General features: G+C 42.8%; 5 protein-coding genes across 6 annotated transcripts; 3 read left to right on the top strand and 2 right to left on the bottom strand.

Annotated features, from left to right (window-relative positions):
* The first annotated feature begins 8,787 nt into the window (after positions 1-8,787).
* Positions 8,788-57,580, top strand: CLINT1 (clathrin interactor 1). The gene is made up of 12 exons (XM_084268761.1): positions 8,788-8,928; positions 34,737-34,841; positions 35,511-35,607; positions 37,123-37,231; positions 38,125-38,289; positions 41,272-41,446; positions 45,672-45,903; positions 46,332-46,413; positions 50,598-50,675; positions 54,222-54,481; positions 55,163-55,367; positions 55,839-57,580. The coding sequence occupies exons 1-12, from the start codon at positions 8,888-8,890 to the stop codon at positions 56,198-56,200; spliced, it is 1,911 nt and encodes a 636-aa protein (XP_084124887.1). The 5' UTR covers positions 8,788-8,887; the 3' UTR covers positions 56,201-57,580.
* A 20,797-nt stretch (positions 57,581-78,377) lies between these two features.
* Positions 78,378-85,348, bottom strand: LSM11 (LSM11, U7 small nuclear RNA associated; the record flags this gene model as incomplete). The annotated part of the gene is made up of 4 exons (XM_084268664.1): positions 78,378-78,782; positions 80,310-80,393; positions 81,107-81,246; positions 84,928-85,348. 4 exons carry the CDS (start codon positions 85,346-85,348, stop codon positions 78,378-78,380), a joined length of 1,050 nt encoding a protein of 349 aa, XP_084124790.1.
* A 2,099-nt stretch (positions 85,349-87,447) lies between these two features.
* On the bottom strand, positions 87,448-93,101 carry THG1L (tRNA-histidine guanylyltransferase 1 like; the record flags this gene model as incomplete). 2 transcript variants are annotated; one of them, XM_084268644.1, is made up of 6 exons in its annotated part: positions 87,448-88,178; positions 89,202-89,309; positions 89,870-89,958; positions 90,653-90,822; positions 91,806-91,982; positions 92,911-93,101. In XM_084268644.1, 6 exons carry the CDS (start codon positions 93,099-93,101, stop codon positions 88,017-88,019), a joined length of 897 nt encoding a protein of 298 aa, XP_084124770.1. In that variant the 3' UTR covers positions 87,448-88,016. The 2 variants fall into 2 exon arrangements, with proteins under 2 accessions (XP_084124770.1, XP_084124771.1); XM_084268645.1 differs by lacking the exon at positions 92,911-93,101 and having other exon boundaries at positions 90,653-90,818; positions 91,806-91,908.
* Positions 93,100-101,136, top strand: SOX30 (SRY-box transcription factor 30; the record flags this gene model as incomplete). Its single annotated transcript, XM_084268719.1, has 6 exons — positions 93,100-93,140; positions 93,244-94,118; positions 95,496-95,735; positions 96,972-97,151; positions 98,992-99,484; positions 100,770-101,136. The coding sequence occupies 6 exons, from the start codon at positions 93,100-93,102 to the stop codon at positions 101,134-101,136; spliced, it is 2,196 nt and encodes a 731-aa protein (XP_084124845.1).
* Positions 101,137-109,470: 8,334 nt separating this feature from the next.
* On the top strand, positions 109,471-140,377 carry ADAM19 (ADAM metallopeptidase domain 19; the record flags this gene model as incomplete). The annotated part of the gene is made up of 23 exons (XM_084268826.1): positions 109,471-109,531; positions 109,777-109,862; positions 112,471-112,541; positions 122,250-122,328; positions 123,318-123,394; positions 124,967-125,159; positions 125,641-125,706; positions 126,895-126,966; positions 127,762-127,928; positions 129,045-129,129; positions 129,377-129,516; positions 130,719-130,896; positions 131,565-131,654; positions 132,860-133,055; positions 133,319-133,427; positions 133,953-134,157; positions 134,727-134,807; positions 135,139-135,247; positions 135,349-135,484; positions 135,693-135,759; positions 136,318-136,533; positions 138,964-139,110; positions 140,242-140,377. 23 exons carry the CDS (start codon positions 109,471-109,473, stop codon positions 140,311-140,313), a joined length of 2,703 nt encoding a protein of 900 aa, XP_084124952.1. The 3' UTR covers positions 140,314-140,377.
* Positions 140,378-144,179: the final 3,802 nt, after the last annotated feature.

The raw sequence follows: 144,179 nt of genomic DNA, 5'->3' as shown, positions 1-144,179 counted from the left end.
GATTTATTCATGACCGTAACTGTGGCCATACTGAAATAAAAAGTACACAGATTGTGCAAAGGATAATGTAATCTCAAAAGAAAAGAGATGGCACCTAGTAAATATTGGTATGGAAAGGTACACTCTGAGCAGCAGCTGCACACTAGACACTTCTTCAGTCAAAATGGAAGAATGTCTTAATGACTTAGAGCTTGCAAGCTTCTTACTTAATGCAGCCTTGACTGGGACTCTCTGGACTAACCCATTTAACACAATCCTTTTAGCATTAAAGCTTTTACTGCCAGTATCATAAAAATATCTCCAAACACAAAAACATCCTTCACGTGTACTAAATACAAACTGCAATTGATAAAGCTGTGTCAGACATCCCCTTGGAATTATTTTGGAAAGTCTTTTGAATGTCTTCTGCAGGGTGTTTTTGTGCTCCAGAACAGCTCAGAACGGCTCAGCACTTCTAACCAGCTAGTCGAGGAGCCAAGCAGATTTGCAGAGAAGTACACGTCACTTCCAGCAGGTACTGAGTGGCAAAGAGCTGAATAGTTTTTGAAAGATCTGATTACTGAACGGTTCCTTTTTATTGGCCATGTGCTTTCTCCATGGATGGATTCATTGGATGTGCAACAATAATTGAGTTTCATCCCACGGGTGAAGTCCATTTGGCGACTTAAGTGCAGTCGCTTGTCAGGATGGATTTTTCCACAAATGTACATTTTTCAGGTTTGCATGTCTTTTGTCAATACGTCTGCTCTCCAAGGGACAGCATGTCAACTTCCTACACTCTTACATTTGACTGGTACTGAAAATCCGTCTGCTGTGGTTCTCTGAAGTCTGTTTGATGGGGAAGGCTTTTTGACAACTCCTGCCTCTCCAGAGCTCTTACCTCTTTGTTTTTGTTGTGGGTTTTTTTCTCTTCCCAATAACAGAACCTTTTGTTCAGGTTAGCAGCATTTATACTCTTCTTCTATTCAAAAAACAAGCTGATGAACTAATGAACGAGCACCTCGAAGCTTAAGAGCTGCTAATATTTTGTCTCACAACTCAGACGTCAGCCTTCATCTGAACTTAAGCATTCAGTTCATGACACAGGGGGAGACAGTAAATAGATGCCACACCAATGGAAACAAGAGAGGAATTGAAACTATTGCAAATTAAGAAAGCAGTAGAACAACTGGTACAAAATTAACCCAGCCACTGCATTATGGTCTTGTGCAACATACTTGTTTCACTGGGTGGTACTGCATGCAAGGCAGAATTTCAGATTTGTCTTGCAATTATTCCAGAAGGAGGAGACAGGCAGTTGGAAACAAACATCACTTTGTTCCCAAAGCTATCCTCAAGATCAGAGGAAGAGCCGATGGTAGCTCTCTCACTTTCTTTGTCAGAACCTAAGAACTGAAGGTCACAGAAGCAGTAAATTCAATACTGAATGGACTGTAAAGAACCTCACAAAAGAACTTTGGAACTGGAGATGATCAATGTGTTTAACCGACTGTCTCCTACCTGATGGTGGTCACTAGCACATAATCTTCAGAAAGAAGCTGTACTGAGTGTGGATAAGGTTACTCAATGCTACAAGAAAATGTCCACTTACATTCCAGTCGATCAAATGTGGTTCTTGGAGACAGCACAAGAAATACATGGTGTTAATTTACAGCAATTATTCCATCTGATGTTCCTCTCAACTTCACAATAAACCTCATCAGTTTCACCTTTGTGGTTCCTTTTTCTCCCCTTTTAATTCATTAAATCCTCATTAGCTTTTATGCTGGGAATGGTGTTTGCAGTTTGCTTTTGTAAACTACTAATAGTCAACAGCAGCTTTTAAAGCCTTATTTTTGTAAAACAACAGGAACAAAAACACCCACATTCCAGGTAACTGAAATAGTAAAGAAGGATGAGGGAAGGATGGAAGTAAAAGTCCCTAAAGCACCATTTCATCACCTGAAAAGAAGTGACTCAGGTGGGAAGCCTTCATTACAAGACTTGCATTTGCCCTGTTTTCCTGTTGATGCATATAAATTATTATGTGAACTGATAGAGACAAAAGAAACCCATTAAACTGCTTTTTTTCTTTTTTTATGGCTGAACATAGAAAAATCAGCAGCACTTTTTTCCATTCTTTTCTTTGGAACATGATTTAATTAAAATTTGTGGTGGGGAAAAAAAAAGCATTTTAAAGTATTGTTTCCCTCTTTGAGATAGAAAGCCAGTTTCTCTGACTAAAACTGGCTGGATAATTCCAGGCTGGAGAAACCCAGCCTGCCAGTCTGTGAAAATGTCTCCATCTACTTTCAATCCAAGTTCAGCTAGACATTCTGAAAAAGGAATTTGAATACCATCTTGTGAAAGTGTTTCCATGGCACATAATTAATTTCCAGCCACATAAAAATGAGACTAATTTTTGTTTGCTTGAACACTCCTTTCATACCTCCCTATGTTTTGTCTGTTAGTTTGCATCCATGAAAATAGGTATGCATGACCTTTAAGAGAAAAAGGTGCAGTGGTTTCACTGACCATGCTTTACTGGCTTACCAAACCACAGTTGCCCTGGACCATAGCTTGAAGGTGATTTGGATTTGCCATTTATTTCTACTGTTTAGTAGTGTGAAGAGGGAAGCGTGACTACAGCTCTGTCCCCTCATTGTTCACAGCTGATGGAAAGCCATAGTAGGCATTTATCTGATGGGAAATGTTAGACATTTATGGTACTAGTTAATATATATGACCAAAGAGAAACAAGGTCTTCAGACAGCGATACAGGAGATGTCTTCCCGTAGTTTTGTGTCTCATGGTTGAATTCTCCTGTGTGTAGGAATGAACAAACTCCCTCAGCAGCAGGAACACTGGTAACAGAACTCTCCAAGGCACTTCCTAGCTATTCAACTGAACTACTACAGCCTTTCTACTCCTACACATGCTTACATGGGCATTCATATGGTATCTCTCTCCATACAGCTGTGCATTTTCACAAAACATAACATCATGTCCTTTAGCCTGCCACTCCTGTATCTAATTTGTTTGTAATTGGTTCAACAGTCATTGCAAGAGAAGAGAGATAGAAATACAGAAACAGCAAGATCTCATAGGCTTTGTAACCTTAGGAAATCAGGCAAACAAGACTGTTCTGGCTTGGGATCTGGCACAAAGCTGAGTGACTTGGACTACAGTCAAACTGACAACATAACAAATGGGAACACTTACCGGCTGCAACCATACCCAAGAATTCTGACCTCACTAGTCTGGCATGTGCTTCTGGTTCAGCCCTGTTCTGCTACCAGTTTTCTAACTCTGGCCACTGTCACAGAAATTTTGGAACTTTAAACCCAGACTGCTAACCAAGAGAAACCTGTCAAGGGCTGACTGTTACAAAAAGCAGAAGAGGCCCATCCTTTTCTCCTCCTCCTGTATAGTTTAAATGCTAGAGAGAGACGGATTGTTGTCAGTGAACAAAAGAACTTACTGGAACAGCTGCATAACAGCAAATACCAGCACTAATCCAGGCTCTAGGTTCTTACAATATACTGGAGATAAAACAAAAGCTGGGGAATCTGGAGATAGGTTTCTGTGAGAAGAATAAAGATGATTACTCTGAGAGAAGTGTGTTTTACTCGGAGGATCAGTTCTCAAATACAAATTCCTAAATTTCCATTGGAAAGTACCATAGCCACTTGAAGGAGGTGTCTAAGGCATGACAAGAGATAGTTGTGACATCAGGATGTAATTCAGAGGGGTTTTCCACATATTTTACACTTTTAACAGTGGGAGCATTGTAAAAACTATGGCTCCAAAGTCTCCCCAGAAAAATGTCAGATAATGCAAATCACTCAGCAGCCAGAAGGAAAGCTCAGGACATCTAATATCAGCTGGCAATCCCCAAACTCCACATTCTCATCCTAATTTGAAGCCATGCACACACTGCCAATTGCTTATGTGGGAGAAAACGAGAAACCAAAAAAACCCCAAGTATCTCTTTAAAAAGTGGAACTAATGAAGACTCCTTCCCTGGAGACATTTGTCCCACAGTTGATTGGTTTGATAATTAAATGGTAATATTTTAGCAGTGAGAATTCACCCCCTTCTAGACATCAGGGAATCCACAACAAAGGGCAACATTGTGAATGCCCTAGGCACAGGAAAAGACAGAATTTACTGCTTACAGGACAATGAAGAACCCTGAGAAGAGAACCTTGACCTTCAATGCTTTCCATTAAGGGCTGAGCTCAGCCTGCACTACTTTTTCAGAAGCAGCAACAATAAGACCTTTCCTATCTTGTCATTTATTTTCAGGAACGATGTAAGAATTTTGCATAGGTTTGTGCCACTCTGCAGACTAAGCACCTCTGCCTGATCTAAGTGAAATGGTTCAAGTGTTTCAAAAGACTGTGAGGAAACAGAGTGACATCCACAGTACGGAATCAACCTTAATTTCTTCAGGTTAGAAAATAAAGCAGCACAAGGGCTGAATGCAGACTGCTGTTAACATTCAATATACAGCCTCCCTGCAGGCACTTCCTGCAAAAAACTGCTAGTTTTCTTGGCAGAAGCAGCTGCCTGAGTGGCAGTTGTCCTCCCAGCTTCTGAAGTAAGTCACCACCTCTACCTGACACTCCCAGTCACAAGCATAATACACACAGTTGTAGTCTTGGCTTTCAAGCTTAAAATAGGATCATTTCATTTCACTCCTTCAAAAGCTTTGAAGAAGTTTGCGATCTACATTCCTTTCTCGTGACTCCAGCACACCCTGGACAGGCAAGAGCTGTCAGTAAATGGTGTAACACCTCATCTAGGGGCAAAGAGGCAGCAGTAGGAGGGATGAAGTTGGAGCATCACTGCCACGGTGTCCTTTTCAGTCTCCCCACAGTTTCCACAGGGGTTATTCACCATCAATATTCCCTGTTAATGCCTGCACCCCATGACTCTCATAGGAGCATGACATGGGCTCAGGTGCAGAGTGGTGGAAGCTTTACAGGCAGTTTTAGGACCATAGCAGTGACTGGAGGGTTTTGCTATTTTTACCAGAGGCAGAACCATTCTGCAGCAGAGCAGGAAGACAGTTCCTGAAACAGCCCACCTAGTGACTGTCTGTTTGTAACACTGTGTTTGTGTGTATGGGATGTGTTACAGAAAGACAGATTGGGATTCGGGGAAGCTTTAATTGTTTAGAAAAGCCTGGGACACTAACCAGCCTACAAACAGAGAACATTATTTCAGGGTTACTTCTGCCCTATTGACTAATTCTTAGAACAAACAGACTTTACGAAATTCAGACTTCAGCTGTGCAAGTGGGTAAAAAGTGGAGCTTTATGAAATCATGAGAACAAATACTGCTTGAAATGAAACGTTTGTTTCAGTCTGTGCCACTTGCCTCCCTCCCCTGCTGCAATGTGCTTTTCCTTGACATTCCTCTCCCTGCTCCCCCCAGTCCCCCCCGATTTTAATTGAAATTAATCACTGGGTTGGACATCTCTGTACTGTGCATGAATATGGTAGATATTAACAACAATATTGGTCTCCAGGCATTTGGAATGTGCAAGAAGTTTTGTGCTCCAAAGGGCCCATATTAACTTCAGGAATAGCCAGGTGCAAACTCTATCACAATGTTCAAATTAGTTCAATTTCTCTAACTGCTTCTCCTGTAACTGATGGCTCATATTATAATAAAGTACAGTTCCTCTACATGATATATGTTACAACTACTACCTGTTATGCTGAATATTGCATTGCTTTGAAACTGCATTACCCTCTACCTATAGTGATCAGATCTTTCTTTTAAAGGAACTACTTATGAACCAGAAAGTGTCTTCCCATAATTCAGAAATTATACATATGCTCATGCACTTTATCAGTAGCTGACAGAATGGGGATGGCAAAATTACTGTCAGTCATGTTGCATTCAATCTCACATAAAGACCTGCTTTTTACTATAGCTTGAAATTGACAATAAATGCCAGTCTTCTCTCCTTGCCCCATTACTGCATCCAGATATAGCTAGTAATGCTTAAAAGATACGCACCTTCATCTTAACTGCTTTTAAATCCCAGCTTCTTTCTCTCTTTCTTCTGCATACACTGTTATTCTCCTACACCTGCACCTACAATACTCTCTCTTTACTATTTTCTTTGCCTGGTGTATGACTACTGGGGGTTGTAATGGTTTTCATATGGAAACAAAGATTTGTAAAAAAACAAATAATCAAATCAACCTAATTCTGATGGCTTATTGACCCCTAACTGTTTCAGTCTAAAAATAGGGAGGAATGGGTGGATTTGACTTTGGGGGTATGCACACCCTCAGGTGTGGCTAGAGTCTGGACCCTGGAAGCCACCTCCTGCAGCCCACTGTGAGCTGGCAGGTCTGTTCCAGCACTCAGGACTCTGGGAGCTGCTTGTCACTGCGCTAACAAGAACATCAGTTTCATTGCACCACAGCAGAATCTGGGGAACTTGCAGTTCATCAGAAATATATTTAGAAATTTGATTTTGATCAGATATGGACTGAAGCCAAATTTAGAAACAACATTTCTAGCAAATCAGGAAGGTCGTGTTTCTGCAAGTTCCAATTATAATTTACTTCTTCTTTAAACAGAGATTATGAATGTTTTGTGCTTCTTATTACAATACCATCTCAGTGTTCAGTAGCATTCAAAAAGGCAAACTTATAAGGGGAACTGAGAAAAAACCCCACAACATAAAACATCACTACTGCATGCAGTGCTGGGTCTCCCCTGTCAGTTTGAAAATGATGCAGTAGGTTTGAAAAGGTGTGGGACAACTTCTGAACCAGGAGAGACTAAGTATACTGCAAGTCTTAAGCACAGCAGAGAAAACAGTGAAGAAATTTACAGATTTCTAAATTTGCAACTGACAAGGAAAGGAGCAATAGCCAATTGCTATATACAGTATATACTCATAATACTTGAACTAGTAATGTTATTAGTAGATGATTTAAACCATGCAAAAGGAACTGTTTTTTCACACAACAGTTATAACACAGAATTTATTGCCACAAGGTGTTGTGTAAGCTAATCTAAAAGGATTTGAAAAACAATCCATTAAATTCATAAAACAAAAGTCCATTCAGGGTTTCTAAACAGAATGCTTTAGCACCAACACTCCAGAACCAAGTCCCTAAGCCATAGAAAATGGGAAAGATGTACCTGGGGGTCGATCAATCCATATTCACCAGTTCTTAAATTCTTTATACCACCATCTAATACTTACTAGGGTGAAGTGAAAGGACTCTGGATTTGATGATTCATTCAGGATGACCTCATATTCAAATAAATTTTATTGAGATGTTCAGTAGACAGAAGCTATGAAAGTACCTAGGTAAAAAGATATAATGGGATGTCAGCAAATGGGCAGGTGATCAGCTGTTTAGCTTTCCTGAATAGTTCAAAAAACCCCACCAACTTTAAAAGATGTGACTGTTATTTGATCAGTAGGTGCAGATGCAACTGGGTTTTCTCATGCTTTTTTTTTTTTTTTGCTTTCTCTGACTAAACAATTAAAAGGCAAAAAGTTTACAGATATATGTTGTCTTTGGATAAAAGTTTGCAGTCGTATATTGTCTTTAGGCAAAATATGCTCATATACACAAGCACACAAAGAAGAAATGTACATCAAGAATATATTATTGACTAACTATAATACCTAGGCACTCTGGTCACGTCCTGTGACTTGCAAAGAAATAGCCAACAGACTTCCACTTCTCTTGAGAAGAAAATCCCCCTGTCATGATTGGCCATTCAAAACTCACGTTGAAAACAAGTTGATAGAGAAAAAAAAGGAAATTTATGTAATGAAGCTGTCCAGCAGTCCTGCTTATAACATCACTTGACTGACTTCACTGCACTTCACTGTTCCTTTTCATTATGTCTGGGGAGCTGAGCTTCCTGTTCAATACTCTGTATACACAATGCTTGTAGATGGTCTTGTAATGCTCGTTGACAAGTATACTAAAACTGTTAATATTCTCCTGAGGCACGTTAATGTATGTGATTGTTACTTGGCTTTTTGTCAAGTGACTCGGCCTTTCTTGAGTTGTGGAGACCGGTGCTCCAGCATATGCTGTGCCTGGATGGACTGTGGTCCCTCAGTGCACATGCTGTAGCTTTGCACCTGCATTCCTGTGCCCTATTTCTTGCAGAAATCCCAGCCTCAGCTTGCAGGACTCTGGGAAGTCCACCCAAAACTCACTGCAGCCTGTACATCAGCCAACAGGCAGTTGTAAAGATGGAATGCTGGTCTTCGGTCAGCTGCTGGCAGTAAAAGCAGGGTATGAAACCATTTTCTACTCAGACACGAATTTTACCCCAGTGTTTGGTGCTCAGACCAGCTATTTGCACAGGCCTTTCCGCCTCCCGCGCCTCACCAGGCAGCGGGTGCAGCAGTTCAGCACAGGCTGCAGCAGCGTTACGGCAGGGCAGAGCCTGGCAGAACCTGCAGCCCAGAGAGGAAAGCAGCACAAAGCCACGCTTCTACTGCTGTGCGACAGCGTCAACGGAGCCCTCACGGCCCGCCTGGTCTCGCCTGGTCTGGCTCTGCCCAGTGCGCCGCCCAGCTCACTACCCGGCCCGGGACAGCGGCAGCACCACATCTCCCAGCAAGCTCCGCGCGGCCGGCACTCGGCTCCCAGCAGGCTTTGGGGGGCTTCCCGGCCTTCAGGCACCTCCCCGTCGGCGGGAAGACTACATCTCCCAGCAGGCCGCGCGGCTACGAGACCCTCCATTTCCGGGAGCGGCGCCGCGTTCCTTGCTTGGCAGAGGCGGCGGCGAGCCGGAGCGGGCCTGGCTCGGCGGCGGCTGCCCGGAGCGCGGCGAGCGGGGCCTCCTGGGGCCGGCAGCGGAGGGCAGTGAGGCCGAAGAGGTCTCCAGACAGTCGGCACCATGCTGAATATGTGGAAAGTGCGGGAGCTGGTGGACAAGGCGTGAGTACGACGGGGCGCGGGCAGGCGGCGCGGGGGGCTGGGGGGTTGGGGGTGGCTCGGTCGTGGCCACTCAGCCGGGCTCATGCTCCCCCTCTCCCCCCCCCCCCCCCCCCTCCGCCTCCCTCACAACATGGCCGCTTCCCCTCTTCCTGCTGAGGTGGCTGTCTCACACCCCTCCGTGTCCAGCTGGCCCCTTCCCCGCTTTCCCTCGCCGGCCCTGCTCCCCCAGTGGCTACCCGGTGCACACCCACACCCCCCTGCACACCCCGCACCCCCGCTCGTTCTCCCGGCGCGACTTTGGCCCCTCCGACAGGCTGGGGCTCCTTTCCAGGTAGTCTGTGGCCTTTCCATTATGGCTGGCTGCTTTCCCGCCCCTCTTGGGCTGGTCTGGGCCCTTCCAGCTCTTGGTGAGCTTCGCTGCTTCTTGAGTACCCCTTCCTCTGCCAGGGTCCCGGGGCTGCATGCCCGCTGTGGCACGTGAACCCTTAAAATCAGTCCTATCAGTCCTGGCTGGATTGGCTCCTGCCATGGCCCTTAGGCCCCTTAGGAAGGAACAGACAACTCGCTCAAGGAGGGGAGTAAAGAACCACCTGTACAGCAGTAAATTTTCAGAGTGCTTCCAAAGTCACCACATGCTCTCTGAAGTGTTTTCCACCTGCCTGAGGACAGGTCCTTATTGTAGTTGCCATTGACTCATTTTCCCCCTTGGGCCTTTTAGAGATGGAGCATGGTAGAGCAGCCAAATACCTTATCCCACCCCTTAAACATTTAAATAACTCAGATATTTGCAAGTTTATTTCCTTGACTGGAACCACCTCCCACTGTGAACTTGTCTGTGGCCACGGTAATCGTTGATCACTGTGTTGCAGCTTGAGAATGTGACGTTATCGTTGCGTTTCTCAGCCACTCCTTTTTTTTTTTGGCATTTGAAAAATTTGATATGGTGGAGAAACAGAACAAAGATTATGTGTTGCCTCCTTCAATAAATCTTTTAGGGTAAACTTGAAGCACTTTTCCATGAATTATGGACTACTTAAACGAGTAACTGCCTGAAGGTCTGTAGATTATCATGTACGAAATGAGATGACATGAACTAGTAGTTGCATCTAGCCTTAGAAGTCAAAGGGCGAGTCAAAATTGAGGTTCCATTTTGAACTTTTTTAATTTCTGTTTCCCCAAAGAGTTTTTAAACTGCCCTGCTTAAAGACAGCAAACTGAAGAGAAATGGCAGGTTGTTCATGATAATCAAGTATTTTGCTTATGGTGCTTTATACCATGTTCAGGCTTTTCTAGGCTAAGAATCAGATGACATTGAAAAACTACTGTGAGTAAGACTTCTGGGGAGGCTGCTTATTTTTACAGCTTCTTGCATGCAAAGTCAGCCCTTGCTAAAGTAATTTTAATAATGTGACAGACACTGTATGTAGTAGGACAACCTCGATAAGCCTGTCTGAAATTCCAGGACCTAAAAGGACTCTTTCAGGGAAATTAAACTTGTCAGAGTTTTGGCTGTGTGCTTTTATTTGTGTAGGGTTAATGATGGCTATAGCATTATAACACTGTCACTGTTTTGGAAATGTTTACTTGTAAGGCTATTTCAGAAGTTATTAAGCCAAACAGTGCAGCAAACTCTGGTTTGGAAAAGACATTCTATTTCCAGAATAGGTGCAAGAAATGGACATTTCAAGTAATTAAAATGGTTATTTTAAATAAACTTTCTGGGAATAACATTATCCAAATAAAGCAGACTGTGTATTTAAAAAAAACAAAGGGGGTGGGGAGAAGTGGAGCCTGCAGACTACCTAGTGTTTAGAGACATCAGAAATCAATAGTCACATTGTGTGTGGTGCAGATTTGTCATAATGTCTTCTGTCTTAAGGCCATGACTTAGAAAATTCTCTGCAGAAGAGATTAAATGATACTCTCTGCCTCATAAACAACTGCTGATGCTGTGGCAGGAACATACTGAACTTTAATAAGAAACTGTCTTTCCTTAAAGGAATGTGATCATATGGGGATTTTGAAAATGTGCAAATAACTTGAAACTTTGCTAGTTCAAACGTTGATAGCTTTGTAGTGGTGGTTAGTTCTGTGTCTTGGTTCCATATTCATCTGATACTTACCATCTTAGAATTTCAACTTACCTGGGTTTTTATGGGCTTCAGGTGGCTGAGCTTGGTTAGGTCAGAGGTATTTCAGGGTGGGAGGTTTGTATTGAACAATTTTCAGGTTTTTCTATGTGTGAAAGATCAATAAATGATGATATGTCGTTAAACCACTATGAATAATTTTCACTGTCCGTAGGCTACTTTAACAGCAAAAAACCCTTAGTAAAAATGGTAACCTGTTAAAATTCTTTAGAGTTTCAGAATTGAAGAATAAGTTAACAAGTACAAAAGACAGAGGAGAAATGCAAGCTTGTATTTAGTATTATTGAAGTATTTTGTATTTACGTTTACTTCAGTGTGATAGAAATTGAGCAGTCCTGTTCATTAGGTCAGTTCTGCCTCCTAGTTCTCTTCAAACTATTATTGTAGCGTTTTCTGGTAGTTCAGAAGTACAGATCTGCATGCTTTTGTGCACAAGTCAGTTACTTTTTTTATACTGAATGAAATTTAGGAAGACTGTGTGATTGAGTATCAGATTTGGACTGTCCTAAGATGTAGCAAGGTACTTTGTTACATGGATCTTTTCCCCCTTTTGGTAATTGCATTGTTCTTTGTTAATATAATATCCTCCCTCCCCCCACACCCCCTTAAGCACCTTGATAAGATATGAGGGAACAGTAGTACCTTGTTTCTAACTGGGCATTAAGAATAAGTTTGGGACTTAAACCAAATAACTAACAAAGCCTGCCTCTGCCTAGTAAAATTTGCTTGTCCGAAGCTTTATCCTTGCAGCTTCTAAATAAATGTCATACTTCTTCCACCCTCTAGTTTCTTCCCAGGTACTGCAGTGTATGCAAGATTTCTTCAAGTGTAGAGTATTAAATTGAGTTTCTGTTGAGTTTCTGGTTAGATTGTAGACGTACACTTTCACTTGATGATCTGAAAGGTCCCTTCCGACCAAGGCAAATCTGTGATAAACTATGTGGGGTTTTTTATTTCTTCAGGAATAAATTCTATTTCGTGTTCTTGTAAGTTAACCAGAAACCGTCTTTTCACTTTTTTCCCCCAGCTGTTCACTTGTATGGTCCTATTTCCTCAATAGATCAAAACTGAATTGAAAAGTAAACAAAAGAATTGGAAAATAAACGCAACCTTCTGTGCTCAACTTGTTTGCTGTGTAACAGTAAAGTCAGTTTAAATGGCAGAGGTTTCTTATGGCCCAATTCCAGGGTGGTTGATGCAGGCAGTGAGTCAGGTGGCAGTTCTGAGTCACTCCTGAAGTAATGTGGTAGACTTTTGTTCGATTCTCTTTGGTCATTGACTTAGGCGAGGTCTGCAGTAGAAATATGCAGCCAAAGCACTGTATGCAAGAGGTCCCTGATGGTCTGACCTAACGAGCTGTATCACACTCTGTCACATTGAGGTGATGTTGAGGCACATGTCACATACTTTAGATAACTGGTGGGAGTGTGAGCTCTAAGAACATTGGGCAGGTGGAAGTGTTCTGGCCACCAGCTGTGCCACTGTTCTGCTGCGTGGTGGGTTTGCAGCGTTGTCTCTGGATGACCTGATGACAGTAGTCCCGTGTGTTCTGCATAGCAGGCAGTTCAAGTTACCCTGTGCCACCTCCAAAACAGCCCTCTAGTTGTGATGAAACTTGTGGGTAAGTGTTGCATTTAGACTGCTTGTGAACTGCAGGCTGCCCAGTACTGTGTAGAAGCAGCTTATAGAAGGAATGTCATATTTGTATTGGTGTAGGTGCATCTTTACTTTGATAATCAAACCATCAAAAGCCCCAAACAAGTATCCTCCCTACTGTGTGATAACAACTGGTGAAAGGTATTGCAGTTCCTGAGATACAGTACTGGAGTCCTGGCTGTGGAAAACCTAGAGCATTATGCAACTTGGTAAATTCCTTTTTTAATCTTCCTAGGCAGCTTGTGCTGTGTGATCCCTGTGAAATTTCTTGGGGAGTTCTACAAATAAAACTCCATACTTTTTTAACCCTGTTAAAACAATTTTTAGCTTGCTAGAAGTGAAAAGTTACTAGCTTGGTCTTGTGTCTAAGTTCAGAAGGTCATGGTATCTCTCTCTGGCTTTGTTGAATTCTCTTTTCTTGAAGCAGAATCTACTGACTGACTCTTATTTTCATGAAATGTTACTGTATGTTGCTAACCCAGCACAAGGTTCTGTTTACAGCAGAAGACAGCATTTGTGCATACAAAGTTAGCAAGGCTAGTCAGACAACTCATAGCAATAATTCCTGTATTAATACTTAAGGTCTCATTGTAACTTAATGTTTTTTGCTAACTAGTTTCTGTCACAGACATGAAAGGCATGCAGTAATCAGGATGGAAGGGAGACCTTTGGACCTATTGAGATTAGATTGCTGCCTTTGTCACGATGTGATGGGTCTTTGCAGATGATTTAAAAAAAATCATTACCATTCTTAGCTTTTGTGATCTTCTACATGCATGACCAGAATGGGAGAGAGCTCATTTTAAGCACCTTTCACACATCAAAGGGTAAGGAAGAGTTTAATTAAAAATTTGGCAAAGGTGACAAATCTGTATGTAATATAATGACAGTATAATCCAGATGTTTGTTTCAACTAGGTAAGGTGGGTGAGAGTTGTCACTGAGTTTTTGAGCTGTTTAAATCTATACTGAAAAAGAGAAGTCTCTGAATTTCTTGCCAGTATTAGGGGTATGACAGCCACCATCCTTGTGATTTTTGTCCACCTACCTGAGTCCCATCTCCTTTGCTCTTACCCACACCTTTCTAGTGATCTAGCAGAGTATTTGCATTCTCTTATGTTGTAGAGTGAGTTGAAGCACTACAGAACTTTTTTCATACACTTTGCAAGCTTGGTGAATTGCCCAAGTATGTAATGCTTTAAGCTGTTTTTAAATGGGGAGCGAATTGTCTTGTTTAGACCACCTTTGGAACTGATTGCAATGCTGGATTATACTAAATGATGGATGGTAAATGCTGGAAGTATTTACAGCACTTGAGAATTTATTTGTAGAGCAGGCACTAGAGTCCTCTTGTTCTGATGGTACATCTGTGCAAGGAGGAAGGATTTTTAGTGTTAGTGGAAGAGCTCAAGAAGCTTCTGTTGTTAGCTCCATACATCTAGGTAGGGAAGAAGTTTTTAGTTCATAAACAATATATTTTCTTTACTACTTGTAATTGTACAGGCTGTAAAGAGAAGGGTAAATTATTGGTAAAATAAACTACTGCTTTCATTGTCACTGCAGTTCCTAGCAGTTGTAGCCTAAAGCATGGCATGTAAATTAGATGGAGTAGAGGTTTCTGCACTACCCCTGCTTCTCAGAAGAGAGGAAACTAAGAAGATAATTGTGTCAAGTAAACAAAGTCATAGTGAGTTGATAGCATGAAAATTCTGTGTTTACTGACCTCCAGTCTTGTGGCATTGTCTGCTAGCTCATGCTGTCTGCATTATACTTTATTAATATGATAAATGCATACCAGCAATACAGCCTACTATTACATGGCATACAGTTAACTTTCAGTTTACTGCCTGTCATATGGTCACATGTGACCAACATATAAGCAGGACCCTATGTGTACTCAGCTGGGGGGGGGTTAAATCCTCGTGTCTAACTATGTGTTCCTTAATGTGCCTGTAATTGTTCTTGTTTATGGGTGATTTTCTTATGGTTCATGAATTTGTCCAGCCAGACTGTTGAGCTCTTCTGTAATGAAGTGCTGTTTGCTGGTTTGGTAATAGCAGGTATTATGGTAAATGATCCATCATATGATATAGCCAGCGAAAAGGTAAATAACTGTCCAACAGTAGTCCATTGCTATCTGACCTTCCTGTAAACTCCCTTGCTCCAGTTCCAGGATCATTTAGTTTTCTTTATATCTAAGATTTATTTTGGTTTGCATAAGCAAGATCTTCAGAGCAGTGAACACTTCCATCGTTTTATGTAAGGGACAGTTAACCCTCACTGCATGAGTTATCCTCCTATTGCTGCTTAAGAGATGTCCTGCTGATAACTGCTTTAAGAATAGCATTTTGTATCATTATTACAAGCCAGTTGATGATGATTATCTCGGCTCTATAAGGTGTTGTCCTCTGCCTGGTTACCAGAGAGTGAGAGAGAAGAAATAGTCTTGGGACTGCAAAGGAAGACTGTATCTGAACATCTCATTGGGCTCTGCAACAGTGTGTGGCTGTGCCTGCCAAGCACTTGTCACAACACTTATTACTTTGGGCTTTCCTCCCTCCTTTAAAAAACTCCCAGAAAGTTGCTGGTTTTAATAAGGAATGAAAATCGTTATAGTCTTTGGGCCATTTAATTTAGTATTGGTGATAAGCATCTTTCAAAGTAGTATGCTCTGTTATCTCATGTGCATAGGTATGTCATTCTCTTGTTTGAATATTCAACTGGTGTGGTAACCAAAGGTAGACACATATTACAAGCTAAAGCATATGCGGAGATTAGCATTAGGTAGTTGTGACCAAACACTTAAGTTTCAGCAAACATTCCTTCAAGGGGTGATTTTGTTAGTATTCTTTCAAATGTATTATTGCTGTTGACATCCTATGGGAGCTAACAATAGTTTGTATTGTGTTGCATAAGGCTAGTTAAGGTGTTGGCTGTACATGTTTCCGGGGAATTTAAGTGATGTATGTGTGTAACAAGTTCTGCATCCCTGAATTACTTTCAAAACCCAGTTTTGCATCACCTGGTCTTCTGCTTCAGAAGTAAATGAAGTTGATCAAAGATAAGAGCCTTACCTAGATCACTGCATGCAGCTGTGGCCAAAAGGATCAAGGTGCTTAACTCAGTTCTGTGCTAATTCCTCTTGGTTGTGTTGCCAGCTAGGTATTATAAAATATTAGCTGATGTGCATAAATATTTCATATACGAGGTGTAATTCCTTCCAAAGCATTGTGCAAATGTGGAGCATGCTACTACTTTGTCTCCTCAGGCTTGTGTGTTGCAAAGTGCAATTCAAAGTGTTACAGTGGGCCTAAAATGCATTCTTGAAGTTCTGATGTGGATGTTGCATCTCGTATCTGCCTCTGTTTAAATAAATGTCTGTATATATGTGAAACTGGTAAGCTTTGCTAAAACCAGAAAAGATGAGATATTGGACAATGAGTGAAGTGTTGTCTCATGGAATGGTAGGTCTAGAGCACAAAAATGCAGTGATCTGGAGTTGTGTGCTTCATTTTGGAATGTTTTGAATTTCCTCCTTGGTTTATTCTGAAGTTTGGGATAGAGCTTGTCCACAAATTATAATACACAAAGTCTCATTTGAAGCCAAGAAACTTATCTCCAATGTGCAGAACATGACCTGTTGCTTCAGATACGTTGCAAATACTTGACTAGCATGTGCTTCATATGAAAATCCAGTTTCCAAATCACCTTGTGTTCTGAACTAATGTTAAGGCATTATGTAAGGAAAGGAGGGAAAATTGAGACTTGATTTTAGAAACAGTATGACAGCTCTTCCCGTTAATTGCCTTTTTACTAAAAGATGTCCCATAGGTAAATTTCTGTTTAAAATTCACTGGTTTACAGGCTTTGTTTAAATGCTTATTTAAAAAAAAATAAATTAATCATAAGGTAAAACTAATATAGGGCAAGAAAAAAAATAGTGGCAAATGTACCAAGGGAATAAAGCATTTTATTTTGCAATTGCTCTTTTTCCAGCTTTTTATAGTGTGCTGGATCTTACTGACATGGGCCAAATGTGGGCCCAGTTATAGGCAACGATTGACAGCTGCTGTCATCTTTCAGTTTGGAGCATGAGCTTTATTACCTGTTCCATTTGGAATAAACAGCTCTAATACACCTAAGTCTTTTAAGGATGCTCAGTAGCCTGTAGGACAGCAAAACTCTTTCATGACAAGACAGTCCCTGTATTCTTCTCTGAAAAATAAGTTCTGATTCGAAGTGGAATGCCCTGTATGTTTTAAGGTACAAGTGTCTGTTAAGGTCATGTGAAATTGATACAAGTTGCTAGTTCACTTTTTTCCAGACAGCTGTTTAGACTGTGATTTCTGAGTATTTTTTCAATAACAGTGTTATCTTGTATCATGTGCTGTGTAGGTATGGTAGCTTGGGTTGCTGGGTACTGAACCAGACAGAGGAACAGATGCAATTGGAAGGAAGCTTTCTCCCTTCCCTTGTTTTGCCCAGAATGACTTTGACTTTGTAGCTTATTTGTTTTTAGGTTAGATTGTTTGCTATACAACTACATCAGAGTTTGTTGCACATATAAGAAAACAAGGTTGGGAGGGGGAGAGGAGAAGGACTACTAGAGCTGGTGCAAGTGGAGGACACCAGAAGTTGCCCAGAAGTCTCAGATGCTATCAGCACTGTCACAGATATGAAAACAGTCTAAGCCGTGACATCTTAGGTTGTAGTTTCAGTCAGTCTAAGCGTAGGCTGATGGTAAAAGAGGTTTCACAGCCTTCCTTCCGTCTGCCACAGCCTGCACACTCCTCTCCCTTTTGCTGGCACTAGCATACTTTCTGCTTCATGAGAGAATCTCTTACAGACTAACCAGTTGTTTTTGCCAATTTAATTCTCCACTGGACCAGTTCCCTGGTATAGTTAACTCCGTGGTCACACAAATACTTGTTCTGGCTTAAAGGAAGGATTGGTATTTGGGTAAGTGTCTGACGGCAAAGGAGGTAGAGGGACCCACCTTTATAACTGACCATTCACTGTCTTTGTCTTCCTTACACTGCTGTGGTGTAGTTCACTATTTGCTTGTGCTATCTTGCTGATACAGCTTTTAAAAAAACCAACCCCAAAACCCCCAAGCTTTTAGGGTTGATAACTGATTGGACAGTGTGCTGCATAAGCAGCCGCTCATGGCACCACAACCACTTTTGTTGATAGGGAAAGGGCAGGAACCTCTTTTTGATGATAGTACATTTTTATGTAACTTGAAACTGCATAGTTAGTGATCTCTTAGCTGCAAAACAGCTCTAAAAGATCACAGATTTAATTTCTAAGCTGAAATTTCTTAAAGTTGCTCTTTATTTTGTGTGTCATTACTTCAAGCTCCTGAGCAAACCTTCCTATGTTTGTGTCACTGTGTTGGGTGTTATACATCAATATTTCTGGTTCCACACACACTCAGGCTCTTAATTTGGGAGAAAGGAGATAGATTGAATGAAGTAGAATTGTGTTGTATGATGCTACTCCAAATGATTCAGGCTGGAAGTGACCTCAGGATTCAACAGATCTTCCTAGGAGATGCTTCTAATTCAAAGTGTAACTAATTGAATTAGAAATATTAGTATTTCAGCTGTTACAGAGTAACAGACTCTGTAAAAGAGACTAGTGTTCTGTGGAGACTGTTATTTTAAACAGATTAAATCTTTTTGGATGTGTTTGGCTTGTCACTAAAAATGAAACTAACCTGTCACCACCAGTAATGTTAGTGTGTGTGTGTATGTGCTTAAGGAAACAACCTCAAAGCTTCTGTATTTCTTATCCAAGTAGTGTGTCCTATCCCATCCAGATAAATACTGACTGCTTAATAGATATTAACTGGTTCATTTGGGATACAATTAGAAATATTAGTGTATATTCAACTTGTTTAATGAGACTGACCTGCATTTTTTTTAATCTGTTGTAATAATAATGAGACCTATTGGGAGTTAGGAAGTCGGGTTAGTTCTGCTCCATTCTGAGTCATAACAATAAATGTTTTTGTTGCTTTTTTCTCCCCATCCTGTCAAGCTGTTTAGAAGCATCTTAATGTACATTACAGACTGTTCAGTGTTTCCTCAAGACATCACTTCATATTTCATAAACAGACACATCCCTATGTGATTGTTGGGAGGTGTGTGTGTTGTGTTCTATGAGATTACACGGTTGAAGGTTTCTCTTAAGTCCATTGTGAATGTAAAGAAAAGAAAAAGGCTTCAGTGGATGCATCTTCTGGAAAAATACATTCTTGATAATGTGTCTGCAAACAGAGTTGATACCTTAATAATTGCTGTCACTTTTAATTATTCCTTTTTGACAATTTCTTGTTTTACCTATTCTTCCATATAATCATGCAAAGAGTTGAAAACACTCCTTCACTTTCAAAGGTGTTTACTGTTTAACTGAGTTAACTTCTATCACAGTGGTTTATCTCTCCTTGCTGGCAAACAGATGATTGCATTTCTTGAGACAGCTTGAAAACTTAGTGCTAATAGACTTCTAATTGGAGTCTCAGCCTTTACACTGCCAGTGTCAGGTTTTTGGTAATTACGTGGTAACTCTAACTTCTGTAGCTGCAGACATTAGATCATAAAAATCCAGTAACCTTACAATTAGAGAGGAAATAAATAGTTCATGTATTGAACTATAGTGAAATTGTTTTGTTGTAAATACACTGTGTAATTTGATACTATCATGTGTATGTGGACATGAACTGGAAACTGGGGCTTGGAGGCAAATGAAACAGCTCTTGTTACCTTTTTAGGACATAGGGGTTACTTGATCTCCTGGAGAAACCAGTTTAACAAATGATACCTATGAAAGGAGAGGAAACATCATTATCCTCCGCAAATAAACATGGCTTGGCATTTTGAAAGTTCATTTATATGTTACTTGCCAGACTCAGTCCATAAAAGAACACTTGCTTTCAGTGAAAAGGCATGTCTGTGGACTCAGAGGTTTTAATTTCCCAAGCACTTCTTTATTTAATGTGAGATACCAATCTGAAAATTCTAATGAAATAATGAGTATTAATATCATAATGTTGATATCTTAATACTTCTTTTATTGTGAAGTGTGTGTTCTTACTGCTTGTGCCCATTTTTGGATACTCTGCTGTGAACGGCTGTAGAAGGATACTCTGACACTAATTATTGGCCAAAGTTCCTTTGTCTACCTGCTTAATACGGTGGTAGAAGGGTTTCTAGGTTGTGACCTGCCTTCATAGAAAATTGAATGACACAACAGAATAGGTATTAAGCTAATTTAGTCTATTTAGGATTATGGTAACTAACTGCTTTTTATTCTTACTTGCACTTGTAGCAGGAAAGAAGCACAGTAATTCAGGGTTATTAAAGGATGAAGAATTTGAAGTAGGGAAAAAAGATTATTTTAAAACTATTATTTTGTTGTTGTTAATTTACTGGCTGCAATGTAGTAAGCCAAAACCTAGGTAATTATACCATTCCTAGGTATAATTTAAATTCTATGCAACTATTTCATTCCAAAGTGTTCTTGGAACAGTAATGTAATTAAAACATCTTAACTTGCATCTGGTCAGAAGAAAACACTTTTTGATTGTTAGGGTGGTCAAACACTGGAGCAGTTGCCCAGAGATGCTGTGGGGTTTCTATCATTGGTGATACACTGTCCAGACATGGTCCTGGACAACCTGCTTGAGTGGAGCAGTATCTCCCTCCCAGCGTCAGCTGTGCTCTGGTTCTGACTCTGCTCTCTGGAGCTATAAGAGCTCTTTACAGAGTACTGGAATAAAGATCACCTAGAATATATCAAATGAAAGTGTACTGAGAAGGTATGACTGTCCTGTATTTCCTAAACCACCTGTTTTTTTTAGTGGGGAACACTTCACTATTTCTACCAATGGAAATATAATATATGGCACAATGTGCATTGTGTAGTATTCCATTACTGTTCTGTGTGCCATGAGCCTCATCTGTTATTCCTGTAACAGTTATGTTATTTTGATGTGATTTTGATTAAATGTGGTACGTTTCTCCCATGTAATAAGATGTTACAGAAGAAATTGTGGGGAAGCAGCAGATTGTCAGGACTGGTTGTCAGCATAACTTTATTATGAATATATTAAAATAACTTGATCAGGAGATCATAAAATTATAGAATGTACTGAGTTAGAAGGGACCCACAAAGATCAAGACCAATTCCTGGCTCACAAAGGACTGGCCAAGTCAGAGCATGGGACTGAGCACATTGTCCAGATGGTAAGTTGGTCAAGCTCAGTGCTGTGACCACTTCCCTCCTGACTAATTTAATGGCTGGAAGGCCTCCAGTCGTTGAAGGGAAAAATAATGCTTATAGGTCTATTACACAAGATATACATGTGTTACAAAGAGTATCTGTCTTGGTGTAAGACAGGTTATACGAGACTGAAAAGGAAGGTGGGACGTGAATGATTTTTGCTTTCAAAGAATTATGGATAAATCTGTTCTGTCAGAATCCTGTTTTAAAACAGTGTGGTTAGGGCTCCTTTATGTTATAGGGTAGTCACAAAACAACACAGGCATGACTGAACAGCTGAACAACAGGGTGAAGAAGACTTTCAGACCAAATTAACAAGTAAACTGTCACCCAATCAGTCCCAATGAATTGAATATTCAGGATTGAGTTGTGAAGGCAGAGCAGGAACAAGACGAGGACTGTATTGCTTGATACCCTCCCAGCATCTGTGGATGGCAGAGCTGTGACCTGGGCAGGAAACATAGTAGCAGTGTGTGATTTAATGTATCCTATGTGGGTTAGATACAGCTTGCATCAGCATTTTACCCTGGGAACAGTACACGTTTAGTTGATCAGTATTGGTCCACTGAAGAGCTAGTGAAGATAGAAGTGGTAAGACTTGATCCTGCACTGCATTGCTCCTGATTGAGGATGTTACTGCCTGAGGCACTCTGTAGTAGTGAACATAAAGCACTTGGATTAAAAATCTTCTCATGAACAACAGAAGCATAAAGAAAAAAATAATTGGTGCATTTTTTTGAAAAGGTTGCTTACTTAAAATCCTAATTTTTAAAGCTTTCAGAGGCAAGTTAAAGAATGGAATCCTTGCAGGGGATATGGAGATAATAGACACTGTGTTGGTGGCTCATACCAAAACTGTTACTGCTTCTCAAAGAGAGCGATGAGAAAGAATCATCATTGATGAAGAGGGGGGTTAAGGAAATAATTCCAAACAAAAATGTGTTTCAGAAAGCTGAAAAAGGTCCATTTGAAGAAAATGCAAAGTGCAAGTTGCTGGTCATTTCTGTGTAAAAACAAAAAAAATGAGGCAAGTTATCAAGTTAGAAGAACAACTTGTGAAAGGCATACAACCTAGTTCCAAACAAACTTGAAGCAAGAAGTCAGAGCATGCCCTTAAGGTCACTAGCTGCTGGAGGGGTGCTGGCAAAAGGTGAAGGTGGAGCAGGAAATCACCCTGAGTTTGTTGCCACTGGCTGTAACCTGTTGGATGTTCACAGCTTGTTCTGCAGAATTATCGCTGAATATTTGCCTTCATTTTTTTATGCAATATAATAGGTATCTTTTGACTCTGTCAGAGATTACAACATTTAACAGGTTTCCCCTTGCACAGCCCTGCTTGTGCTAAAGAAGTAGAAGTACTCACTGGGGATTGCAAAATATTAATTGCACTTTAATTTATAAGATGTGGAATTTCTTGTTCCTACTTGTTAGCAAGGTGAGGTGCAGGGAAGTCTTAGCTTTTAAATAGCTTCCTGCACAGGAAAAGGGAGATACTCTTGCTGAAAGACAAGTTTAAAGGGCATTGGTTGTGTTCCTTTTATGGCTGTGTGTAGTGGAGTAGAGAAATAAGGTCCTTTCATCCAGATGTACTCCATGTAGTCTTACTTAGACAGGATCATTGTTAAATTGTCTGACAGATGTAATGGTCTTTTCTGGATTGGATTTCAGTATCAGATATGAGAAGCAGCACTGCAGGTACATTAGAGCTGTTGGGTGTAGCAGGTATTGTAGCACTGCATGGAATAGTGGAATAGTTCTAGCTTTCAGCTTCAAAATGTAAGAAAGCAGACTGTAGGGAACCAATTTGAGAAGCTGATCAGCTTCTCTGTAGTAACATAAATATTAATTTTCTGATTTTATTTTAATTATTTTCATTACTTAAAAGGCCTGAAATCTGATGTTGAAGTTGTGAGGATTTTTGCAAACAACAGCAACTATAGAATTAGGTCCAGTGTGTTTAGAAATAAGATCAGTAAATGATAATGCAGTTCACTTTAGAAAAGCAGAGATGAAGATAGTAGTCTCAAGTGATTGTCTTTACTACTGAATACCTCCTGCATGGGGATCCCACTGAAAGACACATGAATAAAAAAAGGAAAACAACTGGTTATGAACCTGCAGTTTGACAACTTGGTGTAAACTGTTGCTTCCTCTTCCTTTCTCCCAGTCTGAAAAGTGTACTGCAGCTTCTGCCTCAGTCTTGAGATGTTTTCCAGGAGACAAGGCTGTATTAAAACAGCATTTGCAGGCTTTCTTGTTTAGTTGTCTCACCGGCTACTTGGACTGTGCTTCTAGATCCTGTTGTTGATGAGATGCACGTCTGAGGCTTTCTTAGATAATATGACATTAATGCTTTCTGTGTCGCAGGTGAAATGTGCAGCTGTAGGGTGTCATAGCTTTGTAGTTGAAGGTAAAATGATATCACAGCCCTTCACAGCTCATGGAGGTGTTAGGATAGAGGGCAGCTTGTGTTGTGAATGCTGGGCGTGTTTGACATGTGTGGTTTACATGTGGTTGGGATGCTGTTGTCTGACCCTGGTTGCCCTGAGCCTGAAGGGGCAGGGAGAGGAGCTGGCAGAAATTGGAGCCTTGGGTGTAGGGAAGGATGGTAGTGGTTTGAGTGGGACCCCAGACAGATCTGGTAACCTTACCTGTACCTTGTCTGTGGATCTGATCAGAGAACAGCACATGCTTACTGTTGGCTTAGCTGAGTTATCTGTACTCATTTATTCCTCTTTAAATGACTGTAGCAGAAGATTGGTATTGCAGAGTACAGGGATGCATGGAATGTCTCAATGCCAAAGTGATAATACAGTAGCAGAGAATGATCAGTTTGTGTTAAAAGCTTCAGTGCCTGCATTGTTTAAACTTTAATCAGCCCTCCCTAGTGGAACAGCCAGCATGTGTTTAGAGTAATGCTTAATTTGTAATAACTTCAGAATTAGGGCAATGTTTTAATGGTACTCTGTTAGCAATGAAGGGGTAGCTGAAACTACAGGGATCATTAAGCACAATCCTTTAATGCTGGGGGTGTGTGGATTTTGGCAATATTGAACTCCGTATTATTGCATGCACAATCTTCTGTCCACACCAAATACTTTGTCAGTTGACAAGTATTTGAAATAATTATTTGAGTAAATAAAATTTGGATTATTGTCCAACTCAGTGTCACTAGTAACATTGAATCAATCTGTGCCATTCATAGGTGCAGTAACTACTAGGCAGTATTCCAGCTTTTCAGAGTAAAATCTCTTCTGTGTAACTATTCAGCTTAATAGGCTTCAAGCCTAGGTGTAGTGTTAGAAGATTGCCTTGACAAGTTACTGTGTTTCTGTAAACTTCGGACTGCTGTGTTCTTCATGGTGTCAGGAAACCCTGGTATGAGGACTTACAGTGAACTTGTTTCACGTGACTGAGTGAACGGTTAGAGCACAGAATTGCAGAAGCTTGAGGGGGGGCTTTTTCAAAGGAGTGGTGTCTTTTGGGGAGCGTGTTCAAGCACTGGTGGCACAGCTCTTGATACTGGAAACTTAAGATTGGTTTTGGGAGTAGGAGATGCTTTGTCTTAAGTGCAGAGGTCACTATGCAACATTCTGGAGGGTTTGGAGTGTCATGGCTACTGTTAGAATATTCTCTTTACTGTGAGGCTGGTTTTGGTTCCCCCTCCCCCCCATCTTCCTCTTCCATCCAACATTTTTCTCTGGTCAGAAGCAGGAAGTCTGAGGTAAACAAGTGGACTGAAGTTATACAGGTTCAAAGCTTGTTGAGTGTAGCTTCAACTTGTGCTGAAAACTTATACCCATTTCATTTCTTGTTTTGAAAGAAGGGTGAGAACTCAGTCGTCTTGTAAATACTTCTCTCAGCATTAAAATATTGTGCCCCAATCTTGGAGGCTTACTTGCTGGGAGTACTTGAGTCTCTTCTCTATTGGAGGTTCCTGTATGTGCATAAACTACTTCAGATGTGAGCTTGAATATCTTGAGTATCTTAATAATACTTTGTGTGTACAAAGAGGAAATTAGCTGCAGATTCAGCATGTGGCTTATGCAATATCATGAACACCTGAAAAGAGCTTTTTATTTTCAGGGAAAGTTACTCTTAAAGCTATATGAATGTAATGAATTACAAAGAAACATGGTTGATTAGAGGGTGTAAGCTTTGGGGAGAGTTTCAGTCTCTCTTCCCTCAAATAATGCATTTAAATTTTAGTTTTGTGTTATAATTGTCTAGCAGTGTTTATTTGGATTTCATTTTTTGTACTGATCTTTTATTAATATAAAACACTCTACAGAAAGTGTGCTTTTAATTAGATTTCTCTTGTTTTTTTTGCCCTGCTCAGCTAAACATGTTACCTGGCTGGATCACAAGTATCACAGAAATTAAAGATGTAGCATACATTGTGGTTCTCACTGAGTCTTGAATGAGGAAGTGCAATTTGACAGAATCCTGTAAAGAAATGTGGTTGTTATTTTAAAAATCATTGTGGCTTGTTTGTTACAGCAGAAAAAAACCCTGTGAAGTGTAAGGAGCAGGGTAGCAAAGTAAGTCAGAGAGAACTGGGTAAAAATAAATCTAGTCACGTGCTACATCGTGCATGGAGACCTCTTTAGTTCTCAGTAATGAAAGGTGAACCAAGATTTTTGTAATTCTACCACTTTTTTAACTATGTGGTTGTTATTGTTTACAGCTAATGTATTTAACTTTGAAAGCAATTAAATTCTCAGGAACAGGAGCTGTGAAGCAGTGACTTCAATGTGATAGGCCAGCTGTATCCTCAGCTGAGTGCAAGGAGACCGAAAACTTGCCACAGCAGTAACAGTGTTGCTTTTCTGTCTGAATCAAAGGCAGAGTTGCTGGTTTAGCATGTAACTAGCCCACAGAAGTGTCAAATGTTGCCGGAGAGGCAGCCTTTTTCTTTTAACTTGTTTGTGAAAGTGGTTTCCATGTGTAAGAGTAATTGGATTTGCCACAAGGAATGGTTTAGGTGTAATTGTACCCTAATTTCAACTTAAACTTGAACTAAGAAATGTAACATAACACTAACCCTGAAAAAGAATGAAAACTGTATTGTGGTGGTCTTACTGTGTAAGCTGAAAGCAAGTATTTTGATTCATTCTATTGCTGGTGTGTAACATTTATTTTGGTATTCACCTTTTAAAGAAGTAGGGTTTTTTTAAACCAACTCTTAATAAGCCTCCAGAAATGGAACTGTGGAAGTGTGTATTTGGAGTGAAGATAATCTAGTTGAAGATTAGTGGTTGCTAACTGAAGAATGTTAGGGTAGATCCTTAGATGCAAAATGTCCCATAAAGAATAGGGAAATAAATAAATGGGCCTGGAGTTTAAATCAAGAAAAGCTTTATACAGAGGTTGTACAAAACTGCAATTGATAATATTAACACAGCAAAATCCTCATTGCGTTTGAGAAGTTCGCAACCACGTGTTGCCACCCTACAACTCTTGAGAAATTAAGATCTTTAAAGCAGCCATGTATCTGTTGGTGTAAGCCACAAGGGGGATGGTTTTATATAAGAATATGAAAGTATTAACACTTACTGCAGGGAATTGGCAGTAGGAGAGATGAAATACCAGTCTTAAATCAACTGGGGGGGGGTGTTGTTCATTCCTTGCACAAGTATGCTTTAAAAGAGCCATGTAATTAGTTGCCTCATGTTCCAAACATCTGCAAAAACTACTTCAGCTGTAGCATAGCAATTACAAAAACATTAAGATTATAGCAAGCTGCAGTTGGGTAATTTTTTGAAGGGGGGGACACCTTTTAAAAGGGTGTGTAGTGGTGGTTTCTGTAAGTGAGAAATCTTTCAAGTTCTCTAACAGGCGTCAGTTTCATTCTAAAAGTCACTGTCCTTTTTGTAAGTGTGTGTGGTAGATTTGGAGTTATCTTGTTTACTAGCTAGTCTTTTGTGACTAGAAATTGTAAGGCACAGGAAATAGCTTTATAGTTCCTTCCTCCCACAAGTTGTAATTCATTTGTGGCCATCAGGATGTTTTTCTTGGCTTATCTCTTTCTGTGCAGTTTGCCTTGCACATCTGCCACATAAATTATGAAACAGTTAACATGAAAAGCTGAAAATGTATTTCAGATCCTACTGTACCGTAACGGAGATGGTATCGTTGGTCAGAAAGAGCATAATTGCAACTTGCTTAGAAGGTCTGTAATAATACCCAGTATTCATGTACTAAATTGGCTGGTGTCATATTTGTAATGCTTCTGAGTGGTGGCTTAAAAATAAGTAACTTCAAATGGTCAAGTATCAGCTAACATTGCACTGTTACCTCTGTGTAACCTGGGTATTTCACTAGGCATTTTGGCAGATGGGTACCCATCTGTTTCTTCTTTGAATGCGGACTGCTGGCTTCATGTTTGCTATCCATATGTTTCATCTGTAAGGCTCTAAATCTACGCTGCGTGTTTTATAACAAAAGTGACATTACTGACAGGACCAAAATGAAAATACATTAAGTTTCTTACATGTTTTTTAGCTGGTTTGTCTTCAAGCAAGGAGAGAGCTGCTGGCTGAGATCTTATCCAAGTTCACTGAGGGGAAGAGCAGCACGATCTTTATTTTAAAAGCAATTAATATGTTGTTCTTTGAATAATTGTTAGTAACATTAGATACATATATTCCTGAATGTCATTATATTGTTTGGGAAAACGGGGATAAATAATGTCTTATCTTCCTGTCCTCTGTCTCTGAACCAGTCTGCATGGTCAGCTTTCAAAGGTAGTGACAGACTGTCACAGGGCAGTGAAATCTGGCGCTGAAATGCATCTTTTTTCATTTGACTTTGTCTTAAATCCTTTCAGTTTCTTGAAACTTTAATCCCTCAGAGCTTGAAGGAAGCAATGTGAACAGAAGTAAGTGGAGTTAATATGATGCACCCTTTTGCGAGGCACTTCTTGCATGGTATGCTGGCCCCCACTGGTTTGGGAGGTGGTGCTGTGTGGATCAGGATTGCTGCTTTTTTAGCTCACCACTTCACATGCTCTGTCAAAAGTATTTCATACCCAGATGGATAAGTATTAAATGATTTTTTTAATTGGAAAAAATGTTTCTGGAAACTAATTAACAATTTAATAGATGCCAAGATACCCACACCTGGAAGTGGGGGAGATGTATCCTGTACTTGCATAACTTGTTTAGCTTTTTCAGTTATTGTGTTCTCTCAGTAGTTGAAAGTAACTTCTGCACACAATTTAAAAATACATAGTTTAATGTTAAGAAGTTGTTAACATTGTCAGAAACCCTTTCATTTATTTCCAGTCCTGCTTTACAGGAACCTTTTAATCTAGATACTAAAAATAGCTTAGATGCATGACTCCTAGAAGGTGAATGGTGGCAATAAGATAGTTTGTTCCCTCCCCTCCAACGGCTTCACCTTAAATGTATGTATGTCTGTGGGTGGGGGTCTTTTATATACCTCTGTATTGTTGAAATGTTATTAGGGTCTGGCTTATCTCCTCTCCAGATGTTGATGTTCACTTTGTTCATGCTGTTTTATAGTGCATTCATTGTGGTGTTTTGTTTTTTTTTTTTACAAAAAACCCCAACCCAACAAACCATGGATGCAGTCTCAAATGTCTGATAGCAAAGTTACATTATATATATGTTTGCCTTAAGTTGTCAGCCCCTGTACTGATTTTTGGGACCTTTGAAAGTGAATTGCTGCTGCTGTGCTTGGATAGTATTCCTAAAACATGCACCATGGATTAGGTGAACAATAGCTAGTGGGTCCATGTCTTCTCTGTAGTGGAAGACTGCTGACTGCTTAGCTGAAAGGGAGCAGACAACCCAACTGTTAGGAGAAAATCATTTGCTGGAAGACAAATCCAACACTTTACTGTAGGAACAGAGCATTAGCTCATGCTCCAGATGTAAGTTACTGCTGCCTTTGTTCAGAGGTTTACATTGAAGCTACCACTATGCTGGTAACAAACCATGCCATGATACAGCACTCCCATTCCTATCTATGCCTTTCCATAAAAGTTGTAGCAATGTTTAGATGGAGATATGCAAGATGAATAAATGAACCAGCTGCATATGTTCTTTCTTGTTCAGTTAAAGAAAACTTTCCTTATGCTGTAGTTTTAACAGTTTCTGAACTACTTATTTTTCAGATGCTATTTATGGTCCTTTCTGGTGGACCTTGCAATCTATTAATTTTTAAATCCAAGAAGCACAGCATAGAGCTGTGTGAGTGTATTTCTACTGGGTTTTGTCCGTGTGGACTTTAGAGGCTGCTTCTGTAACACTTCGCTGTGTCATCAAGTGACGTGATGAGATTTTGAGTCAGCTACATCTGCTGTATCGTGGACCAAATTTGAAGTTTGATTTGCTTTTCTTCCTTGTATATAAGGCATGGGAAACATGGAGAAGACTTTCTAAAAATAAGTAAACCGCTAACAAAATTACGGAAAGAATGAGATTAAAGTATTAGTGTGGGACTGCCCAATGAAAGGGTCGTGCTAAACACAAGCTATTTAAAAGGTAAAATTATGTGGTGTCTGGTTTGGCATCTTAAATATTTTTAACCTTTTGTTGTTTGTTTCTTGCAAGACTTTGGTACCACATTACATAGTGCTATACAGTAACAGGGGTCTGTTCTCTCCAGTTCATCCAGACCCCCCATAAGAGACTTGTTTTCTTTAAAAAAATATAATTTCTTCTATTTTAATAGCATTACTGATCAAGCTCTGTGTATGATAGACAAATGTGTGTAATGCATTTTTTTCTTCTGCACTTCATCTTTAAACAGATATTTGCAGAATGGTGTCTCATTGGAAACTGTTAATGGTGGCAAAATGTAGAAAGTTTTTCATCTCAGCTTTTAGTATTTTAGTGTTCCCAGTTGTAAAATTAAAAAAAGGAAAACAGAAGGTGCATAATCCAGTGGTGTCCTTGGAGTAATAGTTAAAGGCATAATATTATGCACATAGGAGTCCCATGTATACATGATATTGTAATTGGTTTGAAATATACATTGAAAAAAAATGTTAGCTGTGTAACTGGGTTTCTTGTTCCTGTTGCTCAGTCCCTCGGCTCAGTGGGCAGCTTCCCAGAGGTTTGAGAAGTTTCTAATTAGGCTTACCCTGTCCAATCCAATACCTTTATCATCACTATAAAGAAACTGTTGTAATGTACCCTCTCTGTGACTTCTGTTTATTTTAGTTTTCACAAGATTAGACGTGGCATTTCACAAATCTTCTGTGGATCTAATGTCCAGGATTGTACTTGTGTCCTCAGTGACACCACCCACATCAATAGCAACTCTAATCCTAATGGTGCTTTTAATGGAGTGGTCTGACTCTTGCCCCAGGGCATATTCAAGGCTTTTAAGTTGGTGCAGAAGCATTGACTAAGATCTGTTAGGTTTTCTGATTACTTAATATGTTTTAAAGTAAGTTCCATTCTGAATGGATGGATAGATATTTGTTATTCTTTCATTACATTTATTACCTTTAATGTATAAATACCTTCTTTTTCTCATGGCACTTGTTTTCCCTATTGCAGGTCTCCTATGCACATGCTGTTTAAAGGCTTCCGCATGTTTCAGACCTGCGGTTTGAGCATTAATGTGAAATGCTAAATGTACATGTTTGAGGATCTGAAACTCTTAGATGATGTTTCTCTCTAACACCAACTAAAGAATTTTACCTTGAATTACATGTTTGGGGTATACACAATACTTCCTTCCACCCCTCACACCCCTCTACTCCTCTCTTGCTTATCTTCTGGGGTTTTTAGCACACTATATGGTGCCTGGATCTGGATGGGAGCTTTATCAGATAGTTACAAATCTCAAAGTGTAACTTAGAACCAAATTTTAATATGTTTACAATGAGATTAATTACATTGTTTTTCTTTAAAAATACAGACGAAATTGTGGGTGTTTTTTTGACTATTTCATAGAATCATAGAATGGTCTGGGTTGGATGGGACCCCAGGGATCATAGAGCTTCAACCACCCTGCCACAGGCAGGGCCACCAACCTCAGGCCTGGATCTACACAAGGTTGCCCAGGGCCCCATTCAACCTGGCCTTGAACACCCCCAGGGACAGAGCATCCCCTACTCTGGGCAGCCTGTTCCAGCACCTCACCACTCTTTCTGTAAAAAAAACTTCCCCCTAATATCTAATCTAAACCTTCCTTCCTTTAGTTTTAATCCATTCCCCCTTGTCCTGCCACTGTCTATCCTTTTAAAAAGTTGAATCCCCTCCTGCTTATAAGCTCCCTTATTTCTTCCATGGCACATCTATTCAGTTTTTAAATATGTTAAAATACAGTTTATACAGTGCATATAAACTTGTAACTATTTAAGAGGAAGTGTCTTATTGTCTGTAGCCTGACATTATAAGATATTTATAACTATTACCTACTGGCTTCTCAGTAGCAACATCTATTTATTCATGTAGAAGAGTTTAGTCTCGGACTTGAGCTACCTATTCAGTGTTGCTATAAATTGTAGATGCAAACATTTCAAGTTGAATGTTGTCTTGCAAGAAATAAAAGTCTTAATGTTTTGCTGGCTGTCACCATGCTTACCCTTTCACAGAGATGTGACAGTGCCCTCTCTTGGCTTTTTAAAAGACATAATACTGAAATAATTTTTCAGAGGTACAATAAAGAGCAAACATTATCTGTTGTCACTAGTCTGGCTTACTAGGCTTAAATGTAAGACACAAACAGAAAAGAATGCAACAGTCTGTAATGTTAACATCAGCCCATTTCTTTACTGTGCCTTTATTTTGGATTTAATTTTCAAAATACATTTCTTGTGCTTGAGGTCTTTGTCCAGGTCAGAAGTTTCTGTAAATAAATGTGCTTGTCACAAGACTCCAGTTGTGCAGGGCTTCTTTGGAGGGGTTGGGGTAAATCCAGGTGCGTTCCCTCAGATGATAGGGTGTGTTACACTGACTGTGAAGACACTTTGTCAGTCTTGACTGCTGTACGTCCGTTTGTTTGCAAAGCTGAGTGTATCCATGCAATCCAGCACGATTCCCTGGAAGCAGCCCAGTATAAACTAATCAGAGAGCCCCCCCTGGTGTCTGAAAGTGTCCTCGGATATTAAATTTATATCAATCACAGGAAGTCTTGGCAATCAAGCTAGTCACTTTTTCCCTTCACATCTGGACGTAAATTATTTTTTTGTTGCAGAGGTCACAGGAATCATGGGTAGGGCATGGAACGAGGGCCATAGAAAACATGGGAAAGGAAGAATAAAACTCTATTTCCACCTTTTTAGAAATGGTTATTTTAAGTGACCTGGAATGATGCCAAACTATACAACAGTTGTTGGTGTGTTGGGCTTTTTTTTTTTTTCCTCTTTTTTCCTTGAAGTTTACATTTGTTGCTGAATTAAATTGAGGCTTAAAGATACTTTTGTTTTGGAATGCTTTGTGCCATTAGATCTCAGCTTGGCTTTTGTAAAGGATCTTTCTGCCAGTTGCTGAGAACAATAACTTTGCTGCACGATGATTTTAGGAGTAGAACATGTCTTTACTTTGAGGGGTTCGTCTTTCTCTTGGCATTACTTAATTTCCCTTGTTTCTCTTCCGTTTCCCCCTTTCACCCCGACACCACTTTAGCAATGCGCCTTCTGCCAGTTAATGCTCATATTTTCTATACATACACATGCACACATATATTTTACAGTAAGCTTGCATCTTTTCATGCGTTTTCCAATCTTAAATTCTTTGCTGTAAGAAATGAAGGAAATGCTTTGGTTTATGCTTCCCCCCTACTCCCCATCAAATCTCTCAAACAAGCGCTTGAGGAGGGGTTATAAAAACAACCAGAACCTTTCCACTCAAGCCCCTGCCTTCCCTCGCTTCGGACAAGGGAACTAGTGTGCTGAAAGCAGCAAAGCACTGAAGCTTGTAGCTTTGGGGTTGGGGGTTGGTTGGGTTTTTTTTAATGTTCTATGCATATGGGAACTAAAGATGGTATTAGTTTACATTTGTATGTATGGTAAAGAAAATGTAAGGAACAGGAGCTTGAGGTGCATTTAGCATAAATGAATTAAGTCCTTAATTACTGTTGTTCGTACTACTGCTGTGTTCCTACATGCTTTTTTTTAATATAGATAGGTTCTGTTAGCTTGCTGATTATTTATTCAGTCATGTAGCTTACACTCTCTTTAGACACAAAGTTGAATAAAATCATACATCAGAATCTGACAGCAGGAATTCTCATGCTGAGAATCCAAGATTAAGTCCAGGAGTTTTATTCTGTTTTAACAATTACCTTCTGTGTCCCCTTTCAGACTTAAGGGGATCTCATTCTTGTTTCTGCTGTTTATAACACTCAGTTCCAAGATCTTTGCTATCCTTATGCCAAATAAAATTGAACGAGTATTGCTTGAGTGCTGCTTTGTGCCAACTCCTCCCTGGACAGTGGGATGACTATTAAACATCTTGACTCTTCTGTTTAATTTATTTTATATTTCTATTCCTTTCAAGTTCAGAGGAGTATTTTAAGCTGCAAATGTTGTCTCCATATTGTACTGTAAAATCATTAGAGATTTCCTAGAGTTTAATCAGTTTGACTTTGTGGGATGGTTTATGTTGAATGCAGTCATCCTACTGGGATTTTTTTAAGCTACTGAAACCAGTTGTATGGTTTACTTTTAACAGTTAAGTAAACTTTCTGATACAATAGGTGTAAAGATGTACATTCCAAGCTATTTGAAGCACACTACCAAGTATGTAGGGAAAGTAGAAGCCACAAGGTTTCCTTTTAGGGATGCTTCATTACTGTTGTGTGCTGTGTTGCTCCATAACTAGACAGCTGTTTCCAAACATTCTCCTATGAATGATGTTTTGGGTCTGCTCCCTCACCTTAACACAATGATTCTCCTTGTATTTTATCAGATGCATCTGAATGCTTCTAGGGGCACAAGGAGGTTGCTGGGTTTATAGTTGAATATCACCAGTTTGAGACTAGTTAAAAAAACAAACAGTGCACTGACTATTTTAATATAACTGATATTGAAAAATTTCTTCCCTTTTCCAAATTAAATTTTTTGTGAACTCTTGTAGAGACAGCCTGAGCTCCTTATAGTATTTGGATTGCTTTAATTGTAATAGTGCTCTGCAGCTTTTCCTCTTTTGTTGTTTTACCTGAATTAAATCTATTCAAGCTACAAACCAGCATTTCTATTGAGTCTCAATTTAGTCTTCTGAGTTTTGGGTTTTTTATAATTTATATATTTTTTAAACTAATACCTATTTGGTACTCACCTTGAGTTTCTCTTGTAGGTAGCACTCATAATTAAAAAAAAAAAAAAGAATCTTTCTGGTTGAGTTATAAACCATCTTGCAAGTAACTGTGCACCATACATACCTATAAGCAAACCATATCTGGCTGGGGGAGCTTTCAGCTTTGACTCGAGTGGTTCAGTTTGGATTTTAATTTGACCAAAAGCCATTTTTACTGGACTGAATCCAACTGTAATGTAATCCCTAGTTTCTCATCTGTATTCTTGAAGACTAATAGAATAGTAAAACCTTCTTAAAGATAACTTAAATGTGTTGTATAGTGTCCTCAGGGTAACTTCTACACTAAAGATGTTTTCTTTCCCACCCTGTAGAGGTATCTCATTAAGTGAGATATGCACTAGTGTCATTATTAAGTTTTCATGTGTTTCTCAGTTTTGATGCTAATCTTCATGTGTGTTAATTTTTTTCCTTTGCAGCACCAATGTGGTTATGAATTATTCAGAAATAGAGTCTAAGGTTCGAGAAGCAACCAATGATGATCCATGGGGACCTTCAGGGCAGCTCATGGGAGAGATTGCCAAGTAAGTGATAATTTGGCGCAGTGATGAAGAAAAGAAAGGTGCATTTTATACAGGAATGTGAAATTTGCTGCTAAATCAACTCCAGTATGCTGACTGATAATGCTGAAAAGTTGGTGTGAATCAAGTCTTATTTTTTAATGCGTACTCTTATTACATATTGAAAGCTGTCAAACAAAAAATTAAGTCAAAGTATTAAAAAAATTCTTTAATTTTATTTATGTAGCCTCATAATTCTTTCAAGAACTATGACTTTTTTTTTTGGAGTGTTTATTTTCAAACTGCTTTCTTGTGACTTTTCCAAATAAAGAAAATATGTCAAATTCTTCCTTGAACTCTTTTATCTTAAAATGAATTTGAAGTTGCATGTTTGACTAGTTGCAGTGGTTATTAGGATACTTCATGTTAAACATTACTTTCTTTATAAATTAGCGAATGTTCTTTTAGTGCTTCAGATTTTTAGAATTACTCTTTTTCCTTTTGTAGTACTGGTATGTAAATTACTTCTATATGAGTAAGAAATAGGGATAGCTTTTTTTCTCTTGCAAAATCATAAAATTTGAGTGGGCTTAGATCAAGCCTGCCATCTACTGTCAGCCCTGAGTTTTAACAAGCTGTTGTGACAAACCACGGAGAACAAAATTTCTTTTCTCCTTTTGTTTCATTCTTTAGGGCCACATTTATGTATGAACAGTTTCCAGAACTTATGAACATGCTTTGGACTCGAATGCTGAAAGACAATAAAAAGAACTGGAGGAGAGTTTATAAGGTGTGTATGTAATAGGAGCTGGTAGTATTCAAGACTGTCTTGGTCTACAAAGGACATGATTCTTGTTGCTAGCACAATGTTCCGATGTGGTAGTGTGTTATTAAGGTACTGCTGTACCACTCCACTAGCAACCTATAATTTCTTTCCTAACTATATGCTTTATAATTCCATTACTGAAGTCAAATATATCTTTCAAATGCTCTATATGGAAAATATTAAAAAAATTCTGGTTTTAGGTGTCTAAGATGCTCCTTAACAAGCTAAATAGAGTAATTTCATTTTGCTGATACTAATGTATTGGAGTAGCATTCACATTTTGAATCTACCCAGAGGAGTTGTTACGGTGTTCTGTGAGAAGTAGATGGTAAGTTATTGTGCTACCAGGAAAATGTTTCTGAAGGAATTCAAGAATAACTGCAACAAAATAGAAACTAATCCTAATTTTCTGCCAATTCAGAATTCTCTAAAAATTGCAGTTTAGCTTTCAGTGGACCAAACTTTCTTGCAGATCTTATCGTATGAGGCTTTTATGTCTTGAGCTTCGGAAAAAAATCCTGGATCATTTGCATTTTCCTTGTCTTTAGCTAATTAGTATGGTGCAGAAACTTTTTGCTTAAGATTATATCATGCTACACTTAAAGTAGTGTTCAGTGTTTGCTGAATTATGCAAATATAACCTCATTTTTTAACAATCGATATATTAGACTAGCTTATATCTTGTTTTCTTGATGCAAGGATCATAACAAGACAGAATTAATTCCAAGGCATGGTTTGTGCTTTTCACAGGTGCTTGATGCTTTGTATTCATAGTAATTGTTTTCCCTGAAGTACAATATAAATTAATATTTAATGCTATCCCACATAACTACTTAATGTTATAAAGACTGCTTGGAATTGCTTATCAGGTTTGGATAGGTTGAAATATAATGATAGCTTTAGCTGATAAAGGAACTGCTTTGGAGAAAGTGCATTTATTTTTTTTCTAGATAGAGATCCTCAGCATAAGGAATTGCAGTTAAAGTATTATTTAAACTTAGTTTGTTTTGTCACTTGCTTAAAATTGTCCTGAAGTGCAGTTTTGTATATCTGTTGCATCCTGATGAAGGCTGCTTGTATTTCTGTAGGAGTTCTTTCTCAGTGAAACCTTGGGAAAATTGTGAACAAAAGAGGCAAAAGAAATTGCTTCGTTTAGCAGGGTTAACTTCTTTCTCTTAAATGGCTAGTGCTGTCTTTTAAAATAAGCAGTAGCTGATGGAAGTAACTACTTGTGATGTAGTATTAACAAATTACAAGTTGACAAATACAGTTTTGATATTCTAAAGATGAAAAGGTGCATGTGGGGAGAATGTTGTTTCAACGTGAACCCATATTATAAGCATTTATTTAAAAGGGGAATGTCTTATTACTTACTAATTTGGGGAGGGGGTAGATTTGGCTTTCTATATGTTTGGCTGGGTTTTTTTTTTAAATAGAGCTTTTGTTCATGCAATCATAAAGTGCTTTGTATTTTTATAGTCTTTGCTGCTCCTAGCTTACCTCATAAGGAATGGATCAGAGCGTGTTGTTACAAGTGCCAGAGAACACATTTATGATTTGCGATCCCTGGAAAATTACCACTTTGTAGGTGAGCAATAGAAAAATCTTATAAGCAAATTAAAACAGTAGTTGGAGTTGTCAGTCACCTGAACCAGCTTAGAAGCTTCCCCAGTCTAATTAGAATGTGACTGTTGCCAGTTGTGTGAAGAGTGCAGAATCCAAGACGTGGGACCCTAGAGTATTAATTAGTGAAGACAAGAACTTGCAGAAAAGACTGGCTAATAACAACAGAACCAACACAACATGAGTGTTCGGGTTTATATTAAAATATGCACTAGAGACTGGTCCCCTGTGGTGTCCGTAAAGGAATAGCTTTAATCATATGGGAAGAAAAGGTTAGAGCTCCAAAACACACACATCTGTTTGAAGCTGGGGTTTTTTCCTCCCACCAAATAATATTTACAGTGCAAAGGCAGCAAGGCCAGTGTGTGTTTTGAATGTGAAAAAGGCTGGGAAAGGAGCCCGTTTAGCTTGCAGTATATCCCAAATGAAAGCAATTCTTTAAAAAAAAAAAATCAGTTTTGCAATATGAGTTCTTGCAATTAAACTTGCAAAAACACTGCTAAAAAGACTAAGGAGAAGGGGTTATATTTTGCAGGGTTAAAACTGTTGGAGTGGGGAATATAATTTCTATCTCAGTCTTTGTTAATATTTTTGATGTTTCAGCAGCAGTGTGATGCTTCCAAATAAACCAGTCAGTGAAAACTATCTTTTATCTAAGGATGAAAATTTGTCAAGAAACAAAATACTTGGTCCCTTTTACACAAATGCAGTGGACCTTAGTAGTCTTAAGATCTGTCTCTGACTGCTAGGTTCATAATTCAGTTTTTTTCAGTTTGATGTTCAGTATTGCTGTCTCTGATATTTTATTTTTCCTTCCCCCCCTTCTTCCATCCTTCATATCTATCCTGCATTACTTAGATGAAAATGGCAAAGACCAAGGTATAAACATACGCCAGAAGGTAAAAGAAATGGTTGAATTTGCTCAAGATGATGATCGACTTCGGGAAGAGAGGAAGAAAGCAAAGAAGAACAAAGACAAATATATTGGTGTTTCTTCAGACAGTGTTGGAGGGTTCAGATACAGTGAGTACTAGGCTCTCTTGGTCAAAGATTGATAATCTTGACTTTTAACTTGGCTTAGGTAACACAGATAACTTAAGAAATTTCTAACATGCTCCTTCAGTTGCTTTTTCTTTATATTTCTTCAATTGCTTCCCCCCATCTGCAAATTTAAATGACTTCAAAAATCTTTAATCTTTTTTTAGATAATAAGCTAATAAGAATTCTACTTAAAAAAATTACATTAATGCACTGGTTTAGCCAAACTTACCTGTTTTGTGTTTACTCATGGGCAGGGTCTCATTCTGAAATGAGTGCTGTGTAGCAGAAGTAGATAGATAAATGCCCTTGTTTGTCAGGGTTTTGTAGGCTTCAAAGAAAAAAAAAAAAAGTGATGGTACTTTTCCTCCCAGCACAGCAGAAGAATTGCTTCACCTAATCCTGCTGATCTCCTGTAGAAGCATTGGTTAATTTGGGTTAGGGCTTTCAGGGTACTAATAATGTTTGGGTGAAACAATGCAGATACACACTGTAACACTCTTTGGTTTCCCAAGTAATGCTGTTTGGACACTTGAAAGAAAGATACGTGTATATTATCTCTATGGATTCCAATGTCTGTCATATCTGACTTTAAATGTATGCACTAAGTACCTCATAAGCGATGAAGCTCATGTGTTAGGAGTTTACTAATACAGTTGTTACTGTCTCAGTTGATGTGTTTTTAAAATCTTGCTTGATTAGTACTGTAGGTCCCATATGCTTTTCAGAGGGCTCCCAGAGGTAATACCAAAATTACTTTGTGTAGACATACTGGGCTTGCAGCTGGATGGTGGCTGCATGGCATGGCAGACCTGTATGCAAGGATGGAAGCTTGGTGCACTGGTGCTCATCCCTAAATTGTAGGGAATTGCAGTTGTCAGTGAAGTTAATACCAGAAAGGAAGTTCTAAACTTTTAATTTAAAAAAATTGTGTATTGTATATTAAAAAAAGAATGCTCAAGTAATCCTTGATAAAAGTACTCCCTCAAAAAAAAATCAGAAAACCTGCCTTCAGGTCTTCAAAAGTCAAAATTCTGAAAACTAAAGCATCTGGTTATCATGAATCTCAGGTGGCATTACAGGGTGCCAGTCGTATATCCTTCTTGGGATATTATTATATTCTTTTAGGATTTTGCTACCTTCTTGGAATCCTGGTGATTTTCTTCTTAGGAAGTACTTATGAGTCACTGCGTTTGTACTTGTCCCTCTGTTCGTTCACTAAGCTTATCTTTTGATTGCTGTGTACTGAGTCGTGATCTATCCCTGTATGCTGGGTGGAAGTCGTTCTCCACATGCTTTTTAGTTATCATTCAAGTTTTTTAACTGAAAGGACTGTCTCCTTTGTCTTGGTTAATTTTTATGGTAAATGATGCTTAATTATCCCTTTAGTTGAGTAAAGTAATAAAAAAAAACCTTTGTAGTGGCAGAAATCAAACTTTTCCCAGATCAAACTTATACTCTAAAAGATTCTAGTTACTCAAATATAAAATGCTTTTATTTTCAGAGTTTTCCTTAGTTACTTTTGTCCTGTAAATACCAAGCTCTTGATTTTTTTATTTTAAAATTCCTATTGCACAAGGAAACCTTCTAATGGAATCTACATTAAAGTGCTTGAGAGCCTGACACAAATTGAAACAAGGCCATTTTATTCTCCTGCAAAATTTAACAGTAGTACATTTCTCAGCAATTTCTCCTGCAATGATAAAGGTCTCACTGAGGATCTCACTGATTTGTAACAGGTTCTCTACTTTTGAAAAGGTTTGTCTATCCTTTATGGATCCAAATATCACTGGAGGCTTGCCCTTCTCTCTTCAGTAACAAAATATATTCTCTAGTGTATGGTGGTGTAGGACAGACACAACTCAAATTTTGCACCTTGTAGTAGTGGAATTCATCATTTTCTTTTTAATAAAAATGTCTTAATTGACTAAATCTTGAATGTTAGCTGATCTGCAATATAATATGTAACTCGAAGTATGAATTTTTCATCATTCTTCCTGCTACTCAGTTTTATAAATATAGAATGTTTGTCTAAGTGTTGTCTATAAATTGTCCTGCATTGGTTTGGTTTATATACCTATATTTTCAGCAGAAGGTCTGATTTAAGATCACAAACCAAGTTAGTAAAACGTGCTGTATTTTTGGCAGTTAACTCTTTGTTAAAATGTAAGTGGTGTGTTTTCTTCTAAACTCAGGTTGGCTGTGTGTGTATAAATAATCCCAGCTTTAAGGTTTTTTAAAAAAAAGCTTTCTTAGTGAGATGGTACAGCAAATGTTCTTCTTTGGAAGCTATGATACCAGTATGGGGGTCTTGAATAATTAATGAGAAAAACTTTTTGATTTCTTGAGTGTTGAGTAAAGATGTTCAGAGTATTCAGTGGCTGCTGGAAAAGTGAGTTGCTTTACTGCTACTTTTTTCATGCCCTTTTAAAGGAATTTTTTTGTTCATCAAGTGTGAAAAAGAACAGAAAGTTATCCTGCATTGCACACTTCAGTCTGTCAGTATTTTGGTATTAACACTGTTTTGTGTTGATGAATGCTGTTGATTTACTCCTGAGCACACAGCTTGGCCAAGAATGGAATTTCATGCAGTAAGTGACTGTTAAAAACTGGCACATCCCATTTCTCAGAAGCTACTTAAGCAGCCAGGGTTGATTGTACCTCTTGCACTTCTCCAGCAGTCCGACAGTGTCCTGATGTGCTGTGAGGTGCATTAAGACTGTGTCATTGTCATAAACAAAAGTCTTTCAATCTGCATTCCTGCCACTTAGTGATTGGCATTACATGCTGTGCCTTGCTGTAGTAATGTTGATTCAGCGCCATGGGAGCTTTCAGTTTGCATCAAAAACTTGTAAGGCTTATGTATGTAGGGCAGGGGGCTTGAGAGTGATTCCATAAGACCACAGGCATTTATTTTTTTTCTGTTATCTCACATTATGTTATTTCTTATCTTAATGCCTTACACAGGTGAAAGATACGATCCTGAGCCCAAGTCAAAATGGGATGAAGAATGGGATAAAAAACCATCTTTTCCATTCAGCGATAAGTTAGGTGAGCTAAGTGACAAAATTGGAAGCACGATTGATGACACCATCAGCAAGTTCCGAAGGAAAGATAGAGAAGACTCTCCTGAAAGGTGCAGGTACTACAGTTATTTTCAGATTAATTTATTCTCTGAAATATGCTGTTATAAAGCTCTTTGACACTGCTTATTATTAGTTACAGCACTTTGCCATTCTTTTTCTCTGTGTAGAAGCATGTTTGATTCAGTACTTGCTTCATGGACTTCTTACACAGGTCCTACTGGCAACAGGGACGAACTCTCTCAGTAGTTTGCTTCTGGCAAAGCACGGAATTTGGCTGAAACCTCCTAAGTTTTTCCTAATCACACCAATTTAGTGGTGTTCCTTCCAGCAGTTACTTGAAGCTGACATTTAACACTACAGTTCTCTGAATACTGATGTGATAGAGGGAGATCTAAAATTGCCTAGATCTGCCTTGTCACAGTCCTCCTTCCCTGAGTGGATATTGGGAAGAACAGATTGCAAGTAACTTATTTCAATATTCCAAAGGAAATAAAAGTCAAATCAGTTGAACCTTCTTGAGAAACTTGTGGTATTTAATATCTGGCCTCTACATTTATTTATTTATTTTTAGTAAGGAGGAAAACCTACCCTGCTCTGCCATCACACTTCAGTAGGTGAATTTTGCTATCTAGAGATCAATTTCATACTTAACAGAATCTGAAATTGCTGTAGGGAAGGTATTCAAATGTATTGAAATAACTTCCTTTTGGTAAACAGCTTAAAATTAAAATTTGAACAGAAATTTGACTAGTTTTTTTACAGGAATATCTTCAAATACATTCACACACACTTTTACCTATATGCCTGCAATTTTACACCCATGTATTACAAAATTCAAACAACTTGTCATGGAAACAAAAGTAATTCTAACAGTAGCATTTCTGAGGAGAAAAAAAAAAGCGTTGTGGTCATCTTGCTAAGGTATTAATAGGTCTTAAAAATGGTTTTCTTCACACATCAGGGTTCCCTCTTAGAACTATCACTAATCTACAAAGAGAAGGGTTCAGATTCTGATTTAACAATGGTATATTGCTGCATATTTTTTGTATTTGCCTTTCAAAAGTGACTCATCCCATGATGCCTGTGAAGCTCACTATCCACATCTCACCTAAAGGATGTACAGCAAACATTTTTAAAACCTTATTTTCTTTGTTTTATGTCTGCATGGCTCTCCGTCTCTTGTGTTTATATAAATTCTGTCACCTTCCAGTGTTTTAGACAGTCCTTTCTGCAGTCTAATATTTATAAAAATCAGCATATTTTGATGACTTATTGTGCATCTCTACCCCAAGTTACATTGTTCTTTTTGAATGACTAATTGTAGCTTTCATTTTTGCTTTGGTCTTGTAATGCTTGTCCCTTCTTTTATTGTACCCTTCCATTTTTTTGTACACGTGAGATGGAGTATTTCTCTTGGAGTTTATGAAAGTAATAAGCTCATGATGAAATAAGAGGAGGAATTTTTGGGGGATGTACGTGAGTAAAACCAATTTGGTGTAGTTGTTGGTTATCCTGCCCTAAGAAGGGATCCAGGTTGCAGCAGTGTGGCTTCTCTAACATTACTTTGGCTAATAAAAAGCTAGTAGTCTGCACAGAAGAAGAAAATAAAATTACTGAGGTAAACAAAAACTGAACCTGTGGTATAGCTGGCTTGAGTTTACAATAGATTTCAGTGAAACTACAGTTCACATAGATGACTCTGGAGAAGCCTACTCTGCTTTTTTCTTTAGAAGAAAACTGTTAGTACTGCTGTGGGGGAATTGGATTCTTTTTTTGCCAGTAATATATCCCCTTGGAAGTCAAGATGACCAGAAACAGTACCCCACGGGGTGAGAGAACCTCCAGTTTTCCTTCACAGTGCTTGTTAGCTCTTGTGTCTTGGCCGAACAGACCAATTGCTGCCTTGTATATATCCTTGTTTACTGAAGTCTTATCTTCTAAATTACCTGCACATATACAGAGGCCCATTTGAAACATTGCACTTTTACATAAAATTCTCAAGCTCTGTCCATCTCTCTCTCCAGTATTCAGAAAGTTGATGCAGGTAACAATGGAACAGAAGAAAAACTTCTGGTGTTCCTGTAAATGGATGCAACAACCATGTAAAGAATTACATTTGTAGTAGGGTATAATAAAGATAGTCTCAAACTATCAGTGAACTATTTTATTGCTTTAAGGAATATTGTTCAAAAAAACCCTACCATGAAAACCTCAAGGCAAAGAAAAAGGCTCTGTATCCATACTTTGGTTTCTGGAAGTTGCAACCATGTACTTACTTGCTTTGCAGAATTTTTGTTTTTTAAATTATTTAGTGCAATGCTAACTGTAATTCTTATTTTTAAGTTCATTCTGCAATTCTCAGATGAAGCACTGCAATCTTACTATTCAGAGCACAGTAAACACACTTTAAGAGAACATAATTCTGTAACGTTTCCTTTTTTTTTTTAACATGACCATTAAAGAAAAATAAAAAAGATCTCTTGAGAGAGTTTGGAAGGCAGTACAGATTGTCATAGAAAACTGGATATTGTAATATTTGTCCTGTTTTCTGGCATGTATGTTTAATTTCTTTTCTCAAAAGCTTTTAGACATTTACTTTTCTATAGATCACCAGAGACTCACTTTTTTCATTCTTACATTAGAGAGATTAATCTGTAACAGCTCAGAAGCAATAACATTATTGATCAGACTATGATGGCTGTCAATCACTTCCTCAACCCACAGAATGTGTATATGGACTAGGGTGGACTCTGTAGCAATTACAAGAAGTTCATTGCAGTGGGTTTTAAGAGTCTGAGTTGTAGTTGAGATTGTCCCAGGTTTGGATACTTTCAACATGCTTCTAAAAGGCAACATCATCCCCGCTCCTACGAGGCTTTTAGGATGGGTGTACCTAGTGTACTATGTCTGCTCTGGGGGCTTGTATTAAAATCCTGATGTCACAAATGAAAATGTGGTTGGTGGTCTCCTCTGACATGTTCGTGCCCATTGGTGGGCTGTCTGCAGAACTGGAACAGTTGTCTGATGTTGCCAGTCAGGGTTGGAGTGCCTTGGAAGGGTAAGGTAAGGTGATGTGGGTTGAGCTAGCTTGTCTCTAAGGCTGACTCAAACAAATGCCAAGAGTCACTAGGTTGGCCAGCAGCAATTACATTTTTCTTTTAAAACTAAAAAAATTGAAAGAAGGGAATGAACACTTCTATTTACTGATGTTAATGAATTGAGCCATCCCCAGTGGTGAGTAGGTAATATGCATAGAGGAAATGCCACATGCAATGTATTCCAAAAAGCCCGCTATTGTTAGCAGAGAACAAAGGCTACCCTCCAGAGTATATTGCAGTTACTGTCATATTCCTACTGACAAAGGGATAGTCTTTCTTAAATTTTGCAATTTTAGTATTCTAATGCATTATTAAAATATAAAAAACATCCACTTTCAACTATGTTGCTAAGGGAATTACTATTTCAAAATAGGTTTCAATATATTTAATCTTTCTCTGCAGCAATTTCCACTGTTATGTACAAATCTTACCTTGATAACAGGCAACACAACTGTTGGTGGGGGGCAATTGGCTTGTTTGTGAAAGACTTAAAATATAAAAGTAGAAAATGTAAGAGATTAAACAAATATTACACAGTGATCTCAAAGTTTTTGCCTAAAATGGTGATACTTGTTCTTTTACATTTAAAGATTAAATGTGTGTTGTTTGATAGAAAATGAATGGTATCTTTGCATTGCACAGTTCTGTAAACATACTTTTTTTCCCCCACAAGCTTTTTAAAGAGTTTAAAAGCTTGTTTCTCCGAAAGGGAAATGAGTTGAAATAGGAATGGAATTCTTGAAATCTGAAAGATAGTACCAGTATCTGGTTCGCTGCTTTCTGTCTCTTGATGCAAGTACTGTGCAGACCTGCCAACTTAACTTTTTGTTGCTGAAGTGTTACATAATGTGTGGGGGAGTTCCTGTCAGAAGGTAATTAAATGTACCGGATTTAAACACCAATTTCCTATTATCCTTTGCTGTGGACTTGCAGTTAATGTTTAACAAAATAACCTGCTTTTCTTCCTCACTTTATGCAATAGGTGCAATATGCTGTGTTAAGTAGAAGTCTTTAACTCTTACATAATGCATCTTCCTCAGATGCAGGAAAAAGCACTATTGTTATTATGAATCATCACTGCCAGGAACTGCAGTAACCAAAACTCTTGTGGCTGAAGCCAGATGTCCAGCCAAGTCACAGAGGAGCCCATGGTGAATGGTATCTTGTACTTTTGTTTTTCTAGCGACAGTGATGATGAAAAGTCAAGAAGAGGCAAATCTCCCAAAGCTGAATTTAAAGATGAAGAGGAGACTGTGACAACAAAACACATTCATATTACACAAGCTACAGAAACTACCACCATCACACACAAACGGACAGCGAATCCTTCAAGAACCATTGACTTGGGAGCAGCCGCCCATTATACAGGCGATAAAGCAAGTCCAGAACAGACTGTTGCTGCTCAGCCAGCAAAGGTGAGACAGCATCTCACAACAAAATAGGACTTTGGGGAAAAGGTTCCTTCTAACCTCTGAGGCACTTACTGGTTTGGGATAGAATTTTGCAGCCTTCTAAGGAACTATAATTTAATTACAGTTTAATTACAGAATGCTTTCTTCTGTGATTGTTTTGAGATGTAGAATTTTTAAAATCTGGTCATCATCATGTTTTACTCTCTTCAGGAAAGCAAAGATAAAATTGTGGGCTGAAGTGTGAGGGGTTCTCTGAACCTGCACACTTACTGTTATCAGGGGGAAAAAAATAAAGCTGCTAGCTGGTCACTAATTGAAACGTAACTTGTTGGCTTCAAAAAGCACCCAAAAATCACAGAAAACTTCTCAGTGTCACTTCAGGTGAGTGATAATATCATGAGGTGAGATCTGTTGTGTGGTTTCTTCTTCAGGCTTCTGCACCCTCTGGCAGCAAGTCATCTAATGACCTGGTTGACCTGTTGTTTGATGGAGCTAGCCAGCCAGTTTCAACAGGTAGGCACATTTCAGCTTTATTTTCTTAATGCATATCTTTAAATATTTCTGGGGATAAGCTTGTTTGTTATATAGAGTAGTAGATAAATTGAGAAATGAATACTGAAAAAACCCTTAGAGTTCCCCAGAACCTTTTCTGGCAGGGTACTGTATGTGCTATTTCATGGGACTAATAAATGCTACCGGCATGAAGATTAACTGCCAGATCAGTCTGTCAGAAACTGTATGTGTAATGCAGTTAATTATAAATAACTCTAAAAGCAAGTGCAATTCATATCCAAGCATTTCTCGTAGAGCAATTCAAAGGCTAGGCAGCTGGAGATGGATGATCTTCATATAAGCTTTTATGTAAAGTATATGGCTAACTTGTTTCTTTATCTTATTTTGTCTTGGCATTTGGTTGATCCCAAACCTAATACCAAAAAGAAATTGCTACCTACAAGTAAAATTATTCCTTGTAAAACATGTCCCTTCACTCTAAATGTGTAGTTGACTTAAGTCTGTTAACTTTCGTATGGACTTACCCTTACTCTCTCAAAATGCAGTTTCTTTTTTAGGAGTGTGTTAAATTTCAGTGCATTGCTTATAGCATTGGTAGAGAAGTTCAGGGGTTTGGTGGCTTGCTTTCCAGAGCCTAAATCTTTGGACTTATCAATGTTAATATTTATTGACAGCTTTGGCTGGCATAGAGTAGATAAAAGACTTCCATGTGGATGTGGTCTAGTGGCACAGTTGAGCGTTAACTGTGGGCAGATTTTTTGTTTAAAGATCACTTTGAATAGCAAATAAAGTAAGAGCATGCGACTTTTTCATAGACTAGAAACCTTTGGTGTAACTTCTCTCTGTTATAAGAAAGCTGCTTCTCTTATTACATATGGGATCTTATTCACATTGTAGAAACGTACGTGTATATCTCAGGGACAACTGATACTTGTCTCCAGCCTTTGTTTTAAAGGCTGTGTAAAATCAATGAGGCTGTACCAAAAAAAGTCAGCCTGGAGCAGCTGGGGGCCCACACATGTGGCAGGGTGGCTGCATTTGTGCATCTGTAAAGGCTTCTCTCACCCACCTCCATCTGATGTTATGCCACTTCTGGGTGTATTGTAGTGGGAACCCCTGTAATATGACATTCTAAGTGTTTTTATTGGAATGTATGAGCCAAACAAGTATTACAAGTGCCCTGTGACACAATTCCTTTCATCACCAGCCTACCAAAATGCTACCTCTCTAAGTATTTAATAGGACATACAATACATCAAAAATCTCTTAGAGGGGAGGAAAATCAACATGGCTATTTTTAGTACTGGAGATATGTCGTCTTTCTTGTAGATCTTTAAGGATTTAAGGAATAACTTATTTTGCATCATTTTCTATTTTATTAATGTCATATTCAAAGGTGTTCTTTGTATGTTGGTGTTAGCACAGCTCTGTGGAATTTTAGGATCCTCAGTCAGAACCACTGCCCCAAATCAACGCTGAAACACTTTCCTATCCAGTTCTTATGGGAAAGGAGATTAGAGCCTTTTGGGGAGTTTGTTTATATATGTGCCTGTGTATGTTTTTGGTTTTATGTATAAAAATAAGATCATGTTGAGAATAGATGTTTCCACTCCAAATTGAGCCTTCCTGTATTTCAAACAGAGCTATGGCAGCTTCCATATTACACTGTATTTGAATCTTTCATCAGTTTGGTTCTTTGCTGTGTGGTAAGCCTGCCTTTTTTCTTTATGCCTTTTTCTTCCTTTTCCATTTAGAAATGGTGTTGAGAAGAGGCATATTACCAGCTGGTCCTGCTAAATAACCTCTTTGCTGACCTAGGAAGGCAGATGGAAAGGGTTCATTTGTAGTGACAGATCTCGCATGGGAATCTTTGAGGATAACTCATGTTGAGAAGATTAGCACTGTCCTTCACGTGCAGGTCACTTCTTATGACCACTGTTCCTTGCAGCACAGGGTGTGGGAACATTCCCAGTGTCAGGCAAGACAGAGGGAAAGGGTCAAACGCAGCCTTTGATCTGTCCTGTGAAGGAACTGGCAGGGAAGTCGTGTGAATGCAGGGAACATAGAATTTGCTTATCTGTGTATTTTCAGGTGCAGAGATGTGGAGGAAGGTTGGTGAGGCTTGAGGGGGTTGCACGTTAAAGCAACACAATCTGTGCATGAGGCAGGCAGTTAGATACTATGAAGGAGCAATCTGTTTGAAAAGACGTGGAATCTGTGGTTAGACCTGTTGGAAGTAGGATTTTTAGTGTTACTGGAGATGAGATTCTTTAATCTTAGCTGGTGATACCCTTCTGTAGAGAGTTAATGCATTCAGTTTGAACTTTACCACCTTTCTTTGGAACTCTGTTTTGTTTGAAAACAGGCAATTGTGGTGGAAGAAAAGTTGATTTGACTGAAATTGTGAAGGGGTTATTTTGGGTTTGAACCTAGTTCTGTTTTTAAAATCAAATTAATCCCCAGATATTTTCTCAGACAGCCAAGGGATAATAGGCGTAGCATGAGAGCATTGATTATTCTTTCTTGAGGATATGGTTGAGGGTTGTCATCTTTGTTGCCTGTTCTGATACAAACTCTCAAACCATTAACCTGCTCTAAACTCTGTGAGGACACACATGATGAAAAAAATTAATGTGAAAATGTTTTAATAGGCAGAGTAAACGTGATCAGAACAGGTTTTCAGCCTGATATTTCAGTGGCTCATCTTACCAGTTTGTATTCTCAGGTTGCAGTCAATATAAAGCTTGTATATAAACTTATGTAAGATTGATTATTGGACCACTTCAGAATTTGTGTTGAGGAAATTTCTTTAACTTTGTGTGAAATCTCCCTCTTGAAAAGGCAGTAAAAGGATTTCAGTAGTGCTGTATTTCTGGAAATCCAGACACCATCCTTGCATCCCTTATGTCTTAGATCATACGTTACACGGTCGGCAAGAAAAGACATTTCCCCTTGGAAGAACAGTCGCCTTCCCAGTGATGTCTCCAGTAAAATATCATTAAAAAGAAATATAAGTACACATGTATTAGAAAGTGAATGGTTCCTTTTATTACTGCTAGCCATTTATTAAAAAGGAGATGGTTCTAGTTTAATTAACCCAGTTGAGAGTAGCAGATGGGGCAGAATGTCTTGCAGCGATAAGACAATTCAGAAATGGCACCAGATGTTGGAAGCTGTCCCTGGTGGTGTTTGAGTGCAGCACAGATGTTCCAGTCCCACCTGGCTAGTTTCTAAGCACTGCGGGCTAAGCAGCTGTGATGTAACCTATATAATGTACGCATAACACTAAAAGCAAAATAATTGAACTGCTGCAGCTTCTTCAGAGGGTGGGACTGCTTGGAGGTGAAATCTTTGAGGACAAACAAATAAGGTCAACTTGGCTTCCTCAGGTCAGTGGTATACGTACTGAAAAGCAATAGCAAAGAGAAATTGGTTATTTTTGTGCAAAATTTCTTATTTATTTTTTTAAAAAAGCTTTCCTGTATGGTTCTTAAACCTTTCTTCTGTTTTTATATCTTGGCTGTATTTTTCAGTGAAAAATTGCTACTATGCTGTCTTCAGAAGTTAATAATTTATGTGCTGTATACAAACGTCTGGTTGCAAAACTTAATGTTCCTGCTGTAGAAAGGAAGCAAACTTATAAAAAAATGAACAGAAATGCAAGCTCTGTCCTTGAAATCCCAATTCAAGATCACTGCAGAATCATTCATGCTTTAAGTAACACAAAAACTAAATATAAGGCGACATGTAATTTTTCATAGTAAGCATAATAAATTAACTTTTTTGTACAATAAGAAAATTTGGCTTTTAGATATTTAATTTCCAAAGTTTTAATTTTACAAACTGCTAAACTAATAGCATCCCTCACTAGTTAGAACATCATTAACCTTTTTAATCCCTAAATTTATTTTTAGAGATAGCAAAAACTTGTCTTTCAGTTTTTCCTTAGGAATACAAAATTGCAAGCTCTGCAAGGTAGTTGGAAATACTCCAGTTTATTGTTGCTCAGGCTTTTATAAATAGAGTGGTAATGAACAGGGAAACCAGTGCGAACTTAGGGAGCAGAATCATTAAATCCATCTTGGCTTGTGCAGAACAACTTTTCTTCATAAATCCCACGTGCAGTTGTTGCAGTGGATCTTTGCAGAGCTCTGTAATAGCACTTGGCTTCCCTCTGTTTCTAGGTGGATCAACTGACCCATTTGGAGGATTTGCTGATTTTAGTTCAGCTGCTGCTTCAGCAAGTTTCCCGTCATCGCAAGGTAGGATTAATTTTCAGATTGCAGTGCTGTTTAGGGGCAGAAAGTGGGGAAGAGATGCCACGTGGCATTACTGAAAGTCACTTCCCTTTCCAGAGCAAACTGTCTTTATGTAACTGGACCACAAGTGCCATATTGAGCATGGAAGGTACCTGCTGTCTGGCACCACACATGTCTCATTGGACCTGAAAGTTTTCATGAACTTTATTTCAGAAAAATGTCAGTAGGATTTACGAATAAATCCCTGTTCCTCTAATAATATAAACATGTGCATAGCTCTAAGCCTAACTTTGAAATGCACAGAAATAACATGTGACTTCTGGAGTGGAAAAGTAAAACCTGAAATGAACAGGTTTACTGAGAGGGTGGTTGGGCACTGGAACGGGCTCCCCAGGGAAGTGGTCACAGCACTGAGCTGGACTGAGTTCAAGAAGCATCTGGATGATGCGCTCTGTCCCATGCTCTGACCTGGTTGGTCCTGTGTGGAGCCAGGAGTTGGACTCGATGGTCCTTACGGCTCCCTCTCAACTCAGAAGATTCTGTGATTAATAAGCGTGGGCCTAAATGCTGGCTGAAGAGTGCCTGCTAAACAGCTAAGAGCCCAGCACAGCCCACTTCTGCAGTTGTGGGCAGGGAGTTGGAGTTCTGCAGTGATGGAATACTTCAAGATGACAGTATTTGTGTTTCCAAAATGATTTGAAACTGTGCTGTAGTGGTAGGACCATTGAAATTAATAATAATCATAGTCTTCCCAGTGTTTTATGTAAGGTTATGCAACTATTTCATTTGCAATAAAAAGCACTTCTCTAATTACTTCAGCTAGCAATTTGCAAGCTTTTCAGATACAGGTAGGTATTGTTAATTATTAAAAAAAAAAATAGCTGCACTGGTGGGATAAAAAGACTTGCATGAAGTGCTTTTGATAGTCTGGCTTTCAGTTCACAAAATTATCACAAGCAAGTGGAGTTGTTAGACTTTACAACTCTGTAGTTTCCAGACACGTGCAGTGGGTTCAGATGTCTTAAGATCTTTAAAGATATGGGCAGGGCAGTAAATGAAATTGGTAAGTTGAACAAAACCAAAGATGAAATCATGTTCAATGTAAAATAGCAGCCCACCTGTGGAAAAAAAAAAAAAAGAGTCCCTAAAGATGTCCTCAGGTCTCACCCATCTCCTAAGATTAAAAAAGCTTGTTTGGAGTCACACAGTTATGTTGGCCTTTGGTGGAGTGTGTTTGGGAGCCTACAGTGCTGCCCAGACAGGACAGTGCTGTAAACACGGAGTGGAGGGAGCGGGCTGGCTGTCTTCTGTGAAGTTAATTTGGGCAGTAGTGGTGTTTGCAGCTGGGGATTCTCAGCAAGGCTGTAGGATTACCTCCAGAATGAGAAAAGAATAGTGAAGAGGCTGATCAGCAGACCTTCAAGCCAGCTTTTAGTCAGCATGTTTATATCTCCTCCTTTATTTTGCTGTGTTAGGAGAACTGTAGTGGGCACGGATTAGTTAATACACCTTTAATTTGCTTGGTAGGGAAGAACTGCTCTAGTTCTTTTACAGTCTTTCTTAGTCAAAACCAAATTGTTTTGCAAACACAAAGCCGCCTACTATGCAAATAATTTGTGTGTTAATACAGCCTAAATTGATACAATCCTTTATCTGCATTAACATGATTAATCTATTCCAATCACCATTATGCAAGGGACAAGGAGTCCCGTGAAATGATTAATCATTCCTGAACAGCATAAGCCCCTCTAGGAATCTTTTCCTTCTTGATTAATCATCTTTGAAGTTCTACTGAAGGGGCAAAACCTTATCCCTTTACCCCCACTTCCATTACTGGTGCTCAGTGCACAGGTCTGAACATAGAAGCAGCACACTCAGCATTTACTTATCTATCAGGAATATTTAAAGTAGGTTTAAATTTTTAATATGTAATACTAATTGAAGCATTCTAATATAGCCCCTCTTTGTGAGGGAGATCAAAGCAAATGTTCTAGTAAGGCCCTAAGCTAATGAATACTGGTCCACTTTGTGCACTGAAGTTGTTGGCAATACTTAGATTTTATGAACAGATTTACTCTCTACTGTTCCCTAAATTCTAATATATTGGGAAAGATAACGATAACTAAAAGGTGAAGGTGTGTATTGATAAATATTTACATGGATATAAGACTACTGCAGTTATCTTCTGAGTGAGTAGAATACAATTATAGGTATCTGCTGTGAATGGCCACTATAGAACTAGCCATTGTATGGGTTAGAAGGTGGAAACTAGCATTGGATTCATCTACCCCAGCTTTAAGTGTTTGAATCGTTCTTTACTCATCTAAAGAAATTCTAGGGGTGATTTAACTGTTCATTAGGACTCAAAGTTCACTTCATATGGCAATTGCTTGAGACTTAGTGGAAGTACCAAAAGCTGATGTAATCAAAAAGGCCAACCCATATGATGGCCCAAACTTGGCACAAGATTCACAAGTAGCAGTGAGAGCTGTTCAAATGGCATTGCTTTATTTTTAGCATCTCCTGTAGATGTTTTGGTGAGCTTTACTTCCCCCCTGAAGTAACCCTTTTCTTGTTAATAGAAAAACATATGTTTTTAAGGCAGATAACATCTTCTCCCATTTGACTCCAAGGTTGTGATATATTCTCAGTTCACTGGTTTGTCTCTGGACATCTGTGATCCTGAAATAGGTACTCTTGGAGTTGTGTACAAACAGCTTACACTGTTCAGCTCTTCACAGTAAGGTACAGGGAGAGTTGCAAGTTGCTGTGTTTGGATTAAAATGGTTGTCTACAAAAACCCTGGTGCCTTGAAATTAAATGATGTTTAAGTGATTAACAAAATTTCTGCTGAAAGAATTGTTAGATCCAAGATTGAATTCCTGCTTCAAGCCAAGGCATTTAGTTCAGGAATTAAAGTTGGAAAACCTCATGTGTTTTACACGAGTGCTTCATGGGATAGGATGAAATTACTCCTTATCACCTCAAGAATTCCCTGGCAACCTGCTTTCAAAGTTCTGATTTTTATGTCCCCCAACATTGTTTTATACAAAGAGCTGCTAATTGTATTCAGCCAAATTTTCAAGCAATCATCATTGTTTTGTTGTGATGGAATTTGCTTTGTCAAGTGGCTCATTCCTCACAACTGTTCTTTGAGTGCTGAGGTGATAAGTTGATAAATATTATCAAAGGTCTAGGTGTTGTTTTGACTAGAGCCTCCAAGCTACCCCTAAGTTACATTTCAGTCATATTTCAACTAAAGAAAACCTGTCCCTACTTGTCTTGCATCCACAGGTGACATGTTATCAAACATCCTTCTTCCTATGCATGGGTGTTTCATATTTCCTTTGCTACCTTGTTAAAATTGTTGGAATATTCATGAGAGGGAGTGATGTCCAGATGGAGGTTCTACCTGCAGATGTTAATGTGGACGGACACAGATCAGGTCTCATTTGTTTCAGTTCATGGAATATGGCATTTGCTCAGTGCCTTTCTCTAAGTCTTGTGCCTTTCTTCTGTCTGTTTCCCCCCTGCACTGTTGCCTTTCAGGTACAACAACAAGTGGAAACGGAGACTTTGGTGACTGGAGTGCCTTCAACCAAGCTTCTCCTTGTCCCAGTGCTTCATCTGGAGAGTTCTTCAGTAGCTCACAATCAGCTTCTGCACAGCCTCCAACTGCTTCAAATTCTACTGATCTTTTTGATTTGATGGGCCCCTCTCAGACAACCATGACATCTTCACAAAGTATGAATTTCTCTATGATGAGTTCCAGTGCTCTAGGCATCAGTTTACCCATGTCAAGGTCACAGGTATGCTGCTATTTGTACAGTTTGTGAATGATCCTTTCCAATTAATCTTTATCATTGAAAATGAATCCATTCCACTCCCCAAGTCCATATCTAGTCACTCAGATGTGATCAGCATTTTGAGAGAGTTTATTTCAAAACTGTTTGAGTAGCCTTCTAAAAAGAAAATGTGTCAAATGTTCTTGAAAAAACCCTTTTTATAAGATAGTCTTCTGTGAGATGATCTTCATTATTATAAAAATTATTGCTGCCTTGTTGGGGAAGACATTAAACTCATCCTTCACAGAACGTTACAGGTGTCCAGTCTCAAGTAGATGGAGGTGTAGACTGGTCTCTTCTCCAAAACGCAGAAGTACCTCCTTCAGTGGAGAGTAGGTTTGGAAACTGTAACAGGTCAACTTGGTGTTGGGAGTTAAAAATGAGTATGAGTTCAAAACATGATTGCAGATGATGGCTGTCATTCCACATAATGACAAGGGGAGCTTGGTGTTGGCTTAAAAAAATACTCTTTTAATCCATTCTGATGGTCTTATAGCATGTGCCAACACTGCTTTGGAAGAGCTGAAGCTCATGACTAAAAGTCTCACTGCCCTTTTATTGTCTTCTGTGGAAAAGCAAACTCTTGCTGTTTAAACCTGATTCCTACTGGTGAATGGTTTCAAGTGGTTCCAATCTTTTCTTTAGCCTCTGCAGAACGTGAACGTTATGATGCCGAAGCCGAACTCTCTGTACAATGCCAGCACGGAGATGGTCCAGAAGAACACAAGCAAAACTCTACCCTCAACTTGGTCAGATCCCAGTGTAAATATCAGTTTGGACAATTTAGTACCTGGGATGCAGCCTTCCAAACCCCAGCAGCCATCACTTAACACCATGATGCAGCAACAAAGTGAGTGGTGGTTTTGTGCCATTCTGCATGCATGCTGACCTGTGTGTTACTAGGTTGTCCTTGAGATAGAGTGTTCTGTAGATTACTGTTTTCCTTCATTTAGTCACAATTGTTTGTTAAAACTACTGCAGTGCTTCTGACACAAGTGGTATTTTCTAAACAGAGACTGAGGTGCTAGGAGGCAGGTATCTGCATGTTTTTACTGTAGAGTCTGCACCATTGCTGTACCTTGGTTTCAGGCTTCCTAGTCTCTAGAATATACAAACTAGCATTGTATTGGCCTAAAATGCTATTTAAAATTTATAAAGTTCTTGAAACTTGACATAGAAAATAAGAAAATGAGTGAAATAGCTATATTTTTGGCCAGGACATCTCTGTCCACAGCAGTTACTACAAGCTTCCTAAAATAAGTGAGCATCTTCAGGATCAGATTCTGATTAATGACTTCTGCATCCTGTTCTTTGTTTGCAGATATGCAACAACCTATGAATGTCATGACTCAAAACTTTGCAGCCGTGAACCTCAACCCTCAGCCTAACATGATGCCTGTTCGACCCCAGACGAGCCCGTTGATGGGAGGGCCCGTTCCTGTGGGGATGGGAATGCCCAGTGTGATGTCAGGTACAATGGGAATGACGTCGATGGGACCCACACCTCTCATGAACCAGGGAATGATGGGAATTAACATGAACATGGGAGTACCAGCTACAGGAATGGGTTTGACGGGCACAATAGGAATGGGGGTGCCCAATATCACTATGACCTCTCTGACTCCTGGAACTGTACAACCCAAGCAAGATGCCTTTGCAAATTTTGCCAATTTTAGCAAATAAAGATTGTAAAGTAAGTAAAATGAAATGAAAAGAAAATGGTCAAGACCGAATGAAGGATTTTTAGCTGCACATACAGCTGGGGAAGGGATGGAAAACACTTATCAATAATTTTTTCTTTTCCTTTGATCAGTTTAAGCGTCTACATAAAGAACCAAAAGCTATTTTCTAAATATTGAAGTAACTAGTGTTCAAATCTGGAGAGGTGAAAGGTTCTTCTGAGGAACGTGTTAGATGAATTTTGCAAAATCATTTGTATTGAGACCATCAAAAAAAAACTTTCCTATGTAGAAGAACCAATTTTAACTTTGAGACTTGAGGGAAGACTGGAATTGGGGGTTGGGTAAAAATGTTTGAATCTAATTTTATACTTTTCTTTCTTTCTTAAAGAGCTTGAGTTTCTTTTTCCCTTCTCCCTGATCGCTTTGTCATAATTGGATCATTCCTTTTACTACCACTGAGTCCACAATTGAAGTCACTCAAGTACGATGATCAGTTTTTTATAAGAATATATATTTTTGTCCACAAATGGCTTACATATGTGATTATGGCTAATTCAAAGGGACCTGGAATGTATATATACTTTTGCTAATGTTCCAGCCACACTGCTATATTACCCAAATTTTTATTGTAAAAATGCTGTCCCAGTAATTTGGTGATCCACAGTTTTGGGTTCCTAACATGCTTCTACTGTTAGAACTGATAGCCATTGCAAGTCTGGGAGAAGCTTTATCCAAGACTGCTGGAAGGTTTCCTTTCAGAAAATGCCAGAAGAATGCATTTTCTTGCAGTTCTTTCACAGTGGCAGTACCACCAGTATCCCTCTGGAGCTACTGGTTTATGGCATCAGCAGCAGTCAAAAGGCAAAAATATTTCTTCTTTGCATCGTTACAGAAAATAACAAAGTGAATTACACTTAAATGATGTAAATCTATAACCCTACCTAATCCAACAGCATTGGACCTTAGCTTTTATACAACATTTGGTGATTCTTTTGTGTAAATACAGCATTAGCAGCTGTGGAATCCAATAGAGGAGTAAAAAAAATATATATATATTAATAAAGGAAACCTGTAGCAGTCAAAGATTTTACTGATTTACTGAAAACAAAAGAATGAATTAAGGTTTTGGGAATTTTTGTTTTTCCTTCTGTAATTCTGCATTTCAGTTCACATGAATCATGATTCTAGAATCTGGAATAAAAAGACATTATTATATTCACAAGCTGGGAATATTGTTAAGAATAAGCACTATACTATAGGTATGAAATTTATTGCCTCCCTTTTCTTATGTTGGATTTCTTTTTTATTATTAAATTGATAAAACTTTGTTTCCATTGTATTCATAATGTTCTGTTATACATAACATTAAAATGTTCATTAAAATCAATGTTGGGCTGCTTTTCCTTTCATTCCATTTGACGTTTATGAGAGCATTTGGGAAAAAAATAATTATAATTTGGGCAAAGTAATTTTTATAAATAATTTAAAATTGTTTAATGACTTCTTATCTGAAGCCTTTCCTATCTGGCTCTACTGTTAGGAATTAAAAATGAAGCAGGCAAGATATCCTGACCCGCTCCAGCCTTGCTAATGCTCCATCTACAACATTTCTAATTAGGCAGAAATTCATGTACTTCAGCTAAGTGGTAATGAAAAGTGATTCATTTGCTGAATAAGAGATGAGAGTGAGTGTAATTAGCTGACTGCGGTTTTTAATCTTTCAACAATTCAATGTGTTTAAATTAGTTTCAAAGAATAGGAGCTTTCAAGTGTTGTTACATCAAAGTAATCAAGACAGGCTCTAGTGGTGGAGCAGGAGAGATCGCTCCCCTTCCTGTTCTGAACCCTTTAAACTTATTTGGAATAATCATCTTCAAAACCTCTAGTTCTAACGGATGGGAAGATTCAAAGTGGTTCAATATATGCAAAATTGTGGTGGGAAGAAAGCTGGTTCCTGGGGCAGCAGATGGGTGGCCAGGAAAGCCGAGCCTGTAGTCAGGAGTGCTGGGTGGGGGGGGAGTGCAGCGCTGCTCAGTGGTCTTCAGAGGGTTTCTGACAAGTAGGGTGAGTCTGTTCTCAATGCTTTCCTTTAAAGGTAAGTTTAGCTGGTTAAACAAATGGCATTGAATTGAAAGAGCGTGTCCTTGCTTAGGTGGTTCACATCTCTTCAGAGGAACCAGTGATTTAGCTTCTAATCAAGAGATTAATTATAGCGAAGCTCATTGAACAACTGCAGTGCAAAACCTTCGGTATTTAGAGTCGATCTTTGTGGTTGTCTCCATGCTGTCTCAAGCCTACACATGTGATACAGGCTTAGTGAGCAGGTGTAGTTCTGAACTGATATACCGCCCTCACTATACGTTGTTCATCTTTCAGATTGGTATCCTCACCATGAAGAGGGTTGTAAGAAGTGTGAAGGGTTTTCTCCAGCCAACCAGGTTGGCTGCAGGTGGATGAGAAGGAAATTCTTTGAACCAAAACGAAAGAAAAGAAAACCCAGGGAGATTCCTTCAGATTGTGAGCCAGGTGTGTCCCCACGTGCCTGCAGCCATGAGAGCCCATTGCATGAAGTCTTATCCTATCCTCTCCCCCCGTTAAAAGACATGGATCGTGTGCCAGTGCTTAGCAGAATAGAGCTTACATTTCAGATAAAGGCTGTGTTAAAATGGGCTGTGTTTAGCTTAAAACAGTATTGAACTTGTTTAAGGTGGGTATCAAAAAGTTTCTTTCTCTGTTATTTCAGGTATGAGCAAAATAATATATTAAAAATAAAAAATTGTATTTCCAGGTGAAGGTACAAATGACAACAGCTCTACCAGTTACCAGCTGCTGCCTAAAGCATGCTATAGTGTTAATACAACTCCTTAATTTTTAAGGTGGAGCTGTAACTGCCTGGGTTTGGCTGGATGCATGTTGGGCCATTGATCTGGCCTGTGCCTCGCCTCCCCTGTGCCCCTAGGCACACCTGTGACTCCATTGCTCTTCCTCCAGCCTACTCACAAATTGTGTCCCTCAAAACAAAGTGTGCATACGCTATCAGAGTAGTTTCCCCTGTGCACAAGGTTTAAAAACCCAGACTAAGGCTGGTGACCACTGCCAGCATAGCAGTGTGAGCTGTTCTCACTGTGCAGCAAAGGAGAAACTGTCATAGGAGCCTGGAGACAACAGGGGACATTGACTGTCCGGTCGTACAAGGTGAACTTTATCCCCTCTCCGGTCTCTGAACTTGTATCGAGTTCAGTTAAAATCAGTGAAATCCTTTGTAAAGGAGATGTGTGTCCTGAGGAAGAGGAGAAAGGGCCATCAGAATCCATCCTGGGTCTGTATTTGTGGGAGCATTCAAAAAATGCCTCTGGATGTGTACAAAGGAGTAATAAATTCCAGCACAGGTGCAAGTTCAGTGGTAAGTAGAGCATCCACCCTGTTCTACAAAAGAAATTATATTCAAAACAGCTAAACAAGGGTATTTATAGCAGCATCTGTTTCAGCTATATCTGTCAGCTAAGAACAGTCTGACACAGCTTAAGGGAGGTGGGGGAGGGATTTATCAATGAAGTGTTTACATAATGCAGGCAGGCATTGTATACTCAAGGTGATACCAACTATAACAGGATAACAAATATCTAAAGACACTTTTATTCTCAGAGGCCTTTGCTCCAGGAGTCACTCTACAAAATTGCCTCCGTGTTCCTCTGTGCATGACTGTAAACACTTTTATAGCGTGTGACATTTTATAGTGCCATCACTTGGTTCTGATTAAAGCTTTTAATGGAGATGAAGGTTTTTAAAAATATTTTCTGTCTTTCCCCCCTTCTTTATTCCAAGCCATCACTCACTAAAACTCCAAATCACTTCAGGCAAACCCACTGGGTTTGTACACACATTTTTAAAGCAAAAATATTTGACTGCAGAGGAAACTTTTTTGGTTAAGTACTCAGAACTGCCAGCACGGTGAAAGTGGCTCATTGTACAGCTCCAGGCACTTGCTGACAGATTTGACTAGCAAAAAATAAAAGTATTTAGCTTCCAGGTCTGAAACACCATCTTCTTTCCATGTTGGCAGCTGAAGCGTGGCTCCTTGGGCAGAAAGGGGCACTGTGCTCCCCATTCCTCAGAGGCTGTTGCAGTGGGATGAGCTGGACCAGGCTGTGCTCAACGTGAGCCTTTTCCTCCAAAACCACTTGGATTTGGAGCTTTTAACATGGGAGAAGGGCTTCCTGGGTGTGGCCCCAGCCCCACTGCCAAGACCTGCCCTTGGGATCTGCTCTTTGTGCTTTGAGGAAAGAAGGAAGAAAGGAAAAAATAGTAAGTGGCAAAGACAAGTAGGTGAGCCCAGTTAATGTTGTGCGACTGAAAGGATGGCCTGTGGAATTTGTAAGTCAATCTGTGCAGCTTGGTCAATGATCTGGTTACAGTTTTATCTAGCTGGGATGCTGTGGAAGTTTGCTTTGCCATGGAAAATGACCTTTAACAAGCAAGATGTGTCTCATTTTCATTTATTATGTGCTTCTGTATCCACTGTTCAGATAAGGAACACTAAGAAGTAAAGGGAAAAATTCTGCAGAATGTGAAAAACAAAGGAAGGTGCCTTTGCAGAGCTTGGTGCATCCCTGGATGGCAGCAGCTGGGGTTTTTTTTCATGGAGCAATCCAGGTCCCCACATCCACAGGAGTGAGTTCTGTGTGCATGCAGCACAGCGAAGGCACAGTTCAGCTCATCTCTGGTATCAAAAAATGTCTTTACTCCTCACAAATGTGCAGATTTATTTTTTTTTTTAAATCATGCCATAAGGTACTGGTTCAGTAATTAACTGGTCCTTTAATAGAGCTACAATTACTTTGTTTCATGATAAGGGGGAAAAAAAAAAAGAAGGATGCATTCCAAGACAGAGCTACTTTCGACATCTGGGAACCTCCTAACAGCTGGCTATCTAATGAATATGCATCTGCTTAAGAGGCTGTAGGCCATTAATAAACCAATAGATATAAAACAGAAACAATCTTTGTCAGCTTCAAATGAGATTGGATGCAATGTGCTGTGAAGTGTCACTGTCACATTGAATCGAGCCGGGGAGGTTAACTGCCGCTCCCCCGTTCCAGGGGCTCCGCGGCGGGGAAGGCGGCCGCAGCCTCGCCGCACGGGCTGGGTTCTTGCAGCGTTGCAGGTGGCTTCTGCTGCATTTCCTTGCCTTATTTCTCCTGGTGCCAGTTGTGTTTGAGGCACTGCTGACCTTTTTTATTCGCAGCTCCAGCTAGTCTGTGGTATTTTGGGTTTGATGGGGTTGGGTTTTTTTCCCTACACGAATTATTTGAGCGACGCGGGAATCGATCCCGTGAATCAATGAGGGAGGAGAAGCTACGGGAACGTGATGAAAATGCACCGATCTGTCTGAGACCTGGGGCTGTGTTTGGGGAGTGAGAACAGCCCCTGGGCCGTGTCATACAACAGGGCTGGTGTAGGGTGAAATAAACACTCTTAAAAAACAGCAATGCCGACCTCATTTGACTGTATAAGTATCTCTGACCCCTTAAGGGTTGTAGCTGCATTTGTTCCAAGGAGTGTCACGTTGTAATTTGTCCCAACCTGTAGCCACTCTTGTATTTATATTATTCTGCACCTGTGTTTTGGGGCAGCTCCCATGGAACGTGAAGTGGAATTCATGTTACTGAGGCACCTCTGTCCCACACAAAGCTGCCTAACCCAGCCCAGCACGTTCCTCCTTTCAGGGGCTGAGGGCAGCTTCCTGCAGCAGCAATGATCACATCGAGGAGAAACTCTACCTAGGGAGAATTTTCTTAAGAGAAAAGCCTCTGATTTCATCCTAAGCCTTGGTACAGGTGGAAGTTACTGCCAACTGGTGACTAACCTGTCTGCAGGTTCCCTGGGGACACGGGTAGGGCTAGATTGTATTTTTAGTCCTGGGAAGCTGGAGTAGGAGTCCTGAACCTCAACTAGATTCCACTTTGGAGACAGACTTGGACCATATACGTTTTAGTTCCCAGGGACCTCTGTGCAAATTGAGGTTGGGAATTGTTTTCTTTGCAGCTCAGTATAGCAGAAAGAGCGCTGTAGCATGAAGCTTTTTGCCCCTGATTTCCAGGTTTTGGTTGTGAGGAAATGGGAGCAAGAAAAATTAAATTGGGAAGGAGAGTGCTTTGTAATTAGTGCAGGTCTTTACTAGCAGCTTCTCAAGAGAGAAAACCATGGCACTCTGTCTCATCACATTGATATAATTTAAGCCCAAATCTGTTAAACAGATTGACTTAATTCCTAGTTTTACCCAGAATTGCTAAGTTTTAAAACAGAAGCCTGCTTATTCAAAGCCTGTTTCAGAGCTGCAGCCACACCGGTGATGAATTTACCTCCTCAGACTCCAGGTTTTACATCAAGAGTTGGTGTAAACAGGAGCTGTAACCCCTCTGCGCGACAGACAGTGTCAGTGTGGCTTTTCCAGGGCTAGAACTCTCCATCCCTGGTCCAGATGCTGCAGTGCTGCCACAGCCCACGTCTCCAGGCAGGGGCAAGGGCTTGGGCTCATCTGTCTGTTTAGAGTGGAGCAGGTAGGTCAGCGAGCAGCAGCCACCCCCCCTCCCGCAGGAGCTCTGCCTTTCAGCCCAGCGCCAGCAGGACGAAGATGTTACGGGTTTTATCTTTTTTGAGGCAGACAAAAGAGGAGCTGTAAAGGAGGCTGTCCTTTCAGACACTTCAACTTTTCAAGGTCATTGGTGGAGCTTTTATCAATCAGAAAGCTAAATTCATACAAAAAAGCATCTATAATGAACCAAGCATATCTCCAACCTTATCCCTGCAGCTGAATAAGAATGATCCAGGAAGGTGCTTCAGCGGCCACGTTCACCGTGTTCAGCATCCCTGTGAACATTCTCAGAGTAAGCAGAGAAGCCACTACTGCTGTGATTTGGCATCTATCAATTTCTTGCCTCTTTTTTTTCTGTAATTGATTTATTAATTATAGCATCTTAATGATCTATTTAAAATAAATAAACCATTTACACTATTTCAAAGGTATTTTGTGATGTTCAGCTGATATTAAAATAGCACCAGCCTTATGTGCTTTTTCAGCAAGTGACCTAATTAGTTAATAAAGTAATTGAATATTAAAAAGGATGTTGCAAGTGATTAAAATTTAAGAGCCTTCAGAACATTATTAAAGCTATAAATCATACATCACTGTTTTAATTTGCATAGCTACAGAATTACTAATGGTCCCACATGCATAAGCTACTTGGCAATTAGTCTTTTAACAAACTGTTGGTGATACTATGAGGTTACCAAAATCTTTCCCCATTTTTGATTTGCAAACAAAATTCAGGATGAGGGAACACTAAAGGTTAAATCCCTAAAAAACAGGAAACTTGGTTCTTACATGGGTGTCTCTCCCCTCACCTCAGTTCGTCCAGGGACCAGATCCTCCCAAATCCCATCGAGGTGTCTGTCTCCAGCTTGAACTTCCTAAAGCTTCCCTCCAGGAGGTTTTCCTGCCCAGTTGGACACGTGTGAATCTCCCTGATGCTGGGACATTCTCCATTACTGCCTGTCAGGGCAACACTTTCCTTCCCTATCTCCTGGACTCCAGGTCTGTAACAGCACTGGGGGTACTGAGCAGCGAGGGCTGCCCACCGCAGGCAGTCGTAAGTCACTGGTGTCCCACAGACATGGTTTTTGGGCAGTAGGAAAGAGCCAAAACAGCTTCTTGTCACCTTCTCCTCCCTAGCTGGGGGCTTGCAGCAGATGGAAACCTTAAATACCTGGGAACAAATAAGTGCTGCAGAAGCATCACTGATGGGAGCCATGTGCTCTGCCTGCAGCACCGGGTCCGGTCTGTTCCCCAGCACAGTTGTGGCAGTGGGGTCAGCAGTGGGGTCAGCAGTGACCCTGTTCAAGGTCTCAGGCTGATTGTGGGCGGGAGGTGAAACAGGCTGATGGTTTTCAACTGCTTTGGCCAGATGAGCTGCCCCAGCCTTCCCTCTCGCCCCTGCCAGTGTCTCCCAGTGACATTCCCAGCATTGGGAAGGACACCCAGCTGCTGAAGCCCAGCAGGGTACAGTCCTGCACACCAGCAGAGCCGGCCTGTCTCCAGCTGTAGGACTCGCAGCCTAACAGGGAAATGATGGTGCTGTGGGCAATGACAGCCATGTAAAGCCAACGACCTGGTGTGCAACGAGCCTGCCCTGGGCATGGGGCAGCCAAACAGCCAGAGCAGCTGAAGAGAGAGAAATGGCCAAAGCTGGGGCCATGGCTGAGCAGCCAGCACACGTCCTGGGAGCGCTCAGCAGCCTCTTCCCCTGGCAGCGCTGCACAGGCTGTCGCTCCCTCCTCTGCACACCCCTGGGCTCCCTCTGCCCCCACACCTGTCTGCTCTCACCCTGAGCCAGACTCACAGCAAAGGAGGGGTCTGAGCAGTTGCTGATCTCCCACCTTTTCCTGTTTTTCACACCCCAGCCCAGGGATTCAAGCAGGGCACCTGCCTGGCTCTGGCTACCCAGCTCCTCCTTCCCTTGCGCAGTGCCCAGCTCAGTCGCTGCAGGGGGGCTGCTTGCGTGAGCTGGTACCTTCACCTTGGAACTCTCAGTCCTTTTCCTTAACGGAGCAAAAACACCCCACATCACAGAACAGCATTTACATGCAAAACGAAGATGTCATTTCTACCCAGTCAGCAGAAGCCTTGCCATAGTTTTAGCTATTAAAGTGGGCTGGCTGCTACATTACCAGGAGAATTTCTTTTTTTGCACTGCAAAAAAACTTTTCAGGAGCTTCCTTTGAAGCCTTTATTGAGGTCAGGGGCTGCAGCCTCTCACAACCTCTCCCTGTCAGCCTGCAGCGCTTTCTGAAAGCCCTTACTCTGGATATTGTGACAAACGCCAGCTCTTTGTTCATTAGTTTACACTTGGTAATAGATGTGAGGCCAGGGTAGAGGCTGGCTCTCGGCGAGCGATTCACACTCTGCTGCACTAACATTTGCCACGTCTTGAATAGTTGGAGACAGCGCAGTCCTCTTCCAAGGGGCTGTGTTTTTAATTAAAACACCAAGCTGAGGAATGGGTGACTTGGCGCATTTGGACCCAAGAAGGAATGCCAAGCACATGGCTGCTTTTCAAATAAATTAATTAATTCCCACTTTCTTACTGATACAGCACTGTCAGCACATGAGGAGGGTGGGCAAACCCCACGCAAAGTAGCTTTGTAAACCAGGCTATGTACACGCACGGCTGCTGCCACACAGGCATCACCCCCAGTGCCAAAGGCCAGCTGGAAGGGACCGGAGTCCACAGCCATTCCCACCACAGGGATGTTGTGGGGGAACCTAAATCCATACCCTGTTGTTTCTCTCACCTTGAGTTTCATTCAACCTTCCACCATCACCTGCCGGTGTTCCCAGTGCAGATGGGAGAAGGGGGGTAGGAGCCCCGGGGTGACAGCCCCGCTCTGGATGGGCAGGTTCTGCACAATCACAGACACCTCATTTTTAAACACCTGGTTTACAAAACAACACAAACACACGCAATTTGAGAACACAGGCGGCGCTTCTCACCAGATAACCCTTTCCCTGCTGCTCTGCTGGTCCACATGGTCAATGATTGTCTCCTATACAACACGCGACCCAAGCAGCTTGGTACCAATTTTGACAGCTTTGTGGTGTTGACTAACATTTGCCCGCTTTTCCCCAAAAGAACCAGCACAAAGCCCTTCTTCCCAGCAGACATGATCAGTACCATCCTGCTCTTCAGTCTGGCTCTTCCCACACTCACAACACAGCCATGGCTGACAGCAGCCTCTGCAGCCGCAGCATCGCTTTGTGCTCTTTCCAAGGTATCCCGTTCGCCATCCCTCCTGCCACCCGATGCCATTAGCATGGTGGCATCAGTTTTTCCACTCCAACTCCCTCATCCTTTTCCATTGACCACACTCGGATGGGAAAAACTGATTGGGCTTGAGCCTCGGTGCCCAGAAGGGCAGGACAGAAAGGGGCTGGGTTCCTTTTTCATGCCTGTGAGGAAGCACTTAGAGTGCTCTGTCACAGCATCTGCATTCTCAGAGAGCATCCTATCAGATTTACTCCACTGCATCACCTGCACACACCTGAGGGGTGATTTCTGCCTGTAAACACACAACAAGACACAGAGCACTGTTCCACAGCCCGGGCAGCATCACTGTGCCCAGTGATGTCTTCAGACTGGTGTCTGCATGCTCCCCGTGACAGCTCCAGTGATGTTTCACCCACCCCGGTGTCTCCTTGGCCAGCTCTGGTGTGAGACCCAGAGGCCAGTTTGCCAAGACCACTCCTGGGCCAACGCACAGTGACAAGTTTGGGGCCAGGTCCTGCCACGGCCGCCCAGTGCCAGCCCCGGGCAGCCTGGAGCAGAGGGCTGGTTCCCGGTGGCCCCACCCGTGGGATCACACCGGGACAACCCTTTCACAGGGGGACTGAGCAGGTGGAGGGGGGAAGCGATGTCCTGCGGCGGCGCAACGCGGGCCGGCTCGAACGAGAGCTGCGGCGGTCGGGCAGCTGGTGCCGTGTCCGGGGAGCACCCGAACTCCCGGCCTGAGCTCGGTAACGGCCGCACGCCCAAACCCGGGGTTACTCCTCTTGGCCCCCCCCACCCGCCCCCTGACCTGACGGGCACCCGGCGAGGAGCACGAACCCCCCCCAGCACCCCTTCCCGCCGAGGAGCCCACCCCGGCACCCACACGGGCTCCAGGGCAGGGTCCCGGGCGGCGTTTCCCGGGACACCCGCAGCGCCGGGAGCCGGAGCACCCCCCGCCCCCGCCGCGGGGTTTCCCTGCGACCTACCGCCACCTCGCGGGCAGCGGCGGCACCGCCCGGGCCGGCGGGACCGGAGACTGGGAGCGGCAGCGGAGACTGGGAGCTGCGGGGGGGGAGCGGCGAGGGGGAGCTGGGTGACGGGGAGCGGGGAGCTGTTGTGAGTTGGGAGCTCCTCCCCCGTTAGGGACAGGGAAGGGGCGAGCAGTAGGTGTGGGGAAACTGAGGCAAGTCCAGCCCCGCAGCCCTCTGAACCGCACAGCCCCATCTTACCTCCGAAGCAGCCTGTGTCACCTCCAAACCACACACTGGCCCATGGCGGTCATGTCTGTATCCTGGAGGGAGCATCAGCAGGTTTTCTGCTCATCGAAGTGGTCACAGGGCTAGTCAGCCCACCCAGCATTTCCACGGCCTGAACCTATGGGAAGGATCTGGCCAAGATCTGGGCTTTGTTGAACGGTATTTTTGGAGCCTTCCAAGCCCACAGAAGAGAGAAATCCAGACCCCTGACAGTGTCTCCAGTCCTGTCCCAGAGACCAGGCCCCCGTGCAGACCCCAGTGCACCTCCATGCCTGTGGTGCCCATCCCTCCCCTCCCCGGGGTGGGTTTCCCCAGACCCAGCACCTCTTTCCTCCGGTTTGGCCTGTTAACCTGGTGAAGGAACAGGGTCCATGGGGGGTGCAGTAGTGCCCCAGAGGAGTCCAGACCATCAAAATTAATTGTAGAAACAGCCATAGATCCTTTTTCCACACACGGGCTGGAACCATTTGCTCTCCCAAAACTAAAAGGATCTCCATGAACAGGCACAACCCAGAGAGACCTTGCTGCAGCCAGAGCCACGCGGGGCAGGAGGGGGCTGTTGCAGCAGAGGTTCCCAGCCTTGCCTCTGCATCCAGCAGGCGAGGGGCAGCGATGCTGCAGAGCTGCACCAGGCAGGCGACCTCACAGGTGATGTCACCAGTAAAATCGCCCCAGCAGCGGCTGTGGTTTGGCATGACATCACCAAGGAGGTCAGCAAGGGCAGAGCTGGGGAACAGCGAAACCCCTGAGAGCAAATTCAGTGCAGTCCCAAACACAAACACTCGAGCTGGTCAGAGACCTGGGTAGATGACTGGCACACGGCAGAGAGCTGAGAGGGAGGCAGGTGGCTGTAGTAAAAACACCTAAACTTGTCAAATACAGCAAGAGTGAGAAGGGACAAGTGCCAAGATACTGGCAGGGGCAGGAGGAGCAAGACACAGCATCAGGACCCAGACAATTACCTTCTCCTGTCGAAAGCTGCATCCACATTCCAGGGTTGTGAAGGAAACAGATCTTGTGAGGTGCAATTACCTTGCCAGAGCTTCACAAAACCAGCAGCTCCATTCAGCAGCACAGACTGGCACCCCCAAAACACCCAACCCAGTCGGTGCTGATGCACTCTTCAGTTGTATCCACTGCCCGTGACCTCAGACACCTGTTTGACCTACTCACATACTTGCTTGGATTCCAAGCAGGCTGTGAGCATCGCCCAGCCCCACCCATAACCCAAACATGGGAGTCAGCAACATACCTCCCTGTGTTACTAGAACTTTGGGGTTTTACATTCTCAGATCATTGTAGGAGTTGAGGATTGCAAGTTGTGGCAAACTAATAATCAAACCTAAGAAATTGTCTGTGTTATAAAAGATGACTGGACAGACTTGTAAGTGCCAAGATGAGAGAGATCTCCAAGGCTTATAAAAAACCGTGGGGAATAAGCCAGTTGTTTGGGATGATAAATCATTCACAGCAAGAAGATACGGCTTGGAGTTGAGAAGAGCTGTTCAGAGAATTCTGGTAGCATTTGATCAGGGGAAAAAATTGCCTCAGCATTGCTAGAAGAGGCGTAACTTCTCGCAGCTTGGAGGGAAGTCTCCTCCCCCCCAGTCTCCCTTTTTAAAAATTTCAACTCTCTTCCCGTAACAGGCACAAAGGAACATCAGAAGGATGAGGTGAAAGCTTTACAGAGCTCCAGGAGAGCAGCTAAAATCAGAACTGGAATTTGTGACTCTTCCTTACCACTCCAGCTATCATTTTTCCTTAATTTGAGCAATACTCTGGCTGGGTACCAGAGGAATGGCTGCTCAAACACTCTCAGATGTGTGCCACTGCACGCGACATGCCCGCCCCACAAATCCCAGGGAGCGATGTGACAGAGCAGAGGCTTTGCTTTATCACACCCCTGTCAGGAGCTAACCTGGCCCACTGTCCTCGCTCAGGGCAGCACAGACAAGGCTCCAACGCTCCAATCTGCTACCTCAGCACAGGGAAGGGAAGTTTCTAGCTCACGTGGCACCGTGCTGAATGGGCCTTTCCACACCAGAAGAGGCAGAGTTTGTGTTTTCGTGTTTACAAGCTGAAAACACAGTGAGAAAAGCTCAGGTAAGGGTTTTGAGGCAACAGAGGGTTAGGTATTGTTTTCCCAGCAGCTTGGGAGGAGTACAACTGTCATACCTTCATCAAGTGTTCCTACCCCGGTTTAGGAGGGCGCTGGAGCACAGGCTTACCCTTCAGCACCTGCATGAGCATGAAAGAAAAACTCCTGTCCTTAGCACTTGAAAATTAAGCAGATCTACAATCCAAAAGAGCAGGAGTATACTGTCTCTTGTAAGACATCATAGGGGGGACATCAGACAAGTGGACACCAGGCCAGACCCCCCCTGTAAAACACCACTTTAAAATGCTAATGCAAGTCAAGGGGTTGCAGACCTCTTTCATTAATTCTCTGTCTGATCCTTCTCATGATGTGCATCCTCATATTGCCACTTGTGGCTTTACACTCAGATTTGGTTCTCTTTGACCAGTCCCCAGGTTGCAATGGGAATGATTCCTTTCAGCAAACATCCAAATTCCGAAGCACAGATCTGTTACCAGCTCCAGCAAGCTGCATCCATACAATTAGCATCCCTGATCCAAACACGGCAGCATCATTTACCTTGGGAATAAAAAGGTTCCCGGAAGGCAGGTTCCCCACTGCCTATGCACACACTGGACCAGATGCTTGGATTCTGGTGCCACATCTCCCCAATTCCTGGAAAACCTTCTCCTGATGGCATGGTGGAAGACCACACACCAAGGTAATGCACCTTTGAGTGACCAGACCAATAATTCTTACGTTCTTCAACACAAAGTTTGCTTTCCTTTTGCACCTCTAAAAGACCAGTACAATGATACTCTTATTTTGTAGGTTAATACACTTTGGAACACACAGACGACTGGTTTGCCCCCAAGTTGTGTGGCTAGATAGCAGTGTTAGCACTCTGGTCACCTCCACATTCAGGTATCTGTCCTAGTCACTGCAGTAGCAGCTTCATCACTGACACAAGCATAGAGACAGAGCACACAAAACACCCGTGGCTTTGAAGCAAACTGTTACATGGATATATTTATTGCATCGCAGTCTTAGCAACTTTAAATATAAATATTTATACCTGGAAAGCAGAATATTGCAAATTCAGTGTTATTCCATATGTTCATAGCAGTTTCAGCTTCCTAAGAAACAAAATATTTAGGAAGACAGAGAAGGAATTACAATCGAGTTACACTCTCATTTATCACCATCTGACCAAAACACGGTATTGCAGCTGTGAAACAGGGATTGAAGTCACCAAACCTGACCTTAAAGACATGAGGAGTTTCAAGACTGAAGTGTGTCACTTTGTACCTGATACCCTGCACGTTTTTAGTGTGCAGAGACATAGGGCTAACAGTCAAGTGCCTGAAGAGGGCAGAAGATCTATGTATCTGCATTCCCTGACACGCAGGAGTTTCAATAACAACACTTGGTACTTGTTCAGCACTCACTGCTTCCCCACATGCTTGCGAGGCAAGGACTGTGCTCAGATGTACTAGAGCTGTGGAGCACAAGGGGAGGGAGGGAACTGACTTACTAAGGCCATTCATGTGGCAGCACAAAGATCAGTATTTGTCAGCACCCCACTTCCAATCCCACATCAGCCTGGGAGGTCATGCTGCTCATCTGTGGTTCGTTAAGGAAATTTTCTAGATGACTAATTGGTTAACAAGTCCCAGTCCATGCAACTACAGTGGATGCATACACCATCTGAAAAGAGGTCAACACAACCACTCCCCTCATAATGCCTGCTCTAGTTTTAAGGAAACTGAGCATTTCTCTCATTTTCTCTTCTCAGAACCATCTGCCATGCAGCAGATACAATGACACAGCTGCACTTTGCTCTGAAGCAGTGGAAATCAGAAGCAATCGCTATAGGAGCAGGAGCAGCTTTCATTTCTCTCCTGAGGGAGAGCACTGATCTTTTGAGAGGAAAAAAGGATGGATATGTTTTTACACAAACTGATCAAACTACTTTTCATTCTAAACGAATACAAGACTGACTGAAAGTCTCAGGTGTACTAATTTTCTTCAGCTAAGTCATCCAAGTGTACACTATGAAGCTAGCAGCTAATAAAATAGTTATCCAGGAACATCAGAAGGCATTTTCCTTCCCTGACAGGCCTTCACTTCTACCAGCTAAGAGCAAGAGCACTTACTGTGACATCTAAAAGGACTTGTAAACACTGTGAGCCAAGCCATCTCTGATATTCCTCCACTAAAGTAGTCCTTTCTCCTGCACCCCCAGAAGCTAACAAGGACAGCCAAGCCTCTCAGCATCCCTGCCTGGAACAGGAAATTTGCTGACTTGTTTCTTCTCCCTCTGGGTTTCCTCTGCAAAATTTGAGAGGCAGGATCAAACGTGCCAGTTGTTGGGGATGGAGTCTGGCAGAGACTCCTGGGGCAGGGTTCACATGCTGTGAAACACAGCACACAAGAACTGTCTCTGCATACTTCCCCTTACCTGCAGAGCATAAGTACCCAAGGCTTGCTGAATTACACTAAGTATACGGGCTAGAAAGCAACCCCCTGTTCCAAGGAGTCATCACCAAGTAAAGGAATTCCTCTCTCTTCCTTTTTCTTTCCTGCCTTCCCACTTTCAGCATGCCACAAAAGCATGTTGGGGAAACACAGAGACCTACAGGTTAGACTTACAGTAGAATATGCAGGGTTTCTGTTTTTCCATCCAGAAAAGTCTTCAGCAAGGGCACTGATCCTGCAGTGCCCACCCAGAGGAGCACTGTCAGACTGCCTTGCCTATCCCTTCCCAAGAGGCTTCATCTTTTATTCCACCCAGATTGCTAACAGGTAAAAGAGATGGCAGCAAAGGATGCTCTTAACCAGTGAGGTTTTTCCTCTGTGATGTTTCTACCATGTAACAGTTGATGCTTTTTCCTGCTGACACATTGGCAACACCTGACAGAAAGTTGTGATTTTTAAAAAAATGCTTTTTCTTCCCCAGCAAATTTTAACTGCTTCACTTACATCCAGCTGCTGCCAATTTCACTTAGGTTGTAAGTCAGAATAGAAGAAAAGTCATGTAACCTCCTGAAGACAGGCATTTCCTTCTAGTGACAGTGGCTCTTAGAAACACCTTTTAAATACAAAATTTAACAGTACCCACCAGTACTTCTAAAAAGACAGTTGCACTCATATTTACCTGAAGGTGAGACCCAGGCACTGCTAGAAAAAAAGTCTGACCAATTTAAAGTTTCTGCAAGAAAAGCTGAGTGCATTGAGATCTTCTAGTCCAAGTATACCTTGCCAGGGCAATGATATTTTTGGTAAATAAAAAAAAAATCAAGTTCAGCTTGGACACTACCCTCCTTTGCTAGGCTTCTAGCTCATTAGCCAGAAGGATATTATGAAGATTTTAAGTCCCTAAGTGGCCACCCTGTCTTCCTCTGTTCACCTAATCAGATCTCACCCCTGTGTACACTGCAGCATCCTGAAAAGGTAACACAGGACAGCACATCACAAACCCTTGTATTTGTCGTCTTACTGCCAAGGATAATAATTGCAAGAAAACTTCATACAGAGCTAAGACTGTGCATGTTAGGACTGTAAGCTGGAGATGCTTCTCTAGAAACTCCCACTGTGAAGTCAGACTGTTGATACTCAAGTCTGGAAACTGATTCTTGCTTCTTTCTGCTCTGTTTTTTGTGTGTGCTTAATTCACCTTGAGTTTTGCCCTGTTTAGGTCCACCGCCCATCACGGCTGCAAACTGGGAGAATAAGCTTTGAAATTACTCTCTCATCCTAGGAAGATCATCTTCCTTCACTAGAAGGAGGGAAGTTTTCTTTAACACCTCTTCTTACAGCTGTAACTTCATACATTTCTATTTGTGCCTCCTGGTACCACCCTTAGAATAGTTATTTTTGCTTTGTAGTACCTCAATTACAATAAAAAATCCACACATTTGGTAATATCTTCATTTTTCAATATCATTTCTAGTGTTAACCTTTCATAATGTCATAGCAAAGACTGGCTTAGGATTGCTACAGTATAAACTTCAAATGTTTAAGCCAATGTGAAGAAGCAAAAGGACCAGCTGGAGCAGTTCTAGACTGCAGAAGAGGTGTACTTCAGCATTTACATTCTACACTTTGCAATGCAGGCAGGAGAGAAAGCACCTTCCTATCAGTCTGTGGTATTTTGCAATTGTGCTTTGAGGAAGACACCACCACAGAACTCAACAGCTTCTCAGGAAAGAGCTGAAGGAATCACTGCATCTCTGCCACCGCTGCTGCATTGCCTCTGGAAGGGTGCAGTGCCATACCTTCCAGTTGCAGAGCTTCTAGTTTAAGATGGTGGGTACAATTCTGATTTGTTTAATCAAAGACAGGAAGTTTACCTGAGGATACACACCTCCAGAAACTCAGGGTGTTTTCAGAGTTTGTTGTCCCTCCTGCCTTTCCATTTTCTTTCAAGTTTCTGGATTAAATCATTGATTGCACCCATCTCAGATCAGTGCCAGTAAGCGACAGAATGGGTAAGTGTGGGCAGCATGCTGGACAGAATGTCAAATTCAACAAAAACTTAGGCATCTTTTTTCCTCTGCTTCCTTTCTTCCTGGACACTTCTTCACCCACAGTGAATTACAGGTGCAAGGAGGTGGCTGTAACAGCAAGCTAGCAAACTTAGCATCGTGGGAAGGAAAATCAGTGGAGAAAATATTTTAAAATCATGTTTACTTCAACCAATCCAAGATAAATAATTCTCCTAAGTAATTCAAATAGTCTGCAGTGAATAGTATGAAAAACAAGAACAGCCAAAGGCTATCTGGATGCAAGACTAGACAGCATAACATTCCATAGGGAGAGGGAAATAAGTGGGCAGTCGAGCCTACTCCTGCTGAGCGACCTTGCCCTGCTTCCAAATGATACAGAAGGGAAAGCTGTATCACAAACAACCAATTCAGAAACTGATGGACAAGAAGCAGATGGCAAACAGTACCCACTGACACTTTCAGTAATCACCTGGTGAGGACATGCTAAGTGCCTGTCTCTAGATCAGAAAAAAAACCAACAAACCCACAACAAACCTTCAGGCAATTCACAAGCTGGACCAGTGGGTTGAGAGAAGGAACTAAAACCAAACTTTCTACGAGGGCTTTTTTTTCTTCTTTATTTGGCCAGATCTATTCTACCACCACAGCCCTATTTAAGAAGTTCTCCCAATCCGTTTCCCTGCATCCCCACAGCACTGCAGGAGTTTATGCTGTGGTTCCATGAAATCCCCATTCACACTACCTGCAAAGGTCTCTAGAATTCCATCACTGCTCTGAAAGTAACCATGAGAAGACTTGGCTCCCTACTGAACTGTGCTGGCAACGAAAATATATATGACACCATGAGATACGTCTATGACATCACATCCAAGAGCACTGCACTACATGGTTTCCTAGCTGGCACTGTAGCATTTCACAGGTTTCCCATCTGCCTGCTATTTCAGAAATGATTAAAAAAAAATAAAAATCTCTCAAATTATCACCCCACTTCTTCAAAGGTAGTTCAGAAAACTTTGCTCCTTGTAGTAATTTGGTACCTCACCACGAACACGCTTGAGGAATCACTGCTGAGCACCGGGCTGAACAATGTCCTAGAAATACTGGACAGATTTCAACCAGCATGTGGATCCCTTCCAGAGCTTTTTCTATTTGGCCCAAAGCTTTTTTAGTCTCACACAGCTCTCTGTTTCTTAAGACTGCCTCCTGCTCCTACTCATCATTCTTTAGCATAATGACTTCTATGTTTATGCTTACAACATCTTCAATACTGCAGCAACAGAGGAATGGCTAAGAGCAGACAGCTTTTGGAACAAAGAACTTGGATTTCATGCTGAGTATGGAAAAGGGATAAAATGGAAAGAAATAACCAGAAACAATTCAAAAAACCCCAAAGCTGGTTTGTTTCCAAATGTTGTTTTCTCTGCTTCATAAAGAGGTTTATATAAATACTTAAGCGAGGTAGAAGACTTCATTTGGGATCACATTTAATGTTATTTAAAGAGCAACTTTATCTGAAGTATTAAACATGCAAGTGAGAACAGGCATACAGGATCACTGCAGCACAACTGCTATACTTGAAAGAGACAAAATTCATAAACCAGCATTTTGATAATGGGCTTAAAAAAGAAACAATGTCAGAAAAAGTAGGGAAAAGGAAGACACTTTGGAAGATCTCAAGTTGTAGAGGAGACTGTACTTAGGAAGCAGCTTGGAAATAATGAAAGAAGTAGGAAAGAGAGGAAGAACCATCAAATAAGCCATTAAATGTAAGAAGAGACTTTTATCCAGCTTCAACAATGAGAGAGTTGGAACAGTTTAATGAGGTAGAGCAAAAAAAAAGTAGACAAACTGTATAGTTCTTAACCAGGTTTGTTGACTGAGGTGGTAACTCTGGAAGAACAGGTCAGTGAAGATATATATAAAAAATAAAAATCAAGGCACAAGCACAAGTCTAAGCACCAGCATTTTTCTTAAAAATCTAAAAAAATAAAGAAACTTGTAGATGTGAAGCAACAAACACCTGCAAGGTTTCAGGGAAAGACTTCTGACGAAAGAAAAGACTTCTGATGAAAGAGACTTTCAGTAGCAACCGAGAACTTGGTGACAATCAACAGACAAGGAAACAGGGCAGTGCAGCCACAAGAACATTCAGGGTAGCTGTAGCTTATTTAATACACCAGGCTGTATAAAATAGGCAGACAAAGAGAATTAAGAGTATGAGGTAAAGAAAAGCAAAAATTCAATTAGATGTCAGAGCACATAAGCCTGAGTGGAGAGTTGATACCCTTTGGTCAAGTTTGAAGGAAAGAGGAGAGGTGTCAAGACTAGTAGGCTTTGGGACGAATGGAAGAGGCAGAGATAATCATCCCAAGCACTGAAAGCTTGCCAAGTTAGTTTTTCCCTTTCAATAAAAGCTGCTGAGAAGCCAGGGGCAGAAATAAACCCCTTGTTTCTAGCTTCACAGGTTTCTAATAATTCATGAGAGTCATGGTCATTTGACAGCCACATGGAAAGCCAACCAGGAAAGGTTTTGAAAGTGAGGACATCTAGGGTTGAACACAGGATCAATCTTCCTAAACCACAGTTCAGAATGTCCTGAGGAGACAGAATACTGACAGGAGGGAGGGGGGAAAAAAAAGTAGGGGGAAGAACTGCAGACCACACAAACACAGAACAAGGACAGCTCAAAAGGAGAGGAAACAAGAACCTCTATGAGAAGAATCTTTGCAGTGCCCAGTCTCAGTTCAGAACAGGAAGACTACAGCAATAAAACTTTGCATAATAAAAAAATGTAGACATTCTCTCCTTTTTTTCTTTCTTTTAAAAAAATTTTCCCCACTCTTGATAGAACTGATTTGTGTCAACAGCACTATTACTCTGAGGTATTTCTGTCCCAGCCTGAACTTGATTTTGCAGTTCAGTGGCTGAGCTGATCAGCCATCCAAGTCCCATGTCATCTGAAATGCTGACATAAAAGTTTCAGGCTCCCCCAGAGGCATACAGCTGCTTTGTGTGTCCAGAACTCCTGCTAAATGAGTTCTGTAATTCACCCAAGCACCAGACATACCCCTAATGACAAGCAAGCAGTATGGTGCCCAGAGTACAGTCACTCAGTCTGTGGACTTACAACCTCCATATGCAATACAAGACGTACTATTAAGCACCAAAAAGTTACTCTGCCCATTGTCAGATCTAACCATTACACTGGCAACTTCCCAATTTAATCTTAAACACATGGAGCTGATGCAAAGCAAAAGGTAGTTAAGTGAATATAGGAATACCAGTCTGAAATCTAGTGTCCTTTGAGAACTGGTGGAACAGACTAGATAATAAAACAGCCTGATTTATCCTCCAAAATTCTCAACATAGCTCTTGGAAGCAGTTTATACCTACAGAAGCTTAGCCTGATCTACAGTAGCTTAAGAACCTTGCTAAAATAAAATCACTGATGATCTCAGCTTGACTTTTATATTTCAAAACATTTTCAGGCACACCTCCAAAGCTCAGTTCAACTGCAATTAGATGATGCATCATTCATATGGATAGGGAAGAGTCATGAAGATTTCTGCCCCATGGGAACTGCTAGAGACACAGCACCCCTAGTTTCAGTACAGGGAACTTGAAAGGCGCTTAGATACAGTACGATTGTGCTCAGCACAAATGCTTAAATCTGAGAAGAAAAACGACAACTTTTTTGCAAACTTCACTATTACACTAAATCACAAATGGGTGAAATAGAAAAGTACATTTTTCCATGTGCATCCACATTCACAGATTACTCCAAATAGGGAGGTCCCTGGATTGGCTACGTTAGTGGCTTGCTGGTGAAAAAAGCCAAAGCACAGCATTCCAAAGAGAAGCCCAAGTTTTGATATTGAAACCAAACTAAGATCCTGCCATCATTCACAGAAAAATGAGCAGTTCTCATTTAAGAGGTTTTCTATCATACAGGGCATTACAGAACTATGAAGAACAGGCTAACAGCCATCACCACCTTGCTAGAGACCACCTCAAAATGACTGTCAGAATTATGTCCAGAAAAGAAGACAACCATGTAACAACAGCAGGCAAACTGATAGTTTCATTTGCAATCTTCTCTTAAGATTACTCAGAACATGCAAAATAGCATTTGTGGTTCATTTCAGGTAGAGATCTAATCTTAGCTCCTTAAAGGTTTGCCACACTTAGCTCCTGTAAGTGAGTACACCAAAGTTCTCTTCCAACCTCTCCATTTAGCTTCTTCATATGGAGCAGTGGGATCCAGGCTCACCTCCTTCATCTCACAGACACAACTGTGCTGCTGACCTTGTCCTGGGACCCCCAACAGACATCTAAGGAGCTGCTTCGGCATCAGGCTCAGGATGCTCCAGTTGGAATTATTTCCCCTACCTTCTTACGGCAATGGGAAACCAGTCACAGTACCACGATACCTAATGAGAATACTGAACAGCAATGAGACCTGCAGCGGCAATTCATGCCATCAAATAAATACACTGAGGAAGGCTCAGCCAAGTCAGTGTGCTAAATGGACAAGCAAGACATTCTCTCCTCGAATAAAAATCTGGTTAATATGACGTGTGAAGACCTGCTGATAATCCACTTTGGGACGCCTTTTTTTCCGTGACTGGCTTCTTGCGCGAGTACCACCAGCACTGGCACCTTCTGCGTGGGCAGTCCTGCTGCCCACATCAGCTTCACCTCTGGCAGCCAGATGCAAACTGTCACCTGGCATCTTCTTTTCTTCAGCTCTGGCCACACCTTTCTGCCTCTCACTCTCCTCTTCTCCTCTCCCTCGTCCTGCTCCGACTTTCAACCCCAGCGTCTGAAAGTCATTTGTCAGGGCCAGCTCCTCTGAGGCAGTCTTTGAGTCAGCTCCCTTCTTTGCTGAGGACTCCTGCAGTTTGAGCCTGTCAAACAGCTGCAAAAGAACATCTGTGTGTATGACATTCATAAAACGAGCAAGGCCATTCTTCAGCATTCTACATGGTACCCAAATACACAGTCCCAAAGCAGGGTTCACAATAAACAATTAGTAAAGAACCTTTACAGTAATTAAGACTACGTTTTCTTGCCAAAGTCAAAGAGCGACATAAGGTGACTGGATCTCCTGCATGAGCCTGAGTGTCTTTATGTGAGCACCCAGGAACTTAATTTGGGGAGCAATACTGCTGTGTGGTAACATTGAATTTTGGTCAGGAACGTCAGAAAGCTACAAGTTCCTCTGCTAGCTCACTTTCCCCAACATTCTTCTAATGTTGTCAGATAGCATCAGAGAGATTTCCATCCCTGTGCCCTCAAGCAGAACATGAATCCCTAAGATAAGGAAAAAGCACATACTGAGAAAATAATGGACCTTTTGTGCTTCCAAAACAAACTAAAAGAGGCTGTGTGGGTATTCTGGGAGGTGAGCAGACCAAAACAATAGAAAAATAATAAAAGCTAGAGCAGCAAACCCAAAGCACTGTATGAACTCATGAATCTAAGAATTCACAGTGCTGAAACTGGAAATGAAACTGGTTTTACCCTGGCAGCAGGCAGGCTTTTATGAAATACTGACAAATGAAAAGGATTATCAGTTAGCCTGTCTCTTCCCCAGGAAAAGGACGGAAAGCCAATCCCTGTGAGAATGGGCTAAAGGAACAATGACAACTTGATTGTTTGTAGCTAGTCTTAGAAAAGGAAGGGTGGGATCTATCAGAAAATAGATTTAAATGGCTGGAATTTGAAACCAAATTCCTCACAATGAAACTTTAAAACTTTTTGTGATGTGTCTCTAATGTTTGAAAGGCCCAGAGCTTTGCCATTCCACAGACACAGCCCTGTCACATTTTTTTTTCCTTTATTGTTCAGAAGTTCATCTATCATTTCTTCCATTTCTTCTGTTCTCAACTTTGTAAACATCTTCTTCCCCCACCCCCAGATGGATCCTAAAGAGCATCTTGCCTTGAAATAACACAGAATCTTGGGCTTCACAGTACCTACACTAGAAGTTCAAGTGACCAAAGAGATGAACTGTTTCACTGGATGAAGACAAAGACTGTTGCTCCATGAACAATCAGTGTCAGAGCTATACACTGCCAGATCACCTAGCAGGACAAGTGTGGAGGCATGTGTGCAAAAAATGCATAGAACAAATAAATCAAACACCACAGAGTTTACAGAAATTCAGCTTAAGCAGGGGCAGCAACTGCACTCTGGTACCCAGCAAGACTGAACTATGGCAAAAATATGTTCAAAAAGGTCAGAAAACTTTTCTTACCTAAATTTTATTTTTTTACATTTTCCACCCCAGTTCAAGTAATTTTAGAGTCAAGTGTAATAAAAGGAAGTAAAATATTTTAAATGTAAATAGAGCTTTCCAATCAATGTTCTCCTTTTACTTCTTTAAACAAGGAGATACTAAAAAAAACCCAAACCCCAAAGAGAATTGGTGATGGTTACCTACCCGGGTCAGCGTGAGCTGAGGTTCTGCATAGAAAGCTCTGCCCATTACTGGTTTCCTGTAGGTCTCATCCACGTCTGTCAGGGCCTAGAAGAAGATAAATGGAAAGGTCAAAATTAAAAGAAAACATAAAGAAGCTTTGAACCAGCTTTGTGCCATAGCATAATGAAATTATGTTCTATCTGAAAATCCACCCTAGGAACAAGCTGTGCTTTGGAGCTGGTTTCTTAATCATCTAAGTTGTACTGAGGTATAAAAGCAACAGCGAAACCTAGCATCCATTCCTCATTACTTGCAAAATCTTTGTTGGCCTTGCCTGCAAAATCTGCCACCCCACCCCACTTCCAAACTTTTCACAGCTCCAGGCTCACAAATAGTTAATAGCTGCTTTTCCATAAACTATCTTTAGGATCTTCATGAGGTAGAACACAGAGAAAAGCTTTTGTCACTGAGATCCCAGTGACAGGTTAGTGAAAGAAAACAGGGAAGTGGCCGCCACTAAGGGAAGAATATTCCTCATATTCCATGTACCCGAGATCTTATACAAAACCTCTGAAGATGTGGGGAACACTTCAAAGCTGCTCTCTCACCTAAAACCTGTTTAAAATGACTAGGCACCTCTCAGACATACCAACCAAGCACCACTTAGGTCTGAATCTCAGCACTCAGTGCCAGAGCAAATTAGCTTTATGAACCACAACTCTACACTGATCTTCTCAAAATGTAGTTTGCTCAGATCTGCTGCAAATTCCAATTTTTCAATATAGCACTTATAAATCAAGGGCTAGAGCAGTAATTACCATATTCCAGAACTTGTCAAATGCAACCAAAAACCCTGTGCAGACTCCACGAAGCCCTTTGAAAGTGCGGATGTGGACATTGATTTTTATACCATCCCGGACACAGCGATGGAGTTCTCCCAGGGGGCTGCCTTCATGGACTGAAACAGAAAGAGAACACCCTTGGTCTGCAACAACATACACATATATAAAATACACAGCAATTACTCCACGTAGAAGTATAGCAGGTCTTGGTACACGACTTGTCTTCACAGCAGCAGTGATAAGCCTCGTAGCACTGTCACACACTGCTGTTGTCATTGCTACACTACCAAAACTCTTCTTACCATGGGGAAAGCAAAAACTTTAGAAAATATGAAGGTTCCGCTTTACATAACCCACAGCCAAGTCAGCCTTACTGACACTCTTTTTGCTACCTTTCAAAAACATTCTAAGTAATGTTAATCTTAAATAAAAGCAGTTCAGGGGAAATAGGAAACTCATGGAGGCAGGGAAAGCTTCGCTAAAGAGGCAAATGCGTAGCTAAAGATACCTCAGATTAGTTACAATCTGTAAATAAAATATTGTACCTCCTTTTCTTTATTGTATCTCATTTTCTTTACAAGGAGATTTCTGAAATAATGAATGATTCCCATGTTCTTCAAATAGCTGAACAGGATCCTCAGTTGAATATCCTTTAAAGATGTACAAGCCTTTGGCAAAGGACTAAAAGGACTGCGAGCAATAGCCACCAATGAAACCATGCTAAACCACAGAACAATAATGCTTTTAGTCAGGGCAAGAGCAAAGGAATTCAGTAAAACACTCAGCTTACCTGGTACACACAAGCCTTATCTGCACACTAGAAATCTTTGCAAGTGTAAATTACCTAGAGGTGTAGATATTATTTACTTTACAGCTTCCACCCACACCACAGTGAAGCCATCCCATGACAAACTACAGCTACCCGTTTGCTTGTGCAAACACAGCCCCAGGATTGCTCTATCATTCCTACCAAGAGCCCAGGAAATCTGTCTAAAAATCTCACAGTTCTTCACATTAATAAAATATCTGAGTTGGAGACGCCTTATGCTTCAGGGACTAAGTATTCAAGGTTTGATTTGCACACCAGAAAACATCCTGTGAGTGTAAAACGTTGCTGCATTACACCTGATCTGCTGTATTTGGCTGCATGGTAGTTCTTAGCCACAGCAGGGAAATCTAAAGCAGTTTCCTCTGAATTAGCCTAATCACATTTATTCTTTGAGACCCATTGTCTTCTTGCCAGCCCTCTCCAGCTGGATAGCTGGAGAAAACTGCTTTAACACAGCGTAAGATGTATCAGTACCTCCCAGCTTATGGGGGCTGTTTCCTGAGTCCCTGTGCTTCCTTCAGCTGAGCTGATGACAAACTCGTGTTCTGAATTCACAGGCCCATCACAAGAACCACAGATGACACCATTACTACATCACAGTGACACTTTCCATCAGATAACAGTATATTTTTCTAACCAACCCTGAGAATTTACAGAATCATTTTAGATGTAGATTTTAGGGGTTTTTTTTTAGATTTTAAGTTCCCATGTTCCCTTTACATGGGAATTTTATCTACAATTTCTTACAAAATCCAAGTACAATCTTTATTTCCAACTATGCCTTTGCTTGTCAGCACCCTATTAGGCCTGGTGGAAAACACTGCTTTCCTACCAAATCTGGACAATACATCGTCTTCCCACTTTTCCTGCCACGTAGGCTTCTGGTCTCACTGGATCAAACCTCCAACTTCACCTGATCAAAATGTCAGAGGACATAATCCAAAAACCTTTCAACAATCTGTTACACACTTCTTGGAAAAAAATCAACCAGCAATGCAAAGAATTTATCTTTGCAACATCTCTCTCTTACAAGCATCAAAGCCTGCAATGCCGAGGCTCTGCATGCAGCCAGATTTGCCTGTGGCTTCTGATACTGTTAAGTGCCAGTATTAATAATTTTTCAATCCATAGGGAAAAGAGTTACCAAGCTGGTTTTGTACTCAAAATCCAACCCCTATTTGTAGAAAATAAGCACATGTTTAATACCAGGATTCTGAAGAATGACTAGAAAACTATTGTAAGCCAGAGGGCAAGTACTCCAGGAGGGAGAAAGTGAAGACACAAACTCTGGTTAAGTTCAGGTCTTTATCCTCAGGGTACTTTATTAAAAGGCAAGATTAAAAAAAAACCAAACCAACAAACAAACAAACCAAGAGCAAAGCAGGTCAGAGCAGTTGAAATAATTCAGAACACGAACAAAATGCCTTTCTAAGCACTCTGCAGTAACTGCCTACACATGAGTTCTCTAGCCCTTGGCAATCAGAAATATCTTCTCCTGAAATGACCCTGCTCAAGTAGCTTCTTACTCCCAACCCCTACTTAGAGGAAAAGCGTTCTGTTTTGGCTGTAAATTATTCATTAAACTCCCCACACTGCTGAATTGCATTTTCTATATCAGTTGTGCCACTCTTCTCTGAAGTCCATGCTGTCCAGCCTTAGATGTGCAGGTATTAAATATGTGCTGTTAATAGGAGCATGGAACTTACCTGCGAGACCACCACTAAAGGTCATTTTTACAGATATGGGTTGTTTGGATTTATTTTCCAATTTCCACTCCAGTAATCCAAATACTGATACTTTATACTAAGAACCTAAATAAAAATTCAAGGTCAATTATTTTGGAAATCTTACGCCAACAGAACCTCTGCATTTGTGCAAAGCCCTGAGTTGACATGATGCTTAGGATCATGCAGCACCTATGGCAATGAATACATTATGTTTTGGTGTCTACTTTTGGCATTCAGAACTGATCATTTTGGGCTTTGCCTTTTTAGAAAAAGAACAGTAAAATGATGCTGATGATTAGAAGAGATACTTTGATTCCAATAAGCACTCAGTATTTTTAAGTCAGTGCTCTGAAACTCATTTGACAGCAGTGCTATTTGGTTCCTGCTCCAGCTGCAGAATTTGTACCCTTTAATGTTTAGGAGCTCTTACCATGACTGCACGCATAAATTTAGACAAGAATCTTGTTGCATCATCACAGATACATCACAGAGCAACACCACAGCTGTGTCCCACCTCAAGCCCCTGTTCACCATCATGCAAACTAGAAACCCAGCCCTGTCATCCATGCCCCCAGGATGTGCAGCCAGCAACCAAGATACAGTAGTGTGTCAGGGACTCAAGCTGAGCTTGTGACTTAACTACAAGCTGCCCGGGCTCAAGCTAATTTCTCATTTAAAATAGTACTTTTGAAAGCACAGCTGTTTCCTCATCATGTTTTCCTTAAAATCAAGAGGATGAACGTCATTAACCAAACAAGGTGCCACCGTAACAAAACCAGTGCAACCCCTGAGTAAGCAGTTCTGTGAAACGCCCCGTTCCCTGTTTCCACACACTATTTCCCAGCCTTACACAAGTACCGTTTTCCACCCCGACTCCATCATTTCCCCTCAGACCCACCCACACCCCGCTGTCACCCAACCACTTCCTACAGCCGCCGCTCCCTTCAACCTCCAAACTCCCCTAAACTCCGTCCCAACTCCCCACCTGCAGCCACACGTGCCCAGCCCGCACCCCTCCACCTCACCTCAGCACCCCCTGCCCCACACCCCGCACTCATCCCCCTCACCTCAGCCCGCCCCATAGCGCGGACCCGCTCTATGCCCTCGCACCCTCTGACAGCCCCTTGCCCCAGGCTCCCTGCTCAGCCCCCTACTCCAGCCCCGCACCCGTCAACCTGCCGCCTCACCCCACCTCCCTCCTCCTCGGACGCCTCAGGCTGCCCGCCTGCCCGCGCCCTTACGGGGCATCCTGGTGAGGACGTTGCGCGGCGCTCGCCGGCGCCGGCCCGTCGCAGCGCCCTCGGCCTGCTCGGTGTCCGCGTTGACCATGAGGCTGCGGAGGCGCTGGATGCGCTCGGGGTCCGGGGCTGGCGGTCCGCGGCGTCTGGTGCGGTTGGCGGCCGGGCCGCGGCGGGAGGGAGCGGCGCGACGGCCGCGCGGGCGGAGCAGGCCGCGCTGGAAGCTCTCGTACTCGGCGAGGTTGTTGAAGCAGGGCGCGGCGGGGAAGGGCAGCGGCGTGCTGGCGGAGTACAGCGCCAGCAGCGGGTCGAAGCGGCTGGAGCTCACGTCTAAGCGGCTAGGGCTGGGCGAGCGCTGGGCCCCGGGCCGGCGGCGGGAGCACCGCTGCTCCGCGCCTCCCGCAGCCCCCTCGGCCTCCTCCATGCCGCGCTGCGGCCAGCGGCCCGGCCCCGCCGCCGCTAGGGGTCGCTGCCGCGCCGCCCGCTGGAGCCTCACGGGGAGGCCGGGCAGGGCCGGGGGCGGGGCCGGGCGCTCCGGTGCCGCTGCGGTTCCCTTCCCCTCATGTTCCCCTCTGTACCGGGCTCCCCCTCTGTAGCCCCCGGCCCGAGCCCCCCGGGGCTGTTCTGCGCTGAAACGGCCCCTGGGCAGCAGGGGGTCGCGCTGCAGTTTGCATTACAGCCCGTGAGAGGGCAGGCGGTACAGAAACACTTCTCTGACGGCACCGTGCTAACGCTGCAGAGCGGCGTCACCGCGCCAGACCCCACCACCTCCCCTTCATCTCTGATAGCGGGTTCCTGCACGTCCAGTGCTCCCCGTCACAGCAATTCATCAGCCAGAGGTTGCAGACCAACCTCAGAGGAAACACCTGGCAACACCAGGTCACAGGCGACACAGCAGATCTCAGCTACAGCAATGCCTGTGAGCACAGGCACAGGCCCAGCTGCCTGTGACACACACACTTCCACCAGAAAGATTTCTTTCTTTTCCCCCTACAGCTACAATACGACTCTATGCATGAGGATACCACAGGGAGGTTCTTTCTCTGGCATTTGTATTCATGCAAATTACAGGCCATGGCTGTACAATCTCTACCTTGGTTCCAAAGCCTGCACCCACATGTAAACAGGTATGTCTCCTTATTACGTATTAATTTAAAAATAGTTTAATTAGAAAATGCTCTGAGGGCAAGACCTAATACAGACACATTTTTTATATGGTGTACATACATTCTACAGTGTAACTACACATCAGGTAGTCAGATGATAAAACCCCCTACACAAAACTTTCCAAGCATGAATCACAGCTGCCCAAATTTTTTTCATCTTGACTTTGACCACAAAATCCAAATGTTACCACCTCTGGAACAGTTGCTTTATACATAACATCCAAAGTCAGGCACCAAAGAGTAACATGCAGCATATCAGAGCCAGGCAAGTTATATTTGTGTTACAAGGCAAAAAGCCCAGACAGACAGAAGTTCTTAGTGGTAAAAGGCCAGTGCAACGGTTTGTTCAGAACATCACCTCACAGTCCCCCATATCCTCTTCCTGGGAATTATACAGCCCCTTCTACAAACTAAAGATGATGTGTATTATCTCACTGAACATACTTCACTGCTCCATGTTAGCACAGAGCAGGAGAGGAGAATCCCTGTGCTGTTACAGATGCAAAGACATTGTTGATTCTCAGGGAAGAACTGCAAAGTAGTATTTTACATCAGTAACCTTTTCATTTTGTGGGGTTTGGTTTGGGTTTTTTAAAAACAACATCCATGTTTCCCCTAACGTCTAGGTTCTCCCTGTGGGAAGAATGAAAGCAGAGAGTAGAGAGTAGGCTGCTGTGCGGCAGCTAACTCAGTACTGATCATCAGTTTGATCTGACCATCGTTCTGTTTCTATGGCCAGCCCCAACTGATTATCTACCCCTTAGCAACAGCTTCCCAGCCAGATTACTGTGGTTTTGAAACCAGTATGGTCTCAGTATAATAAGCAGTAACAATATCCTTATAAATACCTATTACACTGTACCTCTATTTGAAATATGTTACTTCCCTCAAATTCCAGTTACACTGGGACAAGGCTCTTTACATCAGCAGGAATATTTCTGCTCTGAGAGTTTGTATGATTTAACTGTTTTGAAAAGTCTTCAACAATAGCTAAACCAGAACAAAACTGGGCACAGACCAGGCAACACCCACTGCCCCCTCCCCTCTAACAGGTATTGTCAGGACTGTAGGTCTGTATCACCCCCAGGAAGATCAAAGAGCAGCAATGCAAGACCTCATGAGCAGCCTCTCTGGAGGCACCAGGAATGTGTTCCCATGTTGTACCTTTCATGCCACTGCACAGCAGGAGGCTGGTGACTTCCCAGGCCATGGGAGATGAGAGCTCATTTACCAAGTCCTAACAGAATCTGAGTCTACAGTGTCTTAATCATGACCTTAATTGGTTGTAACCTTCACCAACTACTAGTGAATGTCACAGGAATGAGAAATGCCAAGTCATAAACACAGCAAGGAAAGTATTGTTATTTTTATTTAAGTTTTAAAAAGTATAAAAATCCTGTACATCTGACAAAAGCTTTAAATGAAAAAGTCAGTCAGAAAACTGCTGGGCTGCTCCACCTCCTTTCTGTAAGAGTCAGAGACATGAGGCAGTTGAACTAATCTGACTAAACACCTTTGAAATTAAATACTAAATGTCAATTGAAGTATTCTGAAACAAAAATAAAAATAATTATGTTCTCTGCTTTTAACTGTTCAAATAGGCAAGCTTTTTTTTTAAATGCTATAGAAATGGGTGAAACTTTCATACACTTTTTCTACAAATATGCATGTACAAGGAAGGAGCAGTCTTAATTTATGAGGAGTTCTTAACATTCAAAATGTAGTATGATTCTAGGGTTTTTATATAGCATGTCCTTGCATGTCAGGTAACAAACCAGTCTTTTCCAGGCAACAACAGTGCTAAAAACAATTTAGTTGTGGAAAAGGGTTACAGGCTAAATTCTGCCAGCCACCATTCATAGTCCTCACTTGCCAATAACCCAAGCAGAGTAAAATGTAAACTACCAGTTATACTCATCAGAGATATCAGCTATCCTCAGCCAGAATTTCAGGATATTCCTCCCAGAACTGGTCCCCAATAATGTCACAGTGCAGTGGAACAATTTTAGTCCTAGTCCGGGTCACTTCAACTTCCTTCTCTTCTGCTTCCTCTGGCAGTTTTATTTTCTTAGTTGTGACTTCATTAGTCTAAAAATACAGTTAACATGTTAGCAGACATGTAAGACTCCAGAGGGGATTCACAAATGGACAGGAAACAGAGCTACAACAAGAGCATCTATCAACCCTATAGCATACTACAGAAATTGAAGGCTGAATCTTTTGAAAGATATTATTAATTATAAAGACTGATGCATGAGCAGTTGAAACTACATGTCATCATCACATGGCTTGAAGAAATCACCTGCAAATTCACGTAACTGATTGCAAGTATTCTTGAACAAACTACAGTATTGAATTTGGAGCTATATAAAGCAAATGGGGAACCTTTCAAATGTCTACAATTACCTTCTGCATATTCTTTTCTTGGAACAAGTGGAATATATTTCCAGGTGGGCGCCTCTCTGTTCTAATTAATTCCATGACATAATCCTAGATTGACGAACATTTCTAAGTCATCACCAAAAAGAGTTCCTCATTAGCAGCTGCACTCCTTACTATGGTCCTTTACAGACACAGAAAAGGACTAAGCATACTGTGAGCTGAGCTACCTTACTGACCAAAGGTTCGTGATTTCTTTGCAGTGGGAATGCTTGGGATCTAACCCCGTGACAGGCCTGGCACAGGCCCCACTCATTATGGTATCAAACTGACAGTGGTCATTAAAATATAATTTTTTAGGAAGCTAACTATTCCTCAATTTTCAAAGCTGTGAACACTAAGAAGTCAACCATATGTTTCATTAAACAAAGGAGATTTATCTCGAAAGTCCATCAGGGTTGTGAAATCCTGCATTTACACTGTCATGTGCTGATACCCATTTTGTCTCAAGTGTCATAATCTGTATCTAAGACAGACTTCAGTTTTCATGCTATGCTCATAATAAAAACATCACCAAAATAATTAGTCATCATATACATCCTTATATGACAAATACGGTTAGTTTTAAAATGTATCTATAAATAGACATACATGTGGGATACATCTGGTGATATCACAGTGTACCTACTAAAAACATGAGCATGAAGCAAGTGGTAATAGAGGGTTTTTTACCTTCTGCCATATTAAGACAGTTCCTTTTCTGTACATCAGAGGTTCATTGTTGTAGTTGATGTTGAATTCAGAAAATAAGATTTCATTTTTATCTCCAGCCAAAGTTCCCTGAGAGGAAATGAAAAGTACTCTCATAGTAAACAAGCAAACTGAATCTCTAGGGTAGAAAATGGGTGAATACTGGGAGTAACACTGACATTTATACACATTTTTGACCTTTATATTACAAGGTTTAGTTACCTCTCATGACAGAGGAATTATTTGCAACTGCCAAATGAGGATACTCAAACAGAGAGGGATTTTGTTACATTTTCAAGACAAATAGAAAAACATCAACAGTCGTCGGGAGAAAAAAATAATAGAAGAATCTGCTGAAGTGACTAGGACCCAGTGGTAGCTGAATCCTGACATTGTGCTTACGGATACTGGATGTTTACATGACATGATTTCTGGACTTTCTAATTAAGAAATCAAAATCCCACTAATTAAAAACACATTATTTGTTAATCCTGTTAACATCTGTACAATTCAAGAAGTTGTTGAACTGCAAAGTTATTACAGTAAAAAGACAAGCCAGCCAGGGCTGCTAGGTCAGAGGGACAGAGCTTAGCAAATTTTATGACTCTTTGCAGCTAGAAAAAACCTACATGACTTCAAGAGGGTCTTACCCGGAGCCTCTCCTGTGCTTGCACTGGTGTTAAACCACTTCGCTGTACAAGCATCCAAAACACTGTATTATAAAGATTATTAATATGGCCTAGGGAAAAAGAGTGAGACTAGTTAGCAAATCTGAGAGACAACTTAGGAAAACTTATTTACAGTCATATGTAAGAAATTGCAAAGAACAAAGGGGAATTAATCATATCAGTTGCTAAAGAAGATACAGTCTTTCCGATCTATTTTTAAGGTATGGCATATCGAAAAAATGACTCCAGACAGATTTTCTTCTAATTCTGAAAAGGGGAAGCAGAGGGTCAAGGGAGTTTATTCATAACAATTTATCTTTATTTAAGCAACAGGGACTAGGTACTAACGGAAATCTAGAAGTTAAATCCTGTGGTCTGTTTATACAGCATTTTTGACTGCTATAACTTTGCCACGTGGTGTGAATTTGAACATTCACATCTCTTCATTAAAGAAGACTACTGGAATATAAAAAATAATGAACAAATTCTACTCATAATTCTAGTACTTCCTGCTTCCTGTGCTGAACTCACTCCCAGGATGCAATAAATAATAGTTGGAGCCTGAAGACTTGAAACTTCAGCCAGAATTTCAGCATCCACACAAAGCCCAAAACAGTTCCAATATTGGTTATTTAAAACTACCACCCCACCTGCTGTTCTTTCAACGATACATAGCTACACCAATACCCTGGCAATAAGGGCATTTCTATTCAGAAAGGAAGAGAACTCAACTGCACAAATCTCTGTTTTCCTAGAAACGCTTACAATCTGCTTGTCTCCAGCTGAGGTAGTCCCTTAAATTTTGGTTGCTGGGATACAACACGATTCGTCCATCAAATCCTGGTGGGTACAGAAGTTCTTGGTCCTTGAAGTAATCTTTCCAATAGAAAACGTAACTTGAGGCGAACTGGGAGACCACGTGAGTCATGAACTTACTTGCAAACACAAAGCAAAAGGAAAAAGAAATATATACATCAGTATGATTTCTGATTATCTGAAGTATCAGTAGCCAAAACTCTTCTGGATAGCGGCATTTCTTAAATAATGGAGTGTGGCTAGCAGGTCGAAGGAGGTGATTCTCCCCCTCTACTCTGCCCTGGTCAGGCCCCACCTGGAGTATTGTGTCCAGTTCTGGGCTCCCTGGGATAAAAAAGACAGGGATCTCCTGGAGAGAGTCCAGAGGAGGCTACAAAAATGATTACGGGCCTGGAGCATCTCCCCTATGAGGAAAGGCTGAGTGAGCTGGGACTGTTCAGCCTTGAGAAAAGAAGACTAAGGGGGAACCTTATTAATGTTTATAAATATCTGAAGTGTGGGACAGAGGGGGAAATGGGCAGCCTCTTCTCAGTGTCTGTGGGGACAGGACAAGGGGCAATGGCTGCAAATTGGAGCACCGGAAGTTCCGCACCAATATGCAGAAGAACTTTTACCCTGTGAGGGTGAGGGAGCCCTGGGACAGGCTGCCCAGGGAGGTGGTGGAGTCTCCATCTCTGGAGATATTCAAGACCCGTCTGGACGCCGACCTGTGCAATTTGAGCTGGGGAGCTGCTTTGGCAGGGGGTTGGACCCGATGAGCTCTCGAGGTCCCTTCCAACCCCTAAGATTCTATGATTCTACACATCAGCAATGGCACAGATTCCTGTGAAGAACAGGAAGTGCTGAGAATCAAGTAAAAGAATGTTTTTTATAACAGTGTTTGTTTCTAGTGTTTATCAAAACTTTAAAAAAAACCTGTATAACTGAGCATATTTTCATGAAAATATAGAGCTCCTGTGATGAACCTGAACTGTAGCATATATACCAAAACACACCCCTACTCCTAACCTCTGTGTGTAGATAAAGGCAAATCTAAAGAATTACAGGTGGAGAGAGAGAGATGTTCAAAATAAGTTCACTTCAATGCCAAGGCAGCTGTTACCTTGCTCTTCTTTTAAACCATCTACTCTTCTTTTTGAAAATAAAACTATATTCATCGCTCTGTCCATAAGCAATAGCAATATCCTCCAATTCTTCCATCACTGTCTGGGCACACTTGGTCATCAGGTTAAGAGCACGGTCATCATTTGGCTTCTTGAACTCATGCTCCTCAGAAAACCTTCAAAGCAAAGAGAGTTGAACAAAAATACCTTAAAAACCTACTAAAAATACTAACCCTTTAATTTCCCTAATAGTTGCTTTCTATGAATATTGATTTCCAGCATCCTGTCAATATTGACAGAGAATTCCCTGCAGGTATGAAAAGCAGCAATAAACCCCCTCTTTTTATACATTCTAGACAGCAACTGGGAGGAGAATGGGTTATCTCACCCTAACTCGACCTTCCAAACACCTGTTTGCCCTATGTTTCTTGGAATGAGAGAACAACAAATACTGTTTTCTGTAAACTCCTTTTCTCCTAGGGTGTGTGCTCTGGCCCAACAAAGGCAGTATTACCAGTAAACCTGTAAAAACATGAGGGCTTTATCAAACACCCAGTGACCAAAACAGAGAGCAAACTCACAGGAAGACCACATCACCTTCCACTGGAAAGGGTGAGTCATCATCCCTGGATGTCTTCAAAAGATGGGGCAGGTGAGGTACTTAGATATATGGTTTAGTAGAGGTCAGGTGCAGTTGGACTTGATCTTAAAGCTCTTTTCCAACCTAGTGATTCTGTGACTGAACTAACCTCCTGTGAAAGAGCTGTGCTCTGTTTACCCAAAGGAAGGCTAATGCCACACAAACCTGCACCCCAGTCGCTGCCCCTCCCCAAGCACACCCGAGGCACCGCTATACCAGGAGGATCTGCAACCCCTGCACCAGCAGAGCTCACCCCGCGGGCAGGCAGCGGCCGTAGCCAACCGCACAGCACCGCTCAAGCTCCCTCCTCTCGGCTCAGCACCCACAGCCCGCACCCCAGCGCCTTTCGGCCAGGGAAACCACTCCCCGTGCGCCGGGCCTCGCCCTCCCACTCGCTGAGGCGCCGCCATAGCGACCACACCCCTACAAGCGCCCCGGCCATTGGCTGCCCACCCGGCCTTCACCTGTGGAAGTTGCGGCCGTCCAGCCGGACCACTATCCAGCAGTTGGGCAGACACGTATCGTCCGCCTCAAAGTCCCGCACGTACTCGAACTTGCTTTTCGCCATGGAGAGGCGGCGGCCGCCGCGCAGGCAGCTCAACCACCGCCCGCTCCTCGCAAAGATGACTGACGCGGCCCGCCGGCACCCCAGCATGGCCAGAGCGGAAACAGAAGCGGCGAGCGCCCTCCGGAAGTACGGCGGCGAGCCCTTCTAGCCCACCGGGCGGACCTTTCTATGGTTTCAGCGGACCGATCTCCCGGGGAAGGGCGGGCGGACGCGCGTGGTTCTCCCTCAGCCGCCTGCATGGCGACAGCGCGACGTGGCGGCCGGCGGCGGCCGTTGGCGCCTCGAGGGTGCGATGGCCGTTGGCGCAACGATCGCAGGCGGCAACGGTCCGCGGCGGGATGGAGCGGAGGGCGAAGCAGCGTCCGGCCCGCTCCGGGGCTCCCCCGAGGCCGCCCCCGACCTCCCGCCGCCCCCCGCCGTCCGGCCTGCACGGGGACTCTAAAGGCCTCCTCGGGGTCCGGCACATCAAAACCGAGGAGCCCGAGCCGGCGGAGGATGATGTCCCGGGCTGCCGCGGGGACAGCGGGGCGGCCCGGACTGAGCCGAGGCGCTCCCCTGCGCTGTGGGCAGGTGAAGGGGAGGCCTGCTGCTCCGTGAGGAGCCATGAAGCGGGCAGCAAAGAAGGCCTGAAGGCGTCGAAGGTGCTGGAGAAGAGGAAGCATGGGAAGGAGCCATGGAGAGGAGCTGCTGTCGACGTGGAGGTGCCCAGCGTGGCCCTGGAAGTCCCCAACATGGCCCTAGAGATGCCCAACGTGGCCCTGGATGTGCCCAGCATGGCCCTGGAGGCCAGCAGGCTGAAGGTGGAAAAGGACGATGCCCTGGCTAGCTCCCTGTGCGGGCCTGCTCTCGCCAGCACCAGTGACAGCAAGGTGCAGCTGCCTGAGGGCTTTGAGATCCTCCCTGAAGATCTGAAGATCCCAGTGATGTTGCAGCCCTTACCTCCTGGGGCCTGCGTACGGATCCAGAGCCCCGTGCAGTCAGAGCTCATCCACGTCACCAAAGTGCCGGTGAAACAAGTGCCGCTTAAAATGCAGTCTGCAATGGTGCCTTCAGTAAAGATCGAAACTAAAAACGTGCCCCTCACAATCCTGCCCTCCGATTCAGGTATCGTGTTTAGAGAGCTTGTAAGGGTTCAATACGCAGCACACGGCTGAGAGGTGATCAGAGAGGAGAACGCCAGTGGAAAGGTCACATTAGAGAGAGAACCATCCTTCTGCATAGGCTGGGGTTTCCACAGCTCTCTTCCTCACAGGCAGATGTTAACATACAGGAGCAGAGAGTTCTCCAGTGGTTTGTTAAAATCAATGCAGTTTTGTCCGCTTGCTCCATGACTACGTTAAACCCCTTGTAACAGTGTTCAGCATTGCATTGGGTTGCAATTACGAGTTTAAGGTCAGGAATCTCCTTGATTTTTAAAGATACAAGGCATTCATACACCTCCCTGAAAAAATTTGGATGTGTTAAATAAGGAATATTTTGAAATACCTGAATTAGAAGCTTCTATTTTTTTGAAAGATACCTAGGCTTTCAAAATTAATGGCTTAAGATGAGGTCTTAAAGACTTGAAAACGTTTGCCCTGTATTGAGAATGTGAAAGAGATGATTTCTAAGCCTTTTTCAGAGACAATTTCTTGCTCAGGGATTGGTTGTCAGGGATCTGGGTGTTCTTCATGTCACCAGCTCAATTTAAATGCAGTGTGTGTTTCTAGGAGTCTAAGCTGGGTGTCATGTAACAGTCATTTGGTAACACGGGTTCCTTCAGCAAAATGGGTATACAAACCTGAAAGAAGAATGAGAGGGAAAAAAAATCACAACAAAACAGCCAGAAAAGTAGAGCAGCAACAAGATTAGCTGAGAAGCCAGGGACTGCACAGGAGTGGGGCTGAACTGCTGTGCCATCACTAGATCATAGAATCATAGAATCATAGAATTGTAGGGGTTGGAAGAGACCTCAAGAGATCATCAGGTCCAGCCCCCCTGCCAAAGCAGGCTCCCTAGGACATATCACTCAGATAGGCGTCCAGACGGGTCTTGAATATCTCCAGAATAGATCTGGTCCATGTGTCATTGGGGTTTTGGATGTGTAGTTCTGGTGATGACAAATTTTCATGGATATGGTCTATGCCACACGGTTTAGTTTATAAAGTCATAAGAAACAGTCTAGCCAAATGAAATCCAAAGCAGTGTGTTAGCAGTCCCATATGATTCTTTTTTTTTTTTTCCTTTAAATAATATGTAAAAAAAGTCAGGTAAATGCTTCCTTGTGCAATGGTTCAGTGAAGGTTAGTGGAGGATACTCCCTTAGCCTTAGTTATTTTTATCTAGGAACTACTCTTCAAATGTGCATCGAATTTCATGTGCTCTAAAGCTCCAGCGATTCTTTTGGCTGGTGCCAAATACCCTCATGATGCACTATTGAATGCAACGTGTGTGGCGTGTATGGCCTGGAAGATGCTGATCTTTCCTCCTTCTGCTGCCCAGGTATGCCAGATACTCCATTTAGCCGGGACAAAAGGGGCCACGTCAAGCGGCCAATGAACGCGTTCATGGTGTGGGCCAGGATCCACCGGCCCGCCCTAGCGAAAGCTAACCCAGCGGCCAACAACGCGGAGATCAGTGTTCAGCTGGGACTGGAGTGGAGCAAACTGACCGAAGAGCAGAAACAGCCCTATTATGATGAAGCTCTGAAAATAAAACAAAAGCACACGGAGGAATTTCCTGGTAAACATGTATTTATTTATCGGATTGCTTTAGAAGTGCAAGATTTCCATTACAGCAGTAATAGATAGAAAATGGTTACAAGAATTTCGAGCACGCAGTCCTGCTGCCAGTCCTTTCTAGTGCCTGAAAGTAGATCAGTTATTTAAATCACCCACAATTATATTTCATCCTTCATAGCCTCTAATGTTTCTTGTGGTTGTAGACTACCACAGCTGAGGCAGCTCTTCTGAATGCTTTAGTAGTCCAATGGATGTGAGTTTATTGTGAACATGGATTTCTGTGTCATTTTACATGCTCCAGAAAGAGCTGCCCAGGTTACCTGTCGTGACACATGCACATTTGTCACATGTTCTTTAAAAGCAGGAAAGGGAAATGCTACCAGAAGCACAAACAACATTGAATTCTTTGGGATTCTTCTGTGTGTAGGCTTGGGGTTCACAAGCAACGGTGTGGAAGATGTTGTTTCTCAGCCTCTTACAAAAAAGGGTTCAAAATGTGTACCCTTCACAAATTGATTACTGAATAACACTTTGTAGACTTTTTAAAACCATTGAGATAACAGATGTTGTGATCCTTTCTCTTTGTCATAATCCTGCTAGTTCATGGCCAATGCTGGTAGGCAGATCTGATGTTGTAAACAAGCAAAAGAGCAACACTCTCCTTCCTCATTGGGCCCTTCAAAAAAAAAAGTAGCGTTAAGAGTTAGCCTGTGTAAGAAACAGAGCTGCACAGTGTAAATTCATAATAAATTTATACATCTGTTAGTGTTTGGTTAATGCAGTAAGTCAAAGGCAAACATAATCCTGCAAAATCTACACAGGATTCCTTGTGCATCGTGTTTTCCTCTGTCTCTGGGAGTCTGCAGGTAATATGTGAGATTTAAGGAATTAAAGATCCACATATTGAATACAGCCAAGGTTTTTTTCTGCACTCAAAGCCCATGGTACAGTGTCATGTCCTCCTTAATATGCTTTCCTCAGCTCTGCTGTGTCCCTCCCCACAGTTCTACATTTCTTTTTTTCCCAAACAGTTATGATTGAGTACCATAAAAACAATGCCTACCTCTGATAAAATGCCCTGTTTGGGAGCTGACAGAAACAGATGGGGGTTTGCCATTGACTGTAGGAGCAGTGTTTTGAAAAAGATACTTCAGAATTATAGATGTCATAGCATTGCATAAAAAACGAGACCATCCCAAAAAACTGCTATGTCTTCATCTTCTTTCATTTCTGACAGGTTGGGTTTATCAACCGCGACCAAGCAAAAGGAAGCGTCTTCCAGTACCTGCCTCTGCTGCGCTGCCCAGCACTTCTCAGACTGTCATCACTCCAAATCCAGCTGGCATTTATCCCTTCCAGCCACCTGCTTACTCTGTTGTCTTCCCAAATGTTATGAACAGTATTGGACTTCCAGTCTGTGAGTTTTCAGTAGTGTATGGTTTAAAAAAATTAGAATTTACCTATTGTAGTATAATACAGTAGTGCAGACAGGTCTTCCTTGACATCACTGTATCAGTCCTCCTCCGCACTGCTCTTCCACCTTCTAGTCTCTACCTACTGTTTCCTCAACCTCTTAATTCCTTTTGTTTGTTCTTTGCTCACAGATACCTGCTATTGTCTTTGCAGCTCCTGGTTCCCTCCTCCTACTCTTGGTCTTTTTGTATCTCTTACTCAATGCTTCCTCTTTAGCTACAGCTGCTTCTTTTTTTGTTCTGACTCCAACTCACACATGTCTTACCTCACCAGGTCTAACTGCACTAATGCCAAGCCCTGATCTACTAAGCCTGAAAAAGCTCATTAGCTTAGTGTTCCTTTGGAGGGGGGGTACCATTTCTCTAGAGCAGATGCTCAGCCACTTAAGACTGTTTACAGTAGACAGAATTGTCAACAAGGACATCAGAAAAGAAGTTAGTAGGGTGTTAGTAAGGTGTGTGCTGCAATATGAAAAGAGTCACTAAGTTTGAAAAAGAAATCTTTCATTTGCACATCATCTGGCAACAGTTACATAGGGATCTGTGCACATCTGGAATAGTTCTGTATGTAGTTGTTATTAACTTGCACATGCCCACAGTTTGAGCATGCATAGCTCAGCTTTTATACAAACAAAAGTACAGCTACAGAAGGAATGCATGAAAAAGTTGTACCTGACCTGGAAGGATCCTTCTTTTTACAAGAAATCAGTATGGGCAGTGAAATAGGTTGTAGCTTGAGAGCCCAAGAGCCCACAGGCAACAGTAAGAGTTGACCTGCATATTTTGCATTGAAAGAGCTCTGTCAGCACATGTGCAGTGGACTTCAAGAACAAATAGATCCAGGCAAAGGCATTTTTCTCCTTAAGCATGCTGACAAGGGCTGCCCATTTTCTAATGAGGCAATAAAATGAAATGCCTGTTTATGCACTGTGGTAATATTCAGAGATGTAAAAGAGAGCATTCAGCTTTGTTCTGGTGAAGTTCTGAGTTAGTGATGGGGTCCTTTCTCAAATCCTTCTGTAAGTTTCATGGAATAAAGTACTTTTTTGTTTCTTATCCTAGTATATTTTAAAGTTATGTTGTTCTCAGATGCTACTATGTTTCACTTCAGAGTTTACTATCCTATTGTGGTTGAAATGATTCTTAAATACCAAATGTAAAAATCTAGTCCTTTTGACTCTTAGACTATGTAGTGGGGTTTGAAAATACTTATGCAATGTGTTTTGAAATCTCCCTCTATAAAGGCAGCGTGTACATTCAACTGTAAGGTCTGCAAAATGTTTCCAAGTGAAATTGGCTAGTGGGTAAGCTAAGTGGTGAAACAAATAAGCAAACATTTTGGAGAGCAGGTGGCTTTAACTGTTAGTTCTGCTTTTTGCTGCTAGTTTGGCACCACACAGATTTGCCAAGAATTTGGCTCCTTCCAACTCAGCTAGTAGACTTGGGAGGTCTTCTGGTCTTCTGAGCTTCAGACACTAATTTCATGCTCCACCCACATTCTGTGGCCAAATCCAGACAAGACACAACCCTCACCAGCCTCACAGCCTCAACACTCACAAGCCAATTCCTTTTTCTGTAGAAGGAAGCTTGCATGCGTGGGCTCCAGACCCATCTGCCAGAACATGTGTAGGCCAAGCGGTGTATGACTGTGTTGCAGGGGAAAAAACTAGGAAGTATTTTGAGGGAAACACTTCTGGTTCTGCCTCTGGTATGCTGTGCTGCTGTTCATGAAATACCTTCCTATATTCATGTCTGATAAATAACTCTTCTTTCTGTTTCCTAAAGGTGAAGCTCCTTCCGTCATCCGTCTGCCAGCTCCTTCCATTCAACATGCTGGTCCAATTACTCTTTTCCAGACCACTAGTGCAAGCACCACAGCAGTGGCTGTTCCAGCTCCAGCCCTGCCCCTGCACCCTATCATTTCAACACAGCAATTCATTGAACCTATTCAAACAGAAGCTCGTGATGTGTCAGCTGAGCTCAGTTGCACCATGAATAGATCTACACCAGTTTTCATGGAAAACTTCAGCAGAAACCCAAGTAACATGTTTAACACTAACATCAGATTTTCTGTCACTAACAGTGAGCCCCCAAAGGAGTACCCAGGGGTTTCTATTTTTCCTAGAGGTGTACCTCTTCTCCAAGCTACCCCTTTTCTTCACTCACATGTCTATGAGTCTCCTCCCATTGGTCAGCCAGCCAGTCTGTTTGGAGTACCTCCTCGGTTTCCATTTCACCACCCTTACTTAGTATGTGGACCTCGCTATTTCTCTTCAAGGTAATGAAACCCTTCATTTTGACACCAGTAAAAACAAATGCTGAGTTAGAAGGTCTTTTGACTTGCAGAAAGCAAATGGAGCATTCAGAAGGAAAGGTGCTCGTACCTTCCCATAGCTCCTGTGTGATGGGACCTGCTGGTGTGAGACTGCTTGTAATACGCGCCCAGGTATTAAAGGCTCCATAGTACTGTAACTGGAAGTCCCGAGCCCACTATTAGTAGAAGTATCATCTCTGCACTTTATGCATCTAAGTGCAGAAAAGCATTGGGTATAGGTAGTGTAAATATATTTTGAGAATGATCAGATAGAATTAAAGTAGGTGTGTGAGGTGTGTCCTGGGTACTATGACTGCAGCTGTCATAACTACCAACAGTTCTGAAATCCAGCCTGGTGGAAAATGTCTTCAGAATTCTTATGTAAGTGGAATTCCCAGTTTTTCTCTCATAGTCTGTGGGTAGTCAACCAGAGAAGATCACCCAATCAAAGAATTTACAAGGCAACACATTTAGTAACCCAGGGGTATTTCCTAAGCTAAGCATGCACAGAAAGGACCAGTGCCCTCCCAGCAGCAGGTGTGCGGCTCAAATGCGATTCATATCTGATAGCCTAGTGATGTGCTCTCCTTTCACAAACACATGGCTGTATTTATTCTTTGTAAGGCATAATTTTTCTTTCAGGACCATGTAAAATCAAGCAGAACAAATTATTATGACTATTATACTTAAATTCTCCCTGTTTATATACTACTTATTCCTACTAATAGCAGCAACCAGTATGTTCCTACTGCAATAAGACTACCTGGGCATAAATTAGGGCTGATGATGACCCATCAAACTCAAAAGAACTTAATAAGCTGGTAACAGCAATACATAATTCTATTGAGGTCCTTCAAGGAAACACAGAGCACATATTCCCAAAATTGCTCAAGATGAACTTTCAGAATCCTTGGTCTCTGAAATCGGGCAGTCTTGTGAGGCCTCTGAGGGAGAGGAGTAGTTTTGTATCATGAAAAACTGTTCTCAGTTCCCACATGAATGGACTTTTGAAGGCTGCCAGCATTGCTAATGCCTAGCTCTTTCTAATACAATGATTTATAAATTCATATTACTAGAAATTAATTTCTTACATACAGAATCATAATTTCTGAATAGCACTGACAGTGCAGATGTATGTATGCAGATAAGCTGACTAGCACAGAACATGTTTCATTCTGTTTTTCTTAGCTGAATGAAGTCCAGGCAATCTGCATTTCTTAAAGCCAACTTTGAATCTCTTTCATTGCAGCACGTGCTCATTCAGTCGACCTCCATTTGTCTATGGGAATTTCTCCAGCTCAGTGCCTGAATACCTTAGCTTTTGTCAGGAAAGGCACCAAAGACAGGAGGTGGTGTTTTCACCTCTGGTTGGAGATTATACGATCAAGGAATATCCAGAAGAAAGTATTCATGAGGACCACCACAACTTTGAGAGCGTTGAAGTCCTGTCTTGTCCCAGCAGTTGCAGTGAGGAGCGGATTTTTAGCCCCCTACCACAGCTGGACATGGAAGCGTTGGAGGAAGTTCTGTCAGCCACCCTATCTTCTCCCTCCAGCGTCCTAATCAATGTAACTGACAGTGATGAGGAAGAAACAAAGTTGTTCCAAGAACTGTAATTTTTAAGCTGTAATGCAGAGAAATATTACAGAATGGGAAATTATTTCATCAACACTTATCTTTTCAGGTGGTGTGGTCAATCGAAAACCCACGTAGCTTGAGGGAGTTGTATAAGTCATTTTGAAGAGTCTGATCTGTTGTATTTGGGGAGATCACATAGAAATCTGGGGAGGTAAATAGCACAGGATTTCAGCTGTAAGCACATCCTTTTAATGTCCAAATAAGCTCTTTGAGGGTATTCACCATATTTTAGTGGGCATTACTTTCAGAGTTTTAGCAAGTGAAATAATTCTGGGTTATGACTGTAATGTTATTCTAGCTGCAGTAAAATACTATAAGCCTGGAAAATTACGTCAAAAATTATTCTGGAATGCCTGATATTTTTCCTTTGATGAGACAGTGTTACGTTTAATTTGGTTAATTTTTAACTACATAACACACTGAAAATTTCAATCAGTTTCAGTAATATCTTGGTCTGCATCCAATCCCATTAATAAAATTGGGGTCATCCAGAAGGTGTGGTAAAGCATAGTAGCACCCAGAGTGAGGAAAATCGATGGGATCTGGCCCTGTGACTTGCACTAATGGGCTGTGATTTGATCCCTGAGCATAGTTAGTACTGTAAAGAATTCTCCAAAGAATCCCAAATTATCTGAAAAATATCAAAGGCATTTACTAGAATAACTTTGCTGAACTCAGTAATGAAATTCAAATTTATTTGGCCAAAATTTGTAACACTACTGACTTTTGGGTTTTTCCTCCCCTGTTTTGTGGAATAGAGGGTCATTTTCTTCTGGGAATCCTGTTGTTTTGCTGATGTTCTATTGGAATAAATTCACCTGAACAATATATCTCTAGTGCTTCATTTTTGGAATAATGGACATTGAACCGACTGGGGGAGAGGTAGATCATAATTCATATAATTCACAGGCTTGCTGGGCTGCTAAGCTCACATGCCTAGAATGACAAGCTGAAGTCACTTTACACATCATTTGGGCTACTAGTATGTGTGTATACACATGTGTAGTTAAAGAATGCAAAAGCCTGAGTAAACCCTGTCTACCTGTCCTGGTTTCAGCTGGGATAGAATCACAGAATCACAGAATTGTAGGGGTTGGAAGGGACCTCCAGAGATCATCAAGTCCAACCCCCTGCCAAAGCAGGGTCCCCAGGACAGGTCGCACAGGTCGGTGTCCAGATGGGTCTTCAATATCTCCAGGGAAGGAGACTCCACACCGCCCTGGGCAGCCTGTCCCAGGGCTCTGTCACCCTCACCAGGAAGGAGTTCTGCATATTGGTGTGGGACTTCCTGTGCTCCAACTTGAGGCCATCACCCCTTGTCCTGTCTCCACAGAACTCCATAGAGTTAATTTCTTTCTAGCAGAGGGTGGAGTTTTATGGTGAGAGGAGTACTGATAACACCCTGATGTTTTCAGTTGTTGGCAAGCTGTCAAAGACTTTTCAGTTGTTCATATCACCTTGCTGATGAGAAGGCAGGGTGCCCAGGAATCTGGGAGGGGACACAGCTGGGACAGGTGACCCAAACTGGCCAAAGAGGCCACTCCATGCCAATTACATCATGCTCGAGGGTAAAGGCGGGGGCGAGCCAGCGGAGGAGCACACAGCTTCAGGACACGCGGTGTGGGGACGGCTCTGACCTGTACAGCCTGGGTTGTGCGGTTCGGTGAGAAACTGCGCTGTGCATCACCGGTCTCGTGTATTTGCTATAAAGCCTTGTTGTTATTATTATTGTATCTGTCGCTCTGCTATCCCAGTCACCTATCCTTATCCCAACCTGTGAGGTTTTGCTTTTTTCTGATTTTCTTTTCCCTCCCTTTCCCCTCCTTCAATTCTCCCCCTCGGAAGAGCGAGTGGCTGTGTGGTGCCCAGCTCTTGGCTGGGGCAAAACCCCAACACTACCCTACACATGGCAGCTGTCGTGTTAAGAGCCCTCTGCTCCCGCTGCATCTGCAGTGCAGATGAATCATTAAGAGGAAAGTATTATAAATAGTAGAAAATGCCTGTCCATTTCTAAATTATCTTCTCACTGAAAGCTGATCTGGCCTGCAGGAATGCGTGTGGGCCAATGTCCTAATTCCTTCACAAGTATGTTTCGGGGAATAAACCAGCTGTTTGAGGGATTATTCTTTAGACTGAACTTTCCTCTTCTCCCATTTTTCTTTTAGATTCTATGGAGTAGGGTATAAGACATTTTTCAATACACCAGAATCTAGAATGGTTTCCTGATGTGGATAATACCAATTTACTTCTTCCTATATGGGGGTGTCTGGTGCTGTTTGAAGGGCGGTGCCTCAGAGCTGCTTGGCCATACCCTGTGCTTGTTGTGACCCTGGTGCCAATAGCTTGGACATGAGGATGGTGAAGGGTCTGGAGAGGAAGACTTGGGAGGAGAGGCTGAAGTCCTTTGGTTTGTTTAGCCCGGAGAAGAGGAGGCTGAGGGGAGATCTCATTGTGGTCTATGACTTTCTGATGAGGGAGAGCAAAGGAGCAGGCACTGATCTGTCTTTGGTGACAAGGGATAGAACCCGAGGGAATGGCATGAAGCTGCGACTGGGGATGTTTAAGTTGGATATTAGGAGGAGGTTCTGTACTGAGAGGGTGGTTGGGCACTGGAACAGGCTCCCCAAGGAAATAGTCACAGCACCAAGCTTGACTGAGTTCAAGAAGCATCTGGATGATGCGCTCTGTCCCATGCTCTGACCTGGCTGGCCCTGGGTGGAGCCAGGAGTTGGACTTGATGGTCCTTATGAGTCCTTTTCAACTCAGGAGCTTCTATGATTCTATGATCTGTCTGCTAATGGGAACTTGTCAGTTCATGTAGGAAAACATGGTATCATACCCTCAGTAGGTATCTGTTCTGTTTAATATCACTAAGCCCAGAAGGAGAAAAGACAGGTTTAGCATGTCCTGGATATATTAATGGGAAACAAAATGTTCTTCCCTTTCATCCAAAGCTGAAGTCCTGAATCAATCATACAGGATCTGTGTCTGCAGATCTACGGCACTAGACCCAGCCCTGTTGCACTTTTGTGAGGCTGTGCTGCTGAGACGGGTTTTTTTTAAGCTGCGGTTACAGTTTTCTGCCAGCCTAAACTACAAGCAACGAGCAATTCAAGGCCAAAGTTGAGGCCTGAAGCATAGCGAGCGCCTCTGAGAATCACATAGAGGAGAAAACAACCCGGAAGCAGCTGCATTTTGCCACCGGAGGAGGCAGCGAGAACATGTAAGGAGCTGTGCAGACACCAAGGCCGGAACAGGGCGGGGGAGGAGGCGGCCCAGGTGCCAGAGAGAAAGATGCCCCTGCAGCCCGTGGAGAAACCCATTGAAAAGGCGAGACCCCACCTGCAGCCCAGGACGAGCTCCACGCTGGATGGAGCAGGTGGAGGCATAGAGAAGACGCTGTGACCCTACGTTGGAACAAGCCGCTGCCAGCACCTGCAGCCATGAGGAGGAACAGAGACATCGAGATGAGTGAGAGAGAGATTTGCACCGGAACAGGTTTGCTTGGGGGAGGCTGGTGACCCCACGGAGGACTGGGACTGAGAGACATTGTGATTTATGACTGCCCGCCATAGCAGTGACCCACGGCAGGGCAGCTGGTGAATAGATAAAGTCCTGGGGAAAGGATTCAAGTCGGAGAAGTTTTTGGAGGACTATCTCCTGTGGGTGAGACCCCACAGTGCAGCAGGGGGAGGGTGTGGAATGAATGCCCCCCAGCCCCCAGCTGAGAGGGAAACCAACTTGCAAGGGATTGACCAAAGCCCCCATATCCCAGTCCCTGCCCCCCTGTACTGCGAGCAGGGGGAAGAAGGGAGACAAATCATGACTAGAGTGAAGTCGGCTAAGAAGGGAGCGGTGAGGGAGGTTAGAGGTGTCTTAAGGTCTGGAAAAGGAAAACAGCTCATGAAGAAGTAACCGAGAACCCCATTTTCTCGCAGTCCCTGCCCCCCTATACTGCAAGCAGGGGGAAGAAGGGAGCAAGATCATGGCTAAAGGGAAGTCTGTTTAGAATGGAGGAGTGGGGGAAAGGTGCTACCGAGAACCCCATCTTCCCCAGTCCCTGTGCCCCCCCGTACTGCGAGCAGGGGGGAAGAAGGGAGCATAATCCTGACTAAAGTCTGCTAAGAAGGGAATGGTGTGGGGGAAAGTGTTTTAAGATCTGGTTACATTTGTTTTAAGATCTGGTCGTGCTCTCAACACTGTTTTCTTCACTGTTCTTTGTAGTTGTAGTGTAGTGTAATGGAATAGTTTCTCTCTTCTTCACTTTGTGTTGAGTCTGTTTTGCCCACGTCGATGACAGAGTGATCTCTCCCTGTTCTTATTTTGACTCCTGAGCCTCTTAATATATATTTTCTCCCCTGTCCAACTAAGAAGGGGAGTAATAGACTGACTTCAGTGGGCATCTGGCCTTCAGCCAGGGCTAAACCACGACAAGCCCTCAGCAGAGCTCTAACCATCCAAACCTGTCTTCCTCTGAATCTTGGCGTGCTCTGGCAGCCCCACAAAAGGGAATCTTCTTGTGACAGAAGTTTCTAGGTTCCATTTCTAGGTTGTTTCAGTCCACCTTCGAACTTACCTGCTAAATGCAGATTCCTGAAGTGCCAGGTATCTGTGCTGTTGTTTCTCCCCTTGAAACATATGAAGTGGGTCACTGGCAGGGCCAGTCCCACGGCAACTGTGTGCCCTCCTCATGGCACAGCAGAGGGTATTTGAGACATGAGACATACTCTGCTCTCTTATAATTAATTCCTTTGTTCTTTCTCTGCTGTGTGCCCTAATCTAAACCAACATTTATCTTGCATGCTTTTCAGCTTGAAAAACAAATCCGGTGCAGATTTTCCAAACCAAGTTTATTTTCCTCCTGCTGCTATAAAAGTCTAAACACACTTAATAGTGCTTCCTGCTGACTATCCCTTTGCAGAGACAAATTTCTTCTCCAAAGTTACAGGACAGTTTTATGGATTGGTTGTTATCAAAAGCCCTTGTGCTGTTATACCTGTACCTCTTCTCTTACAAGAATAAACTACTTCAGCTTAATCACTATTGCATTGGCGAAGGTTGTAGGCAACACAGAGAGGACACAGTGCTTTATGTGTACAAATACAGTTAAAAAGATGCAACGTGTCTGCATATAGAGTCCTCTACCATTAAGTTCAGTTGTCTGTAGGAATGAAGCAAAAGCAGCAGCAGTGACCCACCCATTAGAACAAGTGTAGAGAGTGCTTTGATACTATTTCCCTAACAGCACACTGGGACAAGCCCTGGTCTAGTACTTGATCATCTTACAGCCCTTCTCCCTCTTTGGCAGGACAGCTGCTCTAGGGCTTTTCCAAGTATTCCTGTTCTCCGACATGGGTGGTGGAAAACCAAAGTTAAACAGAAGATTCTGAGTCAGATGAAGCTGTTCTCAACTGTTATGACTCAGAATAATGAAGTTTGCTGTTAAATCACCAGTTCCCTTTGCAGGACCACAGCCTTCCTCCTTTGATCATTTCAAGTGATCTGAAGGAGACAAGTGTTTGAAAAATGGAATATTCCATATTCCTCTTGTCAGCTGAAGACATACAATTTCTTTCATCAGCATGAGTGTCTAATGCAGAGGCTAGGCAGGACAAAAAGTCTTCTACCTTCTCCCTCTAAGACTTTGATCCTTGCTAACGTTGTCTCCAGTGTCAGCAGGAGGCTTTTCAGAGCAGTTCCTGCAGCAGCCTTTCCCATTTCTGAAGAGTGAGTTCCGATGAAATATTACTGAGCTTTTAGTCTGATACATGTCCGAGTCATTCGCTGCATAAATCTGTTTCTTGAACTGGCATTCTTCTCTATAGATCTATCAGTCTGTTTCCTTCTAGGTGGCTAATCTACTATGAACATAATGGGAGTGTCATCACCTTTTGCATTCCAGCTAACAACGACAGCATTAAACCATCTTGCAAACCACCAAGCAAATGCAGAAACCCCACTGCAAAAACATTTGTATCAGCTTTGTCCTGGGGAAACTGAACACACACCCCCCCTCCCCCCCGATTTTCAAACCTCCTGAAGGACCATGTGCACCAGCCCTTACTCAGTGCTGCATGGAGGCTGCTGCTAATGGATGTGTTCATCCCTTCATCAAAGGGCATGCAATAGATAATGCAAAAGAGCACAGGCTTCTAAATTCCCAGCTGATACTTCTAATCAGGCAGTTAGGATCCTGGAGGAAATGAGTCTGGGTCTGTGTAATTCCTTGATAACCGAAAGCCTGACCTTCCTCTGTGAATCAGGCAAATGTCCCACTGATCAATCTATCCATTATTATTATGCATCATTCAATCAGATTCAGTAAGAGATGGGCACAGACGGGATCTGACTCATCAGACAGGTAGCATTACAGCCTCTGAGCACTGTTAAAGGTTTGAATATCCTGAGTCTTTCCATGCAACAACATCTCAGCAATGTGAGCAATATATCATATATATATATAGAGAGAGAGACTGAACTATATTTAACTGCTCTGTCTCTGGTTATCTTTTTATAGATGGACTTTCTGGTGATTACAAATGAAGATATCAATTCTCATATAACCAAGATCCAAAGACAAAATATTACTATATAGCAAATGCATGTATTTCATTTTTATGACACTCAAATGCTGACAAAAAAACATGAGCAGATGCTTATTGGCCAAAGTATTTTAACAATCTTAAAGTAAAGCTCCTTTTACTCCATTTTCCCCTCTTTTTGAACTGCTGTTCTTTTTGAGAAATATATGGAGCAGTCCCTGTGAAGGTTTGTTGTACTGAGAAGATTTATGACAATCTTTCAGCACAAGTATACATGTTCCTTATCAAAGTAGGGTGGGTTTTTTATGCAGGGATGAAAGCAGTATAGCTAAATTTATGCCTAAATTTGGCTCACACTTTTCTTTATTTGTAATAAAGGCATCAACAATGGTGACATTGTTTTCTTCTATATTCCAGGCAGCTATAAATAAATGGGAGAGTTAACAAAAAATTCAAGGCCCCTCTTCAAGATGCTCTATATGATTAGAAAATAGCTGAAATCTGGTCCCTGGATTTTTGCTCTGGAAAATAACATTATTTAGTTGTGTGATGGAAATTAGTGACCTGCCTGTGGGTCAGCAAAAATGTTGTTTATAACCTGCTCCCCCTGAAAATTCCCTCTACTTGTGCCTGAGATGTCCTAGTTTTCTTCTGCCAGGGTGACACTGGGGATAAAGCTTATGAAGTTCTGGGGGGACATTTTTGTTTATGACATATATGGAAGTCATAAACAAAAATGGCATCTGCAAGTGGAAGCAGTCACATTTCCTTGGGCCTCATTGGCAGGAATCAGCAAAGACCTTCAGTAAAAGGGAGCTCAGTGGTTTCAACAGCATGAATAAACCTCTGGGCAAGAGACAAAATCATGACTATTACCAGCAAACCTTTATTCTAAATGGAGCACTAATTTCCTATCAGCCTGATTTAGTGACACACTCTGAAGTGTGGCCAGGTACAAATTCTTCCCATTTCTTAAATTGTTTCCTCAGTGGTTCACCCACACAAGACACTTAAGAATAGAGATGAATGGAGAGGGTTGTATGGATAATATGGATCGATGGCTGTCGGAAGAGTGTGACAGAGACAATACCTTTTCCTGCCACTCTGAGCCGACCCCATAAAGAGGTATGTCAGTCCAGCCTTGCAGCCTTGCTAGTGTGGCTGCTGTTGGGCTGTCTGGGAGTGAAAGCAGACATAATCTGACATAAAGAAATTGCTTTTCCCAGGCTCAGCATGTGCAAGGACCATCTACAGCACCACAGAGTTCAGGTATCTGGAGCTGGTAACCTCAGCATGGCCTCAACTTGTGCTCTCTTCTCCTGATGTGACCCTGGGCCATACTGGCTAGCCCAGCGACGAGACACTGTGTCTGGCGGTCCTCTGGGTGTTCATCTCCCTCAAAGGCAGAGGGCTACCAAAGAGATGATGTGTGGCTACCCCTGAAGATGCAGGAGAAGACAGGGATGCTCATTTGGAAGCCTCATGGGAGTGAGTATATTCCAGCTTGGGTCGTGTCAGCTGTGGATGCTCCCAAGTCCTTCCCCAGCCCCTCCATCTGCCTTAAGGGGAGAAATACAGTGAACATCATTTCACTTTTGCCCATTATATAACAATATATATATATATAAAACAAAATTATATATATATTATTAAAATTATATATATTATTATCCCTTCAGCTGTCCAGAGACAATGATTGGGAGTTCAGCCCACGTCAAAGCAACCCAACCCTTCAAAAGGCCACGAGAAAGAGCGTGGCGCTAGTAAGCCATGCGGGTCCGGGGGCTGCTCTGCGGCATCGCCCTCTCGCTGCTGCTGCCGCTGCCGCCTTGTGAGTGCGGGGTGCCCGGCCCGGGGGGCTGCGCCTTGCGCAAGCCCCTGAGATTGCGTGAGCCCCCCGGGGAAGGAGGGAGGACGAGCAGGCGGAGGGGTTTGGGAGGACGGAGTGGGGGGGGGGGTTGGAAATCATGCTGCTTTCCCTGCAACCCGGCTCTCCCTCCCGCTCCGCTTCGTGTCCTTTAACCGGGGGTGCGGATGGGTTCGGGGTCCTGAGCGGCTCCTCTTGTGTCTCCCCAGCGAGAGGGGTCTCCGCCGGCGCGGAGCTGCAGCCCGAGGTGGTGGTGCCGCGCTGGGCAGCGCCTGGCAGCTTCGGCAGCGAGAAGGTAGGTCGCGCCCAGCGCTTTATTTATGTTTTCCTTTCAAAGCCCTGCATGGCTTCCAAAGGGAGCACCGATGTCGCGGTTAGTACAGGACCTCGCCAGGAGCGTTTTGCCGTGAGGCGAGCTGCGTGACGAGCCGCAGGGATGAGCCAGGCAGCCCGTCCGCAGCGCGGGGAGCCGCTGCGGCTGTCACGCATCCCGAGCGGGCTGGCACAGCTCGGATGCTGAGCCTGGGGCTGCTCCCGGCGACTTGCGCTCACCCTGGGCAAAGGCTTCTCATCGTTTGCCCTCTGTCGTGCCTAAACCCTGCATCAAGTCTACCTGACCGATAGGTCTGTGGAAGCGGGATGAGACAATAGGATTCAGGGGACGGATGAATACAAGTATCTGCTTTAGCAGGAGAAATCCCAGCTCTGAGGGCGCTTTGCTAAGGAAAGGCAGCCAGCAGCTCAGTTGTGTTGGAGTGTGTCTTGGACACCGTAGGTACAGATCTGCAGCGTCTCTTGCATGAGATGGGTGAAATGGCAGGTCACTAATGCAAGCCATTCTGAGAACAGTCACCAGACTTAAACATCAACCACAAATACAGCTCTATTTCCTACTGTTACATTGTCACAATCAAGAAGTTATTAGTTTCATCATCAAATGAAAGAGGAAAATCCAGATGGTGTTATGCTGTGAACCAGAAAAAGGGAAGCCATAGTATTATACTAAAGAAAAATCACAGCATCTCCCCAAGTGGTGTTATTTTGGGCTTTATGTCCTCTCCATATGGTGATGAGACTTTCTAGAACTTCTTATTTTGTCATATGAAAAAAAAAAATTACGACGACTCTCTCATGGTCTTTATTAAAAAATGTTCTTGCAGTGGTGCCTGGAAGTTTTGGCCCTCTGTGTTATTGATAGTGATACAAATACATCTGGACAGCATTCCCCCTTATACAAATTTACTGGGTCTCAGGGGTCGTACTTGGTTTGTTTCAGGCCAGTTCCTGTTGGCTCTAAAACCAGTATTAGCAAATCTTACGTACAGCTGGGATATTTCAGTTACACAGCAATTGAAGAACTCTTAAGTAGCAAGTTTATTGAAGGAGAGGGAAAAGCATTATTAATAATGTTTGCCTAACCTTTGTGTGGAGACCTTCATACCTCCCCAGTTATGGGCAAGGTGATCTCCATTACTTGTGTGTTTGTTAGCAAAGCAACACACGTACCCTGAGGTGTGCTGAGTACCTGTGATTCAGTAAACTGAGCTCAGCCCCTTGGAGTTAGCTGCTGTTGTATATAGTAACTGTATTAACTTGTATTGCATCATCTCTGTGGGTATAACGTCCTGGAAACAGACGGAAGGATGAACAAAACCCGGAATATGAGGGAGCTGATGAAAGGAGAAGTTTGTAACTAAACTTTGGAATTGATGAAGTGGCACCTGAGCAAATCTCTTGGATAACACATCTTTCAACAGAACATCCTATTCAGTCAGCCTCACTTTATTTCCCTTTTAGTTACCAGTTCTGCAAAATTGCCTCCAACACTCAATTAGGAAGTAGTTTTGGGTTAATCATCTCATTCGTATGATTTTTTTTCCCTTTCAGATGAATAGAGAAGTCCATTCTTATAAAATAGTTATTTATCTTCTCAGAAATTTATTCATCTGTTTCCTTTCTGAAAAAACACTCAGAAAACCCCAGCTGACCATAGCTCTAGCAGTCCTGCTTTGAGGGAGTGAACCTGGAGACCTCCAGAAGTTCTTGTTGGCCTCTAGAAGGGATATTCTATTCTTTCAGTCTCTTGAATTATTACTCTTTTAGTGTTGCTTTTAGTGCATGCATTTGCCATCGCACTAAGAAACAAGTGTCCTTTCTATTAACAGCAGTAGGTGTTGGGGAGCTTTCATTTGGAGCTGTAGGCACACTGCAAACCTGGGCTGTGACCATGTGAACATGAGAAAGTCACTGTCATGGCTTCCAGTCCCTTGGCAGACTGGGATGAATCCGAGAGCAGCTGTGAAATACTGTCTGAACAACAGCTAGAGCCTAAAGATATCTAAGGGATCCTGCTGCATGGATCTTACTGGCATTTTCTGGGAGAAAAGGAATTTTCTGAAAATCTTTCAGAGGCATGATTCCTCTTGTTTTGAAATAGGCTCCTAAAAATGCCTTTTCTGCTGGGATGACAAAGGAAGCTTTGATTAATTAGCTCATATACTTGACTTGTAAATCTCTGGGACAAGTTGGGATGTCCTGTGATGTGGTCCTCTCCATGGCATACAGGGGAAGGGGTGAAGCGCTCCAAGTGCTCCAGTATCACAACTTGATGCCATGTCCGAGCCCTCATCCCTCCTACTGAGACACCTGGGTCACTAGTTCAGGTGCATCCCACCAGTGTGCCTGTACTGCTTCCCGGCTCTGTGCCAGCATGGCTGTGCCATGGGGATACAGCAGCATGTGTGGAGCTGGGACCCACCCCAGCACATCCCTTTCCTCTCCAGGCACTCCACGACTGAGGGTGAAAGCCTTCCCCTGTGGTGTGGAGTGGTGTAAGGTGTTTCTGGATGTGTTTGTAATTCTGATGATGTATGAGTAACGGGTACTGCTTGTTTTCCATGCAGCATCCATTCAGAGCTGAAGTTAAGGTAAATGTGGAAGGCCAGGAGCTCATCTTGGAATTGGAGAAAAATGGGTAAGTGTACTTGTGCCTTGTGTTCTGACTTGTGGTCTCACTAAAATAATGAGTAAGGATTACAGTGAAGTCAACAGGAAAACTTCAACAGGATGAGGAAATCCTTTGGATTTCAAGGTTATTCCAGGTCTGAGTCCCCACTGATGTTGATCAGCCAAGCAGCGCTGACTATAACAGAGCTTTCACAACAAAAAAAGGAGCTGACAACCTGTTCCTCCCTGTATAAATTTACTTTTGCATAATTCTTACTATGTTAACTCGAAAATGTTGCTGATGCAAAGCGCACTCTTTACCAAAGGCTCAATGCTTTAAAGTCAGTATGCCTCTAATAAGGATCTCATTTGCTGTGAGCTGAAGAGGTCCTGCTCCGTTTCCTAGGAGAAATGATCTGACAGTTTGCATTAGCTGAAATGCAACCTCCTCCCAGGCATGATACAGCAATGCTGTGTGGAATCACAGGGAGTGATGTGTATTGAATTCAGCTGCAGCTGCAGGAGGTTAGGTAGGTAGAAGGATCCTTATCTGGAGGCTTGTTCCAGTGAGTGTATTAGTTTCCAGTGGTGGAACAGCAGCTGGAAATGTAGATGCAAGAAGCTTGTCCTTGCTAAGCAGTCCACTTGAACCATTGGTGTTCTGTTTATTTTTAAATGGGTATGGAGATTTATCTATGGAAACACAACCTAATGTTTGTGTACTAGAGTCAGTAGGAATAATAACCTTGGAATAATGACCCTGCTTAAATTTTAAATGTATTGTCTGGACATCCCAACCACAGAGTTTGGGGGCTCAGCTTTCCTTCTGAAAGAGCGAAGTGTCAGATGATCTTATTAGTGCATAAACCTAAACGATATTCAGGGTCTTTTGGAGGAAAACCAGACTTTTCTGGGCATCATCTGCAGTAAAAACTGAAATCTGATGGCTGATGGAAGGCAAGTACATCCTACGAGGTGTTTTCTGTCATAGGCCACAGAAGGTACTGGGAGTTTCAGAGCTGCAAAAGCTGGCCACATTTCACAGGCCGTCACAGACCTGTGTAGAGCTAAACAGATACAGCTATAAAGTTTGTGTTTTGGTATCTCTTGGCTGGGAAAATAGAGATGTGTGGAAGAGACCAGGCAGCGTAAATACAGCGAGCTCAGTCCTGTCTAATGCAGGCGAGAAAAAGCTGTTGCCGATGGCGGTGGTCAGCAATGCCAGTCCCTGAACCTGACCTGGAAGCAATGTAACTGCTAGAGCTGCTGGGAGTCTCCTTTCTGGTGGAAGGACCATCAGGTCTTGCATATTCTGCAATCATTAAGCAAAGGTGAATCTATTTCTGGCACAATAGAAGCAAGGATCCTTGCTGACTGAATCCATTTGTGCTCTGAGAATGATGATGTAACGTCCAGGTGCCTTGCTGTGCTATTTTCCCAGACAAACTCATTGCTGGTGTTAGTAAACAGAATTATAATAATAGGTGGTTTCTGTTGTGTTTATTTCCTGAAATGCATTTTCATTCATGGAGATGTATACACACAGGCTTAAGTGTGCACACACACTTCCACTGCGGGATGAGTCGCCTTACTAGGATTGATGAAATGCAGCAAGTGGTTTGGAGCTTTTTATTTCTGTTTTCTGTGGAAAATGCATTTCAAACAGCAGTGCTTCATGTGGGAGTCTTGCCAGGCCTCAAGTCCGTGTTCAAGAAAGGTGATGGCACAATCCCAAAATGCAACTCTAAACTTGATTAGATGAGAGGCTCTGGAGAGCCACCACTTTTCAGACTTGTGAAAGTGCAGAAGTAGTTTAGAGACCCTCAAATTAAGAGGGAAGTGATGAAGAAAACAAAAAATGTGAAGCCCAAAACCAGGGTTCCTTGGGTGCTCCGTGGATGCTGTAATTATCAACATCATAGAGCACTTCTAGGTGGTGGCAAACCACTCCTCCTTGTCAAAGCAGACCACGAAGCAGAGTCCAGCCTGGGGTTGCATCTCATGTTCCGAGCATGGGGTTGCTCCCCAACACCCAGGACCTCACAACTGCTTTTGTTTGTCTTATAGTAAAGCCTGAAGTCCTAGCTGAGGTTTGGGAACTGAGTAGTTGTGGCATCAGGGACTTCTTCTCTGAGAAATTTGTTGGGCACCCAGGCAGCGGAAGAGAAGGAGAAATCCCCCAAGTGGGAAGTTGCCTCTGAAGCTCTCTGAAACCTTTCTGCTCCTGGTTTTGAGTTCACATGAAAGTGGGTATAACAAAACTGTAAATTTAAGGAAGGTACTTGGGGCTTTTAAAATTAATGTAAGCCCCAGAGTTCTGGATTATTTAATTGATCTGGTTTAGAGGAGCCTTTGGAAACCAGCTTTGCTGCCAGGGTTGGTGCTCTGCTTCCCGTCTGTCCCTGGGCTGAGCACGGGGGTGCAAACACACTACCCCTGCTCCTGTTCACTCTCGTATCCACATCCCAGACCCCTGCTGCTCAAAGCAAAGATGAAATGATTGGCATAACTCAGGTCTGGTTGCACAAGATTCACCCAATTGTTCCTAAAGGTAGAGAGGAGATAGGCCAAGCTAGGTAAACTGTGGCAAGTCATGTTCTGGGTGGCTTAGACAGCTGTACTACACATTCACCACTCTTCCTTATGAAGAGACAAAGCTGATGAGAATATGAGCTCACTTTGAGAGGGTGGAAGAGTAGAGAGTCATCATCTGTATGGCTTAGGTAGGGATGCACTAGCTTTGAAATAAACATGCTGTTTTCAGTAGGTGCAAGAAATGTTTACACCAAGCCTGTGATTTCAAACTCCTTATGAAAAGGGCATTGTGTTCATCCACAGAGGTGAAATGTGGAACTTATTGCGTATCTTTCTCAGAACTGTGGACAACTCTGTATTTTGTAATAAGCTCGGGCACATCTCAGTTTGGGCTTCGTATATCTGCAAATACAATTCTTGCATTAGTAGTCAAAATAATATTGCATTATTTCCTGCTCAGAAGTTTGATAAGAAGGAACTACTGCGCTGTGTTCCAAGCAGAATTCACAACACTAGTTAACATTTCTGAATAATGGCAAACGTCTGTCCCCCAAAGGACTCAGGCTTGTTTTAAATGACTCAAAACCATTCCTTGCAGCTGCAGGACTGGAAAGCTCAAAGCTGCACAAACAACAAATATATGGAGAGATGCCGATAAAGCAGCTTTAAATTTGGCTGGGGCTCAGGAATGGAAGAATTTGAGTTGCAAACCTTGTATGCAAAGTGACTTTTTAAAAAGGCATTTGTGTTTGTTAATAAAAAGCAGCTTTGAGCCAAGCAGGGAGGGGATGCTGCGATGCTCTGAATGTGTGTGGCAGCCCTGTGCAGTGTGAGCCTTTTCTTCCCAGTGAAGAGGGGAGCTCATATATGTACAGCAGAAACCTGCAGGGAATTTGTCTCCTCACCTGAGCGCAGGAAAGGTATTAACAAGACCTTCCTTCCTTTTCCTCATTGTGTCTCTTGTGGGGAGACCAGACTTGGGAAAGGCCCCCTCAGGTCCTGCCTGGGGGTGAATCCCATGGGCAGCGCTGGGCATTGCTCTGTGGTTTGGCTCTGTGTTTCAGCTGCATATTTCGGCTGCCACCCGCCTGCAGCAGCCACGGTGGTGTGGGACACTTGGTGGTAGGGTCCCAATGGGTTTATGCAGCAACTGCCTGAGGACACAGAAAAAAGATCTGGTCTGACCTTGGAGGCAATAGGTATTTTCAGACAAGATCTGATGAGAAGCAGTATCATTTCCAACCTCTTCTGGCTCTACCTGGGTAGGTGGTGAGCACCCCAGCCCTGCTTGATGCTCTCTCAGTGTTGTGATAAAACCCTATATGTCATCATATCCTGCTTTTCCTCATTTCCAGACCATCTTCTACCAACGCAGTGAGACAGAGGGGAAGTTGCTGCCTGCCCCTGAGCAGGAAGGATATATGAGATTATTCCATTGGTGGGCTATGCATCATCAGTGTCTCATGGGTTTCCTGCATGGGGAGCGAGTAAGGGTTATGTGAAGGGGGGAAATGGAGTTTATCCTGCTCTACTGTCTCTTGTAGTCATCAGAAAAACGATTGGGATCTAGAAAGCCATGGCTGCTTTTCAGCCTCCTGATTCCCTTGGGATATCCAGTGATTTCCTTGAGCGGGGCAGAGAGGAAGAGATGAGGAAATGAAGCCTTTTGAATCTTTTGCTCCCTGACTCTATCAGCCTGTTTCCCATTTATTTAATTGCCTTTTTCCTCTCCAGGAAACTTTTATGGTTCCCATTGGTAAGCCAATGAACAATGTGACAAATTTTGCTTGTGTCTTGTAACATGATTTACACAGTGAGTGTCACAGATGATCTGAGTGGCATAAGGGTCTGGAGAGTCTTTAGCCTGTGACATTTTCCCAGGTGTTACAATAGTTCACTTCCACCTCAGTGTCTGGGAAGCTACTTTTTCCTTCCAAAACTGCTGATGTTCACACAATAAACATGATCTCAGATACATCAGCAAAGACTCTTGAGGAAAGGAGCTTATGAGCTCCAGACTTTGTCTGGGTGAAACTCACTAAGAAAAGAAAAAAAATTGTTTCATTGATTTTTTAATACTGGGTTTTGGCTGGAAGATTCCACAGTGGTGAAACCTCTGATTTCCCACTGGTGAGGGTATGCAAAGCAGGCCTGCCATGGTCTTGGCATACCTCAGGTTTTGACAATAAATTCTGACTTTAGGGAACATTTAAGTGACTGGGAGATAAGGGGTCAAATTCTCCTTCTTAGCCTACTTGGATCCTGTTGAGAGGCAATGGAGTGGGACCTCAAACTGTAGATGGAGATCTGATGTCTTAACTTTCTTGAAGAGTTAAATCCCTCCACTCCCAGATGCTGGCAGCGCAACCGGACAGATTTATTGTGATTTCAGGAAAGGGACAGGGGAAGAGATGTAAGAGATTGCAGGCTTCATTTTTCTTAGTCCCACAACTGAAAAATTAAGAGTTGATATTTCTCCTGAGAGCTTCATGGACCATTTAGCTTTTGGGTTTTGGGAGGAAATAAAAAATGCCTGTCTCCTAGATACTCATGGGTGTTTTTAAATTGGCAGCTGTTAATGCAGACTAGCCCCTCTGTAAAATGAACCCAAACAAAGTTGCTCATGGGAACAAATTATAAAAAAAAATCCTTCTTAGTCCAATTAGCAAGAGCACCTGTGTGCCACCAGGCCTTCCCAGTACCCATGGGTGATCTCTGGCTGGTGAAGCTGAGCGCATTCACAAGGGATGGGCTTGGAGCCCCTGACACATATGCTAACAAGTGATGTGTCACAGGTGAGAGAAAACTGCTCCCATTTATCAGGAAAATAGGGGTGAGGTTCTCCAGAGCAGCTGGGAAATCTGCATTGTCTCAAATGGATGTGGTCATGCAAGAAAGGCCACAGTTTTCCTTCTGCTGCTTTTGGGAATGTTTGGGTGTGCCGCGCAGCCCCTCTTCCCCTCAGCTGCTTCTCTGCTCCTCTGTGGTGGCTGGATGAACTGTAGGTCATTCTCTTGTGCTGTCCCCAAGTGTCCCAGGGGCAGCTGCCCACTGAGAAAGCTGGGGTTTGCCCCACGCCCCCAGTCTGCCTCTCCTGTTGAATACCATTGGCTCATGACCGCGTTGGCATGGCATCATGATGTGGCAAAACAGAGCTGTGCTGTCCTGTAATGTCAGCTCTGCATGGCAGGACGCTCCCAAGGAGCAGCACAGCGGTGTGGGGAGGAGGGTTTTGTTTCAAACAATGATATCATTGACAGGCTGGAGCGGGACCAAGATCACTCCACGTCGGTCATCAGCAGAAACAGTCTCAAGCCATCTGTACATTATGGCATTGAGCCATTCTTCCTTTGTTTGGCTTCCTCGCTTGCATATAACTCGGCTCTCAAGGCTTTCTGGGGAGCAAATCCTGCCAAAAGCAGGCTATTCCACCCTGAACTGGATGCTGAGCTGGATCTTGGGGAACAGCTGGTCTTGCCAAAAGCTGGTCACTGTTGGAAAGGCGTTAGGGCTTCTCTAGAACATCTTGAGTGCCCTTGTGTAACTTACCCTGTCCTCAAACAGCCTCACATGGCTGCAGCTGTGATCATGGTGTAGCAAAGCAGAGTGCTAAAACCAGCTTTTCCTCTGACTTCATCAATTCTTCATGCTGATAACTCCTCTAATGAGGGACTCCATACTGCCTTTTAGGAAGATGGTGTGTGCTAGGAATCTGCCAGCTGCCTAACTGGATCTCAGAAGCCTTTTAATTATGTTATTTTGCAATGAAACTTTTGCTGCTTCATCACAAGCTGGTGGAGAGGTAGTTGCTGAGACATAATGTAACAGAGAAGAACGGATCAAGTAATAGTGTTTTTTCCAGCTTTTCCTTCTCCAGCAGGAGGTGAGCCCCATGCTTCTCTGTGAACAGTGAATCAGGTCTGTCAATGCTTTGCAGGGCTGAGCTTCCCTGGAATCAGTTGTTCAGCCTGGCACTAATGCTGTCCTGAAATGATGGCAGATAAAGGCCACTGCCAAGGTTCTGGGGTATGTGTATGTCACTGATCTCACCTGTTTATCCAACAACTGGTGTGTATGGAGAAGAGGGACAAGACTGGCTGCTAACTGAGAGGGAAAGAAGGTTTTTTTCTCTACTTATCATAGAATCTCCTGAGTTGGAAGGGTCCCGTAAGGACCATCGAGTCCAACTCCTGGCATCATGCAGGGCCAGCCAGGTCAGAGCATGGGACTGAGTGCATCGTCCAGACACTTCCTGAACTCAGTCAAGTTCAGTGCTGTGACCACTTCCCTGGGGAGCCTCTGCCAGTGCACAACCACCGTCTCAGTAAAGAACCTCTTCCTAACATCCAACCTAAACCTCCCCTGTCAAAGCTTCACACCAATTTATTTACAGTTTGGTGGAAAGCTTGATACTAGCTGAGGAACTGAGCTGGGTGGGAATGAACTTTCACAGGCCCTGAAGTGAGATAGCACCCCAAGGGTGTTGCAAGATGTCCTGTTGTTTTTCCTCTTTGCTCACTGCTCTTCCTACCACACACTATGCAATGCACTATGACAACCCTTCTCAGCAGTGCTACAAGAGCCCCAAGGCTCTCCTGCATTAAGGCAGGTCTTTAAAACAGGACTGTTTCAAGCTCAGAATAAGGATCTGGACATTTCACAGGGAGCTTGCAATGTAGAATAGGAGTCAGCTGGTGGAGAGAGGCTTGAAAGTCGTAACATGGCACCACTCAGACTGATGATGTGTGTTTTCAGCTTAGCAGCTGCCTAAGTATCCCTAGAAATACAGACAGGCCTCTCAGCTCCTTAACCCACCTGAGGAGAGGATGGAGCCTGAGTCTGCAGGTAGGAGGAGTTGTGCACACACTGTGTGTTACGTGGTGTCATCTTGTGCCCTGAAACCTGGTGTGCTGGGCTCTGGTGCTCAGCGCGGCCTAGCTCAGCACCGGAGCTGAGCAGCAGCACCATAGCAGAGGCCTGGAGTCAAAGCACTGAGGAGTTTTATGGCAGGCGCTGGGGGAAGAGCTAAAGCAGCTATTCATAGTGACTGCTTTCCAAGAATGAAGGAGCAGGAAGAAAACATAAGTGTGCTTGTTTGGGAATGAAGCAAAAGGCCGTGCAAGCTTCAGCTACTGAAAATCCATGGGCTAGTGTCTAATTCTGGCTGTAGTACCACTGGGCAGATGCATGCTAGTTTACTGTCTGCTCTCAAGATGACAGTCTTACACATAGCAGAAACCTCCTGCTCAAGGCAATTTCCTCCAAGTTAATGCAATCTGTTGATTAAACATTTGTTTCTTGCAGCCTCACGCTGAGCAAGCTACTGCAGTCAGGGAAATGAAGGGAGTTATTTTCTGTGGGATTGCTGTTTCTCTGCTTATCTTCAGTTTAGAGACTGAGATAGCTGAACACAGCAATCTCACCTTGTGATCGCTGACTGGATCTAGTTAAGAGAATTAACACATCAGAAAGAAACCAAATGAGCTTTCCTGGGCTCATTTCCTGGTAAATTTTGGAAGTGGAGATAAAAGCTGTTGTATTCCCTACATCAGATGCAACACTGAACCATTGGTACTTGCTCAGGTGTCTGATTGTTTGGCTGCTGAATAGGGGAAGCCCTTTCAGACACTGATAAAATACTGTGTTTTCTGTTGCTCTGGCCTGATTTACTTAGATATCACAAGTACCCAATCCCTTATTCAAACAGAGATGCCTTCAAGGTAGATCAGGCCTGACTGCCACATACCAAAACGCAAGGCAGATAGTTTTCCTTCTGATGCAGCTTTCTTCACGCAGCCTAAAGAAATCAAGCAAAGAAAAGAAGAAAACTTTTTCTTTCTTGCAGGTCATAGTTCAAAACTCTGGTGTGCAAAATGCATTAAATAGGGATGCTGAAGGACTGAACTACAGCTGCAGCACTGTTGGCATCACACTGCCCAGGCTGTATGTGGCATCCCTGTGACGTGGCAATCATTGGTGCTTTGGTGGCCTGACCGCACCACAGGGTTGCTGCAGAAGTGTGTTTCATAGAAAGGGCATGTTCTGTGATCCTTCTCCAGATTTTTTGGAAACAAGGCCATTGTTTTAAAAAACTGTTTTAAATGTACATTTTATTGCTGCTGAGATGGACACAGGATATGACCTTCTTGGTTTGGCTCAGGTTTTGACTTGCTGTAGTTTTTTACATCACTGTTTAGCAAATGCAGATGTTTAAAAAGAAGGGGAAGGCTGTTTCCTTTGGAACCAAATCAAAATGCTTACTATTCAGTGCACAGGAGTGCTTTTTATAGACTTTTGGTCTGATCCTGGGCTGAGGACAGGGAGGATATTGTCTGTAAGAGGATAACATGAACAAATTCAAATTGGAGAATCAGCATTTTTCTAGGACAAAGATGCAAACTGATTTCTGGGCAGAAGTTGAAAAGTAGATTGGTTTATAATTGGTCTCAGACTTGGGCACTGGAGAGAGTCTGGATTTGAGCTGAGAACTTGCAGTGGTGCCCGGATGTGCCTGTGGTGCACTGGACTTGGTGCACTGATTCTAATCTGATTTTCTGGGCCATAACTTTGCAGTGGTAAAAGAAACTCTGTGTAGACACTTGTACTCATTAAGGGATGATGATGATGGTGGTGGGCTTCAGGGGTATTTTTTTAAGTCCTCACACAAAAATTGAGTTGTTCATTGGAGCTGTTGGAACCAGATCTCAGTGCCTCATTGAGCTCAGTGACAGGCTCTCCTTTATTACTTTAACGTAATAAATGTCTTGAAAGAGCACTTAGGTAGATGGCTTGCTGTGCCCTTTGGGAAGTGAATGTGCTCCCTGAGAAGTGCTCAGCTTGTGCTGGGGCAGATAGATGAATGTGAGAAGGTCATTAATCGCTACCTCCCTTGGGACAGCATGCTAACAAGTGCCTCACAGATGGGAAATGCTGGTGTGGAGCAGAGTGTAGGGATACAGCACAGCTGGTGTCCCCACATATCTGTCTCTGTCTGCTCTCTCCTTGTGTTGTTGGTTTCATGCTACAGGTAGAAAATGGCAACTGCCCCAAATCCACATTAGTGCTTCACAGCAACAGGAATTACACTGAATTCAGAAAGACCTGAATCTAGCACACCTAGGAAGCAGAAAACCAGATTAGGTCTAAAAAAATGTCTTGTGTTGTTTTTTTGTCTTTTCTTCTGCCCTCCCTGTGTCTGCAGAAACCTCTTTGCACCGGGATACACTGAGACTCATTACAGCAAGTCTGGACAACCTCAGACCATCTCTCTGACCCATACAGTGAGTGCAGAGACCATGTTCCCTTCCACAGTGCACAGGGGGACCAGGGAAGTGGGTGGTCTTCCTTCTCCAGAGTCTTTCTTCAAGGTTTTAAGCTGAAAGGGAGAGCAATCTGGCTTTCTGACCTGGGGATGTTTCAGCAAGGACGTGTCTCCATCTCCCAGCAATGGTTAAAACACCTTACTGTTTTGCCCAAGCTCTGTTATGAAAGCTGAGGTCAGCTGCCTGCATTGCTCCCCTCTCTCTGGCTGCTGGGGAATCGTTAATTCATCCTGCAGCTCAACCTTTTTCTTTTAGTTTTGTCACTGGGTAGTGTATACTGGGGATGTTCTCAGCCTTTGGGAAAACCAGTCCCTCTGAGCTTGCTCCTGTTCATCAAAATTCCCATAAATTACTGATCTCACGCAGGCCTCGGCTGACTCTGCAGCAGCGGCACAAAGATGTGCATTGGTTGCACTGCAAAAAATAAGAGATAAAAACCCCATGAGATCATCTTTACTGATGCTGCCCCAGGGCGAGGGGAAGGATGTGATGAATATATTGGCATTCCTGCCCCAAAGCCCCCTTGTCCCTGCCAGAGGCTGCCTTTGTCTTGCCAGGAGCTCCCAGACGGGGACTTCCTCACTGCCTGTGGCATCACCCTCTGGGGCTGAAGGCATGTCCTTTGGGGCCTGACCTGTGGCCAGCTGCCATCCATAGGCAGCTCCCATTACAGGCAGAAAGCCTTAATGCTGCAGCCATCTGATCCTCCTTGGGGATTCAAAGCTCTTAATTTTTACTGGCAACAAGGAGCCGTTTGATGCACTCGCACAAGGCGGCTGAATGGCCGAATTTTGCTGCAGACTCGGAGATGTATTACGATAGTCCAGCTGCCAAACGCAGTGGGAAGAGAACAATTGTATGGGCAGCACTAACATGGAACTTAGCGATGCCTAAATATAGCATGCATCCCTCCCAGCACTGCCAACCCTCTCCCCTCTGCCTTCCAGGACCACTGCTTTTACCATGGGGTCGTGCGGGGCCGGGAGCACTCCAGCGTCACGCTCAGCACGTGCCGAGGGCTGCGGTAAGTGCCTGGCGATACCAGGGCTGTGGAAGTGCCTCTACCCTGCTCCTCAGAGTGCTGCCACACGAGCTCTGCTCTCCAGCAGCCTGGTTACTGTATTTCCTTCTGGGCAGATAGAGCTGCTCTCAGCTGGCACCCAGCCAAGAGTTCTGGGCATAAAAGGGAGTGTGTTGGGAAATGCCGAAATTTGGGTGTCATTAGTCACCACGGGCTCCTAGCCAGCTCCTAGACTTCTTCCTCCTTTGTGCTGGCAACCAGGACTCGTGCAATTACTGAGTTTAATCCGAGAGTCCACTGGAGCACAAGACTGCTGTTAGTGACTTGGGGCTGCGTCCCTTACAGGGACAGGGCAGGACTTGCCACGTCAGCCCAATTCCCTACACTCATGCAGAAACCTGCTCCTTCTCCCAGCCTCCACAGCTGGCAAGTTTTTTCTGTGCATTTTGAGGCAATGTCTGCAGGCCTGACCTTCCTCCTGGGTTGTCAGCCCCACTGTACTTTTTCCCTGGGTGGTGCCGGCCTGCATGTGTTAGGCATTTAAAACCTTCACTTTGCATTAATGCAGTCTTTGGCAGGGAATGATGGTCTGTATTCCTCAGCAGCAGTAGGGAAAATGGCTCGTTGTGACCAAGGACCATTTAAATCAGCTCAGAGTTTGATTCCAAAGCACCACATGGGTTTTATTGATATTAGTGGTCATCTGCTCTCCAGCGCTGACTGGAAGCTGAGCTGATGGGACAGGCTCCAGCCAGGAAACAATCTGTGCCAAAGCAAACCTGAGACATTTTAAGTGAACTTAGCACTAGCCAAAGAGCACAGTGACATAAACAGGACAGTGCAACCACCTGTGGTTTGCAATAAATAATCCAAAAGCAAAAGTTGTAGGTGTGCCTTACTTCTGTCAGCCTACGTTTTCCTAGGCTTTGTCTTCCTAGCTGCAAAGGAGATAGAGGTGTCTCCTTGGTTTACACATGTGGTAGCGTTCCTGCACCCTTGAGCTGTCAGCAGTGTGCTGGGAGCTCTTGATATCACCTTCTAATTGCCAGGAAAGCATGGGAGCTGAGAACACATGGCTGTTTTCACTTGAGCCTTTGCAGGGCAGCATGCTGCCCATCAAACCACACATCTTCCAGTGGGCATCAGTCATGGGACATTTCTAGCTCTCCTGACTATAACATGCTCATTGAGGAAATCAGAGGTGTATGGCCACATGTGAGTCGCACAGAGAACTGTGGTTTTTTCTGTTGACAAACAAAGTCTTCATGGTTTTTAGGTCAGTTATGTTAAAGAAAAGTTTCTTCAATCTCTCGAAAAGCTTCCTCTACCTTTAAAGAAGCTGTACTTCAACCCAGTACTTCTCAGGCTATTGTGGGACATTAGTTGAATGTGTGTGTTCCACTGAACAGATGGAACATGCAAGCTCAGAGATTCCCTGCTCTGAGCTCAGAAGTTCCCCATTCTTTTTATTAATGAACTGAACAACCTGGTAGAGATAGTCATATGGAAAGTCATCAGTAGAAGTTGTGTTTGATAGTCACTAACTTTCCCTTTTGTTGCTTCCTGTTTCAACAGAGGCCTTATTGTATTGAGCAGCAATTCCAGCTTTATCTTAGAGCCGGTTCCTGACAGCCCAAACCAGCACTTGATCTACAGGTTGGATGACCTCAGGTTGCAGGCAGGAGCCTGTGGCTACCAGGGCACTGAGGATACATCCAAAGACTTGCTTGAGAAATTCACAATTGGGATGAAACCATCCCCCCAGAGGGTGAGCGGGGTTCAAAACCTGCATGTCCATGCATGATGCTTCAGATTTCCTGCCTGTTACAAGCCCCAGGAGCCTGCTGTTGTCCAGGAGCATAGCCCAGAAAATGAAATCAAGGAGAAAATTTTAAAGAGTTTGTAGCAAGCTGTTTGCCAAAGATTGGCTCCAGCAGGGAAATAAATGAGTGTTGGGGGACCATTGTATAGCATTAGGAATCTGGGCTGTAGCTGTTCCTGCATGGATTTGTGCATCTGATACATGAACAAATGGGTGGTTTGAGGACAAGCATGTGGGTATTTGCTGTAACTAAACTGACTTGTGATATTCAGTTATTAAAGTCAATCATATCTAGAGGTACCTGTTTGTGATGGGGTGGAGTGAATGGCCAGTGAAAAAGAAACTTGGAAAAATGGCTTATATGTGTATTTAGTGATGAGTTTCTTGGGGAATACTGGGGAAATAATGTGCATTGCTGCTGCCACAGGTGAAACGGGACATTCTGCAGACTACAAAGTATGTGGAGCTTCTGCTTGTGGCTGATTATGCAGAGGTAAGATTGCTGCCACAATCAGTCACTGTTGGCCAGGGAAGAGATGCAGTTTGCAATTTGGTTGAGGGACTAGGGTTGGGTCTGGTCTCCCAAGGTACCAGTGGTTGGCCCTGGTTGTCAATGAGAGAGACTGCTTTCAGCCTAGGATGACCTGGGGGCTTCCAGAAACAACATACTTACTGATCTGCAGTACACTTAATCTCTAGAGAAGATAACCATGATTATCCTCTGGTCTGAGCCTGTAGCAGATACATAAATAGATATTTTCAAGGCTTCAGGTCATAGAATAGGGTTGGAAGAGACCCAGTGAATTCAGCAATCCCTCCCCTATCTCCAGCCTGGACAGACTGCAGACACACTTACTGACAGTGCAAAACCACCCTGTGCTTTGTGTTTCATTTAATCTCCAGCACAGACCAAGCTGGTCCTATTCATAATTTACAACTTGAAACTCCAATAGGTAAAGCCACGTAGTGCTCCAGGCTGTAATTCATTCTGAACCAAACTAAAGAGGCAGAACCTATTTTGTTTTCTCTATTAGGCAGGATACCAGGGACACGATGAGAAAACACGTTATACCCAGGAACTGCCATATGTTGTTCACCATTTCATTAGACAAGCTGAGGTAGAAGCCCTTCCAGTGTTATTGTTAACTGTCCTTGCTTTACTCTCTCCCTCCCTACAAGAAAAAGTCCCAGGTTTTGTTGTATGTTAAAAAAAATCGAAATGTTTTGCAACTTTAATTCCTTGAATGAAGGGTTTGCTAAAAGTAATACAGGTGGTTTAAATAGGCAGATTAACTGAATGAGTGAGATGCATCCCCCATTTGTTGGATGAGGTATGATGGGAGGCACAGAAGCCATGACCTCAGAAGTGATGTCATGTTAGCATGTATTTTACCTGATAAATTTGTCATTTCTTTGTCAGCCCCTGGCTCTGGGGGCTTTGATAAGTTTGGATTGCTCCACTGAGTTACTACTACTGTTTGAGTAACATCTCTGCCATGGGATGCCAGGGATAAATTCTGAATATACCTGTACAGATGGGCTTGCTGTCAGATGTACAGTGAAAGAAGACTTTTGGGCTCCACCTGATAGTTACTTTCTTATTCCAAGAGTCATGTGATTTGTTTTAACACATCTCAGCTCTTTCTAGTTGCTTTTGTGCTGACATGTTCATTTTGTTCAGTTTCAGAAGCATCACTTCAACATTGAAGCAACACGGCTTAAATTAGTGGAGGCTGCTAATTACGTAGATAAGGTGAGATCAGGTGTGCATGAACTGAGGAGAGCAAAGTCCAAATCATGAAGGATGGGAAATAATTGTAACAGAGGAAGACTGCCTTTTTGAGAGAGAGAATAATGTTTCAGCAGTTTTCCCCAGTCACTTGGGGAGCGTAGAGCATCTGACAAATGATTCTGCTGTTGGACAACAGGGATGGGGTGGGGGAATCTCCATTCCTTACCTTGGAGACAGCGTGAGCATCTCTATTTATCAGTACATCTGTACATTAACTGTGTTATCTAAATACTGCTTTTTGACAAGGGACTGAAGTATTCACTTAAAATAGTAGAATTCTTTGCTAGTAGAGCTGGAAGGAAACTTCAGAGGTGATCCTTGAACATGGTACCCACTGCTGCTGAAGTAAATATCCCACCTTTTTAGATGTTCTGCCTTCACGCTCCTGTGCTCCCCTTAAATTGCTTCCACCACTCTTGTTAACCCACCACCCACAAAGACTTACCCTGTTTGTACTTGATGTGAGCAGCAAATTCCTTCCTTATTTCAGGAATTTTGACATATTTAAAGTCTTCATTTTTCTAGCTGTTCTCTCTTTCATTCATTGAAAATGTACTTCAGTTGAGTTCAGATTTGGAGTGATGCACGTTTCTGCAGAGCTGCAGTGCTGGGTTGCAAAGCATTTATAGAGAGGGTCTTCTCTGGGCATGTGTGTGTCTGTAGTAGCATTCAGCAGCATTTATATACAAGATTTAAAACACAGTAAATAAATTAGTGATGCTCATTTTGTCACCTCTTTTCATTCCTGTATCTTAGTTTTACAGATCCCTGAATATCCGGATTGCCTTGGTGGGGCTGGAGATCTGGAGTAATTGGAATAAATGCGAGGTGACCGAGAATCCCTACTCCACTCTGAAATCCTTTCTGGCCTGGAGCAGCAAGGAACGGGTGCACAGAAAACATGATAATGCCCAGCTAATCACGTAGGTTTATTTCTCCTAAAATGACCTGTTCCTGACAAATGTCTTGCATGGGTGGGAAATCGGTGTGTAAGATTATATTCCAAGATTCGGAGTGGGAGATTTATGTAGCGGTTGTTCAGCCAGCATTAAGCTCTGGCACCCAGAGCACAACCACACTAGGAAGAGTGGAGGTCCCAGGCTAGGCACCAGTCTCAATATATGTGCATCGAAGTGCATCGGCCTCAATGTGTGTGTGTATCACAAGCAGCTGTACATGACCTGCCACAGCTACACATACAATTTCAAGAAAATTTGAACCATAAGCAAGACCAGTAAAGCAGAGCTAAGCTCTGTGGAAGGCATTTTTTCCTAGCTCATCCCGCCAAGACACAGGGGACACAGTGCTAGGAGACAGTTGATGATCTGTGGCTCATCCTAGTGATCTCATTAGGGCCAGTAGCTGTAGCCAGCAGCACAGATGTCACTGGGAGAAAAAAAAAAAATTACAGCAATTTAGACCTCATCTGTCTCATGGTAATTCATCCACCAGTAAATAACTAAATGTGGAGATACAATGACTTTTCCCTTGGTTAGTTTGCTTGTTTGTTATTTCTCTTGAACGTTACTGTATTTCACCTTCACCTAAGTCATGTCCTGAGCACAATTTCCAAGACTTCCTTTTAAAACACACCAGCAGGGTCGGTGCAGAATTCAGCTCTCCCACCAGTAGCTGGTGTGGCTGCACCTCAAAGGTGTTATCTAATACTCTGTCACGTCCCTGGATCCCAAGCCAGCAAATAGCAGGCTTAATGTAAACTCAGTATTCAAAACAGCACTCAGTGAAGGATCCAGAAATGCACTTTTCTATGCTTGTTGCAAAGCTTGAAGGGAGCACTTTTTGGCACCAGACCATTAAAAACCATAGGTTTGGCTGTTTGTCCTTTAAAACAAAGCAGTAGTCCAAGAAAAAGAGGTCTTAAGGCTTTGTAGCTCTGCTGTAATGTCCTGTACTTGAAGAAGATGTATTGACCTGACACTGTGCATATGTATAAAGCTATGGACTGCAGGGCGTGTTTCTCTGCCTTGCCTTCTCAAGTGCCTTGGTGCCATTTCATGTTCTTTCTGGGTTGATTTTAGGGGTATGCCCTTCCAAGGTACCACAGTAGGCTTGGCACCTGTGATGGCCATGTGCTCTGATTTCCAGTCAGGAGGAGTAAACATGGTAAGCAATTGCTAATACCTAATAAGATGTTTCTTACCAGCAGTGAATGCATAGGATAGAGGCCTCCTAAAGCCTAGGAAGAAAACATTTGCCATTAAGGCTTCTAGCTCACCTGCTTGTAGGCAAGAATACTTCCAGTACCTATTTTCTACATGTCATAATGAGAAGTGTTGCTTACCCCACTGTCTCAGAGTTGCACAGCACAGGCACAGGTAAAATGCTGACATGTCTCTTTGACCTTGCACAGGATCACTCTGATAATGCCATTGGTGTGGCTGCTACCATTGCCCATGAGATGGGACACAACTTTGGCATGAATCATGATTCAGCAGGTTGTTGTAGTACCCCTGCAGAAGATGGAGGCTGCATCATGGCTTCTGCAACTGGGTGAGTTTGTCTTACAGGGTCTCATGGAGGAATGCAAAGGGCTTCATTTCAAGAGCCTTGGTGGAGTAAGACCTAGAAATGCAGAGTGAAAGTGGGTCTGTTGCTACCTGTTGGAGCCAGTGTGTTTAGAGAGAAAATACTGCTGGGCAAACCCTTGCTCATGTATCAGTATGTATCTGCTAAATTCCCAATGAACTTATTCCTGCCTGAGACTGGCCCTACATAATGTAGGGGCCTGGCAGCATTTAGAAATGGTAAAATCTTCCTATCTTCTGTCCTGGAAGACTGTCTCAGGGCCTTTCTAACCCCTTGTCTCTGAGTTTATGCTTCCCACACATCCTTCTGCAAAACCTGGACTGCCCCTTGCCAGCAAGTAGAGAGGAAAGAGGGATGACTTTGGCATGTAAAGGTTCATGTCGCTTTAATCCCTGTGTTGCACAAGAGATGTGTAGATAGATAGTTGATAGGGTTCCTAAAGCATCTTGTGCAAAAGATAATGCATGTTATAATGTGGTAATGAGAGGAAAAAGGAATGCTTCAGGGGAGAACTGATTTTATTAAACACACAGTGATAGGGCTGTATTTCCAAGTCAGAATACAGATCGAATGCATGTTGCCTCAAGAATGTTGCTTAGTTTCAGTGAGCCACAGAAAGCCTGTGTTTAAAAGGGAACAAATATCTGGCTTTGAGAGAAAAGGGAAGCAAGAGTAGTTCTGGAAACCCACAGGGATTCCAGAGCTCATTCTGGATGAGGAACCACAACAACTTCCATATTTTAGTCACGTAAAACCATTATACCAGACCCATTCACTTAAAAACATACTCCCTGCTTCATGAAGCCTCCCTCCTTGGGATTTAGCAGGTTTTAACAAAATTGTCTCCATTCATTAGATGTCTTTTTTTTATGTGAATGATTTGCTCCAAATAAGGAAAAATATTTAAGGGAAAAGTGAAAATGTTCTGACATGTAGGTAGAACGTCCAGCACATAACATGTACACTCACGTGCACAGTCATATATAGAGTGCATAGGTTCAAGCATTGTAACAACAGAAATTAATAACTCAGGTAACAGAAAATATTGACATCCTTTGCAATTTGTGCCCTTTGGCACTTTGTCAAGATTTGCACATGCTCATTTTTGATTGTCTAAACTATCACCCAGTTCTGTCATGATGTTTTTCTACCCTGTCTGTATTTAGGCACCCATTCCCCAAGGTGTTCAACTGGTGCAATAAAAGGGAGCTGGAGAAGTACCTGGACTCTGGTGGAGGGATGTGTCTCTCCAACATGCCAGATACAAAAAAAATGTATGGTGGGAAAAAATGTGGAAATGGCTACTTGGAAGAAGGGGAGGAGTGTGACTGTGGAGAGGTGGAGGTAATGTTTGTTCAGATCTAACCATTTGGGGTTTAGTGGGACTCAGTGATTTTATGTATTTTGCAAATATAGTTATATGATATGTAAACAGCTTTTGTTTGTGCAGGAGACAGGCATACCTTCCCTGTATGTAGACGTATACACAATGTAAATCAAGGCTGTAAGGGATCATGTCTTATTAAATTCAAAGTATGTCAAACAATACATTCCAGAACCCAGGGATGATGTAATCCATAGCTGAACAGAGGTGATAAAAACTTGCTTTAAAAAGGAAAGAAAAATTATCTTAGATATTGCAGTTTCATATATAAGTTCATTATGTCTCCATTCTTGATAACGATGGGACTTCTCTTAGTACTGCATCTCACTTCTCCAAGTCAATACTTTGACTGGTAAGGCAAAAGGGATCTGGAACCAGCACCCCAGACTCAGCAAATGTAATAAGCACAACCTATAGCATCCAGTAAGTCCAAGATAGGGCACAATTCTGGTGCAGTACTGTAACTCAGCACATGCCAGGTATCATGAACATGCTGTGGAAGGAAGGCAGTTACTTGGTTTGCATGTAATTCATCATGTACAAGAAGAGATTAGTGCCAGTCTCACACTTCGATGCCTTGGCATGTTCTTGTCTGTAACATCTGCCTTGTAATCTCCCTGTCTTCCAGGAATGCAATAACCCCTGCTGCGACGCCAGCACCTGCTCCCTGAAGCTGGGTGCTGAATGTGCCCACGGCAGCTGCTGTCATCAGTGCAAGGTGGGATCTCTGGGTTTCCTTAAGAGAGAAGAGGGAATAAGGGTGGTGGAAGTGTGAGGCTGAAAAGTGGAGGGGCAAGGGGAGTGAACACAGCTAAACATGGAGTTCAACCCCTCACTTGCAAGCGAGGTCTGATTTTTAGGAACAGCATCTATGGCTACAATCAAACTAGCGGGGTCCTTTATTCTAGCTGACTGATTTAATCTACCTCTGTGATACTGTAAGATGAGTTTTGAATGCTGCTGGAAGAAAGTCACACAGCCTCTCTTAAACACTTTGGGATGGGATGAATCAGAATGAGTATTTCTCTCTTTTGGCTCTAGAAGAAATCTAGACACAGGTCTTAGAGCAGACCTTTTCTCCAGGCATTAGGCTGCATGCTGTCTTTGCTCTGAACCCTCTTTTCAGTTGAAATCCTGTAGTCCAGGTGCTTGCTGAAGGAACACTAGCATAGAGAATCGAATGCATGAGACCACTGTCACTTTAATTCTCAGCTTTCCTTATAGAGGCTGGTTAAAATGTGCTTCTGATTTTGGAGCCAAAGATCTCAAGCTCTGGTATCAAAGTCAAAAGTGAACATAGGAAAACATTTCTTGTAAGCTCATTTCTGTGCTTGCACATAGACTGCATGCCTCCTGATGACCTAGCCTGTGCACATGGAAAACTGTTCTCTAGGAATCTGCCTGGACTCACTCCTTTCACAAGACATTTGGAAAAACCTCCCAGATGTAACTGTATGTGCTCTTCTGTTCTCCATGTTTGTGGTGGACAGGAAAAGGATGAACTGGGTAAACTCAGAAGGAGGAGAGACATAAGTCAGGAAAATGTCTCCAGCAGAAACGACAGGCAAATGCTGTAACAAACTTTCCTAGCATCTGTCAGAAATGGGTTAGGTAAATCCGATCCTACCCCAGGGTACAGGGAGATGGATTAGTGTCCCCTTGAGATCTGGCAGCCTTATTTTCTGTCCATGATCTCATCGCTACCTAGGGAAGGGATCCAGTCATTAATTTGATTCTAGACAGTTCACCCAGTTAATGACATTACAGAGTCATTTAGATCCTCGCTGACCTCAAAAAACCTAAGATAAGGTGGGTGAAGAGACATGCAAGATTTTTTATTATCTCTAGGGAGACACTGTGCAGACATGAAACCACAAAGGAGCAGAGCAATAATTCAGTTTTTTTCCCTTTGTATCTTTTTAGCTGATGTCTCCAGGAACTCTCTGCAGGGAAAGATCAGGACTCTGTGACCTCCCAGAATACTGCACTGGAGAGTCACCCTTTTGCCCCCCCAACTCCTACCAAATCAATGGGGCTTCCTGTAATGGAGGAAATGCCTACTGCTACAGTGGCATGTGTCTCACATACGAAGAGCAGTGCGTGCAGCTGTGGGGGCCTGGTAAGGACACTATTAGCAGTGAAATATGTTGTCCTTTGAACAGGGAATATTATGTGGCATTCTGCTAGTATTCACCCTGCATAGTAACTTCCCTACCTGTTATCAGAAGCAAAGTCTGAGGAGCCTCCTTTCCCACCTTGTTTCCTTGGAGGAGGCAGCAAAAATTCCCATGCTCAAATCATCCCAGAGTTGAGTGATTGGTGTGGGGTGAGATGGGCTGCCAGGCTCTGCAGAAATCAGCCACATGAATCTCTTCCATGCAGGAGCAAGGCCAGCACCAGATGCCTGCTTTGAGAACGTTAATGCTGCTGGAGACGTCTATGGAAACTGTGGGAAGGACATGTATGGGAACTACAGGAAGTGTGAGATAAGGTAAAGAGCAGAGTGGCAACCAAGAATTGCTCACTGGAGATGTTTTTATATCTTACAAAATTACGGGCCAGTAAATAAAACTGATCCATGCTTTGGTTTCACTCCCTCCCTCTGCTTCCTATGAAACCAGCTGCATCCTTGTCAGACTTGGAGCCCTTAGAACTGAAGCTTTAATTTGACCATTTCCCCTGCCTTTTGCATTGTAAAACATGTAGTCTATACTTTTTTCAAAGCAAGAGAAAAGGGGATTTTTCAAGTCCATAAGCTAAAATGCAGCGTTTTAATGAAGACAAAATGCAGTCTTATCTGTGATTTTGTTGTGGCTGGCCTACCCATGGGGATGGTGAAAAGGTACCATCAGTACCTATCAGACACTAGTTGCTTGGGCTAGCTCTTGGGAGGTGTTTACTCTTTTGCCATTGAACAATGACTCAATACTGCTGCTTTAATGTATATGTAGAGCTGATGCCTGCAAAACATTCAGCAAGCCAGAAATAATGACTTCAGCCTTTCCTTTTAAATCAGAGATGCTAAATGTGGGAAGATCCAGTGCCAGAGCCGTGCTTCCAAACCCCTGCAGTCCAATGCAGTGGCCATAGACACAACTATCCACACACAGAGGACAGAGCTGAAGTGCCGAGGAACCCATGTGTACAGATCTGAGAGTGAAGAAAAGGAGATGCTGGATCCTGGCTTAGTGCTGACTGGAACAAAATGTGGGAGCCATCATGTAGGTACAGTCCTGCCTGTGATGGCTTGGATGAGGGTCAGGGTATCACTTTTCCATTTGGCAAGTGCTTTGTGGGTACCAAGCCCTTCATCTCTATGTCTAATGCCTTTCTAAGGGTTTTTTCTGTTGTTAGAAATATAATTTCTTACAGACTTCTGAGAAGCAATGGAAGGATACACACCAAAGGCCATACCTTAAGTTTTTGCCAGAGGAGGTCCAGGGCCAGTGCTAAATTGGTGATTTTCTAGTTATTTTGCTTAGAGGTGAGACAGACAATTAGAAGTCAAGACACCAGAGAGCTCCTTCAGAGACTTGCTACATGGGCACAGCCAAGCGATCAACTGCTGAGCTCCCACTCCTCTATCTGATGTGTGCTAGCTGAGATTTAGAGTGGTGATTAAATGTTTGCTTGGTAATCAGGTGAACTTCATGGCTGGTTGTTCTGCTCAGGGGATTACTTGTATTGCCAAGGTGGCTGGGACCCTACAAGTTACAAAAATAACGCAAGGCAGCAATTTGGTACATAACCCAAAGAACTAACATCGAGTTTTTGGATCATTTCTCTGCAGGTTTGCTTTGAGGGACGCTGCCAGAACACATCCATCATCTTTGATTCTGACAGCTGTAGCAAGAAGTGCCATGGGCATGGAGTAGGTGTCTTCATTTTCATCTCCATTTCAGACTGAAGCAGGATGGGCTGCCATTCATCTGTGGATGGTTGTTCAGCTCAGTTCTGATATCATACTTAGCTTTCTTCTGGACTCAGTGGCACTTCAGCTACAGAGCCCTTCCTCATCTTTTGGAGAAAGGGAGAAATTCTGTGGAAATAAAAGACACTGTCACTTCCTGAAAAGTTTTCAGGCACTGTTTATGCTAATAAGAGTTTCTTCTGTAGTGTCTTATTCAGCAAGGGTTAAATTTTTTTTAGCTTGCAGTTTTTTTAGGAGCTGGCACTAAAGTCTCTGAGTCTTCCTGCTCCAGGTCTGCAATAACAACAAGAACTGTCACTGTGACTACGGGTGGGCCCCCCCATTTTGCAACAAGGAGGGGAGGGGAGGAAGCTTGGACAGTGGTCCCCCCATGCCTGAAGGTGAGTGGGACCAACTTTGCTGTGGTGGCAATTCAGAAGTACGGGGTTAGATTGGGAGCAGAGAGTTTTTCATTTAACTAACTCTATTTTCTTGCCCTCAGGCCCTTCATTCCTCGTGATCTTTGTCATCATCCTGGTTACCATTGTCATTCTCTTTGGAATTGTGGTTTTATTCTGTTATCTAAAATGCAGGAATAAATTACCCATCTGTTCTCTAAAGAAGACCCCGCAGTTCAGGTAAGTTGTCAGTGCTCTGCCTTGTCTGATCGCACCCAGCCGCTTTCTGTGTTAGGACAGAAGAGAAACTGCAGACTCTGAGGAACAGAACAGTTTGTTGGTAGAGTCAGTATTTGCTTCTCATTTCTTGACTTAATGGAAAATGCAGCAAAGGAAAAGGAGAAAATGTATGAAGGAAGTAACATGCTTCTCTTTCTCTTGTTGTCAGTGACACCTCCGGGAATGGGCACGCAAACCCTGCCTTCAAATTGAAAACCCCCCAGCAGCAGAGGAAGGTAGGGGCAAAGTCACCTTCCACCTCTCTGGGGACTGATGCAGCTGCCCTGAGATGTGGGATGTGGTTCCCTCTCACACTGCAATTAGGGAGTGGATTTGCCAAAGGATGGGAGAACCAGACACACATCCCCCATAGCTGAAAGTCAATGGCAGCTGAATGTAGCATCTATTTCTAGTCATTTCCTTAAAGGTGGGAGCTGAGATTTGGCCAGGCCAGGGTGGCTGCTTGTGTCTCCTGATAGATCCTCTTCGGTCATGTCCCCCTCTCAAAACTGTAAAATCACAAACACTGAATTTATTTGCAATTGTCACTTACAACAGTAATGCCTGAGTTACTTTGTTCTCTTGGTTCTCATTTCTGCCTCACGATCTCAAATAGTCCCAGACTATCTAATCAACCTACTAGACATACACAACACATGCTGGTGCTGCAGGCAATATTTTCCACTCTGTGGCTCATGACCTCATACAGATTCTCAAAAGTGTAAAAGTGAGAGTAAAAAGGTGGTTTGAAGTGGAAATAGCTAACTCTTGGGTTTTGTGGGTCTTCTGTACAGGTGATTGGCTTCCCTGAAATCCCATCAAAACCTCCTCCTCAGCAAGCTCCAGAACTCCGAATTAACATCCCGCAGCCGTCCACCTTCTCCGCTGGCCTCAGCTACGGCGTGGGGCAACCCAAAGGGCCAGTGCCACAGGCACCTGCGAAGGACATTCCTCGGCGGACACCCCCGAGCAGGCCAGCGCCTCCTGCTCCCAAACTGCCCCCCTCTCAGGTATGGAGTCACACTGTCATCCTGCAGAGGTGGTTTGATGGGAAGGTTTGTTCTCAGTGAGGCTGGTGAAGCCTCTCTAACTCTGGTGGGGGTGTAGGTGTTACGGTGTTTATGGGTCCATGCTCCATTATATCACTGCAAGACAATTCATGGATGGTCCTTGCTTTGTAGTGTAGCTGCTGGTGACAATTACTTTTTATTCAGGTCCCCTGATACCTCTGGCCTGGACCTGGGAGTCAGATAGCTGGGGTCACAAGCAGCATTCACTTTACCAATGTTACCAAAACGTTTTTTAGCTGCAAATCAGATAGGTAATTTGCCAGGAATGAAAGGACTTACAGATTTTTTCCCTAAGCAAGCCTAGCATAACTCCTCTTACCATTTTACCTTCTGGAAACAAGCCCTCCTGAGATTACCAGCCAGTAACAAGCCTGAGGTTCAGTACAGAATCTCCACTCCTTGGGGTGATCCCCTGGGTATATTGCATTTGGCCATTCCTGGATTAAAGCCTTGTGAGTCTTGGGCAAATTTTGGTGTGAAACAGGAAAGGGATAATTCCTCTGCATGTTGCATAAGGAACTTTAGACTTAACCCTGACTGACCACATCTTATGTGAACATCTGAACCATGAGGTTATTTTGAGAGTCATAAGGAAAGGGTGTTGATTTATTTCTCATGCTGGCAGCTTAGAATAAAATTTAGTACAGATCACACTCTCTTATGGAAAAGGTGGCAAATCACTTAGATTTACTAAAAAACATTTTACCAAAATGTCTCCTCACTACTTGTATTAGGTGAGGACCAGCAAAGAAGCAAAGGGCTCGGTTATGTGGGATAGCAGGAGGCTGGCTCCCAGGCAGTCTCTCTTTGAAGGAAAACAGAACCAAAATATTTTAATGAATGGGATTTGTTTCTAGCTCCATTGTTCCTGTGAACAGCTGGCACTTCAGCAGGAAAGAAAACTAAAACAAAAGCAGGAAGCTGACTGTAGTCAATAAGGAATAGCTATCCTGCCCTGGATAACAGCTGGTTGTTGACAAGTTCCCCATGATTTCCATTATGTTCACCCCCAGTGCATCCAGTCTCTTTACATCAGTCAGACTTAATAGATGAGACACTTTTCCTAGGAAAAAAAGAAACCTTGCTATTTCTGAGTTGGAGGTAAGCCACAAGATGTAGAAGGTACAGAGGAAGTCATTAATTTCACTGTTTGCTGGTGTCAGTGTCCTTCCTAGACACTGGCAGTATCTGCCAGACTTGCTCGCTTGCTATTCTTGAGGCAGGGCTTTGGACCCAGTGGTCGGTGGGATTTAGTCTGGTCCTTCCCACAGTCACCAGCCAGGGTCCTTGGAGAACAACAGATCCTCAAGCATTTGTTGATGCAGCCATCAAGCATCACACTTATGGATAGTCTAAGGAGATGGCAGTGTTTTTGGGTGCCCTCCAAGCTGTGAGTGCAGCTGTGTTTATTAAATCAACACCTGTAAGCTAGCGACTTAGCACAGAGACCAGGCAACAGCAGGCAGTTAGTTCTTGTGTGGGTAACTTCTCTCCAGGGGCATGCTTTATGCTGAAATTCATTAGATGAATGGAAAATATAATGCTCTGAGTATGCTACTGGGGACAGCTGTGTGCACAAACAAAGTCATAACTGATTGTTGAGGGCGCAGGGCTGCGTGCGGTTGTATGGGCACAAATAGATACATGTATATAGGGTTTACAGGCACTATGGGCAATCATATAGTGAACGTGTGTGAAATTTGCTTCCCACCTTAAGTGCATCAATACTGTGGCTAATTCAAAGGCTCTGGAACGTGGTTTCCTCATTACTTGTAAAATTCTAAATTCAAAACTTCTGGGTCCTCTAGTAACCAGAGTAAAATGTGCTTTCAAGCTGCAGCTCCCTTCAGGAGGCAGAGCAAGGTATCTCTGTTACCCTGTTTTGTTGACCTCTGTTTGAAGCCAGGTGCCCTGCAGCCTGATGCCATCAGGTCTTTGTGAAACTTGATAAGCAAAAAAACCTCATACATGCTGAAAACCACTAATCACCAGCATAATGCAACAAGCCACAGAAGCAGCCACCTGCACTCCCACTTGGCTTGGGGGAGGGGGGCTGTGTGTGGGGTGTGGGGGTGTCTTTTCAAACATGGTTTTGCCTGTATCCCTTCAGTCCTGTGTCTCGGGCAGAGATGCTGCAGGCTGAGTTGTGAAGGGGACTCCTGCCCAGTCTGTAAGGTTTCTTCTGGTTTTCCTCATGCAGCCATTGCATTGTAATATCCCTGGGGTAACTCCAGACTGGACACATAGAGGTGTGCTGCTGCATACCCAATCTGTTGTCTCAGACTTACAACAAAAATTTAAAATATTCTCTCTTTTCAGGCCAGGCACCTCTCCAGGCTGAGATTTCAAATCTGTTTCTTTCTTACACAGGACATTTCTAGGCCCCGGCCACCCCAAAGAGCTTTGCCAGCTAATCCCATCCCAGCCAGACCCAGAGACTGGCCGGGGAGCAGCCCTACCATCTCGCTGCCTCCTGCGCAGCCCAGAACACCAGGACAACTCAAGCCTGAAGCAAAGGTAGGCTCTGAGGGCAGTGATGGGAAGCACATCAGCATCCCCAAACCATCAGGGAATAAAACTACTCTGAAGTGAGTAACCTTGCCATCATGCAGCAAAATGCCTTCACACATAGCCCCAGTGAGTGGAAACGGAAAGACTGTCAGGTTGGTTGCCTCTATTGCAGAGGCCTCTGCTTTAACCTGCTCCTTTGTAAGCATTTACTGAGTTAATTCAGTCCTCCACATCTCTGAGCCCTTCCTCAGATGAAATGTGTGGGAGTGGGGCTGAGCAATGAGGGCGTGTGACCCAGAACGGTTAGTGAAGAGCAACAAAATAGGAAGGTCCACACAAGACTTGAGGATGCCAGTAAAGAGCACAAACCCTCTCTAGCTATGGCTAAGGACATACTTTCTCTGCAGGGATTGTTTCCCTAAATTATTAAGGACCTTTAGTAAAGGACGCTGAGCTCCTGAGTTCAGGTCCCTTCAAGCCAGACCCCTTAACAAAAACCACCTCCACTTCCAGACCACGGGTATTGTCTCCAGCCAATAACATCTTTGAGGCCATCTGTGAAAAATGGAAAAAACTTGCATGAATTTCATTGTGGTCCTGGTGGGAGAGTTTCCTACGTGATGCTTTGGGGTGCGAATGCATGTGAACAGAGACAGGCTTCCCCTGGCTTGCCGTAACATCAGCTTCTGGAAAGGGAGCAGAGTTGTCCTTCCATCAGTACTCACACCTCTTTTTGGGCTTGTTCATCTTGGAGAAGAGAAGGCTCCGGGGCGACCTTAATAGCGGCCTTCCAGTACCTGAAAGATCCCTATAAGAAAGCTGGGGGAGAACTGTTCATGAGGGCATGTAGCAGTAGGACAAGGGGTAATGCTTTTAAACTAGAAAAAGGGAGATTTAGGTTGAATATTAGGAAAAAGTTCTTCAATATGAGGATGGTAGATCACTGGCACAAGGTGCCCAGAGATGTAGTGGAGGCCCCATCCATGGAGATATTCAAGGTCAGGCTTGATAGGGCTCTGAGAGACCTGATCCAGTGAAGATGTCCCTGCTCACTGCAGGGGGGTTGGACTAGATGACCTCTGAAAGTCCCTTCCCATTTTACACATTCTATGATTCTCCGTTTTCTCTCTCACCCAGAATGGCATCGGGACAGCGGGAGCAGTGAACGTCTTGCAAGTGGGACAGCCGGGCTTCCGCGGGTACTCATGAAGCAGTCTGTTCCTAGCCAGCTCTGACCTTCCCAGGGTACTGGATGGCCTTCATCCATGCCACAGTGTGTGTTTCCTATGTCATTCAACAAGCTGCCGCCAGGCTTGGCAGGAGTGTCCCCAGAAGCTGTGCCTGTACATGCCATTCTGGATTCAACCCTCTCAGCTGATAGCTTTTTCTATATAAGGACAACTTGTTTATATGGTATTTAAATATTATTGTGCAATATCTAATGCAGGGATGGGGTGATGGAGGTTTCACATATTTTTAATCAGTTATTTAAGTGTTATCAGGGAGAACAAGCTGTGAGTGCAGGTGCTGGCCCTGATGGGCTTTCATGTAAGACCCAGCCCTGCTGGCTTCCTCAGCCCATCCACGCAGCTGCAGAAGGATACGTTGGTGCTATACAGAAACTGCTGCCTCTTGGGAGACCAGAAGGCAGCTGTTGATAACTTTATTCAGCTTATTTTCAGTTTACAGTGGGTAGCAAATGAGGCCAAACCAGGGAGCAAACCACAGAAATATTCCTGTTTAAAACAATTTGTGGGTCACTGTGGATTTTGATTGAGTTGTTTAATTGTTGTCCCTATGTAACTTCAGCAAGAGCATTGCAACCTGTCTGTCCTCCAGCACTCACTTGTCTTGCCTCAGTGCTATAAGACCCAACAGCATCCCCAGCGTGACCTGTGCTCTCTCACCCGTGTCATTGCGACACCATCAAGGTACAACAGGGAAACTCTCCAGCCACCATACAGAACAAAAGGCCAGAAGGAAGCTCAGCAAAAGCCCGTGCTGAGACCTTCTCTCCCTCAAGCGGTACAGTGGATCAGTAGACACCTTTGTGTGTCTCCTCAGGCTTCAGCCTGTGCTGAGCAGCAATGGGCTCTCTGCTCCCCACACCAGTGAGAAACCTTCCTTAAAATGCCCAGGTGTTAAAACAGCAGAAATATCAATGCAACATATGGTGCTTTTGTAGGGCAGCTTGTTTACACCACATTTTTTCCTTCAGGACGTGGATGGAGAGAGCTGCCTGTGTGCACTTCAGCTGAGGGTTCTGACCCTGAGGATGATCCCTTATGATTTTTGTTTTTCTTCTGTTTATACTTTGGGCTTTTGTATGTTTTTTTTTTTTTCTCAGGATTTTAAATTAAGACCTTTTATTATGCCAGGGGTTTTTTGGGTTTTTTTTCTCCTTTCCTTGAAATGATTCCCTAGGAGAACACAGGGAATTCTGGACCTATGGTTACAACAGTTCTGTTGTGTCCAATTTATTATGGACAAATACTCAAGTGTGACTGCTGCTGCACATGTGAAAAACTTACCGGCATAAAGAAAAAAGTCTTGTCTGATTGTTCTCCTTCCCTCAGCTCTACTGGTTGGAAATAAAAGACAGATAAGCCCTAAGCACTCATTAAATTTGTAGTTACATGCAGCAGTGTATCTGTAGGATGTCTTATACCACAATAGTTTTTGCAACTTTACTACCTCTTCCTCCACAAGGAAACAGTACACAGGGTGTCTTGAATTTCTGGTTGATTATTCCTTATCTTGATAATTTTGGATCTTTACTTACCTCCTATATACCAAGCTAAAATACATCAGTCTGAAAGAAGGGATGGGATGTGAAAGACATCAGCCTTCTAATCTTTATATTTCTTTTCCGTAGTTGGGGTATGTTACACATAAACAACCGTTATTCAAGAAACCCTCAAATTTGTTGTTTCTCAGAGCACAGGTCCTGTGGCTCTGTAACAGTCTGGTTTATGGCTCACATACTGTACATACACTGTACTAGTAGAGACTCAACCACAAGAACTTGATCTTATGTCTGAGTAATCACTGAAGACAACAGTGTACTTCTGCTACAACCCCTGATCTTTGTCAAATGGCCACCAAAAATCACTAAAAATATTTTCACTACCTTCAAGCTCTTTAAAAATGCACCCAGATACACAAAGGTCAGAGAATAACTGGATGTGCCCAAACTATAATGGAAAGCTTTATTGCTGGAATACCATAAAGCCTCCAAAATGTAGTTTTGAGTCCTTTTAAATTTTATGTGTGCAAGTTGAGTCAATGAGAATAGAGGAACTGCCACAGCAATAGAAGATGGTAAAACCTGGTGGGGTTTTTTTTGAAAGATGTTACTTGGGAGAAATACAAAAATTACCAAAAATACATCTCACTTTCTCCTGTGTCCACATATTAATGGTTTACAATAATGCTCTCTGTGCATCTATGCAACTACTTGAAAAATGTAATTCATGGTGCCTTTTCCCTAGTTTTAATAAATTTGTTAGTTGTCATTAACAGATATTCTGTCACTGTGTGCTCTTTGGTTACCTTGCTTCAAATCTTCATTTTATGTGTGACATTTGTCCAGAGATGGCAGGATGGCTGGAAGAATGGCTTTTCCGAAATGCAGTTCTAGGCACTGAGGAAAGAGGAGTCCTGCTTGCATCTTTTTCTAAACTAAAATGCATAAAGCATTACACCAATTAGGATGCTAAAAAACGAAGCAAGTGAATCCCGGATTATTTTCTGCTACCAAAGGAGGGCACTGCTGTTATACTCTCTGCCCCAGATGCTCTTTCCGCTGTACTTCAGCCTGTTTATCCTTTAGGGCTACACGTATAAGATGGGAGAAATCATTAAATACTTTCAGATCCACCTACAAGATATTTATTTATTTTTAGAAAAAGCCTTTATTTCGCTTTCCACATTAAAAAAAAACAGGAAAAAAGAACTGAAATGTTATTAAAATAAGAAATTGCATATTCCTCCCCCCCCAGTCCCAAGTTGCATTTGCTCGGTGATGCTCAGACTCAGGTCAGCATCTCAGATGGCATCAGTGTGTGCTGTGGTCCAGGGCTAACCCAACCAGAGCTGCACCCAGACCGAGCCAGCTTGGCAGAGCCAGCTCAGACCTTGCTGCTCCCTGGTTGGGATTTGCTGTGAGCAGATGGGCTCTAGTCTCCCTGTGTTATGAGACCCAGCAGTAAGATGGGAGAAACTTTTAACAGCTGTAATACCTTTGTTTGTCACCTTCCAGCTCAAAATATTACTTGTCTCAACCCTTCGTCCTCACCACTGATAGAAATCCAAGGGGGTTTTAAGGTGACCTGGGAGGTCAGGTAACATCCATGTTATATTGAGAGAGATGGAGGGGAGTGGATGGGACTGCTCTGGGATAAACTGCATCCCTACAGCTCTACAGAGCATCACCCACTTACACTTGTTTGGCTTCTAACATGCAGCTCATACCTCCCTATAAAAAACAATAAAGATTTTGGGCTTAAATCATAGCAGGGTCAAGGGGATCAAAGACTTGGGGGACTCTCCAAGGTCAAGACATTTGCTAAGAAAAAAACCCCTTTAAAATTTATAGCCACTTTTTCATGCTGAAAAGATTCTCACAAAGAAAAAGTCTTGAAGACAGTGGCAATGTTTGTCCTGACATGGGGTTTACCTTATCAGAGTAGTCCCAGCCTGAACAGGGACTGCCCCGTGCCCAGGTGAAGTCTGGATCAGGCTCAGCAGCTTCACCAACCACATCAACGTGGTCGGGTACCACGGCTGCGAGGGGAAAAACCCAAACGAACAACCCCCCACATAAAGGTAATTAACCCTGTGCTGCAGGGAACCTCCTGCACCTGGCAAAAGACTGAAAGCTGAAAAAGATTCCTCTGCCACAGTCCTGTAAAAACACTTTATGGCTTGAGTCCTCCCACAGAGCCTAAGAGAGTGCCTGTTCCAAAATTTGCCACGTTTTGCCCGTATTTAACCAATATTCTTGTCCCATGTTTGCCGAGCAAATAATTTAACAGGGATGAGCAGAGTCTGAATAGAAGGTGTGCGTCAGTCAG

Source organism: Gallinula chloropus (genome assembly GCF_964237585.1).
Source record: "Gallinula chloropus genome assembly, chromosome: 10".
Lineage (NCBI taxonomy): Eukaryota > Metazoa > Chordata > Aves > Gruiformes > Rallidae > Gallinula > Gallinula chloropus.
This window is presented reverse-complemented; position numbering and strand designations above follow the sequence as displayed.

Excerpts from the sequence above, each read along its gene's own strand:
- CLINT1 (XM_084268761.1), top strand. The coding sequence starts at position 8,888 with ATGCTGAATATGTGGAAAGTGCGGGAGCTGGTGGACAAGGC. Across the intron at positions 38,290-41,271 it reads TGTTGGAGGGTTCAGATACA|GTGAAAGATACGATCCTGAG; the intron begins GTGAGTACTAGG and ends TGCCTTACACAG. Across the intron at positions 54,482-55,162 it reads TACCCATGTCAAGGTCACAG|CCTCTGCAGAACGTGAACGT; the intron begins GTATGCTGCTAT and ends TCTTTTCTTTAG.